Source organism: Rhipicephalus microplus, chromosome 2 (assembly GCF_043290135.1).
Source record: "Rhipicephalus microplus isolate Deutch F79 chromosome 2, USDA_Rmic, whole genome shotgun sequence".
Classification (NCBI taxonomy): Eukaryota; Metazoa; Arthropoda; class Arachnida; order Ixodida; family Ixodidae; genus Rhipicephalus; species Rhipicephalus microplus.
This window is the reverse complement of record NC_134701.1, coordinates 217,159,672-217,303,850: the sequence shown is the minus strand read 5'-3', so window position 1 is coordinate 217,303,850 and position 144,179 is coordinate 217,159,672. Positions and strand designations below refer to the sequence as shown.

Here is a 144,179-nt window from a genome sequence, read left to right as displayed (position 1 = left end):
GCGTATGATGAGGGCGTGAAACCTTACTACTACCCCATGTGGATCGAATTATTACGTAGACAGGAGGTGTGTTTCACAAGGGAACGCCCTGGCACAAGGGAGGATTCAGTAATACGTCGACAGGAAGTGCGTTTCAAAAACTCTCCGCTGGTACATACCTTCCTAAGGGAGCCCTGGGAGGTCGTTCTCGTTGGAGCCGACCTGGAGACGAAGAAGTGTCTCTCGAATAAGGCTGAGCGTACAGCAATGGCCACTAGAGTCCTGGACTAGGGACCCACCCTTGCTGCTCTCTTGTCTCTCTTGTAAGTTTTCCAATCAATCACAAGGGAGTGGCCAATACAGACGCTAAGTCAAAATCTTGCTGAACTTTTCAGCAAAAGTTCTTTCACGCATGCTGTAATATTTCCAGTGCCGACTGTTGCAAATATATTTGGCGCATTCTTTTGTAACGCATAGATGGCAGAGGTGTACATTCGTAAGTGTTGATTTTAAAAGATAAAGTGTACAAAGGCGGAAACAAAAAAAGAAAGGAAGACGTTTTTTGTCTCTTCGCTTCTTTCTTGAGTGAAACCCTATCTTTTAAAATGAACATTTAGCAACTATAGATCAGTTCTCTGGTAATGTAAGACATCCATAAACCTTCCCAAAATTTTCCTAAGTGCTCCGTTGGGAGACAGAGTGAGAGAGAGTAAAACATGAGAAGTAATGGGTTAGCAACGTCGACAATTTTGTTGGCTGCTGCACCCTGGGGAAATTAAGGGGCAGTATGCGGGAGGATAAATCAACAAAAAACGTGTACCAGCTACAGCAGTGCCAAATATACGATGTTCGGCTGCTGACTTGGGAGACGCTATAGTTGGATACCCGCCGCGGCCCCCACATTTTGAAGGCGGCATTATATTAGATGTTCGTGTGCCGCGTGGTGCCAATGCACGTTAAATAACACCAGGTGGTCAAAATTATTTGGAGCCCTCTACTGCGTTTTCTTCCATAGCGTGATTCACTTTGGGGCATGAATCGCCATATGCAAAGCAACCAATCTGGGTCTCTGAAGTTTGGGGAGGCACATAACAAGGATCTTGATTGTTTGTTGAAAGGTGATTAATTCAAATATGCGCGAGATATCTCAGAGAAACTTTGACCTTCACCATCACCACACTTTCTTCAGTGGTGCCTTGTGTTGAAGAATTTCTTCATGTCTTCCAGTTTTCATCTTCCTCTGAACATCTGACATAAGATGATGTTTCTTCGTGTACAACACAAGAATAGCGTCTGTAGTTCAAGCATGCATGAGATTGTTAACTTAAATGGACAACCTGTACGTGGTCCTGGCTGTAGGAGAGCGCCACGAACTTCAGAATAATACGTTTCCCAACTTTGCACTCCGCCGCACATTTTATTCTGAACGATTTCTTTTCCGCGTAGGAACCCTCATTCCGCCTGGGAATGCTCCCGACCACCCGGTATACCTCTAAAATACCCAAATCTTTTCTACTCAATGTGGGAAGCCACTTTTTCAAGCACAGCCTCGGACGATCACCCAAGACTCATTTACCAGGCTAGCCAAATGACAGCAGCGAAATAGGCCCTGGACTGAAGGCTCTACGAACTCGGAGTTCCTGTGATAAAAAAAAAGCAAACTAAGGAGAAGAAATTCTAGAGAAGAAAAGCCAGCATGGCTAACCAGTCCAAAATTACCGGGTTGCTACCCTATTAATGGGAAGTGCATGGGGAAGATTGGTAGAGGGGCAGGAATTTACTGTTCGTAAGATTTCAGAACGAACAGTGTACAATCAGGGGTGAGCAGCGAGCAACGTGCTTTGTCGACTTTATTGTCAGGAAGGCACGAATACCTTGCCACAACTTTCTTATTTCTCGGTACTCTCCGCCGTGGTGGTCTAGTGGCTAAGTTACTCGGCCGCTGACCCGTGGTTCGTGAGGTCAAATCCCAGCTTTGGCGGCTGCATTTCCGATGGAGGCGGAAATGCTGTAGGCCCCTGTGCTCAAATTTGGGTGCACGGGAAAGAACACCAGGTAGTCGAAATTTCAGGAGCCCTCCACAACGGCGTCTCTAAATATCATATGGTGGTTTTGGGATGTTAAACCCCACGTATCAATCTTATTTCTTAGTACATCTGCTGCACTTGAAATACCGCAACTTAGCAGAGCTCCTTCCGAGTGATAATGATAAAACATTTTCGTCTATTTATTCACAGCGTTGCGCAAAATTCTTATTTTTAAACTTAATCCAGTGCATGAAAATCAATGCCCACTACCCCATGGTGGTGCTAGGTATCTTCTTCTATTGTTTACAAAATCACGCCACCCGGGTTGGTGGGTGCACATTTGGAATTGTGAGACTCGAGCTGCCGTACACAATGGCATTATCAATGCAGCTGTGTGATGCCCATAGTACGTTTTTTCCTCTTTCTTCGCTACCTGTGCTTTTCCAAAACATATTTGTTTCCTTCAAGCGGAACGTAAATCTCGTTTCTCAGCCCACTCGTAAACAATTTTTCTTTTTCTTTTTTTCCCGGACAAGCCAGACGACGGCCTCGCACAATCGCAATACCAGATTAGGAGCGTAGGGTATAGATTGGCAAATGGTGTTATTGTAAACTTTATACACACGTGATCAGGCCGTGCCTAGAATATTAAACGCCGAGTTGTATTCGAATTTCACTAGCATGGAAAAGTCAGAAGGTGCCTAAAGAGTTGTGCCAAGAAGATGCCTTTAGTATGCGTGATCACGTTCTAAACATCAAAGCGCAGAATGTTTATGAAGTCGCGCACAGTAAGGCGTAAAGTAATTTTCGCATTCCACTGCCTTGTGGTATGTGGTCTGCGTAAAACCAGGTTCAGTAGAATGACGTAGGTGCTCACTCGGTTCACTCATTGCGGAAGACGTTCAACCTCCGTGACATTTAGTGTCATACTGAAAAGCGTGTATGCGAGACTAGCCCAGAATGAGTGCTCGTTTTATGATCACGTGTCCGCACTCCAAATGCCATTTTAGCATGGAACCAATGTCCACTTTTATTGTTTTCACTTGCCACGCATCACTTCGAAGACATTTATATTTTCTCGTTTTCATTGTCTCAGCCTGAGAACATACCCCTTCAAAGATGGACATCTTTTTCAAATAATAAATTCGCTGCCTCTGTGATAGTGGATACATTTAGCGTCTGTTTTCCTCATAATATTCATACTTTAACGGCCTAAGGCTCTTGATATGAACAGCCAGTCGAGAACCCATGAGAATTCACTCAACTGATTCACTCTACAACTACTTTGGTACTGATACGAAGAGCAGACGTCATAGCTATGCCTACGGCTTTATAACAAATTCGTCAAGTGTTTGATTTGCGTTGGTTCGATATACAGGGGCTGCTGTTTCCATTGAGTTAACACACGAGAACAAATAGTGAAGAAGGAACGGCAGAGATATTACCCAGTTCAGGACAGCCGGTTTACTACCATACGCATGGGAACAGCTTGGCGGATATTGAAGGATGGAGCGGAAAAAAAGAGAAAGGCAGCGCATAACCACGCTGTGTTTACACGCAGTCAGTCACAAAACGTCCAGCACTATCAAGTAGCTCACACATCTTCTTCGAGCAATAGAAACTAGCCAGAGCATTCAGAAAGTGGTGTTGGGTGATGTAATAATTACCTGAAAGAGAATAAAGTGTTAAGCCCTGTCTGCTGCACCGAAGTATCGGAGGCTGCCAAATTAAAAAAAAAAGCGTTTTGACCTCAGAAGAAAAAAAAACTGAAAAAATAGAAGGAACACCACCAGCGGAACGACAACGGAGGAAAAAGGACCAATAAAATCAGGGTGTTTATTATCTTTGTATAGGGTAAACCAATTTACATGTATTTAATCTTGACTTACAATTTTTTGTGTTCCTGTTCCAATGCATCTTCAGCTGTCAACGCTGGAATGGGCTTTAAAGACAGCCAAATTAAAGGTCTACTCTTCCCGATTGGTCATTACTCAAAGACGAACCTCTTTAGCGGAACACTTGGTACGCACCGCTGTCTGTAGTTACCACCGCGAGAGCTGCTGTGTGTGTAATTTCGCTACATCAACGTTGCCTAACGGCTCTGCTAGCATAACACACAATGCGTGTGCAAGTGAATTCGTAAGTAGCTTGCTGTACCAGTAACTTGTAAACAATAGCATCTTTGTAATTGTGGAACACTGGTAACTGTACGTCCTTGACTGTAAGAGCAATATACGGCTATTTGCATCTTCAGCAACTTCGTTGCTGAAACTGCCCGACCATTTTCCTGCTCCTGACTTGAAATTGAAGAACCTCTGCGCATCACGTAGACGGGTGGAACGGAAATTAACGAGAACAAAAGGAAATCCGTCTGCGAAAACCGAATATAACAGGATAAATGCTGCGACTCGTCGCCATACAAAAAAATTAAGACGAAATCAATGGGCCGCTTTCTGTGAGAGTTTATCAACGTTTACGCCCTTCACAAAGATATGGGCAGTAATAAATAGTCTTTCTGGGAAGATCCGAACACACAGGCCATTCGAAGCACTCGCTTTTAAACAAGGGATAGATTTGCAAACCCTTGGAGAGGATTTCGCAGACGTGTACATATCTGGTAGATCAGCAGGAGCGGCGATTCCTCTGTCACCCCAGTTTTTTCACACGATGGATGCGCCATTCACCTTCCGCGAGCTGGATATGGCACTTAGCAAATTAAAAAGACGCTGTGCCGTGGGTCCCGATTTGATCAGCAATCAAATGCTGACAAATCTACCATATGAGCGAAAAAGGGCCCTTTTGGACATATTTAATCATGTCTGGAGCACGGGAGAGATCCCATTTGTTTGGAAGACAGCATGGGTGGTGCCAGTCTTAAAGTCCGGAAAGGATCCTGCGAGCCTCGCGTCATATCGACCGGTATCTCTTACATCATGCGTATCTAAGCTGATGGAAAGATTAATATGTACAAGATTAACTTGGTACCTTGAACAAGGAAGACGATGGCCATCGTGTATGACCGGATTTCGCCCACGACTGAGTGCCTAGGACAGTGTTTTGGACCTATTAAGCCACATCGAGCACCACCGCGTCGGTGGACTCTCGACACGCGCCGTCTTCATGGACGTTGCCAAAGCATATGATTGTGTGCTTCAGGCAGGCATCGTGAACGGGCTCCAAGCCATTGGTGTGTCGGGAAATGCTCTTCGGTTCGTACATGAATTTCTTGGAGACCGTTGTGTCCGTGTTAAGCTTGGAAATGTAATGAGCGAAGAGAGACGCGTTTCCCTCGGCGTCCCACAAGGAAGTGTTCTATCTCCCTTGCATTTTAACGCTGCCATGGCCAGCCTTCCCGACACTCTGCACTTAGCTCTGAAAGCAGTTAAAATATCCATCTACACCGATGACATCTGCATTTGGATCTCAGGGTACCAGCACAAACGTTTGGCCCGGATAGCACAGAGCGCAATTTCAATCATTGAGCGTCACTTGTTGACACTTGGCCTATCTTTATCAGCGGAAAAATCGGCCTTCATGCTCTTCCCGGGAGCGCAACGGAAGTCAACACGTCTGTCGCTGAATATTCGAGGCCACTCGATTCGCTGTGCAACAAGTGTCCGTTTCCTGGGCATTACCATCGACAACAAGCTATTATGGCGACGTGCGGTTGATGGTATAGTCCCTGCATCAGTGCAAAGGATCAACGCTCTTCGTCGCATGGCAGGGGTCCGTTGTGGCAACAATCCTACGTCCATGCTTAAATTGAATGATGCGCTTATAACAAGCCGCATTCTTTATGAGTTGCCCCTGATATCACCATCACCAAGCCAGTTCGAACGCCTAGAGGCAGTGCACAGAAAGGGTTTTCGCTTGGCGATGGGAGTCCCTCAGGCGGCTTCAAACACGAAGGTCACCAATGAAGCCGAGTCTCTTCCGCTCCGCCTCTTGGCGTCCCAGGCCTTATTGACGCAGCTGTCAAGACTGGGTGAGTCCTTCGCAGGCACGGCGCTTCTCCGGCGGCTAAGAGCAAGAACTGGCTCACATTTGAACGCGGCATTAAACACATTTCATTATTTAGGCTTGAAACTGCCTAAACGGCGCCCTATGGACCCGCCATGGTCTTTTGTGGATGTTGCGTGCAACTTCAGCGTACCCAATCTACCAGCGAAGCGCACCATTCCAGCCGCGAAAGCAAAATTTCTTGCGCTGGACCACTTGAGCACCATGTACCGCGGCCACCTACAAGTGTACACCGACGGATCAGTGTGCACACAGACGGATAGCTGCGCAGCGGCTTTCTGCATACCTGCCTTTGCGCGTCATGGTCGGGCGGCCTGGATCGCGTGGTTTCGTCCACAACGGTAGAAAGCGCTGCAATTGCGGCTGCTTTGCGAAAACTGCGATCCTTTTCTGCACGAGATGTTGTAGTGCTGACGGACTCCAAATCGGCGCTACAAAGACTGCATCGTGGCCTACCTGAAGAAAAGTTCACCAGGCAATCTCTGGCACTAATCAAACACCTAAATGGCAAGAGTTTTAATATAAAGTTCCAGTGGATCCCATCCCACGTTGGCATTGAGGGCAATGAAAAGGCTTATGCCCTTGCATGCGAAGCACGTACATCGTTTCCAAAAGTAAGAATTCCCAAGACTTACCAGAACAACAAAGATGTGATACGCAATCATTTCAAGGCGATCTACAAATTTCCACACCAAGCATGTGTGATTCATGGACTTTCTCGTGAAGAAGCGACGCTGTTGTACCGCATTCGAACCGGCTCTGCATACACCCTGGCCTGGTCATTCAAGACTGGGAGATACGCTTCCCCGTTCTGTGCCTTCTGTGGTGACATCGGGGATATTGAACATTTTATTTGGCTTTGCCCACAGTTTGATGTGCAAAGAGCAGCGATGATCCGCACCTTGCGAAAAGGCTGTCATAGGCACCGGACAGTTGATGACATCATCTTTCCTGAAGGACCGGCGGCAACTAGGAGGAACGTGCAACAAATTTTGTTAGTCTTCCTGCAAGACACTGGGCTGTCTGACACGTGGTGACATTTTCCAAATTCAGGAGATGCTCAGGTGGAACAATTGCCGGCTATGCAGGCCAGGCTAACCTCGCCTGCTACAACACCACCACCACCACCACCACCACCACCACCACCACCACCACCACCACCACCACCACCACCACCACCACCACCACCACCGCCACCGCCACCACCACCATCACCACCACCATCTTCGAATAAATGTTCAGACTGAAAAATGACGTGTCCACTTGACCACCGTGGTTTGTGGTTTGTCATACAGATTTCTAATATCAGCATTAACAACTGTTGAAAGTAGTGGACCTAGAATATACATATTTTTTAGTTTTATAAAGTTTTCTTATATATATTTTATCTCACTATTGTTAAGACTGCAGTGTTTCTTCTTTGACTTGAGATTGAGTCAGGAATTCTTGGACATTGATTGATAGAATAATATATGGGGTTTAGGATCCCAAAACCACCATATGATTATGAGACACGCCGTAGTGGAGGGTTCAGGAAATTTTGACCACCTGGGGTTCTTTAACGTGCACCCAAATCTGAGCACATGGGCGTACATTTCCAGCTCCATCGGAAATGCAGCCGCCGAAGCCGGCATTCGATCCCGCGACCTGCGGGTCAGCAGCCGAGTACCATAGCCACCAGACCACTACGGCGGGGCTTCTTGGACATTCACTTGTTTTATTTATAGCTTGGAGTAACAATTACGTTTCATTATTTTGGCAAAAAATGCATCGTATGTTCAATATAGCTGCCTAGGTCTGTTTGAAACCACATACTTTCTTTATTAACAGCCAAGGGAAAAGACTGATTGCGCGACAAGGGTGTTTCTGTTCATAATAGAAAGAGTCCTTCTGGAACTGCTCTTTCGAAAGCCCGTCTAACAAAGGCATACTCGACTAGTTAAGGGTACTGTATATCTCTCGATGGCCGCAGAACGCAAGGCTTCGTGGGGTGCATTATCCTGCAAACACTCAAAGAAACGATCAACGAACGGCTTAACTGAGGCGTGTTTTCTAAGGCAGATGATAACCACCGCAATGTGTGGCGCTTCGGTTTCGCGGTATCATAGGTACTAAATCAGCAATATAGATTGAAATATCAGAAGTGAATAACCATATCGGTTATATCGGAACTGGATAACCATATCTGAACTGAATAACCATATTCTTAATATTCTTGTTCAGGTTAGCGTTCTGTGGTAGGTTATAATGCTACTTTCAGAAAATGGTCGACTTAACATCAGTGCATTAACAAAGCATTCTTTTCATTTTTGTTACCCCGAAAGTTTTTTATGCCGAGGTCCACCAGTACTTCAGTGACGTATTTCCGTCATGGAAATATCATCAAAAAATGTGCACCATCAGAATGCAAATAAGCAAAGTCTCATCAACGGCAATTGAACCCACGACCCTTCCGTCAATGGCAACGGAAGCCGGATACGGCATACCCGCTGTGCCACGGCCACATACTGTGGAAGCTTTAAAACCACGCTTGTTTATTCTAACACTATCGTTTCATAGCAGTCTAGGTAAAGTTATGCATCATGGCCATGATATCCACGATTTGTGCTACAGCGCATCTTTTCTGCGCATCCATCCCATTCGGCGCATTTAAAATAGAAGTGAAGTTCTTTCGATGCATTAACACAACGCCAAGTGGCTGCATTACCCTAAAGTCTCTCTCGCTCATAGCATTTCTTTCTCTCTAGTCGAACAGTGGCATTTAACGCTATAAGATGCCGTGAGTAGGCGACCTTAGTCCAAGCTAGGCTTTTATTCAGTGACGGCTGTCAAGGATATCACACCGCTTTCTCTGACTCCACTCTCACAGTGAAGTACTACAGCTACCACAAACATCTATGACGACAAGTGTTTGCTCATTCGTTTATCATGAACGTTAGTCATCGAAATGGAGATGCATCGCTAGGCGTCAACGTGGGTGCGTTCACGTTAAGCGGTGCTATAGCTGTCAAGCATCGAGATACTCGTAAGAGCTGTCTAGTGTATGAATGTACAGTAAACATTCTGCTACTTCTCTAATGGTAAGTTTCACTTTCGTGTTATGGCGATTCCTATGACAGGAATCAACCATGTTTTTTTTTTTTCATTGGGAAACCCTGTTATAAAGTGCTTCGCGTTATGCTCTAATTAATGCACTTCGAAACACGGAAGTAGCGTGCATGATACTACAGCATCTAGGTTCAGACATCTGTTTACCTGCCTGATTTCAGTAAACAGCTATTTAGATGCCGCCTCAATTGGACTCGAGAGAAAAGGACATATGAGACCTGTACGAAACGAGACAGCAAGTACATAAAGACGGCCTCTACTCTGACTACCACAACCACTGTAGATAAGAACGAGCAATCCTTTCATGGTTATTCTTATAGGCTAGAAGAATGCAAGACGAAAAAACCGGCGTGTGTAGTCAATACCGCCTGCCTCCACCTTATCGCTTTCCTTCGCATTTTCTACTTTAGGGTCAATAACCTCGGCGATTGGGTCAATAAGTTGTCGTTATGGTGAAAGAGACCCGCAGCCGCTCCAGATGGCAATGTTTTGAAGTAAATTTTAGTTATGGTGACCCACGTCTACCAAACTTGTTCCGAGGGAGCGATGCTCACAAGCGTATCACACGTGATAGCGGTCGACGAGACCACGGTTTCACCTTCGACAGGCTTCATAAAGAAACTGAACGAAGTAACCGGAACAGCCACGTTTGTGAGATGTCCTGGAGTTATACTCGCTTAAGGACGGCCCTCGTCTCTCTGCTTTATCAGACGACGCTCGCACACGCGATCTATTGAACTTCTGCGGCGGCAGCGGCTGTCTGTATAAATGTTGTGTTGCGGCGGCTCGAGACACGGGGTTCCTCATCGACGCCACGCTCCATTGCTCCTACAATTTATCTTCGCTAGCTTCTGCTAGCATGGCGCTTTATCGCGTCTATGCAGTCAAGGGTGCCTAATTTTGTTTCCTTTTAGGTCTGAAGCGCTCTTCTTCGTTTTATCGCCTTCTCGTTTCTCTCCTCAAAAGATCGCGGTTGTTTATTGTACGCGTGGAGTTCAACTCCTTTTTTTTTTTGCGGCTATATCTGGATCGCCACGTGTAACGACACCTCCGTCTCGCAGCCTTCGACGCCGGTGGTGATTTGACCTTGGATGCGCCTTACTGCATGCTACAGCTCCTTTGATACATAGTGGTGTCGTTCAACCCGGAAAGAATTAGGCATTGTGGCTCATAAATCGCTGTCAGGTTTTACGTTCAACGCTCAGCCTAAAGTTGGAAAACGAGCTAGATCTTAAAGACGGAGAACGAATAAAGAGCTGTGTCTGAAGTAGCCGGTCGTTCTCTCTTAGCAGAACACTGTGCTTTCAAGAAAAGTCATGTCCGCGCAAAGCTGTGGGTAAGCTATCAGCAGTGAGATAAAAAGAAACTTCAAAAGAGACCTACGATACATTATACTTATGAAAATTGAAAAAGTGTGTTTACCACGAGCATAACCTTAAGCGTAACGCGAATGAACTCGTTTGGAAGCGTGTGTCTCTGACACATCTGAACATCGATCGCTTTCACTCAACTCGTTAGAAAAAAAAGAAGAAACGCATATGCCTTCTGCAGGTGATCAATAACCGAATATAAGCAACTAACGACTTGGCAGCATATGTAGGGCTTTACTTTCCAAAACCACGGTATGGTTCGGAAACACGCTATAGCGGAAGTCTCCGAAACTTTTGGCCATCTTTTTTTTTATTTTTCAACGTGCACTGACAGCACAAAGTACACGGGCCTCTAACATATCGCCCCCATCAAATTGTGATCTCCACAGCCGGGATCGAACATGTGAAGTTCGGATCAGGAGCCGAGCCTCCCCTGGCTACCGAACAACCACAGCGGACAACTGCCTGGCAAAGCTGTCGTAACCCACGGTACATTTTGTGCATGCCATCGCCCTAAATGTATAGGAGGAATAACGATGCCTATTTGACATGGTGATGAGATCGCGGAACTTACTATACATGGTCGAGAAACGCAAGACTTGCCGTGATGCAATAAGCCGGAGAAATCATCGTATGAACACTGAGAGATGAAATGAACTATACTCTTCACTAAAGCTTCCTGAACTTTGTTCATGTTGATGTACCCTTCTTCTGTGGTGTGGTTCATTAAGCAGTGCTTTTTTTGTCAAGTTGTAAAATTTTTAACTTTGTTTACATTGATGCACGAGCTATGGTTAATGTGAAGCAGGGAAGTTGTAAAGACACTGTTCCTTAACACACTCCCAAAATTTAGCACAACTTTGGTTCCCTGAACCTCCTTTGAAGTGTGAATATTCTGTTGAAGCCCTATTCCCCAACCCCAGTGCAGGGTAGCATACCGAATAATAGCATCTGGTTAACCTCCCTGCCTTCCTTTTTTCTCGTTTCTCTCTCTCTCTCTCTCTTTGTTGCAGCTGCTCATGATTGTTAAAGGCAAGCTTTTTCTAAATTTAGATGTGAAAAGTGATGCACGTCACGCCAAAAATTGAGTGAGAACATTATAAGACTCTTGTAAACGTACGTGGCTTGCTGCTTTGCTTCGATTTCTTAATTTGAACGTGTCATGTCGAATTCGTTATTAGGAAGAAAAATCGAAGTCACCTTTTTTCTTAAGTCTGCCCAGCGTTGTAGCCGAAATGTCAGCAAATATAACCGATGCCTTTTAGTTATGAAACTTTACTTAAACAAAACTGTTCGTTTAAATATAAATCATCTTTTTTTGCACCATGTACATTGCATATGTCGCCCATTGTCACCCAGCAAAAATTATTGGTCAGCCTCAACGTCAGCTCGAGTGATAAAAAAATTGATCACACGTGCACCATTACGCTATCATATGACGCCACAAATTGCCCATGCTTGTGACGTCATTAGGCCGCCACTAAAAAGCAACATAACGGGACAGAGTTCCTGCCAAATACTTGGATGAGGACAGAAAGGGAGACTAGACAATTCTGGACTACCAACTGATTGGTGTTGAGTCTCTGTTTTTGTCCTCGTCCATCTAGTTGACTGTAACCACCTCTCTACGTCCAAACAACGAGCTCAAGCAAGCGCGATTCTAAGTCACATTACGTTACATCACTTGATTGTGTCAGCACGTAAGACCATGACTCGGTCAAAGGTGGGCCGGTCATGGAGTCAGTACTAAACCAGATAACCCGGAGAAAAGTTGCGATACTTCCGATCCCCGAGGAAATGTTAAACTACGGTAGGTGTGGAAAGCTTTCTGAGGGGAAGCATGAGCATCTATACATTGATTCAGACGAAAATAGAGCAGGCTTTCGCCGTTGATTGGTATTGGGGTAATGCACAAAGAACCACGTGAATTTTTTGCAGACAGATGGACACAATAGGCTGTAATTTGCCGGAAATATTGTCCTTTTTGTCAGGGCAGAGCCTTGGAAATTGAGCTATTACACTTTGCAGCATTAGCCACGTAAGCGTTGTTGCTCATTCAATTTTAAACAAAAACTACCCTCTCGTTTGCGCTACAACATCTTGCTTTATAAAACCGGATACATCTGCCCTTGCTGGTTTTAATGAAGAAAAATAAGTTGTAATACTTTGAACTTAAACTATTGAAGCAGCGGCGCATATGAACGTTATCCAACTGTTAGTTTCCATGCGGCGTCTTTTATCCACGGATATTTCGTGACGTAAACATAATGCAAACAAAAGCCACACATGATGCAAAGAAACCCGCAAGATTGTGCATGTGGCATAAAATTTGCAATTTAATTTCAAACTTTGGTACCATCTAATCACTATAAAACAATTACGCCCCGTCCAATATGCCAAGAAAAAATCAGTTTCTACCATGTTTTCGCCAGCCATAAAGAAAATATACTGTTGACAAAGAGAGGAGAGATTGCCAATTGATGTAAAGGAAATTACCCGCGGGAGCGATGGTCTGCCCGTTTGCTCGTTATTAATTTTTAGTTTCTTCGAGACTAACGGGACCCCACGGCAGTTTTGAAACTCGACAGAGAGATTCTCCTCCGCCTTTACAAAAAAGGGCATTGCCAACAATCGGCAGCACTTCTTAACTATATATATATATATATATATATATATATATATATATATATATATATATATATATATATATATATATATATATATATATATATATATATATATGCACCGACGGCGTGTCGTTTGAGTTCGATGCACTACGGAATCGTTTCGTCGCACTGGAGAAAAAAATCATTTCGTTGAAGACAACACCACCTCTTTGAAACAAGGAACGTTTAAACGCAGCGTGTTTTGTGCGCATGAAAGATCATAATGGAAAACGTGGAGGCGATACTGGACACCTCTTTGTTAACGCAGCTCATCCCATCAGCCACAGCGTTCGGCGAAAATCTGCTCCCAACGACGACGGTTAAGAGGATTGCGAGCAAGACAGTTGAGAACAGAATGCCGCCGCAGCCGCCCTGTTAAGAGCTTGCCCAACCCGACTTAAGGCACTTTAACCCAGACACAAGTGGCGATCCGATTCCCGCATCGTATACCGTTGTTTTGCAACCAACAGCCTAGATGAAGGGGAAGGGCGGGAGTTCAAGGCCTTTCCACAGTTTTTATTTATGCATATATACACGCAAGCATACAAACCCGCCGCACGTATACAAATAGAGAATGGTTCACCCCCCCCCCCCTCTTCCGATCTTAAAATATTTTTGGTTCAGCTAATATTTGTCACGTTCGCATTCGAGATTCGAGCTCTGATTACCACGCCGTGCAACCACACTCGAGAGCCTGTGCTTGAGCTGGTGAAGGGATGCGGCACCTCAAGGTTATTCAGGCCATAAGTGCACGCGTGTGAAAACGTATATGGGCCGAAAATTCTTCTCATTCTTCTCATCTTTCGTTGTTGGCTTCGCAAACTGCTCGATGTTGTCACAATTTACTAAAAAAGAAGCTACGCTGAAATTAAGTTCTCTTCACTTATTGTTAAAAATGCAAGACAGTAACTGCGGCAGCTGTTAACGCTGTAGATTTGCGTAAAAACGAGCAACCCTGTTTTGAGAAGAAAATGATACAGAAACCGTCGGGAGTACCTATTTCCAAAGAATATACGCTATAACGGCGACAGTTCTCGCTCGCTTGTTCTATATCCTGTAGTGCTCGCTTTACTGTTTATAAGCTCTTTTATCTCGTGCACTCATATATATATATATATATATATATATATATATATATATATATATGTATATATATATCTGTATATATATATATATATATATATATATATATATATATATATATATATATATATATATATATATATATATATATATATATATATATATATATATATATATATATATATATATATATATATATATATATATATATATATATATATATATATATATATATATATATATATATATATATATATATATATATATATATATATATATAGCGTTCTCTGTAGCTGTTGCCCCAAGTGCTGCAGTTCTTAGTCTAATGAGTTACTTGATCCCCGCACAATAACAGCTCAAAAACTTATTCTAAAGCGCACCTAGACGACCAACGCATAAAAAGTTCGGATAAATTTTCAATTTCGTAAACAGCCTTCATTCACTTCAAAGCTTTCACTGCACGTGACGTTATCATTGGACAACTATTGAGTACTTTCAGTATCTGCCGGCGCTGACATGGGGATGGCTATGAATTATTTTGCAACAACATACAAACAATTCAGCCTATGCCACAAGTGTTCTTGGTTACCCTAGCCAAAATAAGAAGGAATAGAATATTAAACCATTCTCACGTGTCAAAAACTGCGTAATCTTGGAATGACGACACTGGTTCTTTGCTTCGATTGAATGTCATTCATTCGACCTTTAACAAAATTTTGCGCCAAAATGGTTAGGTGCGCTACACTACATAGGTTACATTCCATCGGATATTGCCTTAGGTGGCTGTGGGGCTGCTTCCGGATAGGGAAACGCTGTGTTTCATTATAACTCCTTCTTGGGTGAGTTGATGTCTCGTAAACCCATATTAGTAGCAAAAGATTGAAGGTTAAGGTAAAGAGGACAAACAGATGAAACAAAGACAGGAGGTACCTAGCCTGCATTGTAAATGACAGAAATACATGCTCTACATGTAGCGTGTGTACACATTTCTGTCCTCTTCTTTTTTATATTCGAGCTCTGCGCTGCTATGATGAATAATGTTTCAGCTGTACTGCTGTTGCTACTGATAATGATGATCATGATGACTGTGATGATGGTGATGGGTCTGATGTTAAGGATATGCTTCCACATTATCAGAGGTTGGCGAGATACAGAGTGACACACAGGGTGGCATACCGAAAATAAAAATCATATGCAACGCGACAAAAATGGCAAGAAAACGCGTAAAAATTAGAAGGAACAGATACTGCAGTGTTGAGAGCAGCGCAAGCTTCGGCTTTGTTTTCTTTCCGTTTTTCTTTTACCTCGTGGCTTGTCTGTCATGTAAGAGTTATCGTGGGATGAGAAAAGAAACCGGTAAGAGGAAATGTTGGTGGCTGCTCAGAGAACACTGACACACACACACACACACACACACACACACACACACACACACACACACACACACATATATATATATATATATATATATATATATATATATATATATATATATATATATATATATATATATATTCGGTGAGGCACCGTATCGTGCTCCAGGCTCCAGTTGAAACTGGATTTCACTCAAGGCTGGCCGTTGTCACAAGGAAGACGCTGACCGGCCGTCTTTGTGTGTATGCGTGCAGAGAAATTTGTCTAGTACAACTTCGCCTGGAATGCTGACCCCTCGCTTCGTCCAGCTACGTGGGAAATTTCACCTGACGATACTTCGGTATGCTTACGGCTGTGTCCGCGCTGACTGTGCCCAGCAGGATGTCCCTTCCATTCGATTGGTAATTGTATACTTACAATGCAAATTACCTCAAGGTACGCCTTGGAAGGCACCCCTAAAATACAGAAAAGGGTGAAATGTAGTCTCTCGCTGAATATAATTAGTACATCATTAAGAGTTATGGTTAGGAGGGGTGAGACACAGCCGAATCAACAGGGTCCATTCATTGATCTAGCCATATCTCTCCAACAGCTAGAGGGATAAATGAAAGTAAAAAAAAAATATATATCAACCTGATATGAAAAATCACAATAGAAGCACGTCTTCGCAATGTCGAAAGTGCAAAATATGACAGCTGTTGTGCGTTAACTCTTCCAATATTGCGAGTCTATTCTCAGCTTTCGTATCTGGCTCACTTAGAAATATGCACGGTGTTTTCGGCAAGTAATTTTTTTTCTTCAAAAAGTGAAATTGCATCACCTGTTCTTTATAGCCTACTTCCTGTGCGACTTTTTTTTTGCTTTCAACTAGATTTTTCTTTGTCATATACATACTGGCAGCGTTTTTTTTTCTCAAGACCTCCAGTTCTTTCTAGCTAAATATAAAGCCTACAACTGTAAGTGTTTAGATGCACGATGGTTTCTCAAAAATCACGTTGAACTCAGTAAAACAGAGTTATTTGGTGAACGTATTCTTTCCATAGATGTACGCAAAAACTGATTCCTGAGTGCTCTAGGAGCTTAGAAACTATAGGCGGGAAAAGAAACCACTACGTTGGCTACAGCTAGTGGTAATATTAAAATTATTTACTTCGACTTATATCCGTTTTGCTAGTACAGGACAAACAACTTTATTTGGTCCTGAGAGGCAAGGCAGCGGGCCAACTATGTAGGTCCCCACCCAGCCGTTGGCTAGTCCCATGTCGGAACAGAGAGGCCATGCCTCTCCGCTCGTTCACGGGCCCTCTGGACAGCCTGAAGCTGGACGTCTTATCTGGGGTCTGTGATTGCCGTCGTCCAGTCTTCTTCTGTTTTAAAATCCTGTAACGCAGGGCACTGCCAGAGCATGTGACTCAAAGAGCGAAATTCACCACAATCGGGGCAAAGTGGATCAATATCCGGATGAAGCATGGTCAGAAAGCCCCTAGAGGGGTAAGACCCCGTCTGGAGCATGCGGAGCATGCTTGCTTGTGATCTGTGGAGCTTATGATGGGGAAAGGGAAAAGTCTGTCGCTCTCCTCTGTAATGAGATGTTATCTCGTGAAAAGTAACGAGAGGATCACTGTGGACGAGCTCTCCCGAACCCAACCGAGAGACCACCCCGTCGCGGCTTGTGAAACCTCGCACACAGTCGTGGGCTATCTCGTTTGGGTTCAGGTGACCCGGCAGTACGTCTGGTCCCATGTGAGCGGGAAACCAGACTATGTGATGAATAACGTCTGAGGGGGGTTTTGCTGTGGAGAATTCTGGCTGCCTCTGTGGCTATCAATCCCGATGCGAACGCCCTAACGGCCGCTCGGGAATCGGTGTACACCGTGGTGCGTTTCGTGTCCAGTAATGCCAGCGCTACAGCAGCCTGTTCTGCTACATCGACCAAGGAGGTCTTCACTGAAGCTGCCGAGACAAGTTCTCCCCTGTCATTGACTACTGCCACGGAAAACCCGCTGCCGCTGGCGTGGCGCGCCGCGTCCACAAATGTCTCTGTTCCGGAGAGGTTCTTTATGAATGCCCTAGCCCTCGCCAACCTACGACCTTTATTGTGTTGGGGATGGATGTTTCGTGGAAGAGGGTCAAAAATAAAGGAATTCCTTGTTTGATAATCAAGCTGCGTAGTTTCTCCCTGATTGAAGATAGGACGGAGGCCTGCCGCATCGAGCAGTTTTCTTCCTGTTTTGAAACTCGATAACCGAATTATTTGTGCTGACCTTTGCGCTTCAATTAATTCCGAAGTGGTGTTGTGCACTCCCAACTTCATGAGTTTTTCTGTGCTAGTCGTGATTGGGACGCCGAGCACCTTTTTGACACTTTTGCGCATGAGCGTGTCCAATTTATCCCTTTCCGTTTTGGTCCAATTGAGAGCCGCCACTATGTATATGATATGGCTCATGAGGAAAGCGTGGTGGGCCCTAAGGAGGATATCCTCGCCTATGCCGCCCTTCTTGTTGGACACCCGCATAATTAATCTCAGAATGTTCTCTGTTTTTGTGGTGAGATGGGCTATAGTCTTTGCGTTGCATCCCTTAGAGTCTAATAAAAGCCCCAGAATTTTCATAGAATTGACTCTAGGAATTGTGCGACCATCCTTGGTGCAAACGCTAATGGGCACCTGATCGAGAGGTCTGAGTCCCGTAACACCTCGTCTAGCCTGTCTGTACAGCAGGAGTTCCGACTTTTCCGGCGAAAGCGCCAGTCCCGTACCTTCCAGGAAAGACTCTGTAACGTCCAGAGCCTCCTGTAGAGCTTGTTCAACCACCGCCTCCGATCCTCCGGGACACCAGATTGTAATGTCGTCAGCATATAAAGCGTGTCCGACATTAGGAACTTTAGAAAGGCTTGCCGACAGCTTGCGCATGGCTATGTTGAATAGAAGGGGGGAGATAACTGCCCCTTGGGGAGTACCCCTTCGTCCGAGTTTGAAAGGCTCCGAGACTGATTGTCCCAGTTTTATTGCCGCCGTCCGACTCTCCAGGGAAGATTCAACGAAGGAGAAGAATTTAACTCCCAGGTTCAAAGCCGATATCTCCTTAAGAATATAGTCGTGTTTGACAGTATCGAATGCTTTAGTGAGGTCCAGTGCGAGGACCCCTTTTACATCTTTGCTTGGAAAGTCAATTATTTGTGTTTTGAGGAGGAGCATGACATCTTGCGTGGAAAGTGAGTGCCTGAAACCTACCATATTATATGGAAATAGGTCATTCCTCTCGATGTAGCGCGATATCCTGTTGTGTACTGCATGTTCTGCTACTTTGCTAAGGCAAGAAGTAAGGGAGATCGGGTGGAGGTGATCTAAGCTGGGTGATTTACCTGGCTTGGGGATTAAGACCACTGTGGCCCTCTTCCAAGTTTCTGGTACGACGCCCTCCTCCCATACCCTGTTTATCTCCTTCACTAAGGCCTGAATGGCTTTATCATCCAAATTTCTTAAGAGCCGATTCGTAACTCCATCGGGACCTGGGGCAGACCTTCCGTTTAGGCTGTGGAGCACTTCCCTGATCTCAGCTTCCGAGAAGGGAGCGTCCAACTCTGGGGAAGGCACACCCTCATACCGGTGGGGGACAGAAGTTGAGCTCTGGCTAAGCGGGAGGTACTTGTTGGCAAGTATCTGAAATTGGGAAGCTTCTGAGATGCCTGCCATTTTCTCCTTATTAATAAGTCGGTCTATGGCTAGTTTCTGAATGCCTTTGGATTGTCCATCATCTAGGAGGTGTTTGAAGAGGGTCCATTTGCCTCCTTTGCGCATTTTCTCGTCCGCAGCCGAGCAGGCGTCCCTCCATTGTTGTTTATGGAGTTCGGAGCAGTGCTCCTCAATATGCCGATTGAGCTCCGCAATCTTTTTCCGTAGCCTGCGATTCAGCCTTTGTTTTTTCCATCTCGCGATGAGAGAGCGTTTGGCGTCCAGGAGGTGCGCTAACCTTGCATCCATCCCCGGAGCATCAAATTCTGTTACTATTTCTTTGGTGGCCTTCTCGACATCCTTCTGGATTTGTACAAGAAGTTCACTGAAGGTGTCATGTACTGACTCTCATCTTCACCTCTGATTTGCCTAAAAAGGTCCCAGTCTGTATATTTATAGGTTCTTAGGGGTGGTGCTCTTATTTCCATCCGGAGTTCTATGATGCTGTGGTCGCTTCCCAAGTTCTCCTGTAAGTTGGACCACTCGACCACCGCATTTCTAGTGAAGCTGAGATCAGGCATCGTGTCTCTGGCGACCGAGTTTCCCAGCCTCGTAGGAAAACGCGGGTCGGAGATAAGCATTAGGTTTAAGTCTATACTGGCTGCAACTAGATTGGCCCCTTTCTTTGTCCTCGTAACATAGCCCCAAGACGGATGGGGAGCGTTGAAATCCCCAGCTACTATTAAAGGGTGCGATCTGGCGGCAGTTGCGACCCTATGAAGGAGTGAGCGGATATTATGTTTATAAGCCGAAGGAGGGCTATACAGGTTAAAAACGAATATGTTGCTTCGGATTTTGCCGTTGGGGATGATTTCAAATAATTGTGCCTCGAGACCGGATCTCTTATCCGAGTCGCAAATTTTGACTTCGTGCTGCTCAAAGGAGGTATCTTTCCTGACCAACGTGGCGATACCTCTGCCATTTGCGCCTTTTTGGCTAATCGAACGGTAGCCCGAGAGAACTACCTTCTCGCTAAGTGTTTCCTGCAAGAGCAGGACGTGCGGCATTGACGCCTGTGCTTTGATGAGCTGCAGTAGAGCAGCTTTACGCCTTAAGAAACTTGCGCAATTCCACTGCCAGATAGTTATGTTTCCGGTTTGGCCCGCCATCTTGAATATTATTGAAGGAACATAGCCTGCAGCGAACTCGTAGCGTCCGAATCCTGCTGCACTATCTTGGCTTTTGCAATCGTACCAGTGTTGGTCGTCTTGAGTTTGCTAGAGTCAATCATTTTCATTTTAGATTCGAGGATTCCTACTCGACGTGTCAGGTGGGAGACGCTCCCGTCCATACGTTCGATTGTGCTAGATTGAATGGCTAAGGCCTCTCTCACCTGCTTGAGCGATTCCTCAATCGCCGTCAAAGACGCGAGTACATTTTTCTCAGGGACCTGAGCGGGCGACTCGTCACTTTGCATTGCCACACTTTCCGTGATCGCGGGGGGCGAAACGGCCTTGCGCTTATTCGACCCTCCTGCTTGAACCGGTATGGGTGTGGCTACTTCACGGGGTTCACGCGAGTTGCGGAAGAGCTCGAACTCGGCCCTCAGCGTTCGTAGTGCTTCTTTAAGTTCTGCATTTTCTTTTTTAAGCATTAAAATCTCTGATTGTTCTCTTTTTTGCTCTGGTAAAATGCCCTGCGTTACCTTTTGGCCGCTTGGGATGTTCATCCTGGCCTTGTCCGCCCAAAACATTTGCTTCTGAACGCCGCCCTTGGAACCAGATCGTCCTCTCGAACGGGAGCGACTGCTGCCCTTGTCACGCCCTCTGGAGCGAGAGCGCGATTTGCTGCCGGAGCGTCCTCTGGAGCGGGAGCGTCCTCTAGATGCCGATCTGCTGCGATGAGCGCTGGAGAATGATTCTTCTTCCGCCAGTCCTTCTTCGCCTCCAGCTGTGTCGGAGCCACGCCGCGCGCGCCTACGGCGGCGCCGCCGTCTTTGGCGCACGATGTAGGGCACCTGGAAGCGCTTTCTGCACTTGCGGTCCGCCGTTGGGTGCGCTCCGCCACAAATGGCACACGTGGGATCACACTGATGATCCGGTGATGGTGACTGCATGCCGCATCCGTGGCATTTCTTCTGTTCATCGCCCTTGGGGCAAACATCGGACCTGTGGCCCAAATCACCACATGCATAGCACACGTCCACTTGCCTGCGATACAAGGAACAAGGGTATCGAACACCATCACACACGACGTGCTGGGGGACCTTTTGTCCGTCAAACAACACGACCACTGTTGGTGTCTTCTTGATTCTTCGAATCCTCAGAGCGTCAGGGTTCCTCCGGTTGACGATCATCTCTGTCAGTTCTGCGTCACTGAGATCCACATTGATTCCACGGATCACTCCTTTACATGTGTTGTCAGACGCAGCCACGTAAGCCGCCAAGCCTATGACAGTCGAGCCCATACTTATCTCTTGGACCCTGACGTAGGCGCGCGCATTCGCCTCGAACGGCGTGGCAACGACGAAAATGTTCTGGAAGGGGTTCGTGCACAGCGTGTCGTCGAACACCTGCTCTGCTGTTAGGGAAGCCGCCTTTGCGAGCGAGCGCTTGAAGATAAGAAGGTCTGTCTTCTTGACATCCATCCCTCCACGTGGCCGTATAATGGTCTTAAAGTGATCCCTGGGAAGGTTTGGGATCCTGGAAGCTTTCACAACAAGCCTCAACACGTTCTGTGAGGCGACAGTGCGGGAGCCGCCTTTACCACTTCCTGTCGCTGACGTGGGCGCATTACCAGCGTTACAATCCGCCCGCTCGGCAAGTTTCTTCTTCTTGCTGGCTACTTCAATCCATCCCGCGCACTCCGCTTCTTCCGGATTGATGTCCATGCCTTCTACAACCGACACATTGGGGTTGGAGGCCATTCTTCAGCTCGACGACGCGTTAGGCGTCGTCGCGACGCTGTTGCAGCGCCCGAGAAACGCGTCGACGCGCGAGGCGTCTGCGTGGCGTGGGTAAAATTCCTGGGGATGTCCAAAAATTTCACCCACCGATAAGATGTTGGTATCTGCTGGTTCACTACAACAAACGGCGTCGAATGATGCACAGTTCTTGCTAGTTGAGGCAAAAAATCCGTGCCAGAACACTTGAACAATCGGGAGCCGACGTGTTCGCACATCCGCACTGGACGAGCGCCCCCTGGTTTCCCGTTTTGCTAGTAATATTTTATTTAAGTCCATATATACACTTCACATTTGCTTTTGTTGTGGTTGTTAAAGAACACGTTCTTGTTTTTTGGTTGTCGATGTTTCTAATGTTCGAGCCTTTGTGTGATCGTCCAGCAGCTTAATTGCCTAAATAAATGCCTTGCTGGCGTTTACTTTGTTTGCAGGCCTTACCGCAACAGCATAGTTTTCGATATTCGATCAAAAATAGCCACACTTCCACGACTTTACAGTGCCACGTATGCTGTATAGAGCCTCAATGTGTCGTGGGCAAGCAACAGCTCTTCAAGGGATATCACCTCGCACTAACTGAAGACATAGAATACATTACTATTTGACTGAAGCAAAAATTGTCTTGAGCACGCAAAGTAGACTTTCGATGAACAGATCAATTTATTTCGCAATACCCCTGTCACATGTGGCAGCTTAAGTGCACTTTGAGCGAGTGCATTTCACTGACAAAGTGTCATTTCGGCGGTTCACTGCTACACGAAAAAGCAAAGTGTACTTTGAAAATAATGACAGTGGCAATTGTCTGTTTGTAGCGGAATATATATTTGTTACTTTTGCACCCATGTCTTATCGTCGATACACGTTGTCTTCGTTCAAGTAATACCAGTGACACACGCCATCGTAAACGACTACAGAGAACGACTCGCCTGCACATGTGCAAGTGTGCCTCGAAGTAAACAACGCGACGGACGCAGCCACTGCACAGCATGTGCTGCCGCATCTCCCTAGCGGACGTGGCCGCAAACTGGCAGAGGGTGAGAGCACCAAGGATTTTTGTTGATTTATGACTTGTTTTAATACAGTTCAGTATCCCTTATAACAAAAACAATAGTTTTAAAGTGGTATGAGCACGGCTTTAGGCAGCAGCCTATTCTGTGCAAGCCACTGGTACTGAGGCTACACACTTGGTCGCACTGAAGTGAGCTTAGGGAACGCACTTGCCGGCTAATGTACTTTGCAGCGAGTGACTCTTAGATATTTATTGGGATTTTTACATTTATATATTTAATGAGATTTTACATTTTTGTGAGTATATCATTTGTTATATCTTAATTTTGCATTGTTTCTGTTTATCAAGGCAGCTCTTTCTATACTGTGACGTAGCCCACTCATGGGCAGTTGCAATACCATTTGTGCGCAATGATTTGTTTCTTTACCAAAGAACCCCGGGTGGTCGAAATTTCTGGAACCCTCCACTACGGCGTCTGTCATAATCATGTGATGGTTTTGGGACGTTAAAACACACATATTATTATATTTACATTGTTTTCTTCATCAATAACTTTTATTTTCTTGATCACTGCATGTGGCTATCGTCAATGTCATCGTCCAAAACTTATAATGATTATCAGGACGATATACTTCGTTAATGATGTTTTTGGTGCCGTTCGTGATGACGATGACGCCTACACCAACGGCCACTTTTTCTCTTTGATGAGGCATATAACGCTTACATCCTAACAAGCGTTGGCCTTAAAGGTGCTCCGACACATGCATCGCTGCGTTGAAGCAGTGGGTCATCCTTTACATTCTACAGGCAGGCAGGCAGGCTGACAAAGAACTTTATTAGTATCCAGAGGCGGTGCTAAATCCCCCTTAGTGGGCGACACCCGTGGGCCACTCCCACGACGGGACGGGGAGGTTAAACTCCACGGCCATGTCGTGGGTCCTCTGGATGGCCCTAAGCTGGTCTCCTTTGTCGTGGCTAGTGATGAGACATGCATCATTGTCTTTTGTGGTTATGTTTGCACTGAGCTGCACCACTGGCGTGCTGCAAACTTACACGTGCATTCGAATTCATGACCTCCGTTGCGGTCGCCTCACTATTGCCTGCGTGTAGTACGCCACTTGGACAGTGTGAGTGTGTATGAAATACATGCTGAACGGCCATACTTCTATCGCACGTATTTTAAATAGTTCTTGCGCGTGTGGACACATTGGTGACCTTACAACAGCTGTCTCTGCAGACAGGTATGGGAACGCCCTTACAAAAGTTATTCACGAGGGACTGGGAATTTGTCGTGCAGGTTCTGGTATATGGTGCCGTTTACATATACACAAGTTTGCTTTTGCGGTCTTTGCAGTGAATGTTTGCGCATATTTCAAGCAGCCATAGCTTCTCGTGGCCTCTTGCACGTTCTGTGGGCAGCTCGCACGTGATTCTGCGCTGTTAGTACCTTCCGTTGTCACTGTAGTTTAGAGCTGTACTGTTCGTTTCTAAAGAAGCAGTTACTCATAAGGTGGATGCGACTCTCGCGTTTGAGCGCTTTAGTTACTACAGGTTGCGAAAATGTCAAAATGTGGGTTAATAAACTAGCTTTATTTACTCAAGCCTAATAGTTTCTGCGTCTACCACTTCATAATTATTAAGTTCCGTGCTCTCCTACACGTGAGGCTGCCACAGGAACAGAGTAAATTCTACAACACTCAAGTTCCGCTAAAATGTAAGAAAACTACAATTAACCCAATCAATTTCATGCGTTTAACCACAGTCACACCACAGTAACGTGATACTTTGTGGTTATAAAATGTGGCGCTAGACTGCCACCTCAAAACTTAACGAGTAGTATCAAAAATCAAAGTTTTAAAACAGATTTCAAAGATTTGCAAAACATAAGAATATGATAACCTGATGAAACGAAGGCCACTAGCTTCGCTGTTTCAGCAGTATTCGCGAAGCAAAGCTGGCTTTTTTTTTCTTTCAAGATGCTACAAAGGACAAGTTAAACGATTTGGTTATAATAATGTGTACTTGTTCACTTTATTATGCGACGGAGTGTGACAATACTGTCTTGATCGGGAGTATGCGGTCGCACTGCAGACGCAGGAGAGAGGAAGGAAAATCGCGAGATCTCTTAGCTAACGACTGGTGAGCTTCGAGAGATAAGCCATCGATCGCGTTGCGTGGGCAAGTAACGATTGCGGAAAAGGCAATTCGTCCGTCACGCCACCACCACGTATACACTCCGATCGAATGCAACTACGTCATTGGCATCTTACGATAGGGTGGTTCTGCTTCGTGATCGGGACTAATAGCGCACATTATAGGGGGCAAGGTTATTTTTGTACATTCAGTAAAGAGACGAAATAAAAAAGAATCAAGGCAGAGAAGTTAGGAACTACAACTCTGGTTTAGCTGTCCTAAGCGTTTGGCGAGGAGAAAGAAGGAAACAAGGGTAAGAAACTAGAACGGTGAGTGAGGGTACATGCACAGTGGCAGCTAAGTTGCTGAAGACAGTTATAATGTGAAGGATGTGCCGTGTCCAATGCGGTGGGACTTTTTAGTGATTTCTATGTGCACAAAAATTGAATTTTCATATGAGTCTACCTGGAGGTAAATTGAGTTTTATAAATTCAATTCTTTAAAATTGACCCGCCATGGTGATCTAGTGCTTACTTACGATATTCCACTGCTGCACCGCAGGTTGTGAAATCGAACCGCGGCCGTGGCAGCCGCATTTTTAGTGGAAGCAAACAGGCTGGAAGCCAGTGCGCTTACATTTAGGCGCTCTACAGGGACCGGGTTTTACAGGATGTCATCACAGATTGCGTCGCCGGGGAATCAATGTGACGTGGAACCCGAGTCTTTTGCGCTGACGATTCAGGATGTTTGTGTTCGAGCTAACGAACTCGTTTATGTGGAAGATGTCTGCCGTGGACGGATTCTTTACGTGAGCCATGGGCAGCCTCTGCTATCACGCGCGGAACCACTTTGGTCATTGTGTCAATAAACCGAGTTTACATTCATGAGGGTAAACCACAGAAGCCTCGAAAATGTTAATATTCTAACCTGGAAATACTTACATGTCGGCAGGGTTTTCGCTGAGTTGAAGGTGATCCGCACTGCAAGGGGAAAGATAAGCATGTAGGAATAGCTTGCTGGTTTTTTCAGCAGTCTAGTCTCTTCTATAGATCAACGCTGTTTTTTGTATAAGCCCCATCGGTAACAGCACTACAGTTGCTGAATGCGCCACTGAACAGGATAAACTAGCTAGCTCATCTTTACGAGCACGCAAGGTCAAGCGTAACTATATATTTAACATCCAGTTATGTTCTATGCTTTATTCTTAATTTAAGGGATTTACTGTTGCATTAATATTGTAGGAAGATACTTCACCTCTTCCCCGAAACTCGTGATGAAAACAAAAACTTGCAGGTTATTGAATGACCCACCATCTTATGGAGAGACATACGCAACAAGTCCACTGGTAAGTTGAAGATAACTATGAGTGGCCACGTAAACAAATGCACATTGGGAACTTGGCGAAAGCATCTTGAAACAGTAGAGACAAAGATTTCAAGATTTGTGCGTCATTGTAAGGCTGTAATGAAGGGAACCATAATACTAAGACACACGGCGCCATCACCCCAATCTACAGTAACAGCCTTATCTGTCTTTTAGAAGTTGACCGCGCAAATAAAATACTTTTTACAAGTTTGCTAGAATGCTGCAGTCAGCATAACACTGACGCTGGGCGAACACTGTACTTTTCTGACACCGGCAGTTTACAGCCTCCTTATCTTTCATCGCTCAATTTAGCATCGAGCGACTGAATTTCCGTATCACGACCTCAAACCCTGCGTTGAAACGTGCGACCTTGTCAAAGCAACAGAACTTTATGTTAGGCCGAAATGATAGCACTAAGAGCAGCCCTTAGCAGAAGAGCAAGCGAAAGAGACAACTCAACTCACGTGCCAGTGCCTGTTGCTCTTTATCACCTTACTGCAATGACTTGCACCCTTCTGTTGTGAAACATTCACACTAAATTCGTGCACGGTTTTATAGAGGCCAATAAAGAAAATGCAGCTGTGTTGTCAGAACAGCTGATACTATCATTAGTTAGCAATCGTGATAACCAAGCATTTTCCGGCCTGGCCCGTGCAAGATAGGAAGATGAGGTCTGCGGTATTTTCAAATGTGTTGAAACAGGGACCGTGTTTTATCTCTAAGCACGTCATCCGCGTATCGCCAGAGCACCGGAGATCCCCCAGTTCTTAGGACGTTCAAGGACGAAACCTTCACATTTAGGCGCCTTTTTATGACTTTTATTCTCAACACAAACGTGGTAGGCTGTATTCCGCACTTATCACTTGATAAGACATCCGAGTGGTAGCGAAGGCGTCCAGGGTCATTAGCGTCCCAGAAACTATACTATAGTACTACTGCGCTGGGTAATTTTTATAGCTGATCGCTTATATAGGAGAAATCACTGAGCAACCATGCTTGCTCACTCTGCTTCAAAGTGGGGCGTTGTTGTGTGTTCTGAACTGCAAGAAATAGAGAGAAGCAGAAGATAAGAAGCTAAGACAAGCTTGTACAAGCGCTCACTTACAGCATGCCAAGTCTAAGATTCATTGTACTAAGTATTGTATGGTATTGAGTACCAACTAGCTCGAACCACCTCAGTGTCAAGTTATGGAAGCAGATGTAAGGTTGGGAGAACTAAACGCACTATTTGTTTACGACGAACTAACCAAGTATGTGTTCGCCTGTTCTTTATCTATCTATCTATCTATCTATCTATCTATCTATCTATCTATCTATCTATCTATCTATCTATCTATCTATCTATCTATCTATCTATCTATCTATCTATCTATCTATCTATCTATCTATCTATCTATCTATCTATCTATCTATCTATCTATCTATCTATCTATCTATCTATCTATCTATCTATCTATTTATTACTTATTCTGAAGTTACGATTACAACCGCCGCATGCTAATAAAAAGCGGTGGTTCACTTTTCTGCAGAAAGCAGTGTTTCCCTATAATACTATATTGTAAGAATAAGGGCTGCAAATGGTGGGTGACTTTAGAAAAATCGGTGACTTTCGAACAATGCAGACATATAGAAAAATATTATTTGTTGTTGTAATCTACATTTCCCAACGCAAAAATGAGAAAGCTTGAAAATAATAAGAAGGTTCGATTAGCACAATGTCACTCAACTTTTGCGCTGGCTTTTAGATAGGCTTGTTCCTTCGTTTTTGTGTTATCGTTCCTTTTTTCAGCTTCACTTCCTCAATACAGCGCAGGTTAGTAAAGAAGATGCTCGTATCTGGTTATGTTACCCGCCATTCATCATTTTCTCTATGTAGATACATGAAATTCAACTTCGTGGTATTAAAAAAAAAGAACTTTGAGTCCGACCCCACTTCATGGTAAGTCGGCTTTGAGATCAACATCAACGAGGCTATAATAATTTCCTTTCGCATTTAAAGAGCGACGTTAAACCACTGCTAGTCCGCCTCTTCCCCGTAGAACACTGAAGGCCCCATTTATCACGAAACGAGACACAATACCGCCTGTGGCCCTACTTGCCTCGCGTCTCCTGTAAGCTCCTAGAAGTCCTCCTCAATATATTTCTTTCTTTTTTGCTTCATTGTGTCTTCTTCTTACGGTTCTAAAGAGATTCTATTTATCAAATTCGAGATCGGAAAGTTCTCGCAAGGAATAAAAAAAAAACAGACGTTGCATCAGTCTTTCAGGGAAACGGGGTCATCGAGGAAGTATGACGCGCACAGGAAGCAAAAGGTGGGGAGGAGGGCGAATGTGAGAAGAAGGGAAGGCGGATGAAGAAGCGGTGCCAGGGTAGCATCAGACCAAGATGCCAGCAACCGGCGGCCTTCGGCGGCGCGCTGGTCAACCTCGCTGCCCAGACGATGGCGTCCCTTTTTTGTCTTCGATGCACATTCTCCCCTACTTGTAGAAGCCTGCTTAGCTCGGTGCCGTCCCAGACGCCATAACTGCAACCATTTTCCTTGGCGGTGCCGTCATATTAATCTCTGCAGAAGTAAGGGCTGTCTGTTCTGCTGTAGGAGAGAAGGGTCTTAGAGAAGGGTCTTAGAGAAGGGTAAATGGGAAGTCTCTCAAGTGGCCTTAGATGCGGCCGAATTTTACTTTTCTTGTTGCGTAAGCGCTTTCAAGACTGCCCTGGTTCATTACTCTGTGAATACGAAAAGAAATTGAGGACTCGTTGCGTGTATATCGATAATGGCTTGTGGAACGGCTTTGATTGATTCTCGACTTATTGGTTCCTCACGCAGCACTAGTTTCTTGTTGGGGCACTGTGATTCTGGAAATGACCCTGTTGCGTTGATTACTATGTTCACATAACTCATGGACGTTATCAAATAAAAAATAGGAGGAGATAGTGTGTGGTAAGAACATAAAGCTGGCGTTCTTTTGTTTCTGGGAGCCTTCTTCGTATTGGTTAGTCACTGTTTCCTTACAATCGAGAATGATATAAAAGGCTACCTGCGAGTAATTTAGACACACCGACGTTGTAAGTTCGTTCTAACAGAGAGCTGGCATTGTAAACTCAGATTTTTTTTCTCAGTATTTAGTACGTGGATTTAGTAGTGATACCCTTGCGACATCTCTATCGTAAACAACTATGGTGTGAATCTCGATAATATTTTTTACTACTGCAATAAGGTGTGCCGATAGCGGAGAGTACTGATTGCGCAGGTCGTTTTTCGAAGCGTCGTCGTGGTTGCTGAAGTAATATCTGCGCGTTATCTGTGAATTGGGCAAAGAAACGACTTTAGTCTGTACAAGACTTGCTAACGCGACGCGGACGCTCAGATAAATGGTGCCTCAATACAACTGCTTTAAACGTGGTCTTCAGAAAAAAAGAAAAGGCTGTATTGCTTTGTGTCATCGCCCTCATCCCTTTCTCAATTATCAGTGAAAATTTCTTGAGCGGACAGTGGGAATTAGATGCCTTGTGAAGACGCATCTGTGCTTTACAAATTAGGTTCTCTAAAGATATCTCGCATGATTTTTCACTTAAGCGGGTGCTATTACAGTATTTCATAGTGCAAATGACATAATAAAAGTTTATTGCTTCCTTTTCGGCACCAGCTATATTTTTCTTGTCATTTTGCAGCAGTCTTCAGCTTTCACAGTTTTACCGCTGAAGGAGGGTTATTAGTGTGTTTGTAACTAATTACAAATAATGACGTTCATCATTTTACTTTAATTAGTATGCTAGCTTCAGTCTGCATTCGTTGGTAGCTAATTCACTGGCTGTATCGAGCACATAGGAAAGTAAGGATTACGCAGCGCTGGTGACGTCGTTACATCGATTACGAACAAAATACCACCTTCATTGGTCTTCGGCAGAGTCTTCACCAACAAGAAATAAAAAACTCTAAGCACTCACGTTGTACTTTAACGGTGCACGTTCGTATACGCACTTATTGTTTTGCGAGCCACTTGTTTCACATAAGATTACTTATCGCTATTCTCGCGCTAACCATATTTAATTTCCACAATGGGAAATTATGTCGTTCTTGAATGTTCTCATAATCAAGACACTGAGTATTTAGCTTGTGTGCGGGGTCCAAACCTCCTTGGCACTGTCTCGCAGATGTTCAGAAAGCGCAGATATTGCAGCGAGGTATGCCTGACAACAACAAAGTCTGAAACGCCTTGACAATTATCTCATTGTTGCAGCGACAAATGCGTGTGTCTGGAAAACATTGATCAACATTCAGGCTAAGTATACGCAATCATCAGTGGTGTAACTCTCATGTTATCATCCTGTCTGACACGATCGGCTGGTGTGGTCTTCGGCGGTGTGGGACATATGCTTTCGATTCTTGAATACCTAGCAAAGTAACAAGGGAAGTAGCTAGCTAAATGATAGTAATGTGTAGTCGGCAGCTTTCCTATCATTTAGTTAGCGTTCTTCAATATAGAGCATTGCCGACCATCGTGTTGTCGAACTGTACCCTTTATGTAATGTCGCAATCAGCACCACGGTGCTTTGAGCGGCCTGTTACTTTCTCAACTCATTAGTTTTCGCGTTGCGGCATGCAGAATGCCACATAAAGTACACGTAACACACATTACCTGAAAATGTGAACTAGCCCTCCTTGCTTGTTTCAATTGGAATCAATGGTCCACAGTTGAAGGGCACCTCTTCGAGTAGTTGGGCCTACTGATATTTCATAAGGCTGGTGAAAAAGAAGGGGCAAAACGCTTGGCTCATTTCCTGCCGCGCGCCCTCACATGTGAACATGCATTCATAGGAAAACTGGCGGTGTAGGCTCTATACCTCAGTGTTGAAAAAAAATGGCTGTAACATGACCTTTTTTTTCATATGCGTTGGACTGTAGACAACATTTGAACGTTATGTTTGAAGTAGTTGTACACATGTTCACGCTTCACCTCTACGTGACATCAGCAAAAGTTAAGGTCGTTCTGTGTGGACAAATAGTTTCTGCGACTGAAAAGTTATGTTTATTCGGTTCCTGAATAGTGCGCGGAGTGTTAGAGCAGATTGCGAAACGTCGCTATTGTCCCGTAGTGTCCTTCCGGAAATTTTCCATGCCCGCACCAGCTGTCTTATTTTCATCTACTCTTCGTCGCTCTCCCCTGTGATTGATGCACTTCCTCGGCCGCTGAGAAAGTAGAACGCGACTAGGCACGTCACTATTTGGGTTAAAAGCTGGGCGATGGCGGGCGAGTGGCTAAGAAATAAAATAGTATGAATGTGCATGGGTACGTGTAAAGGCAGAGTTCGGCGCATCAGGTGGCCTTGAGTAGCACGTGTAGCAGACAATATCAAAACCTCATTCTTCGTCGACGTTCTGTTTGTCGGAGCAGTGTTTGTAAAAGTCAAGTCGGCATTTTTCGGTAATTGCGTAGTGAGATACGTTTTCCCTTACGATTTCACTTTTGGATGATCCTCTCGGAAGACTTCGCATTTCATTCAGAAAGAGATGGGACCAAAATGCATAAAAACATCTAACACCAGTATTTATAATTGGTACGTGGGCCATAAAGAACAGCTGATGATCAATATAATGATGATGATGATGATCTTTGGAACTTCGGCACCTACCCACTCAGTGAAATCGACCGAGAGTTGGGTGGACCATACAGACTAAATATATGATTACTATTCTATTACATTATTTTTTATTTCACATTACTGCAGGCCCTTCTCCAGCCCATGCAGGAGTTGTCTAGAAAAAAATCATCTATACAGAACTATACCATCTATACAGAGAAATAAGTGTGAGCACATTCAAATGACAACGAATACGAACATCATGCAGTAAACAAGGTACATATAAACAGAAAACAGTATTATAATAACTGTGCATGTTGAATGGGTAGAGTTAAAAAAATTGTAAGAGCTAAAAAAGTGTGAGATGAAATTTTTATTGTAACGTTAACTATGAAGGATTCCGATTTCAGCTTGCCCCATTTCGCGTAACCTCCCCATGACCGAAGGTCTTTTGACTAGGTTCACAGAATGAACAGGTATTACTTGTTGATAATATACAAAAACTACTTGAGTCGCTCATCAACTTTTCCACAGCTTTGAAAATATTCTTGTCCGCATGTCCCATCGCGGAGGCCCCACATTTTGATTCAATTCAATTCAATTCAATTTTATTTCATCCCAAGGATGAGGGCAGGCTCGGGAGAAAAGTGACGTTTTGTCACTTGAGGAGAACCCGAGCCTCCCTAATACATGGCAAGCAACGTGGACATGGGTAAAGAAACATAAGCCATGAACATATAGGCAACGAACATAGGCCATAAGATGCTTGGCGCAGTACAAGTCGGAAGATACACGTACAGTAATGCTATGTACAGAGACTAATATGCGTAAGTAGTTTCTCTCGGCACAAATTCTGAAGTACAATGCAAACAATGACGCAATACAAAATACTATATATATGACAACAATGCTATGCATAGAAATTGCGTGTACACACACACACATAAATATACACACATATATGCAGATGCATATACAGACACATATATATACATATACAACAGAATAGAAAGTTGGGCGAGTGTGGGTATATTCATATTAAAAGAAAAGCGGCGCACAAAAAGACGGAGACAAAGAAGAGAACCACACACAGCGCTGCACTCACAACTGAAAGTTCAATCCGAGCAACAAGAATTTAAAAAGTAATAGCCGCGCATGACAAGTGAGGTACAACGAGATTAAATGATACGCTCATCAATAAAAGTGAACTCTTTTTTGTGCAATGTAACCGAGGTCTGGCTTACGCAAGCATCACGTGACTTCACGGGTGACCTCACGGGTGAATTGATCGTGGTGCTTAAAAATAGTAACATTGTTAGACAGATCAGGTGTGCACCCACACGTGGCACAATGCGAAGCCAAATGGGAAGGCGTGCCGTTATGCAAAGAGAGATAGTGCTCCCGCAACCTTTTATTGACACAGCGGCCCGTCTGTCCCACATAATGAAGGCCACAAGATAAAGGAATGCGGTACACCACCCCCACAGCACAAGGCACATACTTATTTCTATGGTTTATGGCACATTTCTTTACATCTGGCTTGTCCTTCTTGTCTAGCTGATTTGACACCAATGCACATATCTTTCCCAATTTATTGGGTGCCCTAAAAACCACATCAACTCCGTTGCACAAAAAAGAGTTCACTTTTATTGATGAGCGTATCATTTAATCTCGTTGTACGTCACTTGTCATGCGCGGCTATTACTTTTTAAATTCTTGTTGCTCGGATTAAACTTTCAGTTGTGAGTGCAGCGCTGTGTGTGGTTCTCTTCTTTGTCTCCGTCTTTTTGTGCGCCGCTTTTCTCTTTTCTTTTAATATGAATATACATATACATACACACATACACACACACACACACACACACACACACACACACATATGTATATATATATATATATATATATATATATATATATATATACATATATATACACACATATATACACACACATATACATATATAAACAGTTGCATGAATGCCTGGACCACCATTTTCTCGATTTTCACGATAAAAGCACTTCCCTAATGTCACGTACACTGCATTTCTCAAGGATTATTTTTGCCTCCAGTAATTTATTTAATAACAAAGGAACACTAAAACATAACATTTGTCGCCCAAAATTTGTTCTACAGATTGGAAGGTTCCAATTTTGTTGCTGACGAGTAGGTTACGGATTAGCATGCGTTTCCAGTTCAAAAATATCTAAGAAGGCACGATTGTTATGAAAAAGAGATTGCTTATATCTTATTGCCAGGGAATTCTCGTAAAGTTTGTGAATTGGGACAATATTATAGCGCTGAAACAGTTCATCAGTGTGCATAGTAATCGACATTTGCTATAAACCTGATCGCTTTTTTTCGTAGTATGTATATTTTACTTATGTTGGTTGCTGTCGTACTTGCCCATACCAAAAGACAATAACTTACATGCGACAAAAACAAGCTGGTATAAAGTGTTAGTTTAACAGAAGCTGGAAGAAAATAGCGCATTCGTGCAAGTATGCCCACACATTTTGATAGGTTGGTAATTAGATTATTATTCTGAGGATCTTACGACATTGTGCAATTAAAAAGTACTCCTAATGTTTTAACTGTTTCTACAATTTCAACAGCCGCGCTACCTATACGTAATCTATTGTCTAAGGAAATCAGTCTCTGCGAATGAAAAACTACAGCTTTTGTTTTTGTTGCATAAATGAGTAAGGAATTTTGTTCACTCCATGTGTTTAAGCTTTCTAACGTAGTGTTTATAAGTGTGGTCATGGCAGTCATGTCGTTACCTGTAAAAAAAATCCTGGTGTCATCCACGTATATTATGTATTTAGCTTTGTTACTGACCTTGACAATGTCATTTATGTATAGGTTAAAAAGCAGCGGTCCTAGAATGCTACCTTGCGGAACCCCTGTGGTTATTGCCTGAATAGAAGAAAGTGAATCCCTAATTTTTACACATTGTGAGCGGTACTTGAAGCAAGATTTTAAGAGGGAAAGTGGAATGCCGCGAACACCATATATTTCTAATTTTCCAAATAAAGTATGATGACAGAGACGGTCGAAAGCCTTAGAAAAATCTATGAAAACACCAATGCAAAGTTCTTTACTCTCAAACGATTCAAGGATTATTTCTTTCTGAGCTAGTAAAGCAGTCTCCGTCGACCTGCCCTTCATAAAACCATGTTGAGATTGGGATATTATGTTAAACTTCATACAAAAATTCATGAGTTTTTTAAAAATAATTTTCTCCAAGCCTTTCGAAAATATGGGTAATATATAGAAATTGGCCGATAGTTCATAAGATCATTCTTGTCTCTTTTCTTTTATAACACGCTGACAACGGACGTTTGCATTTGTTTTGGGAAACAGCCTGTTGATAAGGACAAATTATAAATGTGAGAGAGCACGGGAGCTATGATATCGATTGCATGTTTGATCGGGGAAATCTGAATACCATCTATGTCACGAGCACTGCTCTGTTTTAGCGTGGAAAAAATTGAAACTATTTCTTGTTCATCGGTTGGTCGAAGAAAGATGTTCTTTGTCTGTCTTGTCATTGCGTCAGTTATAGCTGTCTGCGCTGTTTGCGTCGGCTGTGCAACGTTTGTGAGAAAAAGTATTAAATCTTTCTGCGAGTTCTAAATCTGTAACCGCTCGACCATCTATATTTATTTCAGTAACCCCAGGAGCGATCGGTGTCCTGTGAAGCAAAGCGTTAAGTTTCTTCCACAGTTCTGCACTCCCTTTGCAGTTGCCTGCATGGAATTGTTGATTTATGTAATTTCTTTTTTCTTTCTTGATAAAGGCGTTCACCCTATTGCGGTATTCTTTAAATGTGGTTAAGTCTGACGCATCCCTAGTTTTTAAAAACCTTCTGAATAGCTTTGATTTCTTTTCAATCATTCTTAAACACTCGCGATTAATCCATGGTTTGCGACTTCTACGGAATTTCTGTAGAACTTTTTCTTTAAAGTGTCTAAAATAGACTTTTTTAAATATATTCAAGAATGTTTCACAGGCTAAATCTGCAGTTTCTGAGTGGTACACCGCACTCCAGTCTGTTTGGGAAAGGCTTGCGCTGAATGCTGTTAAAATGTGATGTGCGATATTTTGAACTGTTCTAGCGGGCAGTGTTTGGGACATCTTGATTGCACTCTCCGTAACAAAGTAGAGTGCAAAGTGGTCGCTGATATTACAACATATTACACCATTCTCTACGTTATTTTTGTTTACATTAGTAATAAATAGATTGATTAACGTTTCGGAGGTAGGTGTGATACGTGTGGGAGTTTCCGTTACTATTCGTAGCCACTCGATCCTGTAAGGGAACTGAAGGTGCAGAAAATCCGGTGATGAACCGAGACTCGAAGTAAGCTCCGATAATGCAAGCTTTCTGAGTGACAACTGCCAGAATATGAAGTATATGCAGAAGTGGACCTGCCCGAAAAGCTTTTACCAGAGAGTACGCAATTTTTTTGTCTCCCGCCACCTAAATTAATCGCAGGTGTCACACCTGGTGAGGAAGAAGTGATTTCAATATTCTTAGAATATCCGAATCGGTGCGAAAAGTTAGTGCCGAACGCCATGATAACGAATCTGTAACTATATATAGCCATAAAAGTTAGAGATAAAGGAATCTTACGTACAGGGGTGAATTCAGCCACTTCTTTTAGGGAGGGGGGTGGGGGCGGTCACCTAAGTAACGCTGCAGAGGGCGAATAGGTCAGGACTTTTTATATTTACTAGCATAAAAACCCCTTCATAGCATAGTCTTAACGTGTGTTCACAGTTATTTCACTAACTTGTCCTAATTGGTATTAGGAGGTGAACTATGACCACTGAAGTAAAGAGGGTGCTGAAACAGACCTAAGGGAGTGCGATCGCCGCTTCTGCCTCCCCTCTCAACCCACCATTGCTTACGTAGGGTTAAAGCAAGCGCTAAAAACTCAGCCAAAGGTATTTTTGTATAATCAGGAAGGCTAACAGAAAATGACCAGTTCAGTTGTGTAAGGAAAAGTCCTCACCCGGCCTCTTCTTCACACTGCGAAGCATCAATTACAATCAAAACCATCAAAATACTTTGATTTAAGTGATCCAGAAAAATTTCGTTTCAGCAGAATACTAGGATGTATTTTCGCATTGTTATTAAATATATCGTCATTTATGTGGCTAATTCACGAAACCTGTCACTAATAGTCACTATTTTGTTACGTCTTATCTGCAACAAATTGAATAGCTGCTGGGTAAAGATTACCTGTGGGGTACGAAACCGAGGCCATGTTGGATTAAAAAACAGAGCTGGATTGCTGGTAAATACATATTATGCTCGTCTTATCGATGATTCATAGACTCTTAAAAATTTGAACTCTTAATAAATTTGGATCTAACAGGCAAAGAAGGGATTCTGAATTTTCTATGTAGAACAGCGTTTGCTACAAATTTGGGTAGCCGAAGGCACCAGCGAAGTGCTTAGCGCTCAAGTAGAACTAACGGACGTAACTGCGTACCAGCATAGAAGACACATTCAAACTCCCGTGTAGAGCTTATGTACATCCGGTGATTCATTATCATTGTGTCTATCCACATGCTCCAGCAACTATTACTAATCCTTCTGAGTAGGCATATCGCACCTGACATTATGGTCACTGTATGTACAGTATGCATACGCCAGTTGAGCTTTTCATCATGCATAACTCCGAGGTACTTGACTGTTTGTACTTGGGGAATGTCGGCTTGGCGGAATGGGAGTTGTGTATTTATATTGCCTCATGGGAAAAACGTCAGAACTGCACACCTCTGTACACTAATGGTCAAACAAAAACTGTCTAGCCATACTTGCAATGTAGATAATTATCATAGGAAAAAGGTATAAAGTGATTGATTGTCATCCGCAGAAACAAACAATGCTATATCATCCACGTAAACATACGTGTGACTCTTTTATGAAGAGGAATAGAGCTAAGCAAGATATTAACTAGCATCGGGACAAAACCACTCCTTGGGGAACACCGCGTGTCTGTCTGAATTTATCCGTTGATATCTCGCCAGTTACACAGTAAACCTCCATGTCCAGCAAGAACTCAGTAATCCACACAATAAAATAGTCAGTCAGGCAAGCCTATCTCTCTTGTCCTTTCTGCTAAAATTTGGTATTCCACAATATCGTAGGCTTTACAGATATTTAACGTAACTAATGCGGCATATTGTTTCTGGCGCCGTGCTAGCTGGATTCTGCTCTCGAAATCAGCGTGTGCACACCAGATAGACGTTTTTTTCGAAAACTAATTTAACAGGGACTTCGTTCTATATATTAGCAGTAAGAAATTCGGTTATGGGAGTGTTAATTAATCTCTCAATTAATTTTACAAAATTGAATGTTAGCTGAATAGGGCGAAAGTTAACCCTTTGCTCTTATCTTTAAGCAGGAGGATTACTTTTGCTTTGCTTCCCACACTGAAGGAATTCAAGAGTTTTCTCTAGAGTAATTTACGGTATCCAATACCACACTGGGACCAATTATTTCAAGATATTGCAGAGTCATCAATATTTTCTCATGCTCAATGAGCTCTGAGATGGGGATAGGTCGTCCCAGACCATAACATGCAAAATCCTGAGTCAATGTTTCGCAAACATGTAGCTCTTCTGTGTTTTTCTTTCTTTCTCAAAGGGCTTCAGTGCCATGAGCACAGTGGTGAAAAACAAACGAGCCTGAAAGTCATTACCATCGCAGAATATTTATCCTCAACCACGCCTTGACTTTGTTTCTTGCACGTGTAGCACATTCGCAATTCTTCACACCACTCGCATGCATTGAAAACGAAAACTGGTTCGGAGTATTAAAGGCACGCCGTGTATAATTAAACACTACCACACACAAACAAGGCACTCAGATGTCCGTGAAATGGTGGAGAGAGCCTAGGAGTAAACAAAATTTGTTGCCAACTGAATGCAGCATGTACAAGGCTCTACACGCTACGATACACCGGGAAAGTAATAAGAGTGGCGTGCGACGCTGGGCCGAGAAATTAAAGGAAACAAGCATTGCGGGAAGTGGGAAAGCTAATGTGCAAACGAACTTCTTCCAAAAGGAAAGTAAAGAGTAAATCAAAGAGGATACAGATGTAGGAGAAATGAAGCACTGACCCTCGGCCACGTTGAAAGCAGGCAGCTTTCAGCTGCATGGGCCATTAAGGCTCGGCAATTATATTCCGTTGCAATATGCCACCCGTTCCAGAAGAGCGGTTACCTTGTGAAAATAAATGTCGCGGGACGGTGACGTACAAAACCAATGGGCCATTTTTCATATTCCTGGCATGCTTTGTTAACTATTTCTTTTAGAATTGTCGCTGCCTGTGGATTGTGTAAAAATTTATTTGAATCCGACTCCGCTGCGGTGAACAATGCTTCTTGGATTTCCATTGTAGAAGAAGGAAGACAAGACTTCGTACAGTCGCGATCGCGAGGGTACAAGTGTTCAGTTTGCTATTCTCTTTATCTGTACTCAGCGAATTTGGTTTTAAAACTTGCGGGCATGTTTATATTTGTTGAGCGGGACATTAGAGGCTTCTGACAGAGGAGGTTACTCTGTATGATTTTTTCTAGAGGTATTCATGTGTAGTTGTGTTGCTATAAAAGGGTAAATTGTGATATGAAGTAAAAAATGCACATTTTTGTTACAGTGCTTGCAGGCTCCAGTTGGGGAATCATCGGGAAAAAGATGCCCTCTAATACAAAAAGAACTTTTTAAAACGATTCAAGTATCCTAGGTCTGTCTCCTAGACGCCTTGACAATCGTTGCGCTGGAAGACATGCGACCGAAAAGGAATACGGCCGAAATTGGCTACATTTTGTCGGCGTTCTATCTCTAACCAATTCCACATTTTTGTGTTTGCCGTCTTCCCTGCATGGTCACTGACGCTACTTAACCACAGGGGCGTACTGCTGGGGTCGATTGAGACTATATAGTACAGAAACGCGCACACACATAACGTCATAGCGCAGTAAGGCTGTCTTGCGTGGTATATGGCATCACACTCCACATTGTGAAAGTTTGTTGCCCTTAGGAATTTCAGCAGAGAAGCTGCATATGGTTATCGGAGAAAAAAAAATATTTGTGCATTCTATGTGCGCAAATTGGACAATTCACACTACTGTCTGGTGGTTCACAAAAAAAAAGTAAATACGAGAGTGCAAACACCAGTAAAGATTTGTGAACAGAGGTAAGCAATAAGTGAAAAATGCTTTAGTGAACCGTGAAGATTAACACTGTTATAATCACCGACGCCACACTTTCAGCTGCGATGATTGAGAATCTGTGCGGTGTTTGAGGGTGGTGATTTGTTTTGTAATTCTTCCAAGTGCAGTTACGATTTCTCTTTTCTCACTGATAACCTCGAGGAGACAAGTTACGATACAGAAAACAATTTTTTATAAGCAAGCGTGTTGTTTGTTACTTTTGCCAATTAACTTAAAAAAAGAAACACGCACAATATCGCTTCCTGAGGTTTCCACATCGTTCACCGCCTTACGAACCTGAAACTTTGGCCGATGGCTGGGGGATCAGAGCATTGCACATTGCATTGTGTACAAACACTTCAAGCTCCCGTTACTAGGCTGAAAATGAGAAAATACTTATTCCGACGTTAGCTAAACACGCATGACTTGCATTGAACTGCCCTTAAGCTTTATGAAAATTGGTTTCAGGTTTTTTTCGTATCACAATACCCAATTAACATGGATTGAGAAACGATTCCTTTCACCTATGCGCAATGGTGCATTAACTCTATAACGGTGTAGTCTCTATAGCTTCGATAATGAGCCTTTGAGAGAAAATACTCTTCTGTTGAATGAATGACTCAGCAATTCCAGGAGGCATTGATAATCCAATTTGTTGTGCTTCCTGCAAAGACGTTGTTGGGGGTGAGATTTCGTAGATTTGGAACCTGCTACATAAACCACGTGCAGTGCAAGGACTTAAGCAATTGGAACCCAATCCATCCAATGATAGAATATGATCGACTTAGGCCGACTCTCTAACATGGCCATTAAAGCTCTGTTAACTACACATTTGTTATACATATAATATAAAGAAAGTTAACTATATCCGTCCAAACTCTTATCAGCCCTGTAAGTGATTCAATGTCAATCACGAAGCTTTTGCATTTTCTTTCATTCGCATATTTCTAGTTCAGGATAGCCAGACAGTCTAAAGAGGGGCTAACCTGCCTATCTTTGCACTTGTTGCTTCCATTCTTTTCTCGACAACCTAGAAACTAGGGCATTGTAAAAGCAAATGATTCTCATAGAGAATCTTTTCGAGGGCCTAGACTAGTTCCTGAATAGGTCTCAAGTCTTTTACTAGCACGTATTAAGAAGCACTGAACTGACAGATACATAGTTAGAGCTCATCATTAGGCGTGTAAAAGCACCTAAGAAGGAGAAGAAAATGTTTAATGAGGAGAAGGGAGAGATATCGGCCTGAAAAGCAGTTTTATAACCTGCTACTTCTCATCGGGTAAGTCATAGATTTTCTCGCTAAAACACCACGAGGAAAATGTGGCTACACCCCCTATGCGATTTTATTAAGGGGTTGCAGTGCTGGGAATGATGGTATATGTGTCTGCAAGGCTTGTGTTGGCTAGTGTTGAGCCAGGATTCGGCTCAAAAGTTATACGTCTGCGCAAATATAACTTTTACAAAACAAAACGTCTATAACTGGATCTCATCCACGCGTATTATACTATAAAATAAGAGTCCACTCACTCTGATGGCATGACCAAACGGCGTAAAAAATAATAAACAGACGACAAAACGTGGCAGAGAGAACTCCTACTCTGTCGTCTGCCTGCCACGTCTAGCCCCGTTAGTTACTTCTTACGTTTCGTAATATCGCACACACACACAGAAGGTTCAAGTGTTAAATAAAACACGTTTCTGTGCAATGACAAAAAATAAATATTTTATTACCTGCTTTTTTAGAAAGAAATCCAACATATTAACGTGAAGCCCGACGCGTCTTCGAGGTAGACATATCCGAGTCAACTTCGACGTTCACATATCCCGGCATTCCCTTGCATCTTGCAGCTCACTAGCGCTAGATTTTCCTATAGGAAAAGGGAAAGAAAGGGTAAAAGGAGGGCAGGTTGAGGATTGTGCTTTATAAAGACACGTATAATATTACCCGTAAACATGCACTCTCTTCAGAAGGGCCCATATATAGTGCCCAAAGTGTTGCAAACATGTGGGGCAGTACCTTACGTTGAAGAGCGGAACGAATCTACTGCCATTGAGTCCACCGCTACATAAATATAACCGTAGTATCTTCAAAGCAGCGCTAACGACACGCTATAGAGAGCAAACCATAGCGATATGAAAAGCCACACGTCGGCTATACAGGCAGTGAAACACATCAATTATGTACTGTTCATAAATATTGAGGTGATTATCTCAGGGCACATTAACGCACTGAGCTGCCGAGTGAGCGTGCACATTAATGTGACTTACGTGAGGGAGCAAAAACACAGCCTAGCGGTGGTTTCGCAGCCAAGCATGGTCGCAACACCTCTGCGATTATTTAGCGCTTAGGGAGGTGCAGTTCACATTTATGACTAAAAACAAAATAAAATGAGATCCGACAGTGCATCATTGCCGAATACGAACATTTCAAGTAGGCTCATGAGACAAACTGCTACAAGGGACAAGGGAATCCGCATATGGCCAAGCCAGAGGCCCATAGAACCGATGCAGCGAGCTGTTTTTCTTTCTTTTTTTTTTCGCCTCCGGGAGGCTGCGCAGCACTTGCAGACCAGGTCGTTGGCGCCGCTTTGCAACACCCTGTTCCGTCTGGCGCCTGTCCCGCCACCGCCGCCGTCCACATTTTGTTCTAGCTTGTTCCCGGGCGCCTGCTGTATAGTTCATTACGGGGGCCTGTCCTTGCTGGGCGATGGTTGTTTTCTTCCGCGGACCCTCATGCGCAGGCTCGAAAATCACAAAACAATACCCGCAGGTACCGCTGCCCTTTTTGACGGTACTTATCGTTTCGACACAAGTCTGTTGTGTATTTTTCGCTCACTATTCTTTGCAGTGAATCTGTTATGTCTCGCAACAGCCGTGTGTTGGGAAGACTACGTGGTAAGAACGGCAGCCATGTGTCACACCAGCTGACAAGAGCTGTCCAGCTCATAAAATAATGTGTTCCGAATATGTGTCCCCAATGAATAGAGCTATACTCGTACAGCCCCGCATAGATACACCACAGCGTTGAAGTAGAGAATGCTTGGGCAGAAGTGAAAGGTAACAGATTTAAAATGAAAGATATTGAATCGACGAAAACACGCTTGGATCGACTCTGTATGCAGACACTGCAAAAAGCCGGTTGCTCTGGCTGTAAATGACCAGGAAAGTCTTCAGGCGCGCCAGCATGCACGGTTTCGTTAATCTCACTGAGCCTCCTTCAGCTAACGATGTCAGCTTGCCGAGGGGTGTATTCAAAGCATCACCGAGATGAGGGAGGTGTATGAGATGAGTATCTTACGAGAGGAACGGGAGATGAGGACGACGACGGGGCACCATTGCGTGCTCAGTTTGTCAGCGCGCTAGCTACGACAAGTTTCAAAGAGGAATGATTAGGGAGGCATCTTTTTGTGCGCACCGCTGTTCGCATTTTGAATGCTGTATTGTGCGCTTATATTCTATGTAGCTTCAGTAATACGTGTAGGTTTCCGCGGAAATGTCACTGCACTCTTTCGAAATCTCTGTATGTTCCGCCGTTGCAGTGAGCACCATTTTCTGCAAGTTTTTCTCTCACTACAGTATACGTTTATGATTGGGATTGTACTTGATCAGCAGATATTTTTTACGTTTTCAATTCTCTCCGCCGGAGCAGCAGCCCGCGCCGTAATGGTTCAGATGCCAAAGAGATTTGTGATCTTTTGCCTTCAGGTACAAACCAAAATCCGATTGACTGTGAAAGTTTTCGTTTAGAGTACTCTAACACGTGTATTTTTCACGCGCAAAGCTAAAATAACTTGGTGTAAACGAGTGTGTACGTGCGTATTTGTGTTGGTGAATGCGTCGGCATTCACTAGAGATACCTTCGATCAGCCTCGCCCTATGATCTTCTTGCGAATGACGTCAACAACAACAACAACAAAAGAACGGCACCGGGAGCAATGTACTTGCCACAAAGAAGCTACACCGCATGGCTATTGGATGGAATCAGCCACTGCATATCCCTAATAAACCGTGGGTAGAAAACAAGAATGAAGAAAAGGTATGAGATGAATGCGGAAAAGCTTGGCGCACGTCAAGCCTGTGGTAATGCATCTCCGCAGGGCGCCTCCGCCTTCCATTGGTAAGGTGAGCGCTGAACCTTCTTCGTTTTATCACAACATAAAGCGGTCTTCCGCCACTCCACGGATCCTATACAAAGGACAGCCGCGTAGATGTACGTTTTATCTGGTTTGTTGTTATTCATTTTTATATTCAGGTGAACCTTACCTTAACCTTCGACTTGCAGGGAAAACAGTTTTTCCTGCCTTGGGGGCCTAAAGGTGTTAAACGCGTTCCTTTCAATCATATTTTCGTTGATTGAGGAGGCACTCGTTTGAGAGAAGTTAATGTTTCAGAGTTGCCCTGATACTTCCTGTATCTTTAGCTGATGCTATTCGTTGTGGTGTTTTTGTACTTGAATCTCTTGCTCCTGCATGCGACAGTGACTCAAACGTTGTCACACACAAGTCAGTGCCGCAAAACCGTTATGAACCAGGGTCCCTAACTGTAAGCAATTCCGAACGGTGCTCATCGTTAGCGCGTAGCATTGTGATGCCAGGTTGCACACACCATACAATGCCAATTTTCAATACAGCACCAATGTTTAGTATGATATTGATCAATACAGCTTCCCATAAAAATCTTCTTGTGGGAAGCTATACTATTCGAACACACTGCTTATTAATCCGCCTATCTGCGGCTGCCCACCGTTGTGGCCGCAGAGGCTTGGTTCTCGGCTACTGACCCGAAATGTTTTGGGTTTGATCTCGGTTAAGTCGGTCGCAATTCGGCGGTAGCAAAGGGCTAGAACCAATGTATTGATTTAGCTTTAGGTGAACGCCAAAAGAGTTTATGGTGGATGAAGTTACTGAAACCCTCCTCTGTGGCGTGCTTCATAATGATATCGCTGTTTCGGAGAGTAAAACTTGAAATTCCTTGCAGTTGACTCGAAGTCGCGGGTTCGATCGCAGCCAGAGGAATTCGCATTTTGGTAGTAGCAAGGTGCGGGAGGCCCTGTTCAGCACGATCAGGGCCGTATCCAGAATTTTTTTTCGGTATGAGGCTGGGAGAGCATGGCTGAGCTCCCCTTATGAATGTGTTTATGCGTATGTTTGTGTATGCGTGTTACCACTTGAAAAGTTGAATATTTTTCAGACGATTTCGAATTCCTTTTTCTACGGTATAAGGGATGCCAGATAGTCGAGTTTTCCGGAGCCGCGCGTTACGGTGAGCGTCATCTCAGTTTCGTAGTTTTATTTATTTATTTATTTATTTATTTATTTATTTATTTGTTTATTTATTTATTTATTTATTTATTTGTACAATACTGCGAACCTTGAGAGGTCCAAGCAGGAGAGGGATGTACACATCCAGAAGACATGCGTACGGATGCAAGATCGACACATGAATGTGAGGGTACATAATCAACAGGTAAGTATACAATCATTATACATTGGATGACAGCAAGGGTGAACACTCTGGCAAAACATTCCAATCGGAAACAGTTCCGGGAAAAAATGAATATTTGTATTGGTCTGTACGGGCAAAGAACGGTGTAATACTTCGGCTATGTTTGTGACGAGACGCTCGACTAGGGTTATTAGCTATGTAATCTTGTGACTGGATTCCCAATTTATTAAAATATAGCTGATGTAGAAACTTTAGACGGGCACTTTTAAGTCGGTTGGCCAATGGCTCTAGGTGTGCGAGCTCCAACATAGCTGAAGGGGAGTCGCGACGTCTAAAATGTTTATAAATAAAGCGAGCTGCCAATCTCTGAATTTTTTCAAGCTTTTCTTTATTAGTGATAGTATGGGGGTCCCATACAATGCTTCCTTATTCCAGGGTGGGTCTTACAATGGTTTTGTATGCAATGAATCTAAGCGACGAGGGGGCATCACCTAATTTATGCTTCAGAAATCCTAACTTCTTTCTCGCGGAGGAACATATGTTATTTATATGTGTTGACCAGTTAAGTCTGGACGTCAAGGTTAACCCCAGGTACTTATGTTCCTCCACTTTTTTGATCTGATAATTGCCAAGACTATACATGAAGTGAGATTTATTCTTATTAGAGATGCACATGTGAACTGTCTTGTCGAGATTTATAAGCATATCCCATTTATTTCACCTTTCCGTTATTGCATGCAAAGCATGGTTAAGAACGTGCTGGTCAGCGGCAGACACTATGTGGCTAAATATGATGCAATCGTCTGCAAACAGCTTAAGGCGTAGAGGGGGCTTTACGATTTGGCCAAGATCATTAATATAAATGTTAAATAGAACCGGTGCCAAGACCGAACCCTGTGGGACGCCAGAGAAAACATCAAGAAAACGAGAACAGGCACCGTCAATTTCAACATACTGTTTGCGGCCAGTTAGGAATGAAATGACCCAAGTGACGACTTGTGATGGAATGCCTAAGTTTTTCATTTTTGTTATTAGTTTCGAGTGTGGAACTCTATCGAACGCTTTCGAGAAGTCTATTAGAACTGCGTCAATCTGTCCGCCCTCGTCAAGTACCTGTGCCATCTCATGGACGGTAACTACTAATTGAGTTGCAGTTGAAAAACCTCTTCGAAAACCGTGCTGTACGTTAGTAAGAAGATTATTGTTGTCAAGAAAATCATTTAGGTGTTTATCAATTACGTGTTCGAGAACTTTACAAACTGTGCAAGTGAGAGATATGGGTCGGTAATTACAATAATCGGTGACAGAGCCTTTTTTAAAAATTGGTTTCACTCGGGCAACCAACCATTCAAGTGGGAGGCAAGAAGTTTCAAGAGACTTAGAATACAACTGTACCAAGAATCTAGCTAGGAGCTCTGCATATCTGCAGAGCTCCTAGGTGGGAATGTTATCCGGTCCTGCGGATTTTTTAGGGTCTAATCGTAAGAGCAGCTCAGTAACACCTTCGACAGTAATATGGATATATTGGTTGCTATCGTTGACGTAAGGCGTATTACCCAGCGTGGGTGGCCTTGAGAATACGCTCTGGAAATAGGATTTAAACGTTTCAGCAATTTCTTTTTTATCTGTAAGAATGCGAGCACCAACAGCTATTTGATCTACGCTTCTTGAGTGCTTGTTTGATAAAAATTGCCAGAATTTGTGAGGGGATTCGGTAGCAAAGCGCCCAAGGGTGGTTGAATAGAAGCGCTCTTTAGCTTCTCGTAGTTTAGATTTCAACTTAGAACTTAGCTTAAAAAGGAGGGCGGCATCCCTGTTCTTCCTTTTTCGGTACCGTTTTAGTTTACGTTTTAAATGTATAATTTCTCTGGTTATCCAAGGATTGGCTTTGTTGATTTTTTCATTTTATCTGGAATAAACTTATTGATGCAATAATTGCAGCATGACTTAAACTTTGCCCATAAGACGTTAACATCGTCATCGTGAAATGTCAGTAATGCTTCTTCTAAATGGTGGGCAATGTTTGGGTTATCTGCTGCGTTGTAGTCTTTTACAAATTTAGCGTTGTTTAACTTGATTCGGTTTGGAAGCTTGCAGGAAAAATATACGAGCTTGTGGTCCGAGACTCCTTCGTGAATTTCTGTGGTATAATCAGTAAAGCTGGCAGAACACAAAATTAAATCTAGAATGGAGGAAGCATTGCTAGCCACCCGTGTTGGATATAGTACTGTCTGTGTAAGGTTGTAAGCTAATAAAGTATCTAGAAGGATTTCGGAGTTCTTTGTATCAGTGCCCCCTGATGACATCGAGCACCAATCTATGTGCGGTAAGTTGAAATCTCCCACAGCAATAATGTTCTGATCCTTATACACTGCCAAATGATCATACAGTTCAAGTAAAAATTCACAGGGAGCTCCCGGCGGCCTATAAATTCCCGCAATAACGATATGGTTTGCTGAAATATTTATTTTACAAAAGACACTTTCGTGGTCAGGGTTAACAGCAGGCAGTGAAACAGATGAAAGGCCCGCCTTCACAAGAATTGCCACACCACCTCCTCGTGTAAGTCTATCTTTGCGATAGCACGTATATGAAGACGGAATCACGTCTCAATTAATAGTTCTGGTGCGTAAACCAGACCCGATCATTTTTAAACGCCTAAGATTGTTACGATCCCGAGTTTGCGTCAACGTTACATTCGCTTATTTACATAGCGAAAAAACGCCACGCATGTCTAGCCTGAGCGGCGCCGCTAGCAATATACCACGAGCCGGCGGCGCAATCCACGTGGGGATGATGCGCGGCGGTGACGTTGCGAGGCAACGCTACCGCGCCAAGCCACGCAGCAGCACAGGGCGAGATGTTTAACTGCGCCTCAAGAGTGCGCAGTGAGCGCGTGGCTCCCTCGCGAGGCGCGTGCGCAGCTGTCAGTTCGCACGAGGCCATCCTTGTTTGGAGCCCGAACACGTGGCTTGGTTGCCACGCTCTTTCGACGAGCGATGCGCGCTATCATCGCTTCCTGCTCCGCTTGAAAGACGAAAAGGAAGAAAAAAAGCGGAAGCCTTGACGCTGGAATGAAAAAGAAAACAAGGAAAACGAGTGTAGTAAAAGAGTACTGCTTTGTTGACAGTTTTGTGCAGTCTTCATGTTTGGGATTACTGCAGCTGCAGGGAACTTTGTTGTGAGCGAAAGCGCTTCCGAGGAGTTGGAAATGGCGCTTCCGTTACCAGAACGAGGGTTCGTCGGCTCAGTCTACCGTTATCAAACACAAACAAGGAAAGACTGCCACCAGTCAACGCCCCCCCCCCCCCCAAACAAAGAAAAAAAAAGCAGTGATATAAGCACCCAAAATATCCCTGATTTTTCGGTGTACCTATATTATATAATTGTTCAGTTTTTACCGTCCCATAACCACCATGTGATTATGAGAGGCATCGTTGTCGAGGGCTTCGGAAATTTAGAGCAGCTGGGGTTCTTTAGCATGCACCTAAATCTAAGCTCGACAGGCTTCAAGAATTTGTGCTCTTTAATGAAAATGTGGCCGCCGAGGCCGGGACTTCATGCCGTGACCTGCGGGTCAGCAGCCATGTGCTTTAGCCACTAGACTACTGCAGTTGGCGCTGTGTTTGTGTGTATTTGAGCAGCAATGGTAGCGCAAGGTAACGAGACACTAGAGCAGCGTGGAGACACACACGCAGCGGTTTTTGTGGCGTAGTGCATTGGCGGGCAGTTGAAAAAGCGGTAGTGCTGCAGGTTGTCAGTTCGAATTCACATTTGTAGAGCTGTGTGTGTGTGTCTCCCTGTTCACCTTGTGTCTCCTTACCTCGCGTAATCGTTGTTATTCAGATATGCCATACCAACAATCTTGCCTTGCAACTTAAAATTGTTTTAAGCACTTTCTCCCAGACAATCTGCGAGGTGAAATTGCCTGAATCGTGTCTTAAAGAGTACTGAAGTGTGAAATCCTTGAACGAGTTCTTGAGATTGTTGAAATTGCTGTAGATATAATATACACAGAGGAGAATTGTGAAGAGCAATGTTTTTGCATAAGGTGGTAAAAGTTAGTCTGGAGAGCCCCACTGAGTCGCGCCTCGTTACTACGTAGTTCCTCGAGTAGTGAAACCCCAGAAATGTACTCTTATTAGGGTCCGTGGATGATGTTAACACTTCGTTCTTATTGCCAACGGGGCATAAACAACCAGCACGTTCTGAACGAGAGAAATAGAATAATAAGAAAAATAAAGTTTTCTTTCAGTTCCACCGCCCCTCCCTTTCAAAGTAAGGAACTTTACTGCCTAAGTGCATAAAAATAGTAGTCATTTGAGTAAGCGGGAAACCCACCAAAGTGGTGACAGTAGAGCCCGTCTAGTATTTTAGTTTCGCCTCGCCGCAGTCACCTGTATTGGCTAAAGTACTCGACTGCTGAGTCTCAGGTCACGTGATCGAATCCTGACGGCGGCGGCTGCATTTTCGATGGAGGCGAAAATGCTCTAGGCCCGTGTGCTCAGGTTTGGGTGCACGTTAAAGAACCGCAGGTGACCGCAACTTCGGGAGTCCTCCACTACGGCGTCTCTCATAATCATATGGTGGTTTGGGGTTGATAAACCCCACATATAGATCGATTTTCGTTTTGTTTTTGTTCGTATTCTTAAGGATCATTGTTTGTTTCTAGGACGCGCGCGTGCATTTATAGAGAAATATACAAATGAATCTTCTGTACTATACGTTGGTACAGCCGGTGTTAATCTAACCTACATTCCTATGTGTGTGCGATAATGAAACAGCATCATGGGCAGTTATATTGCTTCTTTTGCTACCATATCCGCTACTACTTGTACTAGTAGATATTTTATGACAAACTTAGTAAGTAACTGGTTAGAGAGACGGGGAGGGGGGGGCGAATTGAAGGAATAACAGAGACGTAAAGAGCAATAATTCACGGTTGGCTACCCTCTATTGAGGACAGGAAAGTAGAGTGTGAAAGATTTGAAGAAAAAAAGATAGTGCGTAACTAACTAACTAACTAACAAAATAAATAAATCATTATTAGACAGTCGACAAACCAACAACATGTCGGCTACTGCAGCAGTTGCGGTTTTTGAAGTAACTATCAGGATGACGTCCGCAACGAAAATTTGGCTTATAAAAGCACAAAAGGGAATTCTCAGTAATCTTGTTATTCTTCCCGGCACGTGGGGAAACTGCGGATGTGCTTGCTATAATTACTATTATGAGAAAAACAAATTCCTTACATGCACCCCCTGTCTTTCTATGCACATGGGCGCGTGTTTCAGCACGTGCTCTCGGTTGCGTCTGACGGCGCACATGTTTACTGATGCATGGCTTTTTGCATAAGGCCGGTGGCCTGGTTGTTTGGGAGCGGCTCGTGCACACAGAAATACATCAACGTGTGATACGCCCCTTTTGTTAGGCATGTAAGGGTGAGGCGTTAGGTAAGGAACGCAGAGCGAGCCTTACCTAACGTAATCAGGCTGGCAAGAAAGGGCATCGTGTATGTAAGACCTACTGCATCTAATCAGTCATCATCCTACATCACATATAAGGACAATTCATAGCTGATCAGTTGAAGATGTTAAGCTGAACGTAGCGAGAAATAATAAACTAAAAGATAGAACTAAACAGAACTGAAAATAAGAACATAGTTTTATTTTAAAGCAGCTATTTTGTGCTAAAACAGTCCGACTTGTCATATTTATCGAACCATTGTCTTAACTAACTTTTTTTTTCGAATCGTGCATTAGGCCTAAGAATAATTGTAGTTGGTGTTTAAAGTCACAAAATCACGATATGACATTGAGAAACGACGTCTCCGGAAATATCGACGTCTCCGGAAACGAGGGCTCCGGAAATATCGACCAGCTGAGGTTGTCTACCTTGGACCTAAATTTAGGTACGTGGGCCTCAACCATCTGCGCCTACACTGAAGATCTGGCCTCTGCGGCCGGGATGTGAAACCGCAACCTTGGGTCAGCGATCCATCGCCAAAACCATGAGACCACCGCGGCGGGTGACGTACCAGACTTAGCGCGTACTTTACGGAATGTGAAACTTTTCAGAGGAAAAGAAAAAAAAGGACTCACAGGCACAAGCAGAAACTTAGCGCGTTAAGTAGGCCACCCGGTTCAGCCTGGATATTGACTGCCATAAACGGCTAACATATCAAGCCATTAGAAGTCAGGTAAATCCCGGACAACACCCGGACCAGACCCTGCCCATACTTAAAATTTCTAATAAACAAAGTTATTTTACTCTGTGCGCACAGCACCATGAAGGGCTATGAGAGTGGTAGACAAAAACAAGGTTCATTCTCAGATTTAGAAAAGTTGACAGATATATAGCAAGTCAATACATGCCGACACTTTCGCAGGTTGCGGTTTAACCGATATAATCAAATCTTATCACAAATACTGGCAGTTAGCGATTAAAACTGGGAACTGGGTTGGTTCTTTCGAAGTGCTCTCGGAGGCAGAGGTGACGCGGCTGATCAATTAAGTTTCAAGTTTTGTACCTGTGCTCTTCTTGAGAAATGATTTCCTCCATTTAGACAAATGATGCGCTGATCCTGATGCCATACGCACCTCGATGTGCAATGTCAGACGAAGGGGGGGGGGGGGGTAGATGTAGCGGGCCCAAGATGTCACTTCAATCATTCTCACCTCTCGGCACGACCTGCTCTTCTCACGATTTTCTTCCTGATTTTATTCCCTCTCAGTTATCTATACCGATGACCTGTACTCTTCTCATCTGTACCTGCAAGCTAGATATTCGTTCTCAGTAAAAATAGGCATAAGCAATCCATTTTTGTGAAAGAGCCAGTGCAAGAGACTTGCATTAAGAAGAATTGAAATCTTAGACTACAAATTCCAAACTGGTTCGCCTCGGTGGAACAGTTACTAGGGTACTCGGCTGCTGACCCGGAGGCCACGAATTCGATCCCGGCCATGATGGTTGCGTATCGGTGGAAGCGAAATGTTTGAGGCCCGTCGATTCGCGATGCCAGTACACGTTAAAGAACAGCAGATGGTCGAAATTTACGGAGCCTTCCACTACGGCGTCTTTCATAATCATATCATGGTTTTGGAACGTAGAACGCCATATGCTAATATTACTATTATTAGAATTGTTACACCGGTATGCGTTGCGCGTCTACGAAAATTCGAGATTCAGCTCGAGGGAAGTTTGGCGATGCTTATACCAAAATACGCGAACAGAAAGCATCACACGTGGCCCTTGCATGAAGAGGTCAGCATACTATTGAAGAGGAAGAGAAACTTCTGGCCTCGTGCAAAAACAAAATACATGTAACGTTCTTTTCGACATTTTAACAAAAAATCATTGTGCTGCGATCAGATTCACGTAGGAACACGCAAGGCTTTCACGCGTCTTAGCGCTAAACACAAGCCGTGGCATAAGGCGCGACAGAAAGTTATAGAATAGAAGGTAACACTTTTGTGCGACAGAAAGTTTGAATTTTGTATAAGCGCAGAGGAAGTAGCTATATTTTTTTCTACCCAGAGAAAATTCTAAAGCTTTCTACTCGAACACGACCACACGATAACTCAAACTAAAAGCGTTTGATCATTTTTCTGTAAGTAATCAATGGTTTTTATCAACTTTTCTGAAGCCCAATTTGTTATGAAAATCTTGATTTCTAGCGTAATTAATCATTTGTAGTCTCATTTTGCTATTATTTGCTTTAATTAAAGCATGTGCGCTTACTTAACGAAACGGTGCTTACATTTGAGTGGCCCAAAAAGTTCTTAATTTAACAAATGATATCAAGAACACGTCTATCTTCTGCAGCTTAACACTCCAGCTGTATGCATCTGAGGTGGCTTTTACGATGACCGATCTATGCGTCACATTCAAAGTTTCACGTCTACAAGTTAGATATAATGAAAGTTAATGCAGCATCTGGATAAAGGAGCTTGCACTAATAAAAACAGAAAGATGTGTTCAGTTTAGCATTGACTTCTTGGAATTGATGTGTCTTTATGCTAGGAAGTAGGAAGTAAAAACGGCAAGAAAAAACATGGAAGTATAAGAAAAAAAGAAAAGTACAGCGCTACGTTCCAATTGCTTCCCTTATTAAAGTGGAAGCGTTGATCCTTAGAGCAGCATTATCACAAAGACAGAATTCATAGGTGAACACAACAGACAGTTACACCTAACGAAACCCTAGGTGGCAATAGTTGTTGTTGTGACCTTAATTTAAATGAGGTAAGGTGAACGAACAAGCACTGTTTCTCTTGGTGATATCTCCGCCCAAAAACTACGAATTACGCGATCGATGCTCTACCAATGATCATCTACCTCTACGAGGATGCTATGCCTCTACGATGGTGGGAGCTGCCTCATCAACTCATTGTTTGGTATTTATGTTGGTGTTAATTGCGCCGACAGAAACGCGACTTTTTTGTCCTTTTTATTTGCTTTTAATTTAGTTTATTTATTATGCCTCAGTTAAAAACAGTAAGTAATGTTTCATTCAATTTACTTGGATAAAATATCTGTTGGATTCACTAAGCATCACCAAGTATTTAAAAATAGGTTACAGTAAATTAAAGCACGGAGAAATATTAAATGCAGCACACGTCATAGTGTGTTGTATTTTCTTCTCCAGCGCATAAGCACTTTTGTTACTACGCCACGGTTTTCCGATATTCTGGCACTTATACTGTCGCTCTGATTGACTTATCTCACGCAGTGGAGTAGAACGCAAATCAGTTGATGCGACGCGATGAATATCACGCACGCTTCGACACAGCAAGGAGAGCCACCAGTGAAAGCATGTCGGCTAGTCGGCTCCAAACAGACTCAGAGGTCGTCGACGTCAGCGTTACTAGCGTACGTCACTCCAAATGGTATTTGTGAAATGTATCACATCGAACACCGTAACACTAGTGTCGAAGTCGCAGGGCAGTATATTTTTCGTTTTTTCTCCTTAGCTTTCCTAAGCTGTTTGACGTCAAGATAAAACAACTCTCACGTGACGTACGCCATTTAAATTTGGCCAAGAAGACCTATGCATACCAATTGATTGAAAGATGGGCTCATCTAGATCTTGAAGTTTGATGCCAGCGCTCCTTCAATTCTAGCTGTGTAAAAGTGTTCAGGCAAAAGCGACAATCTCAGCGCCAACACTTTCTTGTAACTTCTCACGCAGGCAACCACAAGTCCTTTGCGACATGGGGGGCACGTGTGTCTTTCTTCCCTTTGCGAACGGTTGGGGGGCATCTCCAATTTATTTTTGCTTTCAGGCACCCATCCAAACCTGTGGTACGCTACCGAACAGGCTCCGTCGAGCGCTTGCGGAAATGTCAAGTTACTGGTTGACTTCACGGATACTGCCGCTCATGGTGATGTAAAAAATTGTATGCCTTGCGTCTGCATTGCATGATTTTGTGAGACTCCGCTGAAACTTGCTGCAAGCAGACCGCGTAAGTGTTGCCGTTTCAAGTGAGTATATATACGCAGCGGAACGCGAACGGTGGGGGGTCTGACAGGGTGACCACCTTTCTGAGCAACACTCTTGCAAGCTTGTGATGGCAAAGATTGCAAAAGGCAGTATAAGTTTACGCTTAATCCGAGGAGTAAGTTACATTGTAGTATTATAGAATGACGTTATATACTATGACACAGCACGACGCTGACGTGAAAGATATATCTCTTCAGGCCGAATGTGAGTGCAATGCCAATAAGTACAGATCGATAATCACTGCGCTTAATTTCGGAGAAACAGTGATTATGGTGATTACTATTGCCACATCTCTCTCTATCATGAATAGTTCACGAGGGGAAATTATTGGCATCACAATTACCACAAGCGGCAATTCCAAGCTTCCTAATTCACAGAGTTGCAATTTAATAGCTGCACGGCATGAATAAGACGCGTTTTTCTACTATTTTCTATGTTATCGCCTTTGGAGCACTATACTCCAATACTCAACTTATTCACAACGTTCTGAATTCTAAGTGGTTGAAGGCTGTCTCAACCGATGCGAGAGTCATCAAATTAGAAATCTGTGAAAAGTGTTAAGAAAAGAAGAAAAAAAAAATTGTTTCCCAGGGAACCAAAACCGCGCAAAGCCTTGGAGGTGTCTCACACGTGCACGATGTTAGATCGGCAGAGAGAATGCGAAGGTCACCCATGGTCAGCTCTTTGTGGCGTAATGAAGGCTTCGAAAAGCGGAAGGATTTAGACGTGCTAAGGAAACAAATGAAAAAAAAAGGGACAACATGGGAATTGTGGCGGGGGTTTCCAGTATTCGCTCTTGCTTTGTGAAATATGGGACTATGTTTGTAGATGACAATTTGCCGATTAAGGCGCGTGAACTCTGGCTGTAATGCTGACATTTCTTTTAACAGGAGCATAAATTCAAACAAAAACAAGCGTTCCGGTGGCTTCGGAACATAGGATGCTCTTACGTGGCTTATTGTGGTGTGACGCAACAGTTTATGGTGGGAAAAAAGATACGTTTGCCAGAACAGAAAGTCCACAAACTGCAGCTCAAGTACCTTAACTTGTTTTTGTTTTTGTTTTGCTCATGAACGAAGCGAGGAGCACACTGTACTAATACAAAAGAGCGAAAAAAAAAGTCGTCCTAATCATGGTTAGTTTAAACAATGCACCAACTCTACCTAGTCTCGCGTCAGTCAACATCGCATCATGCTTCTGATTCTTTTATTATACGTACAAAAAAAAAGCTTCGCCATATTTGACCATGCTTTGTGTCTTTTTCACTCTCTGATAAACGCTTAATTATCGCAGGTGATAAGCCAGGCTGCCTAATGTGAACGTTGATGCTGTGAGTATAACATATGTAATGGTGTACTGCTGCTGGAACGACGAAAAAGCACCTGGACAAGCAATGATGGGTATCTTTTTGCGAGTCTTTGCATCCCAGAAAGCCTTTGTCACTAATCTGGAGAACTGTTCGTGGTCTTCGCACAACCATTACTCAGCGCTACCCATTAAAATCTCTGGCACTTCACTTACGCTGCGAAGAGATTGATGTTGCAGATTCTTTCTGTCGAATTGTTGCCTGAGGGCAAATTTAACTGGAACGAAGACGCCTGGCTTTTCTGTATCCTCACGTGATCCCCGAATGAAGTGTTTGTTTTCAATGGACGAACGAAAGGCAGCGCTCGCTTTGTGTACACGTTCTTCAGCGCCAGATCCTGACGGCTTCATTTACCGTGCACTGTGTCACCTAGGAGATCAAGCTCGGAAGGCACTCTTGCTGCTGTACAACGACTCCTGGGAGGCTGGCATAGTTCCACGGGAATGGAAGTCAAGTCGCCTGATTCCACTTCTCAAAGCTGGCAAGTCACCCTTGAACATTTCCTCTTACCGCCCGATTGCGCTCGCGAGCTGTGTGGGAAAAGTTTTGGAAAGGATGGCTTTAACGCGTCTGGAATGGTACTTAGAGTTCTACGAAATATATCCAGATGCCATGTCCGGGTTCAGACGAGGCCACTCATCATTTGACAATGTAGTTGACTTGGTGACATATGTAGAGCACCAGAAGGCCTGCAAACGGTTATCTGCTGCTCTGTTTCTTGACGTTAAAGAGCATACGACAATGTCACCCACAAAGCTATTCTCGGCGCATTAGAAAGAGTGGGACTATGTGGCAAGATGTGTACGTGGGTTCAGAGCTACCTACAAAATAGATCATTTCACGTGCAGACAGACAATGGCCCGACACCCGAGTATTACTGCAGCCGAGGAGTGTCGCAAGGCGGAGTGCTAAGCCCGACGCTGTACAACCTAACACTCATTGATCTAGTTGGCAAGCAACCAAGCAGTGCACGACTTTCCATTTATGCTTATGACATCTGTGTGTGGACATCAGGTGTGACTCAACTTCGATTTCGTGCTCGACTTCAGAAGGCAGCATCAGTGACATCGCACCACCTACGCAAACAAAGGCTCGAAATCGCAAGTAAAAAGTGTGCAGTCGTGGCTTTCACCAGAAAACCAATGTCCGCTTACGGCATATCAATCAACGGCAGTTGGTGTCATGCACCTGGAGTCGCAGGTTCTTGGGAGTCGTAATCGACCGAAACCTGTCTTGGACCCCACACGGAAACTACGTGAAAAAGCGGCTGACCGCAATTTGTCACCTGTTCAGGTTTCTTGCCGGGAAAAGTTGGAGAATGTCTGTCGAGTCTATGTTACAGCTGTAGAAGGCTTTATTTATTGGATTCCTGCGGTACAGCTTACCTGTTATATCTAACACGTGCAAAACAAACCTGCGCACAATCCAAAGTATTCAAGCCCAGGCGCTTAGGATATGCCTTGGTTTATCCCGCTGCGCATAGACAGCTGAAACAAATGCCATTACACAGGACTACTCGATCATGACGCACATCACCATCGACACAATGCGTACGTACCTCAAGCAACATGCTTGAAATCCTTCCCACCACTTGGCAACCCTCGCTACTGCGAGGCCTGCATGAATTTTAGTGCAATTGTCTGTGCACATCGTGCGTCGTTTACGTCAGGTTTTACGCCTGCTGAGAAACTGGTGTATTCTCCGTGGCGCCTGACACTTCCGCAAGTACGTCTTTATATTCCAGGAATACAGAAAAAAACAAATTTGCCTTCATCAGCCCTAAAACAATTGAGCTTGCACCTACTGCAGGAAGTGTACAATAACCACGTGAACATATACACCGATTGTTCAACCACAGCGTCTGGTTCTGGTGGTGTGGTGGTGATTCCAGCTAGAGGAATCACTCTGCGAATCAAGCTGTCACACGTCACTACGTCTACGGCGGCAGAACTTGCGGCTTTGCGCGGCGCCCTAGAGTACTTCAAATCCCAAAGACCGAGTAAATGGGCTGTGTTTTCCGACTCGAAACCGGCCCTACAGAGCATGCAGTCAGTCCTTCGACGAGGTTGCCATGAACAGTTAACTTACGAGGTTGTCAAGCTTTTTCACCACGTCACAGAAACAGGCCACGAGGTCAAGTTTCAGTGGCTACCTGGCCATTGTGGGATCAGTGGCAATGATTCCGCAGACAACGCGGCTCTCACATCGCACCAAGAAGAGCACACCGTTCCCATTCCTTTGTCAAGGACTGACCCTGCAAAGCAACTTCGTCACCTGGCACGTAGTCTGTGTCTGCTGGAGTGGGACACCCCAAGCATAAAAAATATGAGACTCTACCAAATAAACTCTCGACTGGAACTTCGACCTCCATCCGGACTTCATCGACGCGAAGCTTCGCTTGTTTGTCGCCTTTGGTTGGTGGTTGCCTTCAAAAAAGCACATACAACCCTCATTGGAGTGACCGACAATGCGGAATGCGACGTCTGCTGCACCAAAGAAGATATCGACCCTCTGATATGCCATTGCCCTCGATTTGCCTCTGAAAGACAGAAGCTTTGGGACGTATTGCGACAATTGGACGATCGGCCACTCTCTATGCAGATGCTATTTGAACACCGTCCTCGCCTTTCGTCGGCTCAAAAAGCAGTCAAAGCTGTCTTGTGCTTTTTGAGGACTAGAGGCCTACTGACCACCTTTAACTTTTGTGTAGGGCCACCGCTGCATACGCGTCAGCCCATTGACTGACAATCCTTTTTTTCTCTCTTTATCTTCTCTATCCTCTCTCTCATCTTTATGCCCCCCTTCCCATTCCCCCAGCGTAGGGTAGCAATCCGGGCATGTGGTTGGTTAACCTCCCTGCCTTCTCTCTTGTTGTTCATCTCCCATCTCCTGTGGAGTGCAATGGTTTGCAGTGTCCAAGCATTCAATAGCGTGGACCCGTGTTCTGTTTTGTTCTGTTCTAACGTTTTTTGCTGAGGAGAGGTTGACGTCCATATAGCCTCGGCTATCCCATATCAACAGCTTTTATGGTTGGCGTCACACACTACAATAAACTATCGGCTGTCCACTATATCTGCCATATGTATTGGTAAAGGGCTCGCCGACGTTCTGGCATGATTCATCCGCACTCCTGCCGAGCTTCGCTGTCACCCCGGAAGCATGAGGGTAGGCTGTCGCGAATATTTCCCAACTTACGCGCAACCGGATGCGGCGTGTCTCAATGTTGGACGTCGTACGCTCGCTTTGCGCGGGTGTTAACGACTCCTTGCAAAACCGTTCCGCCGCTGCTCTCGTTCGAGGCGCGACGCGATGGCGCTGTCGCTGGGCGACGGGGCAAGGCGCGATGCAGATGCGGCGAGGCATTGCGGTTCACCTCGGCCGGCATTACACGCCACAAAAATGCAGGGAAACATGGTGTTCTTTGATTGCAGCTTGATTTTGTGTTTCTGGCTTACAGCGGGCAAGCTTGAGAATAAGTCAGTTGCCTATGCAGCGGCTAAGCTTAATTGACTGCGTGTTTTTTCCCTCACTTGGCGTTTCACCTAACGTTTACTCCCTCTCTCTTTTACGAGAAAGAAATTGGCAGCATATCCACGGAGTGAATGATGGAGAGTGGGACGAAGCATTCATCCGTCAATTCGTTCTTGCTTCCGTCCGTCCATGTGTCCGTCCGTGTGACCGTCCATGCGTCCATCCGCCCGTCCATGCGTGCGTCTGTTCGTATGTCCGTCCCTGCGTTCGTTCATGCGTCCATCCATGCATCTGTCTGTGTGTTCGTTCGTCCATCTATTCAACACTGCAAGTACCACCATCTCGCATCTTTTCATCATATATTCCCCATAAAGAAGCACCGCCATCCAGCTGACATTACAAGGACTAAACGAGAGGTGGCACACGCACACTTTATTATGACTTGCGCTTCGGGTCTGATTCCCACCTTTAACCACCTCGAGTTCATGGTATATACTAGTACACTGTATTCATGGCACTGCGGCTCAATGCTCGCTAAACCTTTCTAAAACTGAGGAGGTTACACCCAGCGAGTATAACGTAGTATCTCAGCGTGCGCGTTAACTAAAAGCCGAATGCTCCTGCCTCTGATTTCCGATTAGCAGTCATTGGCACGTACATAGAGCACTATTTTTTATTGTTCAACTACGCGCAGAAGAAATCTCTCACCGGCATTACCTTGGAGGTCAAAATGTTATACTTGTTACACACTACAACGGCTACGAGAGACGCACAGGTGCCGCTATAAGGAGCTTCGCCCCTTAAAATTTTGGCATGTCCACGAAGTGAATGTTGATGAGTGGGTGAAGCAGTGGTGTCGTTTGGTATTACTGTAAATCACCCGTGACATTGACCACCCCTCATATAAATAAGTTACAAAGCAGTGTACAGTTTTATGCAATGTTTATTGGTTTCAAATGGTATGACAGGTTGAGTTTGGAATTTTATTCTGCTTTCATTATTGCTGCCTTGTTGTATCGGATATCACTGAAGTTAGCAAAGAGAAGGTCAGGGCACGCTCGGCTAGTGTTATTGGTTGTTTTCAGTAATTCTAAATGCATTGTCCAGTCATACGAAATACTACACAAAGCAGTCGTTGTTGGTGGTGATCATCATATTTTTTATTGTCATCAGCGTCATTGTGAGCGCCATGACGTATATTGGTTACCTTGCTTGCACTCTGCCTTGATTACCGAAAGACAACGTGTGATCTGGGAAGCACTTGTTCATCATCATCATCATTGTGGTTGTTGTCGTCGTCATCATCATCGTCATCATCGTTACTACCCGCGGCTATCGCCCACAACCCCAACGCCAACACACAAGCCTCGACATTAAGGAGCTTCGCCCTCAAGAAGAAAAGAAATCATATTATTTGTAGGAGTGTCACGTTCCAAAATTACAATAGCACAATGAGGCACGCTGCACCCAATGGCTCCGGATATTTCGATCACCTAGGTTTTTTTGACGTACGCTAACATCTCAGCACTCTAACACGGCACTGCAATCTCCTCTATTACCTTTACGCCGCATCCCGTATGAACAACTGGTGTTCGAGATTGCAGGAGAGACTCACAATTTATTTGCGAAAGGGCATCAAATATTATTTCAATGACTTCCAATTTATTGTGAAATAATTGGCAATGAACGGGCCAATCGAGCTTCCCGTTTTGCCCATACTGAAAGCAATCAAATATCAATTCCGCTCTCCAGAACTGACGCTGCACGGGAACTCCGCATGCTCGCTCGCAAGCGCACCACGTCGCAATGGAACGAGTCACATTTCAGCCATGCACGATCATGTACCTTAGACCCAACTCTCAATCTTCGAATTCCTCCAGAACTTTGCCGACGAGACGCTACTATGCTGTGCAAATTATGATTGAGTGTCGCATCTAGGAATGTGTACGCGTTCCGCATAGGAATGACCGGCACTGCTACATGTGACCATTGCGGCTTCGAAAAGAGCTCTCATTATCTCTCTTGAATGTCGATGTTTGAAATAAATGTACAACGAGAGAATTATGAAGTCAGAAAAGTAACCTCTGTGTCCATTTGGTGTAGACACTGCAACACACTTAACTTGTCCGCGAGCACATATTCGCGGCGTTTCATGCGACATATTCCTAGCTAGTCTGCAGGACAAGTGACTATGAGACTTACTAGGTAGGCATAATGCTGTCAATACAATTTTCCACGGCCGCATTTTATTCGCCCTTTATTGAGCCCACATCTCGCTTGAGAGATTTTAAATACGAGGCATTTCTTAGGGAACTTCAGCGACTTTGAGCGTATCTATCTATCTATCTGTCTATCTATCTATCTATCTATCTATCTATCTATCTATCTATCTATCTATCTATCTATCTATCTATCTATCTATCTATCTATCTATCTATCTATCTATCTATCTATCTATCTATCTATCTATCTATCTATCTATCTATCTATCTGTCTATCTATCTATCTATCTATCTATCTATCTATCTATCTATCTATCTATCTATCTATCTATCTATCTATCTATCCATCCATCCATCCACCTACGACCTTTAGTTCTCCTGGCCGTTTCGGTAATGGTATCGATACCAAAGTTGGTATGGCATGACATGACTGTATGAAGAACATATTTGACTAGTCATAACATGAAAATTATGGCAGGTATGTCATGAATGCTAGGATTTACATTTAATGATCCAGCAGCTCTTGTGGTGGTTTAGTTCACATGGCGCGTTGCGAAACTGGTATGTTATGACATGTTTGCACGACAAACTCGACCGACAGACCCTAACATGAAAATCATGACATACGTGTCATGTAACAACATGACTACATGCCACGCTCATGATGCGCGGTGGCGGTTTCACTAGCTTTACATATACAAAATTTGGTACTACAGGACGTGAATGGATGATGAAGGTATCATACTGGTGCAAACATGATAAACATGAGATGCGTGTCATGTAACAACATGACTACATGCTCCAGTCACGATAAGCTCATGGCCATTTCGCTAGCTTCACATGTTCCAAACTCGGTATTACGCTACGCGAACGGACAACATAGATAAATGACACATCCAAACATAATAATCACGACGTGCGTGTCATGTAACAACATGACTACTAGCCACACTCATTATGCGCACGCGGCCGTTTTACTAGCTTCACATATGCCAAATTTGGTATTACGGGACGTGAATGGATGACGAAGGTATGATACTGGTGCAAACATGATAATCATGAGGTGCGTGTCATGTGAGAACATGACTACATGCCTCAGTCAAGGCGCCAATGCATTTCGGCGTGACGGGTGCGCACGCTCGCCGGCGTTCATTTCGTTGCGTCACGCCGGCGTTGTCACGCCAGGTGCCGGTCCTGCGATATACTCGCGGGCACGCGTTTCAGCACGTCCGGCGTCCCTCCGTCACGAAAAGAGGAAGACGCAGTGTTGTCTGGGTAACACATCAGCACGAAATGCACCATATTACATTTCGCGCCGGTTGCCGTCGGGCCGCGCCGAGGGACGCTGGTCGCGTCGGTCGCGCCAGGCGACAGACTATAGAGGGCTCGCGTTCTGCTAACGTGGCGTCGCTGTGCCCAGCGTGCGTGCTCGTCAACGTTTTATTGGAGTATAATGGGCCCTTCATTATGCGCTCGCGGCCGTTTTGCTAGCTCCACATAAACCAAATTTGGTGTTACCTGACATGAATGAATGACGAAAGATATGACTGGTGCAAACATGATAATCCTGACACACGTGTCGTGTAAGACCATGACAACATACCACGCTCATAGCGGGCTCGCGGGCGTTTTGCTAGCTCCACATATACTAAATTTGGTATCACTCGACGTGAATGGATGACGAAGACAAACGACACATCCAGACATGATAATCATGACACGGAAGTAGTGTTATTTACCTCCACTTCGTAACGTTGTGCTGATTTCAAAGTGACATATCAATCTTTCTCATTTGTGCTTCGCATATCATCGATTCCCACTGTACGTGGGATCTACCAATTTTCGCTATGGGTCAATGATCTTTGTACAGTTGTGATTTTTTTGGCTGTTTTGTGCTGTTTAACTTGTATGTGCTGCCACATCTATATGCTGTTTGTACGGCTTATTTTAACAGTGGAGCAGTTGAAGGTGACTGCTAGTAGAGTGTTCTAGTACACTCTACTGTTAGTATGTACAGAACAAACAAAGATGGTATCTTCACTGTGAAACGGCACATGTTCTCTTCATTCTCCTTTTAATCTTCTTCTCCCATACCAGTACCCATGTGACAATTTTTATGGCGTGGGATGCAATTATTCTGTTGGGCGAAAGAACAAGTACTGAAAAAAAGAGAGATACAAAGAAATAAAAAAAGAAATTATAAAGAAAGAAAAAAGAGAAATTCTTCAACAAAAGTAATGGTGAGGTGGTTGCGTGCTGGGCATCCAAAGTAATTCCAAATGAATATCCAGTACGTGACCACCACACCATGAATTCCAAAAGCATATCCAAAGGCGACTAAGAAGACTTATAAAAAATAGAGATGCTAGAAAAACACATGAAGAGTGAAATAAATAAATAAAATTAAGTCGATCTGCTCAGCGCATCAATCAGGCACGGCCCAACAACTAAAAGGGTGCATTAATTTTTTTATGGGCGAAGCTCGTTATTGAGTCTACCGTTATCGCTCGTGACCACCGGTGGGACATACCCGAAAGAGTATTCCTTAGAATGTCCGCAGGATGGCAGTACTTGTATATGATAAACACATAATAAAAAGATGTGAGATGGCGGTACTTGAAGTGTTCACAAGATAGACGCACGAAAGGACGTACACAGAGATGGACGGATGGACTGACGGCCACACGGACGGACAGGCAGACAGGGGGTCACACAGACGGACACACGGACAGACGCATGGACGGACTGATGAACACTTCGCCCCACCAATCATCATTCACTCCGTGAATATGCTGTCATTTTTTTAAATACCATAGTGTGGCTTTGACTACGTTATTTAGCATGTTATGTTTAGCCTTTGTGTTTCGACTGAGAAACTAATAAGTAACTAGTGCTCTATTTCAGCATCATCTTGTCATGTAGAATGAAGAAATAGCACACAAAATATTGTAGCACCTCGGTCACATTGTTAAATTTGAGAGCTCTAAGCCATTTCGATAGAAGACGACGATGACCCTTAAATAAATAATCATCTTTACTACGTGCACAAGTCATGAGATTGTCATGAAGCTACATAGTAATATTGTTCACCAAGCAAACAATAATACATAATGATTACTGTTGATTATTATTGATTGAACGCAGTGAACATTTCACAAAAGAGAATGCCAAGAAAAATGAGGCTTCACAACACCACTTCACCTGTCAACAAGATTTCAAAGTATACGTAGTCTACAGCATAAGTAGAAAAATGTCCTATGCATACATTAAAATACACACGATTCCGAGAAATTGCAAAAGAAAAAAAGCGGGAATAATATACCATGAACATATAAAGTTTTATAAAAACCATAAAGAGATGTTCGGGAAATATATCTGAAATATTGATTTGTACAATAATGACAGAATGAATTGTTCAGATACCATTGTTCCCTCTTCATATACGGTTATGTCATCTCATGCCTTTCAACTTACTTTACTTGCTTTTTCCTATTGAATAATTACATAACTGGAAACATCCTCACTTGTATTTGTAATACAAATAAACCTTCTGAACAATTAGGCTGTCTATGGTCTCAAATGTCAAGATAGTGTCACTCGTTTACGACAGATAATGAGCTGGCTCTTTGTTTGCTGTTGGCGCATTCTGCAGACAGTTATTTTCTCTAATTACCGCTACTTTCCTTTCCTTTGACGCAGGCGAATCTTAAGATCTGCCAATTGCAGTGAGCTGTAAAGCTGCAGCTTGTGCAAAGTCATAAAGAAAAAGAAGCCGAATAGAGGCTTCCGTTTAGAGTTCACGCTGTGCCATTGATGTTTCTGCGTGGATCTCCCGCTGTTGCTTTCGTGACCTCTAGCGTTTCATGAGCAGGTGGTGACTCAGGACAAAAAGGTTCGGAAGGAAACGTGCCGATGTGCACGTTCCTACATACGCGCTACCGTAACGCCCCCTGTGGCGTTGTCGGCTCACACGTAAAGTGACGCCTGAGCGTACACGACCGCTGCACTGACGCGCCCGGGGTATCCTGTGCTCTGTGAATAGCGACGAAAAATGGAAAAGATAGATAGAAGCACATTGCCGAACACCCCGTGCAGTCTAGAAGGTGCCTGCCAGTCTCGTGCCAGATCCTCAGCAGGTGACAGACAATGTAGTGCCTGTGTCTACTGTCTGTCTCTGCCGACGAAAGACAACCTTGATTGATCGATGATAGCTTGAGCAGACAGTCTAACGAGGGCAATTAAACGACAAAAACAACAGCCGAAATCATCCATCGCTCCTTTTACCTATTGTAAGCGACAGCTTTCTGAGAAAATTGAATCTTTTCCGACATTTACTAAAGCAACGTAGCTCAAATCACGCTGCGCGATGGAGATCGATCCATTGTTCTTCTCTTCATTGTACGTCATAGATCATGTATCATACGTCATGAATCACCATCAGGCTACATGGGGTGAGCAAATTGTTTTGCAGTGATGAGTTAAAAAAACTACGTCATCGGTGACCTCATTGAATTGTCACGGAGGGAAATACTTACTGCGCTTTCTTTGTCAACGATCTATCCAGAAGCTCGGAGCATCTCCCAAGAAGCACGGAAGTCGTGCTACGACTCGACTCATCGTGCAGTCACTTTATCTCCAGGAGACGAGGTTCTTCTTTGGACATGAGGGCATGTTCCTGCTTTATATGAAAAATTTATGAGTCGCTTTATTGGCCCCTACACGGTCATAGAGCCAACATCCCCCATAAATTACAGTGTTTCACCTCTGAGGCCTCCTTCCGATCACCATTGCCATGGCACAGAAATCGTGCTTGTCTCTCGGTTAAAGCCGTATAGACAAAGCAATTCTTAATGCTACCGCGCAGCCAGGTGGCTGCTTCAGGCGCGAGAGGGAATCGGTGTGAGCGCAGATGCTGACTGTTCTTTGTCATCTGTACATATCATCATTTGTACAACTTCGTAATCTGTATATATCATCATCAACGTGTGTTAGCTTCAGGTGCACTCGAATAAAGCCGTGTTTTACAGTATATACATTTTCGTTTTGGTTTAGTGTTCAAGTATGGCGTTATCCGATAGGTGGTCACGTTGAGAAAGGCTTTCAGGGGAAAGTCAGTATTTTTCGGAAATAGCAGTTCGCGTGTGTCGAACACTGCCGTGGAACAAGGTGGCACAGATTGCGCTTCATCGAGTTGAAGAGGTCCGCAAAGTGTTCTGTTTGTACACGGAGCCATTGGAAACGGAAAGTAGAGCTTGCCACTCCCAAAAAAAAGGTGAACATGAACGACCAGTCGCACTCAGTAAGAGGCGGAGCCAGTCGACACGGAAGGCGTCCACAGTTGAAAAAAAATGTGAATGTTACACACAAATTGCTTGTATTTTAGGCCTGCTGAACAAGGCTGCTGATGCTTTGTCACGTCTTGAATAAACATGGTCTTCAGTGCATTGAAGATTATTGCAATAGAATGTTCTGTCGGCTTGCTTTGTTTGTGTATGTTTTGTGTAGCGACTGAAGTAGTTACCGTGAATTGAATGGCCATGCAAGAGACCATCCGCGACGTTGAATGTAATTTTCATGCGTGATGTTAAGTCGCTCGAGGAGATTACAGTTTGTGCATGATGTGAAAGGTTTTTCTTGTTGGAACGGCGATTTTTAGTTGTTGTTTCGGTTCTTGCAATTTCAACTTGCCTTTGAGTCAGAACTGCGTTTTTGGTGTATTAGATGTGTTCTGTAAGAATAGTTTGTAGATGAAATGAGGCAGTGTTTGTGAAATGCGTTCATTTTTGTTATTTTTCGGTGCGATTCTTTGGCAGTAAAAGCGTGTACAGTATAGCGACACAACACTGACACGATTCCGACGAAGACAAAAGGCAGACGCAGACCATCAGCGGGCGAGTCACCAGACCCCCTGTTCACACTAGGTCAACGATGAAGACGATGCCTAAAAAGAGAGCACGTAGTCGTAGTGTAACACTATGACAGACCGAAAACACCCGAAAAACGCATGGGCAGACTTGTTATTGGAGTATCGTTGGGAGATCTGCAGCTGATTAAAAGTTTGCCCATGTCTTTGCTTCCAACGACCACGAAGTCGGAAATATTGGGAGATATAACATGCAATGCCCCCTACGTGGCTTCCACGGCATTTGAATAAGCATCCGCGCACCCCATGGAAGTCGTTTCTTCACTTCGCTTTTGTGTTTCAACACTCTAGTTCCTCGATGCCACGAATTATGGCGGGGGCGGCGCCATGTAGCCGGAAAGGGACAATAGTGGAGCAGGAAGCATGGCTGAAAATGTAGTGCAAGTGCGCAAGTTTAGTCGATATCACTGCGTGTGCCTCCAGTGTGACTACAGAATTGGCCAACGAAAGGCTGTGAGCACGACAAGGCACGGACGAAGTCTTCCAGAGACAATCGGCAGATTGTGTCGTTTCAGTGTAACTATGACGACGACCAGACAAAAGGTACTCCCAGAGACACTCGGCAGACCAAAATCGGCATCGTGTCACTCCAGTGCAAACGCGCCTTAAGATATACATGACACCGGGTCCGTCGCTCCATTCGAGTGTGCTTTGCGGGGCCTCGTGGCTGCATGGAGAAGGTCTCACGTGTTGGGACAAGGATTGTGTGAGACACTACGCAACAGGAGTCTGCACAGTGCGCGTGCCCTGAGTCATGTAAACAAGAACTTATTAGTCCTTTTGATTTCATTCAGAGTGTGTCTGATTTTTTGTATGTTCATTTTGAGTATTACATATGTTTTTCTGTGTCTATTTTGCAGTATGACGCGAAACTTCTCCGTTTAATATTGAAGTGAAAATTTGTTCCCGCATGTGCGTGCGCCTATATTAAGTGCAGTTATTCGAGCGTTTTTTTGTATCGAGTTCCTGGACATCGAGTGTCCAGTAACACTCTTGAGAGGGAGGAGTGTTAGTATGGGGTATGCAGGTTGGCGTGGTTGTTGTGGGGCGAAGTGTATACGGCTGTTTCAAAGCACATAGGGAGTTCCTGCGTTCCATGTAAGCAAACCCGGAATACCAACGTAAAGGAACAAAGGTGATTTCGTCGTTCACAGGGTTCACGAGCAGAGCCGTCGAAGTCGGCCCCAGTTTGGGACAAAAAGGGGAAAGCCTACCGATAAGTGCTCCTCGCAAGAACCAGATCAAGCCTGTATGTCTGGTTTTATGTTCATTGTTTGGCATTCACGTGTGCCGTTTGAAAATGGCGGAATGACGCGACCATTAAGCCAACCGACATATATTGACGTACAGAGTTGTTATGTATTCGTCCTTTGGAGGCGCTGTGGCCTTAGAAGCATACGGACGTGCTTGCCAGTTCCACCCCCCTGGAAATACGTTATTCCTGAGTGTTCTAGGGATGGCGGGGAGCCTCGCAGTCACACGCACGCATTATCAGCGCACAGGGCGCGATGGTGTGCTCACTTTGTTTAGGGAGGCTTCTACGAAGCGACGTTTATTGCGTGAGCTGACGGAGATGGATCCTGGGAATGGCTACTGGTGGACGTCAACCGCTACACGGGCTAACGTGGGAAAGAGTGGGTGACAAGCCATGCCCTAGCTTGTTCTATATTGTGGCGTCATCATCATCATCATCATCATCATCATCATCATCATCAGCCTGACTACGTCCACTGCAGGACAAAGGCCTCTCCCTTGTTCCGCCAGTTAGCCCGGTCTTGTGCTTGCTGCTGCCAATTTATACCCGCAAACTTCTTAATCTCATCACAGACAGAAGGTTAGGTGGGCAGATGAGATATTGTGGCGTACTTTTTCCCAATGCCGTGTCCAGTATGAAAGTGTTTCTGCGATGAATGGTGGTTATGTGAGCCCCATAAGGGATTGGTTCGTTTCTACACCGTTTGTGTTAACGAGGACTGAAAAGAGGGTGGTTGAATGTGAAAGGAAGAGCGAATGTTTAGGCTTGGACCTGGGCAGACGCCTGGGTACTGCAACAAAGCGGCTCTTCATCGGACAACGCCTCTTCTTTCGCCGCCACCGAGCACTCGAGTCATCCAGGGGTGCCCATTCCGAAACTCAAACACCTTCCCTTCTGGCCACTGTTGAAGCTAGTCAAGAAAGTGTAAATTAACTTATTGCTTCAGATATCTCACGTCAATTTCAAGACAATGTATCAGCTTGCATAAAATATCACAACGACAAATCATACAATGAACGATTCGCCAGAAATCGCCTTTCTGTCGTCACCACAGGTACCAAAACTGAATGCTTGGTTTAGCGCCAAAGCCCTGCAGCATCGACTAGAACTGAGTGATGCCTTCGTACGTACTCGCTTTGTGTACATATTAGGTTTAAGGCTGTTGGAAGTTTTTCGGAGAAATTTGGAGCTCCCTAGAATCACAAAACTCTGTTTCTTTTCTCGGGGATATCCGATTCGGGCCACCGTTTCTCCCAAGCAGCCGACTTCTAAGGTATTATGGCTTCTCAGAAATTCTAAGATCCTGTGTGCTAAAAATTATCGTACGGACGACTCGCCAATGTTCTCAGTAAAAATCTGGCTCCAGGAGAAACTCCATCTAGTTGACGGTCATGGGCTTAGTTGACTCGTCAAGAGAAACGCTTTACGAAATGCACGTCTCGTCTTTGAAAACTCATGTCTTTCGTTATTGACTTCAGCTTTTGGTCTTCACTAAACGAAAGTGCGCATGCAACTGCCTGGGGCCCACTTGCAAGCATGTGGCGCAGCCTTTCCCGGAAGTGAGTGCCGTGAAACACAATGTGCCGTGACGAGAACGTGAACGTGAACAACTCGGTTCAGGAAATAATGTGAGCCGGCCACTCGGAACCTTGGTCAGGCAAAACTCGTTTGTTTTGTCTTTCATTCTTGTCCAGACTCTAGCTCAAAGAGCCGTCCAGCTCCCACTTTCAAATGAAACACGGGATTACGCGATTGAAGTCTTCGTTCTATTTCTAGATTTCTTTTACGGGTTGTTATAGCCTGTAGGATCGGTATGGGCAATGATGTCTTCGTCGTTGAGGATGGCATAGCCGCGCTCTCTTCTTCACTGCACTGATCTACAACTTTTTGTATATGAACACCAACTTGAAACGTAATTGGTAGAGACGTCTGTATTCTTAGTGAAGCGGAAGTATAGCCTTCCTCTCTTGAGTGGATAATATAAATGCACAGCCTTAAAAACGGCGACAGCAAACTAACTGTTAAAAAAATAAAAACAGCAGGCCTGCACGAAGGCGCAGCACAGTCACAGCGAAAGCAAGAAGAGCGGCCTTTCCGAGCCACTTCTAAACACTCGTTGGGTAACTACTGCAAGCACACTTGGTTGACAAAGACTACGGCATTATTATATAACATTTTTTCGTAGTATAGCTGGAATTCACTATGCTATTTTTCGTCAGTCTTCTGAGAAGCCTGATATCTGCAAACTTTAGGAGTAATATTGTGCCAATGTTTATGCAGTGGCTGACGACGATGAGGAATTACGCCTGAAGTGGATATGCGCCACAGTTATTAGTAGAACAAGAACGAGATTTTGTAATGGGTTGGAGCATAGAACGACCCCCTCGTTTCGCTATTCACATCCTGCGACAACTGGTTGTTCTTTCGGTGTTTTAAAACGCTTTATAAGTCGTATTAACGCGATTGCTTTTCTGACATCAAGCCTGTCTAGAAGGGCAGTTTGCCAACAAGCCCGAAGCACCGGCATAGCTTAGTCAACAAAAAAAAAACGTCATTGCTCAGTGGTACAACATTGGGCTGACAGCAAGCGGACCGGGGTTCAAGCCCCACTGTGTCATTGGTAGTGTAAGCTTTTTTTTTCTTATTTCGTGTGACAGTGGTTACGGAAGTCGGTGGCGGCAGTGGCGGTAGCAGCGGACAACTACGGCGCTGCGCCAGACCCTTGTTGTGATCCCATAACAACTTTCGCAGTAAAACCTTTCGAGGCAAACACAGATCAAAGTTGGTCGTGGGATCGATTCCGGACTGCGGCAGCTGTATTTCCGATGAAGGCGGAAATGTTGTAGACCCGTGTGTTCAGATATTGGTGCACGTTAAAGAACCCCAGGTGGTCGAAATTTCCGCAGCCATCCACTACGGCGTCTCTCATAATCGTAAGGTGGTTTTGGGACGTTAAACTGCACATATAAATCTATGAATCAATCAATCAGCAGATCAAAGTTCGTCATTCGCGCGTGTTGTAGAAGAGTGGGCGTACAGCTTCGCAGGTCTTGTTGCTGGAAAAGATGTGCAAGTTTAACGGCAATTTCACAAGACCAATCAGAGACTGGGGAGTGATATCGAGTGCAGAAAAGACAAGCGAATAGCTCAAAACTAGTCACACTGTTCAGAGTCTCAGGTGGAAGCGCATTAGTTTTCTTCTTGTATTTTGTTTGTGCAGCATCAGATAGTACAATGTTTTCAATTTCTTGCAGTTTGCAAGTTTACAGCCGAACACCTCTCTGATTTGACAATAAAATAAGAATCATAAAATGTTCTCACTATTATTGGTCTTATACGCCTCAATGCACTGATAATAGTGCAACAGCTAAGCGAAGAAAGTGTAGAATAATGATTGTGGTGCTATTATTGAGCCGAGATTCTTGCTTTTACGCAGCGCATTTATTGCGGAGCTTTCACAAGAAAACGTTCCTATCATAACGATTTCATATGATGTAATTGTAAGTATTTTGTTAGACGCCACGCCGGGATGATGCAACCGTTCAATGGGCCGAACAGCAGCGAGACAGCAGCTAGCAGTTTCAGCAGCAGCTGCAGCAGCACGAGCCTCTGCCACAACAAACGTCTTCGTCGTCTCTAGCAAGCCCGTATTTTTGTCACTACATTGACTCCCCTGTGCGAAAGGAGCCATCCTGGCGACCAATGGCACAGACACGACTGGTGGGTCGTAGTGAAGTTTTAGACGGTCAACGTGCACAGTTTCACGCCCGCGGCGCCGTTGATCTGTAGGTGGCTGAACAGGTTCAACCATGTAGTTGATTGGTGATGTCTGGCGCAAGATCCTGTACGGACTGTTGTATACTTGGGTGTGAACTTTGAGCGAAGGCCTGGGGCAGACGATAGCACGTGGAGCCACATGATTGTTCCAGGCGCGTATGACGAGGGAGATGAGCGTTGGTCATGGGAGTCCTTCTGGCGAGCCTGATCGTGCGTAGTAAGCGCACGTGCGAGCTGCCGACATTCTACGGCATATGTGGCGGCTTCGGCCAAAGTCGTCGATTCTGAAGGGTCTGGGCGGTACACAAGGATAGTGTCCAAAAACGATGTAGGTTCCCGACCATAAAAAGAAAGAACAGGGAGAATCCAGTTGTAGATTGAACTGCGCTGTTGTAAGCGTACGTAACGAATGGCAGTACGGGGTCCTAGTTCGTATGGTCATCAAAAACATACATGGAGGACATGTCACCCAGCGTACGATTAAATCGCTCGGTCATCCCGTTGGTTTGGGGATGATATGCGGTGGTTGTTCGATGCACGGTGTTGCATTCACGTAGGAGGGCTTCTACAGCTTCCGACAAGAAGGAACGCCCACGGTCACTAACAAGCTCACTGGGCGCACCATGCCGGAGGACGAGGTTGTGCAGAATGAACAAGCCGACTTCACGCGCAGTGGCCTCGGGAAGTGCCGAAGTTTCGGCGTAACGCGTAAGGTAGTCCACGGCTACGATGACCCAGCGGTTTCCATTTTGTGTGTATGGTAGGGGACCGTACAAGTCGATTCCGATGCTGCCGAAAGGCCGAGAAGGACAAGGCGGTGGCTGGAGCGGTCCTTTTGTTTGTGCGAGGGGAGCTCTTCCGGCATTGGCACGAGGCACATGAACGGACGTACTGCCTAACAAAGCGGTACATTCCGCACCAGTAATATCGAATTCGTAGGCGAGCATACGTCTTCACTACACCTGCGTGGGCGCATTGCGGATCAGCGTGGAAGGAGGCACAGACGTCAGAACGTAAGTGGCGAGGTATCACCAGCAACCATTTGCGGCCATCAGATAGGTAGTTTCGCCGGTACAGACGACCGTCAAGGATGGTAAAATGGCGAGCAGTTCGTCGAAGTAAACGGTTTTCGGTACTTGGAGACGTCTGAGACAGGTACTCTAAGAGAGACGCTATCCATGGATCCTGGTGTTGCTCAGAGGACATGTCGACATGTTCAAGTGAAGAACATTCGTAGCGGGAATTAGACGCTGTAACCTAATCGTGGGGAAGTGGCGAGCGAGAAGGAGCGTCGGCGTCCGAATGCTTGCGGCCTGACCGATAAATTACACGAATGTCATAATCATGGAGACGTAGTGCCCAGAAAGCTAGGCGACCAGATGGGTCTTTTAATGAAGACAACCAACACAATGCGTGGTGATCAGTCACGACGTCAAATGGGTGGCCATATACGTAAGGTCGGAATTTCGTGATTGCCCAAACAATGGTAAGGCACTCTTTCTCGGTGACTGAATAGTTCTTTTCCGCTTTAGTAAGGGTGCGACTAGCGTAAGATACAACATACTCATCAACATACTCCGTTCCCGGACTCTACCTCAACCGCCCGCTCACTGTCATGAGCGGGGGGTTGAGGTAGAGTCCGGGAACGGAGTTCCAGTTTGAGACAAGCAGCACTCTCCACCAAATGTAAGAATACTGTTAGACGCCACGCCGGGGTGATGCAACCATTTAATGGGCCGAACAGCAGCGAGACAGCAGCAAGCGGTTTCAGCAGCAGCTGCAGCAGCACGAGCCTCTGCCACAACAAACGTCTTCGTCGTCTCTAGCAAGCCCGTATTTTTGTCACTACATAATTTACATGTTAACGCAAGCGCCTGGTGTCAAGATGTATTTTCGCTTGCGTACCAAGGTCTCATCTCTTGCAGCTATCACGTTTCCTTAAAACTTGAAAGTCTACGTGTCATTAGTATTTCCTTGCGTCAGAGCCGGTTTTATTACATTGAAGCTGTAAGACGACAATAGGTTTGTTGATTCGCCTACCTATCTTCGAGCACGTACTGTAAAAAAAGATATCAAAAGGCGCACTACTGACATTATATATCAGGCATTTCTGTTCGAGGCCTGCAAGAAAAATTGCAGCATATCCACGGAGTAAAAAATGAAGAGTAAGGCGAAGCGTCTATTTCGCTGGCTGGCTGGCTGGCTATGCTGGCTACGCCAGAGGAATGAACTGCCCTAGACCCTAAGGAGCTTCGCCCCTAATAGGGCAATAGCAGGCATCTTACGCAATATGGGTTTCCTTTACAGCACGAATACACCCAATCTGGGTGCGAACATTTTCTACAAAAACACTCACTCTCCTTCAATTCTTGCGTTTTACAGCAAAAGCTGCAATTAGATCCTTTTCCGGGTCACGCGCAGTTGTTGTTGTCCAACGCCGTCGCCGGTGTCCGTAATCACATCCCGAAAAAATAAAAAAAATTGCACCAATGACACAGTGGGGCTTGAACCCTGGTCCACTGAGTGCCAGCCCAATACCACTGAGTTACGCCGGTGCTTGTAACTTGTTGCCATATTTGCCTTAGGCAGACATGACGTAGCACCGATGGCACAGTGGGGCTTCAACTCGGGTCCGCTGGGTGCCAGCCCCGAATTCTACCACTGAACTGCACCGGTGCTTGTGACTTGTCAAACTTGCCTTAGGCAGGCTTGATGTCGGGAAAGCAATCACATTAATACGACTTGTAAAGCGTTTTACAACAGCGAAAGAACAACCAGTCGTCGCACGATGCGAATAGCGTAACAAGTGGGCCCGTGCAGTGCTCCTAACCATCACAAAGATTTGCTGTTGTTCACCTATTAACTGTGGTGCACACCCACTTCAGCCATGATCCTTCATTATCGTCAGCCACTGCAGGGACAATCGGTACGAAATTCCCAGCAGGTGTTAAGCGGAGACCACGCTTGTTAGAAGAATCACAAAAAATAGCATAGAGAATGCAGGCCTGCTACCCAGAAGTTCATTATTAACGCCCTAGTGGGTACCAAGCAAGTGTGCTTGCAGTAGTAACCCAACGCGTGTTTTGAGAAGGTTATGAAAGGCCACTTTTCTAGGTTTCGCTGGGACCGTGCTGCACCTATGCTGCACAGGCCTGGCGTTTTTTCACCCACAAAGTGTTGACGTGAGTGTATTGATATTCTATCCCCATGTTGTTTATTATTTGGAGTTTTTTTTAGATTTAACAACGTACAGAAATAAACCTGCACAAGTTTTCATTGATTGGTTCATTGGCTGCTGAAAAACTCATTTCCGGACTTCGCGAAAAACGTACCGAACGTATTTGTTTTCTAGCCAACAGCATGCACAGAATGCGCCATCCCACGCCATTGTACTGTTGGCATGTTTGCTATATTGGCCACATATAGGATGGCCGCATGGAAGAGATTCACGAGGCTTGAAGGAATCGCCGCATCTGTTGTCGGTGGCGCTAACCCACGCACGCAGCTAGCTTCGTTGCAATGCACCTTTCCTTAGCTTTCCCGATCTGCCCGTGTTCTAATCCCCGAACCATGGTTTTCTTTTTTTTTTGCAAGCCAAAATAGAAGGACGAAACTTCCCATCGTACGTCTCGAGGATTTCAGATCATGTTTACAGAAAGGAACATATTTGATTGATATGTGGGGTTGAACGTCCTAGAACCACCATATTATTATGAGAAACGCCGTGGTGGAGGGCTCCGGATATTTCGACCATCTGGGGTCGTGAATATACTTAGAACACAAGTTACGCGTCAAGCTGGTTCAAGAACAAAAAATAATAAATACACTTCTAACATTTTAGGAGTGTCGTGTATTGACTCGCCAAGTAAATAGGAACTATTTTTAAAGCAGCAAATAATCTTTGGCAAAAGCGTCTCTAAAAAAAAAAACTTGATAGGTGTGGATATGTTTACCGTCAGCATTCCGAGCCCGTATGGCAAGCTGGAATTTATTATATCAAATTTTCAGAATATTAGTACTAGACATACAAGATAATGGTGCGAATATATGGATACTATGCGTATCAGGTCTGAAAGTTTATTATTCCTTGGAAAATGACATGTGAAAAACGCGCATCTCAGTTGACAAAATCAATTATTTTGGGTAGGCGGCAAATATGCTTTCATTATCTCTTTTCTATAACAATCAGCACTGAATAAACATTGTTTCCATTTAATAATACACAGAAAACACATTACCTACCAGCTATATTCCCCTCGAGCGCCCCATGACAATGCTTAAGAAAGGGATGCTCTGTTGGGACACCGCGCGAATGAATCGTCTTCTCCTTCTCAGGGGTGATAAAAACGACTCATGTTTGGCAAAGTCACGTTTGGTAACCCATTGCTTGTCCATTTTGTTTTAGACAAGTTCTAACGTTTAGTTTGGAAACGTGTAAAGAAGACCTCTTCAGACGCCACGTCCCGGATGTGGCTACTCCTCGTGGCATATCGACGGTTTGTTGCCACAAAAAACCTATGAATATGTTAGAAATATTACCTTGTACATGGCTCAGGAAAGTCCCTTACAGTATCACCACAAATCGTTGTAATTGCGGTGTCAGCTGTTTCGATGGCATGCCATATGTAAATACTGCGCTAATCTGCCGTTTCTATCCGTCCCTTCTGAAGCCAACATAACCAACGGGTGCTGTGTTACCAATGAAGGTCAATGAACCACACATACGGCATTTATTCGAATTTTTACAAATTATTTATTTATTTATTTATTTATTATACCCTCAAGGCCATGGGCATTGAAGAGGGGAGTGGGAGTAACAAGATGTACAAAACATAGAAAAAACAGAGCATGTGTTTAAATAGAAAAAACATAGATTATCCTGATTATACAATATTAGCTAATGCTTGATGAAACAGGTGATTAACGCGTATGGAAACAACATCGGCGGGAAGGTGGTTCCACTCTCGGGATGTTTTTGGAATGAAAGACTCAGCAAAATATTTAGTGTTAGATGAAACAACTCCAACTTTATGATTATGGTCAATTCGACATGATATGTACTGAGGTTGTGAAAGCAGTTCAGCATGGAGAGAAGCATGGTAATAAATCTTATGAAATAAAGTTAGGCGAAAAATGCGACGTCGTGATGCTAAGGATGGGAGGTCAATACTACTTTTCATTGCCGTTACACTTGCCGTTCTGTTGTAATTTGATAGTATGAAACGGGCTGAATTATTCTGAACAAGTTCAAGTGCGGTGAGTAAGTTGTCGTGGCAAGGATCCCATACTGGTGTTGCATACTCTAGTTTTGATCTGATTAGTGTTTTGTATAGAAGAAGTTTTAAAGAAGACGGGGCTGAAAAAAAGTTTCGACGTAAATAACCTAGCATGCGGTTTGCCTTGTTAATAATGTATTCGATGTGTTTCGTCCAAGTTAAGTTGTTGGTAATATGAACACCTAAGTACTTGTAAGAGGAAACGATTTCAAGTGGTGTATTGTTCAGGTAATATATAGGCATACAACTAGTAGTTCTCGATACACGCATTACTTTACATTTGTTGACATTAAGTTCCATTAACCATTCTTTGCACCAGTTGCTTACACTATTTAGATCTGACTGGAGAGAGTAGGAGTCGTTGTCAGCAGTTATTTCGCGAAAAATTACGCAGTCGTCGGCAAATAAATGAACATTAGAGGATATAAGAGAAGGCAGATCGTTAATGTAAATAAGAAACAAAAGAGGTCCAAGAACAGATCCCTGGGGGACACCAGAGGAAACCTGGCTGAATGAAGAGTTATGATTATTAGCTGAAACAAATTGCGAGCGATTTTCAAGGAAACATACAATCCACTTCATTATGGTGTCATCGAGTTGGAGTTTGCTTAGTTTGTGTAGTAGCAGCTTGTGGCATACCTTGTCAAAGGCTTTGGAAAAGTCTAAATAAACACAGTCAACTTTTGATGATTGGTCTAAAATGATATGCAGCTTGTGAGTAAAGGATATTAACTGTGTTTCGCATGAGAGCGATTTGCGAAAACCGTGCTGTGCAGATGTAAAAAACGAATTTGATTCAAGGAAATTGACTAGATGTGAGAATATGATATGTTCCAGTAATTTACAGCAGGTACTGGTTAAAGATATAGGGCGGTAGTTTGCGGGGGATGTTTTTTGGCCAGTTTTGAAGAGTGGAACCACCTTACCTATTTTCCATTGTATGGGTAGCGTAGATGTGTCAAGTGACTGCTGGAATATTTTTGTTAAAATAATAGAACTAAATGAACTTGTATTCTTCAAAAACTTCGAGTCTATTAAATCGTAACCTGGAGAAGGATGGTATTTAAGTCCAGCAATCAACTTAGCCACACCTGGCGCTTCGATACAGATGGAGGACATTACAGGAAAATTATATGTCTGCACGCTAGGAGCATTAACTGTGGAAGGAACAGAAAAGTTTTTCGTGAATGTATCATTGAGCACAGCCGCACAATCACTCAAGGAAATGGAATTGCCCGATGCGTCTTCTAAGTAAATACTGTTATCATGTGGCGGATTTATGACTTTCCAAAACTTTCTAACGTTATTATTAAGCATGGATGGCAGGGTTTGGGATAAAAATGAAGATTTAGCAGCTTTTAATGCAGATATGTAAGCGTTCGATGCTAATCTGTAAGCTTCCCATCGGGAATCAGTTGGCGATTTCCTGGCAGAACGATAAAGGCGCTTCTTACGGTTAGACAGCCTTTTCAAGTGGGCGTTGTACCACGGGGCGCGATGATTACATGTGATAGTGCGTTTTGGTATGAATTTTTCTGTTAGATCGTAAACTTTACGCGCAAATATGTCCCAGTTAGTTTGAACAGAATGATCATCGAAGTTTGCCAAAAAAGTATCAAGAAAGATGGATAGCTCGTGATTAATAGCCTGAAAGTTCGCCTTTTTGTAGTCACGAATTACTTTTTTGTTGTTTGAAACTTTTGGGAATGATGCATTAAAAGAAAAACTGAGAAGAGAATGATCGCTGATTCCGGGCAAGTACGTTATGTCGGAAGAAAAATCGGGCCGCGTAGTTAGGATTAAGTCAAGAGTGTTAGCTGCGTGAGATGATATTCTAGTTGAATGATCTACTAATTGCGTTAAAGAAAAGATAGAGCAAAAGTTAAAAAACTCAGAAGCTTGTGTCGAAAAAGGAGAAATGGAAACTGGTTGTGTAGTCCAATTTATGTTCGGAAAGTTAAAGTCACCGAGTAAAAATAAGGGATAACTGGGGAAACGTGTTACGATGTGGTTCATAACGTCGTGGAGTTCGTTAACAAATGTTGAGGACGACGAAGGGGAACGATAGCATGCGCCTAAGACGATTTTTTGATGGCCAATAGTGAGCAAAGCCCAGATAGTTTCAAGAGTGGTGGTAATGTGTATGCAAGAAGAAGATATGTTTTTGGATATCGCTAACAGAACACCGCCACCCCGATGCGCAGTTCGATCACAACGATAAATTGCAAAATGACTCGCTTGATTAGGCTGTGTTAATTCCGTCATTGAGTTACAATCTAGTTGTCTAAAAAGTACAATGATGAACACAGTTCTTTTCGTTCAGTTTTGCATATTTTTTATTCTTTGTGGAGCCCCCCCCCCCCCTTCCTCGTGTTACAATTGTGGTCGCGTTACAATTGAGTAAACGTGATTTAATCGTTTGTGAATGGTAACTTACCTATTTTAGTACAGTCACTGAAATGTACTACACACAACGTACCTATACTAAAGCTGAAATTTGAGCGTCTTGGTTTCGACTCGAAAGTGTATTACAAAGGAACATAACAAAGACACAGAAACTCACACGATGTGGTGACTAGAGTTTTGCTGAAAATTTTACTTTTTCCACATGCCAGAGCGAGTGATAACATGAGAAAAGGAATATCACTGCTAATCCACGAAGTCAATGCTGATGATGGAGTGAAGCTAGGGGTCCTAAAGTACAAGATGTTGACGTTGAGGTCTGCAACTAGTGTAAAAGACGGACAAAGGAACGAAAGAACGGACGAACGGATGAATGGGCAGATGCACGGACGCATGGCGTCTACGCTGTTGTGGAGAACTGAAAATTTGGACGACACAGGTTCGTTTATTGAGTCCCTAAATCAAAGTACGCTGGTCACTGGCGTTCGGCCTCCCCCGAATAGACCAAGAAGACATGAAAAACCATACAGATAATGAGAGGCAGAAAAGAGCCCGCAGGGCCACACTGACAGACCCACTTAGCACAACCATGTGACAGCAGCGACGCCACCCCCCTTCCCTGCTTTCTTACTTCACGCCCATTTTACCTCGTCCCGCTTCAAAGCACGATGTTGTGCAACGGTTTTGTGGCACGAAACTTTTTTTTTCTTTGTGATACCTTCATGCTTACCCTGTCTCTGCCTTGTAGAACGCTTAGTTGTTACTTTTTGGTGTTATCGTGTCCGCTGCCTCTTTGTTTTTATTTACCTGGTGGTGCCTTACCACCCTGACTTTCTGGAGCACAAGCGTGTCGGTGATTAACCCACTTAGTGTCACTCGCTTTCGTGCAATTCGCTCTCTTTTTCACTGAGGAGGTTGTGTTTATTTCTGGGACGTGTCGGTGTGTCATTTTTTTTTGCGTTTCACTCTGTTCCTTCTTTGCAACCTCTATATATTCCAGGACGATGAACATATTGCTTATCATATTATAATGGAGTTCATAAGATTTGCGAAGAATATGAGCAAATATCGATGTAATATACCAAAGAAATAAAATATTCCTTAAAAAGCTTCGATAAACTAGCCAAGCAAACAGAGAACTCCACGTTAAATGAAATAATTAAGCAGTAGTGATTGTTAAAACTAAGTCATAAAAAGAAAGATATATGATCACGTATTTCATTGAAATCAATAAATTCTTAATCAATTAGCTAAATAAAGATCAGGGGTACTACGCAGATGGTTCGAGCTTCTCAGGCAGATAAGTATGTGGCCAGCTTGCTCTACGGCAGCCATGGCACCAAGAGCAGCGCCTGATAAAAACCGGTGAAAGAATATGCGAGGCGTCAGAAACACATGTCGTGCAAGTCAATGTTGTGTAAAAGACGACGAGCTACGCTATCATCCTCGATTGGACATCAGGTGCAAAAGGAGGTCTGCGTAGTTCCACGAGCCATGACTTGGAACTCCTAGGCATACTGTCGAACAATTATTGTTCACTTAGAGCCCGTGTGGCTTTTGAGTATTCTTCATCGTCAGGCGCCACATTGGGGGCGCGGAGGAAGTTGAGTATTACGTAGACGATGACTGGCACTATTATCGTCAGGATCAGCGAGCTGTAAGGGAATAGACAAGACGTCGATGGTGGGCTTCGCCTTGGTGATGGCGGCTCGTACATTTTCTCAACAGGGCATTTACGGTGGTTATCGAAGAAACGCCGCGTGCATGCGTACACGTCAGCGCCGACACTCAGTCAACACTTCAGCAATGCAGGACCGTCAGCTTGGTTGTAGCGCTGTCATAGAGAAAGAAGAAGACAAGAGCGGACACTCCGCGAAACCTGGCCTCAGGAAGTGCGTCACGACTACGTAACGAACTAGTGCTCTCACCAAACGTCAGAGGGCGCAAGCGCAAAAAAAAAAAACAGTTATAATCAATGCACCAGAATTGTTTTTACAAAATAATAATTATACGCCCAAATTTGGTATGTTTTTTATACATAAAAACAATTTATACAACACACCTTACGCGATTATTTTTCTTCAGCCGTACTGTCATAAACACCATCTACCTAGCGACAAGCCCATGCATGACTGACAGCGAGAAGCTTTCGTCGCTTTCGTCAACGTCGGCTGCGTCGGCGTTTTCATGCGTGAGATAACAGGTGAGGCACGTTTTCAAGCGAAGCTTGTTGAATGACATGTTGTTGGTCTTGTTGGGTCATTTTTTCAGAAAACGGTTACACTTGCGCGAATAAGACACCATGCAAGAAACATAGAAAGATGCACACACACACACGTTGCGCTTCGAGTGTGCGAGTTTGTTTCTTACGTGGCGTCTCATTCACGCAGTTGTAACCTTTTTCTGAAGCTTGTAAGGACTGGGAAGTTCGCTAAAAAGAAAGTTTGTGGCTCTATGCGGCGGCTAGACGGGAACATTGTGCAACGTATGCAGTATAGCAAAGGCGGCACGGCGTCATGCCGAGGCGACGCGTGCTGCGTCTGCCACGGACGCGAGCGTCTGTGCGCTGAGCGTAGCTGGGCAGCTAGGTCATAGGCTCGGTGCAAAATATTGAGAAGCATTCGCTGGGCCTCGCATGCTTCACGACGCGTTTCCCGAAGGCTCGGAACACGAATAATTCTTGGTGTGCCGGAGACAAATCTGGACTAGCCAAGTGGCCATCATATTCGTTTTTTCGCTAGCCTTGTGCCACTAGTGCAAGCTGCTCACAAATTTTTTTGACGTTTCCAATATAATTTTACCGCATAAATTTCAACTACAATTTTTCTTCCCAAGGTTCTGCTGATACTGCGTACGTACGAAGGTTGTTCTAAAGTTCCCAGGCCGCGATACCATTGCATTACAAGGGATAGCGGCCTGGAAACTTCTGAAGATCTTTGTACGTGGTCTTGACGTATATCTTTGCAAGTCAGAGTTTTATGGGTCAGAGATGTATCACCGGTTTTGTATTGTGCATCGATTAGCTAATCATTCAAAGGGGTTTGTTGGTACACTTATGACGTGCACATATCTTTTTCGTAATTTGACAGCGAAGCATCCACTTACTAACATTTTCAGACCGCGCTGACGCCATGCCGTCCGGCGGTCCAAGCTACGGCAGCTACTGCTGTGTATCGTGGTGCTTCAACAATGGCAGAACACACAAGAAGCCTGGGACGAGTTTCTTCCGCATACCACGGCGAGATGCATTTGTTGTCTACCTTTGTCATATTGTGCTTTTTATATTCTCAGACTCTACCTTGCCTTTGAATAAAACATTACGGATACTCTGTCTCTTTGACTGATATATACATTCATCACTCGTTCCAAAAGAAAAACACAAGCGCGATGAATAAAACCGTAGTGAATTATCATTACCTGCATCTCTTTTTATTATAACTTAATCGAAATAAAAATTACGTCACGACCGATTCGCACGAACCACTGAACAAAACAAAACAGGGAATCGCTAAATCAAAACGACCTACAAAAACTATCAATTTGGGCGATGAATAGTGGTCTGAAATCATGAACTTTCGTCATAGCCAAACGTCGGTTATGCAAAGTAATTCAAAATTTGCGCCAGTGAAACCGAAACAGGAAGCGCACGCCACTTGCTCTCATCAACCACTAGGTGTGCTAGGGTCGATTGGGCCGCTGGGGTCTACGGGAGTGTCCACTCTTAACCTTTATTTCTCTATGGCGCTGTCTTTTTGCCAATGCCACACGCGGCTCCTAGGGGGCGCTGCGAGCGCTCGATGGTGACGGACGCACTCCACATCGCCTCCGTAGATTTTATGCTATTTCTGCGGACATCCACCTTGGTACCCCTGAAACTTGGATTTATCGTCACCGCCAAGTTCTCCGCTTCGCCTAGACAACACCTTCGTCCAGGTGGGTCCAGTTTTGACAACTTGAGGGACGTCCTTCACTCCCGGCTACAACGCCGCCTCGCTAAGGGCTCTCAGCCCGGCGATGGCGGCCGCTAACGTGGTTACGGGCTATGATCCTACCTCAAGCCAAATGCTGTCTATGGAGATTTCATCCTCCGAAAACACCATGCCATCAGAAGATGAATACCTCGACGACATGGTGAGACTGTGGCAACTCAAGCAAGCGAAATCGAAGCCTGCGTCTCAACAACAACGAGACGCCACAGCTGGCCGCCATTCCCCAGCCTTGCAAGGAACGCCGGCGCTCCATCCCTCCGGTGGTGTGCCTACCTCTGCTCCGTCCTCGCAGCCAGTGAAGCAACGCAAGTGGCGTCCGCGTCAGACTCCTCGCCTCTCTCGCGACGACTACATCGTAGTAGTTAAACCTCGCGTTCCCTGCGAGCTACGCACATTTGTCCCGGCCGATCGCGCGGGCGACGCCATCCGCAGCTACCTCGGCGACCGGACTACCACGCAAATTCAAGTGTGGCCAATCTGGGAACAGAACATCTTGGTCTGTAGCACCACCATTTTGCCTATGGCACAGCGACTCCTCGGGGACTTCCAGCTGCAGGTGGGGGATCAGCAGCTGCCCGTTCGAGGCCACGCCAAGGCACCAGGGGATACATGCAGGGGCGTCATCAACGTAAACCCTGCTGAAAGCCCGGAAAAGATAAAGTCTGAACTGTATTGGCCTCGAGGTACTATCCTTGCGGTCCGCAAATTCGGAGATTCCGCGGCGGCGGTGGTGACTTTCGAGGGCACGAAGTTACCCCGCTTCCTCTTCTACCACTGCGTGGCGACGTACATCCGCGCCTACAAGAAAACGGTCCCGGTTTGCACCAAGTGCGGTACCATCGGCCATCGACCACCTCAGTGTCCTCACCCCGCTCCAACGCAGTGTGCCAAATGTGGAACCCCCGCACCTGCAGGTCTCAATGCCCACGACTGCCACCCCAAGTGCCTCCTCTGCCACGGCGCCCATGAGACTGGGACCAGTGGCTGCACGGCAAAATATCGAAAATATCGGAAACGCAAGCAGCCCTCAACATCTGCTCGAGGGACCACCTCATGTTCGTCACAGCCAGACAGCGGCACCAACCTGCATCAGTCGGCTCCACCACTCCACGCCAACACTCAGGCATTCTCACCGCTCGAAGCACCAGCGGTGGTACCTCAGGTGAGCAGTTGGGCAGGGAAAGCTGCTTCTAAGCCTCTCTCACCCCCTTCTGTCGATCCTCCTTCTCCCGAACTTGCGGCCCTTCGCCAGCAAGTTGCGGCACTTCAAAAGCAAAATTCTCTTTTAACGAAACAACTCGAACTCTTAAATAAGCGACTTCAACCCCAACAACAGTGCACTGCAAGGCCACCCGGTATTGCCTCCTCTGTCCAGGCGGCTACGCCAGCTACGTCCAAGCTTAGTCCTAGCGCTAAGCCCACTCCCATTAAACCGCCGGTTCAAGCAACCATTTGTACTCCAGCACTCGGAACCGGTGCCACATCTACTCCAGAAGCTCTTGAGGCTCCTGGGGCACCTCAGGTTATCTTGCCCGCTAACCAAACTCTCCCTAGCGAAGAGTGCACCCCGCGCGTAGAGGAACGCCTCACGTGCGTCGAAGCTTCGATTAATCACCTCCTCACCAGCTTCTCGGTCCAACGCATAGTAGTAGAGGTTACCCAGGCTATTCAAGCCTGGGCAATCACCCAGTTTCAACCAAAGGCATCGCGTTCCCGCTCCTGCTCGGTGAGCAGTGAGGGTACAGCTCCACGGCGTCGTTGAAGGTGGCTACCACCACCCCGCCGTCGGACAATCCGGCCTCCGTGCCCCTCCCTGCCTCTGAGGAATCCGAGCGGGACATGGAGGACCAAATATAAAACCTAAGACAGTCACGATGGCTACCAATCGTACGTCCCGTTCAAACATTGCGTCTAAATTCGAGATCATACAGTGGAACCCTGGAGGCTTCGGGAACAGGCGAAAGCGTTCACATCTTTCCCTTTTCCTCAGCTCACTTGGCTCTCAGCCGGCCGTCTTGGCGCTCCAAGAATCTGGCCCTGCTCCATCCCTTTCTGGATACTGCTCCTATGTAGGCGGCACCACCACATGCCTCCTCGTGCATAAAGCTTACACGGCGGTACAGATTGACCTCGATCTGGATCTTCCTTACGACTACTGCATGATATCAGTGCTGTCTCAGCGGAGGGGCCAACCATCAATACATATATTAAACGTGTACTGTCCCCCTCGCCTTGCAAGGGCTTCGTTTGCGCATCTCTTCCACCGGGCGCTGCGTATAGCGGCCCGACAACCACTGGTGATTGTCGGGGACTTTAATGCCCCCAGCCCTCACTGGGGTTACCACTACGAGAAGGCCCGGGGCAGAGAGCTCAAGGAGCTCATTTCCTCGCTGAGCCTGACGCTTCTTACCGATCCGGCACAACCCACACGTTCCGGCAACTCGGTCACGCGAGACACATGCCCCGACCTCTCCCTCACCCGTCACATCCGCGATGCTACATGGGAGAATTTAGGCGAAACCCTAGGCAGCGATCACTTTTTACTCCGCATTTCGTTCACAACGCGGCAGAAAATGCGCCAACACTGGGGCCAAGCCCGTCTCACCGATTGGACTCGGTTCAGAATGCAACCATTCCCCGCCGGCCTCTCCTCGACCGAATATGCAGCGTGGGCATCATACGCTCTTCATATGAAACAAGCGAACACTCGCACCCTTGCAACCTCTAATTTGACTCCTGCAATCGATCCACACCTCCTACATCTTTGGCACGCTCGCCGCGGGCTCATAAGGCGCTGGAAACGCAACAAACTTAATCGGAAACTTCGCGCTCGCATTGAGGCGCTCACTGCAGAGGCGGCCGCATACTCCGCACAACTTTCCGATGCTAACTGGGCAGACACCTGTTCGAAGGCTGCAAAGCAGATGAGCTCTAAGAGTGCGTGGCGACTCTTTAGAAGCCTTCTCGATCCCTCCACCACCAGGGGAGAAACGCAACGCCAGCTCCACCGTGTTCTGCATGCCTTTCAGGGCACTACGGATGAACTCGCGCGAGAACTTTGTGACCGCTACATCTGCCGCACAATTGATCCCGCAGGCCCAGCATATACGTATTCCGGCGCCCCGAACACCGACCTCGACGCCCCATACACACTTTCTGATTTACGATTTGCACTCACGAAAATGCGACGGGGCACGGCCCCTGGACGCGACGGAATCACAGTATCGCTCCTGGCAAATCTTCCAGACCAAGCACACCTCTCGCTACTCCACCTTATAAATTCGATATGGGACGGTTCTCCGCTTCCAACGGAATGGACCACATCGGTCGTGACATTCATTCCCAAATCGGCAAAGTCGATTAGTATTGAAGCACTGAGACCCATCTCACTTACGTCTTGCGCAGGCAAACTCATGGAAACCATGGTTCGCGAACGCCTTTCCACCTACTTGGAGGCCAGGAGGACCTTTGCCGACACGATGTTTGGCTTTCGCCCACATCTGTCGGCGCAGGACGTCCTGCTCCAGCTTCAACACGATATCATAGAGCCGACTACTGTGCGCATAACCATAAAGCCGTGCTCGCTCTCGATCTCCGCGGGGCGTTCGACAACGTCAAACACAGCACTATACTCACTAACCTGTCTACCACAAACTGCGGGCAGAAGACTTTCAACTACATTCACGCGTTTCTATCACATCGCACCGCCTTCATTCGCCTTAATTCTACCGAACACGGCCCTTACTTATTAGGCACGCGGGGTACACCTCAAGGGGCAGTCCTGTCTCCTCTGCTTTTTAACCTGGCGATGATGAACCTCCCCTCTCTTCTAAGCGAGGTCGAGGGAATACAACACGCACTATATGCGGACGATATCACAATCTGGACCAACACCGGCTCCTTAGCGCAAATCGAAGAACGCCTGCAAAAGGCTGCCCTTCTGGTGGACACCTGCGCAGGTTCATGCGGCCTGGAGTGCTCTCCAGCTAAATCGGCTCTTCTTTCAGTCTCTCCGCTACCGCCGCCTCAAATTTTTCTTCCGTCCGGGCCCGTCCCGTCAGTGCAAAATATTCGGGTTCTTGGACTTCACCTCACATCGTCCTTGGATCCAAAGGGCACAATAGCAGGCCTCAGACGCACCAGCGAACAGGTGAGCCGCATGATACGGCGAGTGTCTACCAAGCGCGGCGGCCTCCGCGGGTCTCAGTCCCTCCGATTGGCCCACGCGTTTGTGACCAGTCGCGTCCTCTACGCCTTGCCTTACCTTCGCCTGCGTCGTAGACACGAGCACCAGCTGGACGTCCTTCTTCGTTCAGTATACAAACGCGCTCTGGACCTACCTATTGCAACTTCCAACAGCCGATTCACGGCTCTGGGGGTACACAACACCTTTGCAGAGATGCGCGAAGCTCATCGCGTTAACCAAATCAATCGACTGTCGCAGACGCCTTCAGGGCGCCGTCTTCTACACAGACTTGGCCTTAACCCGATATCTGACCAAGACCCTCTGGAGCCGGTACCAGAGCTCTGGCATCAAAAGCTATGGGTGGAACCTCTACCCCGTAATATGAACCCCGACCTCCATCCTGGCCGTAGACTAGCACGCGCCGCGGCCCTTCATACGCGACACTCCGATCGTCCTGGTGTTTTCTACGTGGACGTCTCGGGTCCCTCCCCCTCGGGTCACTTCACGGCTGCCGTGATTACAGAGGGCAAACACGTAGATGGCCTCTCCTTTCGAGCAGACACAGTAACGCACGCTGAAGAGGTTGCCATAGCTTTGGCCGCCTCTCACCCTGCCTCACGCACCATCCTGACGGACTCGCGCTCGGCCTGTTCTCAGTACCTTCAGGGTTCCATTGCTCCGCTGGCGGCTAGCCTACTACAGGCAGCCTCTTGGCGCTTTAACCCTCATCCCATTCGTATAGTGTGGACCCCAGGCCACTCGGGCCTGCCCGGCAACGAGGCGGCAAATGCCGCTGCCCGCGCTTCTCCTGTCCGGGCCGTTGCCCCTCCATGTCCCGAGACGGAATCTGGCAATACCAACCTGACGCGCTTTCGCGAAATTTTGGCTTATTACCGGGCTTCGCGCCGCCTCTACCCGGACCCCGCACGCGGTTTGGAGAAAGCGGACGAACGACTGCTACGCCGCCTGCAGACGAACACCTTTATCAGTCCGGCGGTCGCCAGGCACTTTTTGCCGCAAATCAATGGCACCTGCTCGACCTGTCATGTGCTCGCCGACACATATCACGTCGTAGCATCGTGCCCAGTTAATCCCGTCCCTTTCTCATCCCCTTTTCCTATCCCAACTAGAGAGGCTTGGGAGGAGCACCTGCTCGGCTGCTCTACCTTGGCTGCACAACGCTCCTTGGTGGAGCGCGCAAGGGCAGCTTCCAGCTCCACTGGCGTCCCGGAATAGGGTCTTGCCACTCTAGCACGCCGATGGGCCACGTCGGCACTCTCTAGTAAACTTTTTCTGAAATAAATGTTTTTTACCACCACCACCACCACGCGGCTCCTACTGGCATGTTCATGGGCGTTTGTCCTCTTTCGGGGTAGCTCTCTTGTTCTACCTTCAGCATGAAGGTTTCCACTCTCTAAAGCAGCAAGGGTGCACACGCAGCACTCTCGTGCGGCTCGTGTACCTTCTATCAAATATTGCATATAAGTATAAGGACAGGTGATCACCAGGGGGGAGCTTACATCTCGGCGGCAACGCGGTTGTGATTAGATACGTCGTGAGCACAGCGAAATTGAATGCGAGACATCGTGGCCGCGTGGTGATATTACTTCTACTTCTGCGTGTGTGTGTGCATAGTCTACGCGATAAAGCTGATAGATTAATAGTGCCGCTCGACGTGAGTACTGAACCTCGGCAAGAGCAAACGTGGTGGTCGTACCCGGTCTTCGCCGTGGGCATCTGTCAATCAAACTGATTTACACGTGAACCCAGATGCAAACTCATTGATTCTGGGAAGGCCCGACTTCAGATCGTGACTGTGATGGTGCCGGTGGGGCTGTCAAGCGTTTGATGCGGTGAACGCAAGCGGCAGCTTCTTTGCATATAAAAAAAAAATTGGGTGAGCTCACTCTACTTGTGCAAGACTGGAGCCATAGAGGAGCTTGGGATAACCTAGCTTGCAGCTTTTTAAGTTGGTCGTCTACTAATATACATGGTCAGCTTTGAAGTGAAGACCACCTGAGCTCTGTCTCAATTTTATTGTACTAATTGGCTGAGGCTCAACGACCATTACACTGAACTGTCGTGCCTTCATTAATAAAGTGTCAACGAATAGACAATTATCTCGGGCGCAAAAAGCAAGGCCACGATCAGTATGGGGCTATTAAACGTAAACCAGATTAGCAGGATACCAATTGCCATCATATTAGAGAGGGGCTAATTAGCATTATTTTACATAACGCGCTCATAATTAACTTTGCGGTAATTAGCATAATTTAGTTAACTCACCAACCAGCATGCTTTAGCTAGCCCGGTTCTAGTTTTAAATGGCTTCATTAGCGCAGTGTTCTTAAAATGTGGACCTAATTACCTCCACCTTACCATGACTTGGCGTAGTTAGCTCTGTCATAGCATGTCCTGTCCTAATTTGCGAAGTATATCATCAAGCCAAAAAAATCACAGTATATTCACGGAGTGATTGATCATGTGTGGGGCGAAGTTTCGGAGGGTTTTATAGCTAAACCGTGAATCTTTCATGTCTGTCTGTCTGTCTGTCTGTCTGTCTGTCTGTCTGTCTGTCTGTCTTTCTGTCTGTCTGTTTGTCTGTTTGTCTGTTTGTCTGTCTGTCTTTCTGTCTGTCTGTCTGTCTGTCTGTCTTTCTGTCTGTCTGTCTTTCTGTCTGTCTGTCTGTCCTGTCTGTCTGTCTGTCTGTCTGTCTGTCTGTCTCTCTGTCTGTCTGTCTGTCTGTCTGTCTGTCTGTCTGTCTGTCACATGCCCAGGTGATAGCGGGCAATGATTTCAAAAACGACGCGCACCGGCCAAACAGCGTGCTAGAATGTACAGGCTGACCATGAATATTAACACGTGGCCTCAAACTTAGCTGTGCTCGCGATATTGTTAAACGCTCGGCTGGTGCTGATCTCAGAGGCCACCGTGCTGAGTATTCTATAACAGATTTAGTGCAGACTTAAAAAGCTTCAAAATAATATTAGACACCCCTTGCCTCTAAAAACTATGACCACGAAAAGTTTCTAACACTTTTATTTCGTGAGTGCACTTCTGCACTCAGTGAAACGACAAACAAATGAAAGGAAATGCCTATGGTTTGAAAATACCGCCCAACTTCGTCGACTGTCCTTGACGCGATGAATGGTTCCATCGTAACCATAGAAATACAGCGCACTGAGAGGTGGATTTAACTTTTTCGTACAGTTGGCTCGTTCATAAGCAAGCGTCGCGAGAGCTCGGGAAGATCCCGAGTTCGCGAACTCGGGCGAATTTCGGCCGATCCTCCATAAAGCCCAAGACTCAATCTTTGTCAAGGGGGTCTGTCAATCAAACTGATTGACGCGTGAACTCGGAAACAAACTCGTTGATTCTGAGAAGGCCTCAGTTAAACTCGTCACTATCATGGTGGCTGTGTGACTCAAGCGTTTGATGCGGTGGTGGACGCTAAGCAGTAGCTTATGTGCATATAAAATAACTTGGACATTCCCTACTTGTGTACGGCATGAGCCGTAAAGGAGCTTGTGATCACCTAGCTTCTTCCAGCTTTTCGATTTGGTCGTCACACATCTACCTGGTCTGCTTCTAAGTGAAGGCCGTGGCAGCGCTGTTCTAATCATGATTATAGTAATTACCTAGTGCCTAATGAACATAAACGGAACAGTCCTGAGTAAATTGGTAAGTATTTAATTGAAACAATAAGAATTACCTTGGCTGCAATTAACAAAGCCACCATTAGTGGAGAGCTATGTAACGTGATCCTTATTAGCATGATCGTATTAGTCAGCATAATAATAGGGTCTAATTATTATGTTTTTATTTAGCATGCTCAATAATAACGTCGCGGTAATTAGCGTGGTTTACCGTGTAAACTAACATGTTTTCGTCAGCACCACGATTGACATGATTACCACGATGTCATCAAGATGTGACGTAATAACCTCGGCTTAGTATGACTTGGCCTAATTACCTTGGTCAGAAAATGTGCTGGCCTAACCAGCAATTATACCCCCCAGACAAATAGCTGATTTGCTGGTCGCCCCGGCTTCGGTATTAGCGAACTATGAAGGCGACGAAGAAAGCTCGCACCAGCCGAGCACCGGGTCAGAATGTACAGGCTGACCATGATGATTAGCACGTGACTCTAGATTTTTTTGTGGTCGCTATGTGAAACGTTCGGCCTGAACTGATATCAGAGACCATCGTGGTGATTATTCTAAATTAGACTTAGTGTAGACATTAAAAGCTTGAAAATAGATGAAAAAGCTCCTGCCTTGAAAATATATCACCAGGAAAAATTTTTGACACTTGTGTTGCATGCATGCACCTTTGCAATAAGTAGAACGACAAACAAGAGAAAGATGCGTCTGGTTTGTAAACACCGTCCAACTTAGCCGACCGGCCTTTGCGTAATCATTGAAAAGCAACGCGTTATGGGTTGGATTTGACATTTCGCATGGTTGGCTCATTCATATAGCGGTATCGCCAGAGCTTGGAAGGGTGCCGAGTTTTGGCCAAGCGCTGGTGATCCTGCATAGCACCCCAGTTCAGTGATTTTGCCAACGTTGGTTGTGAGCTAAGGAACTCATAGAGCGCTATCTGTTATCGCACTTAATCACTGTGTACCTATGTACCTTTGTTACTAAGAAAGAAAGAAAGAAAGAAAGGAAGAAAGAAAGAAAGAAAGAAAGAAAGAAATAAAGAAAGAAGGAAAGAAAGAGAGAAAGAAAGAAAGAAAGGAAGGAAGAAAGAAAGAAAGAAGGAAAGAAAGAAAGAAAGAAAGAATGAAAGAGAGAAAAAAGAAAGAAAGAAAGAAAAAGAGAAAGAAAGAAAAAAAGAAAGAAAGAAAGAAAGAAAGAAAAAAGAAAGAAAGAAAGAAAGAAAGAAAGAAAGAAAGAAAGAAAGAAAGAAAGAAAGAAAGAAAGAAAGAAAGAAAGAAAGAAGCTACCCACCGCCCAGCAAGGACACCAACTTCCGTCACAGCCTGGGGAGCTGTGGAAAGAACTCTGCAGCCAGCTGCACGTCTAGTTAGTGTTAGGTTAACGGCAAAGTCTACAAATACTGTATAGTGATGTAAGAAAGATTAATGCGGATTTTCTTACCTGAGTCAACGTGATAGTGGTCGCCCTCTGGTTCACCGTATGTTGGCTACTTACCGATGATGAAACAGCACTTTTCTACACGTTTCTGATGAACGTTACTGGGTGAATATCTATCTACTCGTTTATGACAAATAAAGTCAATGTTATGTTGCCTGTTATAATGATTCAGCACAACTTGGCTTCCTATGCAATCCCCGGGCGCTCTCTTCTTTTAATTATGAAAGAAGCACGTGGAATAGGTTCCGTTCATGAAACAAGCCGCACTCGTACTTTTGAATAATGCACTTTCCTTGCCATCGAATATTCCAATCGCGGTGATACTGCCGAAAAATGGCAGTAGTACTGCGTTCCCTCCTCCATCAACAACGAAGATTCCGTCGACTACGAAGCCTTGCTTCGATGAAACCTGTACAGATGCCTAGGCAGATGGACGTTGTTTCTATGCTACAAATAAACTTGAATTTCGCGTACTGGCAATGTAGTCGGGGCCGCGGTAGGGAGGTACGTTTTCTCTACGATGCCTACTTCCGCAAACACCTGTAACGCGTTAACGTGCTGAATATAGCTCTACGTTGAAAGGAACGAACATGAACACCAAAGGAACCAATTAATGTCTTTAAAGCGGTGCCGGCTTGGAACTGCACTGCTCTGTAACAAAGCTTAATAAAAAAGGACATTCAAAGAGTCACACGGAACCAGAGCACCGGACCGCGTTCTTTCTTACTCAGCTAGGAGTGGGTAGAATCGAGAAGGAAGGGCTGTTCTCCCTTAAGGAAGTCCTTTGCTTGGAAAGAATGAGCTACACTAAAGCCACGATGGGCTCCAGTTTATTTCGGGCGAGAACCGCCAGCAGGTCACAAGACACGCAGACAAAACAATCTTTTTGTTTTTGTCCGATTAAGCATGCTACACCTGGCAGAAAAAAAGCACGAAGCGCTCTCGAACCACATTTTCAGCCGCCCCACTCCCTTCCTCCCATTTCGTTTTTTAATTGTTGTTCTGTCACTGGCCCAGCGTAGCGTGGCCGCGTCCTGGCTAAGGAGACTGAAATAGGAGAGGAGGGAGAGAAGGACAACGACAGTTTGGCGCCACATGCGTCAGAACCTGTCTGGGTCCCAGCTTTCGTTTGTACCGCATTTTACGCCCCCTAACCAGCAACAGTGAACGCAGCCGTTTTTGGGGGCTTGGTTAAGCCTATGGAAGGTCTGTGAGAGCAGCAGCGATAAGGCAAGCCCTGAGAAAGTCGCCGTCGACGCTATCTGCCTTACTGGCGTGTGTTACCTTACTTCAGTAAGATACGTGAACTTCGCAGACGGGACGCGTTTACACAAGGGATACGCGGGCGTTGTGCGCTAAACTGTAAGCACGACAGTGATCCACACCAACTAGAAACTGCTGCTCGTCTCACCGGAAGTGAAGATATGGCAGAAAAAAAAAGGCTGAGGCTTGTGTTTGTAAATAACATGTGAGCATAACAAGGTTTATGCAGGCGCAGTCGTTTCTTGACACAACAAACAGCTCGCTCTCGTCAGAATGGGTGAATGTTCCGGAAAGCGCTTAGCAGCCAGAATAGAAGAGCTCGTGCTTCACCGAGCGACCGCATGGAAAGCAATTCGTGCTATAGTGAATAGCGCTCTCTAATTCGCTTGTTAGCGCGAACAAAACTTGCGTGCCATTAATAAAGGTTTGACGCTACGAACAGTAAACTTTACCGAAACTACAGAAGAGTGTGTATTTCAGTTGCAGAGTGGCTGTTTAGTGGCACTACTTCTTTATAGAAAATGTGATATCACATTTATGGTCATCAACCACTGCACAACCTAGACGGCGTAAGAAGTTTTGTTATTAATGTAATGGCTCTCCTTGCATTTTCGGTAATTGGCGTTGTATTTTTGTTCGTTATTGTCGCAGAAATTTTATAACAAAATATTGTCGTTGCACACAGAAAAAAAACGAGGCCTGCACTGCTTTGCCTCAAGCTGCTTCATTAGCCACTTGTTCTCCATCACAGCCGAGTCCAGCACCTGTTCAAGATTCGCAAGCTATTCCTTCATAGTGTCTAGTGCATCCTCGCTCCTCCTTAGGCTGTGCTTAAGAGCTGCCTCAAAATGCGACGCAAAAATTAAGCTGCATCTTTAGTTTAGAGACCTTTGCTGAGAAAGTCTTCTGGCCAGCTTCAAGCTCTTTAATCCTCTCCTGGTTCTTTTTGCACTCGGCCTCCTCCTTGTTCAGTTCCAGAATTCGTGCCTGCGCTTGACTAGACTCTCGGTTGTGGTACCCCAGGCCTTACTTAACTGAGCGCTGAAGTCAGCGTAAGTCATTCAACACCCGTGCGGCTAAAGCGAGAACATGGCTGTATCCGCGTCAGAACGTTCTCTCTGCTGTTCTATAGATTGGGCATCGCGATTGCCAGAGGCGCCTCCACCTCAAATTCAGATTACTGAGAATCCGCGTAAACGCTTGGCAATGTGCCACAAGAGATTCGGATTAACCGGATCAAAGTGCCTTACACGAAGAAATCTGGCCGCGAAGAAGCGTTAGCGCCGAACGGGGGGCACAGCGAGATCGGTTCGCTTTTGTTTGTCCTTGGGCCACGGTCGCCTTGTCCTTGCCGGGCCACGTCTCGGAGAGAAGGTGGCTTTGGTGGCTTCTTCCAAGCCTTGCCCCCTTTCCGTGCCCTTCGCAAAGCACGAGGCTGTGCCAGGTCCTTCTCGCGGCGTTGTGAAGAACTCGCGCAAGGAAACGCCCCGGGCACGCTTACAAGAGCGCAAGTTCACGTGGCCAAGGGGAAACGGGAGGACTTTGTGACGACCGCAGCCCGGAATGTTTTGGCTCCTGTAACAAAAGCATTAGAAATGCGTTTTTCTCGCTTACTTGTCAAGTGAAACCTAGCGCAAGAGGTGAGCATCGTCGCAAACGAAAGTTGCTGCTCTAGTCGATGCTCTTGCGTGAATAAACCGAACAACACAGGCAACAACTATTTAGGCAGGCTTTTCGCAATCAAAATCAGCCGCTCAAACTTCGCGTGTGTCACGAAAAGTGAGACAGAAGAAACAAATAAAAGGTAAGAGTTTCCAGAGACAAATGGCCCCGACGGTACACAGTGCACATAAGAAAGAGCAAGCCGCCTTGCCACTTTCCTGACGCAAAGGAGATGCAAATGCAGCCGGAGATAAGTATCTAGTGTGGTTGTAGCGGAAGGGTAGGGCTGGACAAGCCAGCTAACCACCGGGAGCCGAAGAGGACGGGGACAGCGCCTTCGAGCTACGCGATTGGTCGGTTGGGCAACCGCGGGATAAAAATGGCGGTCTCCCAGTCGTGTTGGCATGCGTTGCCATTTTTAGTGCGTCGCGGTTGCGCTCCGACCTCGGCGGCGCCAGGTACAGTGAACTAGGATACTCTCCAGGGGTGTCTGCCGGGGCATACGCCTTCATTTTTCCTTCTACTGTTTCGTATTTTATACCAAGGGCAATTGGTGCTCGGTCGCGCGTGAGCTGTAGAGCACTTACTGGTTCGGTTTTGGCTCCTCTTCAAGTGCAATGGAAGCAAGATTCTGTTCCTTTGTATAGGTTGGGAATTGAGAGATTTATGAGATAAAAGGAGCAATCGTTCTGTTGGAAGGCCCTAGATTTGTTGTTGCTTAAAGTTATAATGTGATCGGATGCACCAAAATTGACCATAGTTTCAGTTGTCAGAGTGAAATGTGAGATTATGTTTCAATTATTAGGCACACTTCATCAATCAGCCGCAGGTTTTCTAGTTAATGTGGCCTGACAGTAGATTACTGTTCATGCATCATTATTTCTCTGGCACCTTGCCTTCAAAATAGGCGCTAGCAATTCGGCGTTCAGTTTTATGTATACAACTGTAGTTTATTTATTTCGCATGAAGCTTTTGTTGTCTTAACACTCCCTTCGTAAATATGAAGTAACAGACATGCTATATCTACAATAGCAATTAATTTATTTTTACATGAGAGTAATTGCTGTGTAACCCTGCCTTAGCAGATTAGAATGAAGAAACATGCTTTATATACAATGGTAGTTATTTTAAATAACTTTGAGGTTTTTGTTGTGGCAACGCTGCCTTGAAAATTTTGAAGCAAAAACCTTTTTTTTGCACATTTGTAGTTTTGGAGCAACTGACGATAGCTTAGAGATGGAAAACTCTTATGCATTCGGTTTATGTGAATTTTTTTCTTGCACTTACTTGAATGGGCCAATATTGCCGAAACATGTGATGCGTCGTCATGGCGTGACCAATGTAATTGTCATGTCTCAGCCACATAAATTAAAGCGGATTTGAGAAAACATTCAGGACAGGTTAACCCCGCACACCGCTTCGATAGCTCAACTATAATTTTTCTTGAGAAAATGGTCCTAACTTCTCGAACAGAGTGTCGGTAAAGCTGTTTGCACAAAAGTACTTCGGAAAAGTCCCTCTGTCGAAATCTCTGATCCACTATACGACTTCTTCAACACTTCCCGATCACATATTAGTTCGATCTTTTTCTAAACAGTCTTAATTTAGTTTTTTGCAGAAGAATTAGTATTCGAGATCATCTAGGTATGATGGGTCACTGAAATTCATCTTAAGTGTGCTTCTGTGTATTTACTACTCTTTTTTATCGTTTAAGTTTTACATTATTTTCTATTTCACCTCCAAAACTGTACAGGTGCTCATCGAGCACATGACTGGTTACCCTTCCTGTTTCCCTCTTTGTTTTTATATCATTGGTTTGTTCGTTACAAATAGGGTAATCTTTGTGTGCGGGCATACAATCCATAATTGTTGTACTTCCCCTCTACTCGAACGACAACACATAGTCTTTCTAGTTCCCAGGCGGTGAATGTCGGTTTCAGACATTCCACAGAGGCGGCACAGAGGGAAGGGAAACCAAAGTGAGACCAGAACACTCACTGTGGGGGAGACTGTTTTAAAGCTGGAGTGCGCCGAGGTTTCTTCAGCAGCAGGCTGGTTGTCGGTTGAATTGTTTTGCAGCCTCACTTCGTGCCAGCCGCCAAACACCGGGTGCTTTGATTAATGTGGGAAGGACATACACTCGGAGCTATAGCGAGGGGGATCTGGCTGAAGGGGCCTTCTTGGCGCGTGTCTCTACGTCGTTTATCTCTCGCTGTTGATCTAATACCGTATCTAAGCAAACTTAGGCCAGCTGAAATTTGACACTGAGAGGGTAATCTGTGAAACGATAGTCGACCTTGACACAGCTTGGTTAAACAACGCAAACGACGTAATGAAGGTTGGTTTAGGATGTCTTATGGAGGAATGCCAAATAATTTCTGGGTTTGATCTAGATTAGACGCTCTTTTACTCTAAGTATTTGCTTGTCATCATACTCTTCCCTTATTGATTTTGAATAACATGAAGAATTAAAGAGGTTGGCCCAAGTTACGTGTGGCCTACAACGAGGGATATCGAAGGGCGTAGATACAGGAATAAATTTAGTATTTGTTTTTGATGCCAAGATTTACTTTTCCTATGTTCAATAGCTTTTCATGTGCCAGTCGTTGGTCACAAATGCACGTATGCGAAGAACCTAGAAACACTGTACGCCAAAATAAACTGAAACATTGCTGTGTTTGAAATTAGCGTTGGTGCCACCACACATACTCCTGTGCAGAGCGAACGTCGCATGCTTTGTGTTTATGCTTTTATTCAGGTGCGTTTTTTACATTTATTAGTTTTACTTCAGTATATATTTTGGGGAACTGGCTACCCCTATTGTTTAGCCTGTTTCTGAGTGTGGGGAACAAACATAATTTTCGAACTAAGGGTAGCTTCAGAATAGCACTCATCCACAACTCACGTTATACCACGACAGGTAGGCCTGCTTCGCTGTTCTTCTAACTTATTTGTTCTTCCTCTTCAGTGAACTGTGATCCATATTGCACCACATTGAGGCCTGCCAAAGAGACCCTAAGAAGCAGTCCGATCAAAAGGAGTTGCACAAGCAGTGGGAGATGCTGTTCACCAGCTCTACGTCCGAACACTACCGAAAGCTAATCACTATCACCAGCAGTGGTGTGGTGTCATTACCGCTGGAGCTTTGAAGCACTGCTGCTCTGTTATAACGGAACCATGCTTCAATGAAAAAATTGAAAAAAGCGAAAATTTTTCCTCTGTAGGCATTTTCTTTTAGTATTTCCCTCTCACAGAACACAACTAGGTTCAAAAGTGACAGCGACATACTGGCGAAAAGCTTGCCTCAAGCATAATAAAATTGATGCTTTGTACTCTGGAGAAAGAAGAGACTTATTTTGGGATCATAGTAACGTGCTTTAAAGAAAAAAATGTTACAGAAATAGAAAGTATACACCAACGCCAGCACGATTCTTCTGCTTATTTGCGGAGGGAGAAGGCAGTGGTGATATCTCGCACTTTGGAGGTCAATGGTGCGCTGTTTGTGGATCTGTAAAAGAAATCAGAAAGGCAGACAACGACCAGTACACTTTTGAAGGAACGCCGCTGTGCATTGTGACACAGCCTTACTCTGGAATATTTACACTTTACTAGAACATTCCTAATCTACGATCTGATCTCTTACCTAGTCGTGGAACACAGTCGAAGACAAATAAAAACTGTCACAACGTGCATGTTACCCCTAAATGTTAAATGTGAAGCATTTATTAGCGAACTTTGGCGGCTTTGAGCGTATCTATCTATCTATCTATCTATCTATCTATCTATCTATCTATCTATCTATCTATCTATCTATCTATCTATCTATCTATCTATCTATCTATCTATCTATCTATCTATCTATCTATCTATCTATCTATCTATCTATCTATCTATCTATCTATCTATCTATCTATCGATCTATCTATCTATCGATCTATCTATCTATCTATCTATCTATCTATCTATCTATCTATCTATCTATCTATCTATCTATCTATCTATCTATCTATCTATCTATCTATCTATCTATCTATCTATCTATCTATCTATCTATCTATCTATCTATCTATCTATCTGTCTATCTATCTATCTATCTATCTATCTATCTATCTATCTATCTATCTATCTATCTATCTATCTATCTATTGATAGAGGGTTACTTGTGGGATCGGTGTTTATCGATTCGACGAAGGCTTTTGACACTATAAATTATCACGTACTACTTGCTAAACTCGAATCATTTGGTATGTCTGGTCCGCCATTAAATTTTATTGTGAGCTACCTCAGTAACTGGTCTCAAATGGTTCATGTTAATGGCCATCTTTCAACGCCCAAGTAAATTAACGTTGGTGTTTCACAGGGATCAATTTTAGGCCCACTTTTATTTTTGATGTTTATTAATGATCTACCTACCATTCTTACAAGGATCAAGTGCATAGTTTATGTTGACGACACAACCATCTTTCAGTCGTCTAAATCAGTTTCTTCACTGCAGTCTGACCTCAACACAGATTTACATAACATAACTTTTTGGTGTCAGGCCAATTATCTTGAGATCACTGCTACTAAAACCATGTTTATGTTGTCTCATTCCCCGCGCATTTTATTTGACATACAACCTCCCCTTCACATAGGTAATACCGTCATAAACATGTCAAATGAAGCGCGGTTTCTTGGCGTCATCTTAGATAGCGAACTAAATTTCATAAACATACAGCATCACTCGTTAAAAAGATTGCATTTGGTATTCACGTTATCATCAAGACACGAACTTATTTTCTGCCTCACATCATAAGTACTTTGTATTTTGCTTATATTCATAGCCATATTTCATATTGCGTATCATCTTGGGCCAACACATATTTCACGCACATCGAACGTTTGCAGCGACTTCAGAATCAAGCAGTTAGATTATTGACTTTGAGCCCATTTTAATTCTTCTGTATCTCGTTGTTTCCTCAGCTTAACATACTCCCATTGAGACAACTATTTTGTCATAGAATGTCCATTGTCGCCTTTAGACTCATCACGCATGACATTTTTATCGCATGTATTGATCATCGTCACTACACTAATAGTAACATCACCCGGTTTTCCCAGTGCAATAGTCTTCTTTTGCCGGCCGTAAGGACAAACTACGACAAGTTCTCAACCTTATTTACTAGCATAGCCATTTAGAATTTAATGCCTTTCGAATCGAAATCATCGAATAACATCCATATTTTTACTTCGTGCAGCAATAAATATTAGGTTCATGAATTATTCAGCTCATCCGATTTGTGTAGTTAACTGTTAATAGCTCTCCACATTACTGTGCTATTTTACTACTTCAAATTGCCTTTGTATAATTGATAACACTGATAATGAAACGTGTTGCATTTGTCACGTAGATTTGTTCATTAATATTGTTTTTTGTCTTCACTTGCTTTTGACTATTTCCTTGTTATTTTTCAATAGTGATTATTACGATTATGTTGTGTATTGATCGTATTTTTATTGTTAATCAAGTTTATTCATTATTACTCACAAGTCCATATACTATTGCTGTACTTTTGTAATTACCCCATCCATGTAGCCATAGCAGGTCCCCCTGTCAGTTTCTCTAAAACTTTGGGACCTCCTGCTGTAATAACGCTAACCAAGTAACTCAACTGAACCATTTAATAAACTTGACTTGACTTGACTTGACTATCTAGCCGCCTACGACTTTTGGATATCCTGGCCGTTTCGGCAATGGTATCAATACCCAAAATGGTAAGGCGTAACTTGACAATATGACGAGCATAAGTGACTGGTCGTAACATGAAAATTAAGACACGTATGTATGAATGTCATAATTTACTTATCATAATCTTGCATGCTCATCCGGTGGTTTTGTTCACATGACATATTGCAAAGCTGGTGTGGTATGACATGACTGCATGGCGAACATAAGTCACACACTAACGGGGAAATTATGACATGCATGGCGTGTAAGTCATCACTACACGCCCCACTCATGGTGCGTTCGCGGTCGTTTCACTAGCTTCACATATACCAAATTTAATATTACGGAATGTGAGTGTATGACAAAGACATATGACTGGTGCAAACATGACAATCATGAGATCCGTGTCATCTAACAACATGACTACATGCTACGCTCGTGATGCGCTCGCGGCCGTTCCGCTAAGTTTACATATACTAAATTTATTATTACAGGACTCGAACGGATGACGAAGCTCCAAACATAATAATCATTACATGCGTATCATGTAAAACATGACTACATGCACGCTCATAGTGCGTCCACGGTTATTTCATTATAGCTTCACATATACCAAATTTGGTATTACGGGACGTCAATGGGTGACGAAGGTGTATGACTGGTGTGAACATGATAATGATGCTATGCGTGTCTTGTAAGAACATGACAACATACCAAGCTCATTGTGGTCCGCCGTGGTGGTCTAGTGGCTAAGGTACTCAGCTGCCGACCCGCAGGTCGCGGGATGGAATCCCGGCTGCGACGGCCGCATTTCCGATGGAGGCAGAAATGTTGTAGGCCCGTGTGCTCAGATTTGGGTGCACGTTAAAGAACCCCATGTGGTCGAAATTTCCGAAGCCCTCCACTATGGCGTCTCTCATAATCATATGGTGGTTTTGGGACGTTAAACCCCACATATCAATCAATCAATCACTCTCATGGTGCGCTCGCGGCAGTTTCGCTAGCTTCACATATACCAGGTTTGACATTACGTGAGGGGAATGAACGACGAAAATAAAAAACACGTTCAAACATGATAATCATGACATGCGTGTCATGTAAAACATCACTACAAGCTACGCTCACAGCGCGCTTACGACCGGTTTGCTAGTTCCACATATATCAAATTTGGTGTTATGTGACTTGAATAGACGACGAATAAATGTCCAGATATGATGATCATAGCATGTGTGTCATATAAAGCATCACTACAGGCTACGATCATAGCACGCTCGCGGCCGTTTCACTAGTTTCACATATACCAAGTTGGGTGTTACGTGACATGAATGAACGAGGAAGGTGAATAACACGTTCAAATATGATAATAATGATATGGAACTTATGCACGGTGTAATTTTCGTCCGCATAATTTGAAACAGACGTATGAATCTTCTTCAGTCGTGCTTTGCATTCCATTGATTCCCACTGCACGGGAGGATCTGCCATTTCTTTGTTGTAGCGTAATAAATATGTGTAAATATAAATTGTAGCATAAACGTAATGGCTGAATTGACGCATAATTATTATGCTATAATTAAAAACACTAAATATTGTTTCTGATACTTTCTGTGATTTAAATTTTTCTTGGATTCATTTGGCTGTGTATAACAAAAAGCGATCCCCTAAACATTGTGTGTGTTTTGTTTGAACTCGAACAAGAAATACATTGGATAATTTCAGGTCCAACGAACATCACTAGCCTCTACAAGGAAAAATTAAGAAACCACTTCGGCTAAAAAAGAATGGAGGTTCTTACTTTTTATAGAAACTTTCGTTTCCGTTGGCAGCCTTTATGGAAAGGGCTATAAAAAACAGATAAAGGATTGACCCAACAACGTCCTTTCAAGGCTGCTCTGTAAGTGGAATCGCTAAGTGAATCAAAAAGCCGACTAGGTAGAGCGGTGGCTGGAGGAATTCTTATGGTGCGAATGCTGCTTGTGATGCGAGACGCTTTCTTACGGGGCGACTAAACGGAACTTCTCAGGCGCTTGGTTCTGCAGTAGACGTGATCTCGCGCCAAGCTGGGTAAGGCACGGAGAGCATCCGTGTCTCAGGCTGCCGTGTGAGGCGAGGTCGTCTGGAGAGAGGAGGTGGAATAGCTAGGTGAATAAACGAAGCTCAAAAAAAATCAAGATTGGCGGAGAATGTGATGTGGTCACCTTCTGCGGAATGCAATGAGCTCCGAGGCGCTCGCATTCGTTGAAATTTCTGGAACGCCAGTGCAAGGGGTTGGTGGGAGAAAACGTGCCCCTTAAAGACTTGTCGAGGTCTGTCTATAAGACGAAAAAAAAAAAGAAGACATAACTCTTGTTTGCAAAAACGCAGTATCGTAGTAATCGGTTCAATTGCTTGACACGTTTCGATATATTTGTTTAGTGGAGCGGCACTAAAAAATGCGTTTTAGACCAAAACGGCAGTATATTTCCAACAATTAGCATTGATTCTCGTTTTCACACTGCAGTGTCTCGTAGCATTTGTAATGTCTTGTACGACATACAAGGTTGGCACAATATGGGAACGTAGAATAGTATAGAGTAGTATTTTTGCACGTGCACAGCTGGGCTTTATGGAAATTTATTAGACGTGCAGACCCACCTATACGAAGCATTATGAAGCACAACAACATACGTTACACTGCGCGCATTATGATTTCTGATGTCCGTAGTTGGTCGAGCGTGAACGCGTTGGTGATATTGAACTTGTCCAAATGTGTGGCCTATAACCTTCTACATGCTTAGCTGTGGATTGCGCCTTTTTTCAACAAATGAACCACCATCAGAGATGTTGTTACTGTTACGTTAAAAAAAGCTAACCGCACCTTTGTTTGAACAAGCTGTCAGTGAGTTTCAATGCTGCCTTATCATGTTTGTTTGTGTATTTGTTGCAACCAGCGCATGCTTGCTGCGAACAGTTTCTTTTCTTGTTTCCCTATTTACTTACTCGAAGATGGCATCTTTTCTATTCCTGTACATACAAGCTAAATGGTGAAACGTAGGAGTAGGCATGCAAATGCAACTTTCTGCTTTTACAACGAAAGCACGAAGCATATCCACACTGTCGTAACGTAACTGCCGTAGTAATAATCAAAGGCCGCAACTAATGCGCAAATCTTTTATTACGTTTTCCTGACAAGGCTTTGTAATCTAAAGGCTTCCCTATACATGTAACAGTGTCAGACAAGAGATACGGTATTATTTCGAGAAACATAAATGTTTGTCACTGCACGTAGAAATGCAATCAAACAATCCCGTACTGTCATCTGACCGCGGACATCTCAGCCGGTAACATACAACATGGAATACATATAGTTTTCCTTAGCAGATAGCTGAACCGACACTAAAACACTGTGGCAGGGGTAACGAATTTTCTGAAGAAGTAATACTGATCTTTGATACTGGTCCTTACACAATAAGTGAGGCTGAAGAAAAACACGAACATGATACCGCCACGCGTGCTTTTTCCTCTACTTTATGTAACCAGCTCGTTACACGTGTAAAAGTTACTTGCGCAAACCTCGTCTGCGTTCCTGAAACATTGCCGATGGTTTTGTAATCTTCCTATAAGACTGTGTGCCCAACGCGAACAATAGTTTATTCTGGAACTAACCAGGCGGCGAACGATAACTCTAGAATCTTTTATGTCGCATCTGTAGCTATACCGAAAGTTTTTGCTGCTGATCAGGTTACAGACGACTGATGTCTGTGCTTGAGGCTTTCGTGGTACTTGGAGTGTTGCTTTTACTGCTGTGCATACGTTAGCCCAATAAGGTTTTTCATCCTTACCGGCTACGTTTTGCTTTCTTCATCGTCGCAACCAGGTGACAAAGTTGGTATACTATACAATCTTAATCATGTCCCGTTAACAAGGAAACCAGATACTGTTCGTCTGGTTTGCTGGTAATAGCTGGTATTTAACCAGGACCTGATGAATATTTTACTATTACTACTACGAATAATAATAATAATAATAATAATAATAATAATAATAATAATAATAATAATAATAATAATAATAATAATAATAATAATAATAATAATAATAATAATAATAATAATAATAATAATAATAATAATAATTATAATAATAATAATAATAATAATAATAATAATAATAATAATAATAATAATAATAATAATATACATTTTTTTAGGATAATACTCAGTCGTTTAGACTGACTGGAAAAAATACCAGCTGCGAGAACAACAGCAGACAAAATGATTAAACATATTAGACCATATCATGATAGTTAAAAATTGCAAGTGCTGCTAATAGGTGACGATGGAAAGGGTGATTACTGAATTTCATCTACTTAGCAAACCGACTAACGGAAGAAAGAATTTTGAAGCTGTCTTCTTGAGCGATGCACGCACCATAATTCCCGTGAAGATGTGTGTAGCGTCGGCACGTGGCGTTTGGAGTTTTTCCAAGCAAGCGTAAAGACGACGCTATGAACGAGGTTGCGCGAGAAATATTAGAGGTTATCTGCACGTTGATTAACCAGAACGCCAGTGACACTTGCGTTTCCATGCCTCTAAGAAGAACAGCAATATTGTAAAGGCAGCGCACGTCCTGTGGATGTCTTAATTCAGAATGGTGTCACTTACCAACTGGCCAGATTTTAATGTGTCAACCAAGCTGCTGGAATTTTCTATTGAAGTGCGTGGCACCAACTTACGCCTTGGATGGGTTTTGCTCGCGCTTACAACATTTATTTCAGGTGCGTAAATACGATAACTTTTTCCTTCTCGACGATTGTATCCGAATGCAATAAGTTGGCGCCGTTGGGTGTCCTTCCAATACGTCATTGAAAACACACACGCAGACAAACACGAGAAAACGAAATTGAGAATTCAACGCAGTGTTTCAAATCATACATTTGTTATTAGGTAATGTCATTAACGTATTTCAAGCGCAATCTGTATACGGCTCAAGGAGCACGGTATGTTTGCAGAGAAAAGCGCGCCAATGCTGAACTTCGATAATGCTTTAGCCTTGAGATTCGCACTGATCTCGTTGTTTCAGATTGCGTGCCATCCGGATTTATTCGAGAAGCTCTCAAAATAAAGTTAATGTTGCAGTACTGATGAAGTGATCATAAACAGCCAGAAAGCAAGGGGCCGACTTCATTGACCTTCAATTGATTTAGACCTTCAATTGCCCCGCAATAAAGAATATAGTAAACAATATTGTTGCATCACCACATTGTGCCGACCAGCTTCGACGGCCAGTTATGCCAGTAGGACTGGCATCCAATATGTTTTTTTTTGTTTTTTGTGGTAGAGATATTAGTGTCACTAACACAAAACATCGCTGCCGTAGCCGACAGTGTCTTCCCTCATTCGTACTCTCGTGATTGGTCACAGCATGCTTAGCAGCATAAAACTGTGTCACAAAATGAAGCGAGGGCGACATTACGCCAGCACTTGTCTTTTCGTTCAGAGCAGCGGGGTCTTGCCTGGCTTGTTGCATGTGCTTGGAAACCTCCCTCAGCTCAAGTTATTCATTGTATGTGTTGCACGATGTACGCTCGGTTTGCTCATGCAATTTCGATTTTCTCTACAGGTGTGGCTGGCAGAGTGATGTTTGCGTATGCGTAGGTTATTAGAGGAGGAGGACGCAGGAAGAAGAAATGTCAACCAGACAAGCGTCCGGTTTGGTATCCTGCAGCGGGGGAAGGGGATTGAGGGATGAGAAGAGTGAGATAGAAAGCAGAGAACATACAAAAACACGTCTTCAGGCATATTACGTTGGAATGCACATCTTCGATTCATGATGCCTACTAAAAAATTCATAGGTGCGCTGTGAATCCGCATGTTGCTGTTACTTCGGCAACGGAGGCCAAGCTGCGTCAGTTGTGGTCATGGTGTTGTTCATTGCGACTGTCGCTGATCCATGTGAGTGTGGCTTTGGCAATGTAGGCCAAGTAAAATCATTAGAAACTATGCCTTTCATTGCATTCTGCTTCATATCAGGCGAGTAATTTCCGGGTGGAAAAGGAGATTAGAAGCCGGGTGCCAAGAGGGCGCTTCGGAAACAGAAGCATTAGCTTTTTATGATGAGCTTCGGATTCGACGGCACCGCTTTCTGAATGTTGCAGTGGCCTCGCGATGTGATGTATGGTCTCTCGCCGTTTGCCGCAATATAGCTATCTCATTTTAAATTTTGGGGCAATCTTTTGAGGAAGCTCCGTGGGGTGCATTGCAATTTGAACACTTGACAACATCGGCTTTGCTACTGTCCGCGGAATGCGTTTCAGCGCAGCGAGAACATACTCGCTTACCTTCGCATGCGCTTCTCTCATGACCGAGCTTTATGCAGTTGTGACATTGCAGTGGCTTTGGCAGGAAATGTATGGCTGTGGGTGAAAAGTGGCCCACCTTTAAGTGCGAAGTTGAATAGTTGCCTCTAAAATCTATTTTAACGCATCGTGAGGTACCCAAACAAGCTACCTTGACGACGACAATGACCCTGGTGTGAGCAGGGTACACAAGTCGGAGCTGAGAATGGCAGCGTCAACGTCGTAGATGACACCAGCGACGTCGTTGAGGCCCATCGCCATGTAGAAGTGGACGTAGATTCTACACAGCTCTGTGACGTTGCGTAGCATGTTCAGAGCGGCAGAATGACAAACGTCAATCGTCATAACATTTCATGTGGTTTCACTCTGATGTCGATTATTTCATCTGCCACCAGTCACTTGAGCCACGCCTGTAGAAGCGCTTCATGTCACCGTCTGGCTGAGCAGGAACGAAAAGGATTGTGTTGCGTAGGGCCCTCGGGCTGCTTGTTCATTCGGTGTGTTCGGAGACGAAGAGGCCTTGGCGTTAAGTCTCCTCGACTTTCAGCTCGTTACAAGTTCGATGTCGTTGTCAAATGGCCCCTCACCTGCCAGTGAGTAGACATCAGTGTCCTCGCTGACGCAGTAAGGGCCCGTCCAATTCCTGGACGTGGCCGTGGCAGACACTTCAGGACCTATAGCAGATATGCGAACAGGTCCTTATTTATCGACGATAGACGCAGCAGGAGACTTCACGAAATGCACATGTTATTGCGCCGAAAAAAGGGCAGGACATTCTCTAGCAGCGTACCACTGGGCACCTTTGTTATAAGAGATAACTAAGATAAAAAATGCACTCTCGAATTCTTGTATTTACCATTTTACATACACGTGCAAAAGCTCTCGTTCCGTTGTTTACGTCTTGTGCTTCTTCCTCGTGTTTCCTCTTGTACGCGTTTGATATTCAGTACACAGAGCTAAGGTATGCAAATTGAGCTAACTTAAGTGCATGGTAACTGACGTATAGCGCATCGAGGACGGGACAGAGAAGAAGGCACTTAACATATACACAGTGCAACTTTAAATAGTGCATGGCCCATAATTATGTGGGTTTAGTGCTAGCCTGTGTCGCAACATTTTGGTTTTGGTGATATTACTATATCCACGTGTTGTGGCGACGGTCAAAGTTCCTTTTCATACTTTCCCGGTATCGCTGGTAGGCTTGCGAGGTTTTTCGTTTTTCGCACAATTGCAGGCGGTCTGCTATGCAAAGTTCTTGGTCAGCAGGAAGCACTGGTACCTTTCCGAAAGCTGCAAAATATGGGCTACAGCCGATGCTCGCAGTGTGCGACCGATTGTGATGAGCGACAGCTGCCTCCAAGCAGCACTTCCATCCACCCTGAAAACCTGGATACATTGGAATGAACTGCTTCAAATCCCGAATGATTCCTTACGCCACGCCATTTCCTGCAGGATGGTACGGAGCGCAGCGTCGCAATACAACTCCTCGTTCCTTCACCCAATATTGCAAACGCTGACTGAGAAACGCTGGCCGATTGTCTGATATTACTATTTTCGTATTCTTGAACATCTCTCGACTCAAAAGAGCGATCACACTATTTGCGTCTTCCCTTCCCGGCTGTGCAGCCACTATTCTTGTGCACTGGTCTATTGCCACTAGGAAAGACTGCGCTCTTCTTACTCCTGCAGCCTTCTTCTTGAGCTCTGCGAAATCCAGATGAATGACCCAATAGCCACAGTCGAACTACCACGAAAGCTATCTTTGTCTGAAGAAAACCGCACGTAAAGAGGATGTAGATGAGAAAGAGAGAGAATACACATAGCGTTGCACGCATAAATGTATGTTTATGGGAGAGAAACAAACTAGTGTGAGCAAACCACGCATGCCACTTTCTATGCAGTTGCACAAGTGGCCTATAAATAACGACAATAACCAGTGGCAAAATCCTAACTAAAATTTGCAATAAAGCCACCTATAAAAACCAGCACACAGTGATGACAAGTAAGGCGTAGATGAGGTTATTGAATGGATTTAAGCGTGCCCCGTCGTTGTACGTGTTTGGTATCTAGTACATTGAGCCAAGCTCGCAGGTTTGGCCCCGCCCCCAGTTCTTTACTTGTCCTAGCTCACCATATTTGTTTTTGTCAAGTGCTGTCTATTGTAATAGATGCCCACATACTACGCAAAACGTTAGAACTTCATCGTACTATACAAGCTCGGCGATGCGTCACGAAACGCTTTTCCTTATTTTTGCGTTTATTGATTCTGGAATCGTGAAGGCAAGCAGAGACCACCAGTAATCGCCGGACGCGATGAGCCGTAGTTGGTCGGAACTGGCAAGCACGGCTGATATCAGTGGCGCGCGTAGCCACAGTTGGGATTCTCTTCACGTGTTGTGCAGTTCGTGCCACTCACGGAATTGGCCCCTTGACAAATTCTGGGCGCCTGTTGAAAAACTCGACCTAGAAAGACGCGCATGTGGTTGGCGACCGCATGCCAGATGAGATAGCGTTGGATATTGCGTCCGTAGGATCAGCTGTCCTGACAAGAACTTTTCTTGTCATTTCTTTCACGCGTATATAGCTTATGTGAGACTTGTAAATTAATAAAAGCAAACCAGTGAGAACTATTATCATTAGTTCCGGAATCATTTAGGTCACAACGAGTTATTGTTTTGTTGTTTACATCCACTCAACAATTGGCAAAACATCAACAGGTAAAACGTTGGCAGGTAAAAAAAAAAGAGCCGCCGCAATAGTGACTGGCGGTGCTGAGTGATGTAGACGGATATATATATATATATATATATATATATATATATATATATATATATATATATATATATATATATATATATATATATATATATATATATATATATATATACACATATATATATATGTATATATATATATATATATATATATATATATATATATATATATATATATATATATATATATATATATATATACATATATATATACATATATATATATATGTATATATATATATATATATATATACATATATATATATGTATATATATATATATATATATATATATATATATATATATATATATATATATATATATATATATATATATATAGCCACCTAGGTTTAATTGTTGCAAGTCCTCTTCTTGTGCACTTTACTTTCTTAAACATTACAATTACTTCTAATAGATAGATCCCCTATACTTGGCACCATTGTCTGTTAAATTTCATTATTTATTGTGGCGGGGTATTCGTTGTGGGGCGGTGTCTTCACGAATGCCCAAGAGAACACAGTAACACAGGTTAAGAAGGGTTCCAACAGTCACCTAAGGACTCGTTACCAAAGGTGCTCCTGCACCGTAAAAACCTGCAACCTTAGTCAATCGCCGAGACTCATCGTATACACGCGTGATTGATTTAAGAATGCACAGATTTATGCATTAGTGTAGTTTCAATGACGTTCTTTAAGATGAAGATCCCGTTTTCGCGTGTCCAGTAATTTGTAACTGGTCCGGTGTCACCTGCTTCAGTATGTATGTGTGATGCGCCCCTATATATATATATATATATATATATATATATATATATATATATATATATATATATATATATATATATATATATATATATATTTATAAAAGCAGGTTGACAGTTGCACTACGTGTGTCCCAGAGCTTCTCAGTGCACGCCTTCAAAGCGCACACACATCGTTGACGTGCAGAACCCACTAGCCCAACAAAGTGCACTGATTAGCTATTGATACATCCTCCATGATGATTGACCGAACTGTTTTCATACAAAATATTTTAGCCTAAGAAGTCCTTGTGAGTACATACATACGCCTTCCCGTGTGGTCTCGCGTACGTTATCTGCTCCCTGAAGCACTCGCTATAGTCACATACCCTAGCTATTCAGAAAGACAACAGCAGAATACCATATTCACCAAAGTCCGAGTGTCTTCAAAGAGAGCTTCACCTTCAGCAAACTGTTTGTTCACAAATGAAGTATTTTTCAGCACATGAACCAACCAGCGCTTGAGCAATCACCATGCATCTGGCCTTAGACGCTGTGCAACGACCGGGTTTTTTCCTCGTCCTACAATCTCTAACTCTCTCACCAAAGGAGCAAGTGACCACGGCTACACCTTAGCGTCCATTCAATGCTACGCTGCACGGCCATGCTTCTTATATGGCTTCCTATCTAAACCACCTCGTAACCTCGTTCAGCTTCTTTGGTCTTTACGTGCTGATACGACCACATAGTCTTCTCCGTGTCTCCACCCAACGTGCCTGCATCTTTTCGTACATACTCTGCCATTCTGTTGCTGTTTTATCAGAGTGTACTATTCCCCCTCGATGGTCTCTGCGATAGAAAAGTCAGGGCACACAGACTGGTCAGTGGTGCGGCGATGTTTTAGAATTTGCCTCACAGCCAGCCCCTGATCAATCCACTTTAAACCCCTTCACTTGCTACAATGAATGGGACATTCGACGAACCGCCGATCGTTTTTTGGCGTCTGTGCTTCCCCGTGGCGCCCTGCATGGCTGATCATTTCGTTATCTGCTCCGACTGCACGTTTGAGATCGATGTTCGAGTACGCTACCAAGTACAAGCTCTGAGATTGTTTATCGGGCTGTCTCTAGAGCTTTTGCACGCACGTGTGGCGTATTATCAATTTTTTCGAAGAATGACCGTCGAGGCCTTCATAGTACTAACGAAATGTTATATAAGGTCTTTCAACCTGTTTACGCACTCACCATCTATCACTGATACGCGTTGCTGTTACTGAAGCAGCCCTAGAACGTACATAAATCACATTATCCTGCTCCCTATAAATGTATGAAAACTTTATTTTATATGGGATTTTGCTCAACATGCATGCACTGAAATCTGTAATATAACAAAGCAATCAATAAATTATTCGATCATTTATTTAGAATGCCCTAGAACAGCCGTAAGGTATTAGTGCAGGCAGGCGCCTACAAAGAGAAAATAATACAAATGAACAGTACAATAAAGACACCCTTAAGAAATATCAAATAAAATAGTGAGTACCCACATACAATATCTGTGCAAAATCTTAAAAAAAGACTAGACAATAACCATGCAAATGAAGTGAAAAATAAAGGACAATATACACAGCCATGTAGAAACCTCCCCGAAACACGGAAAATGGAAGAACCTGTACATTGTACAAAACAATATGTTAAGGCAGTGCGGAGCTGAGATAGCAATGACTGTGGACTGTGAAAAACATCAAGATCATGAAAGTTACTATTCAAAAGACTTCGTATTTTATGAACACTAGAGCGTTGAAAGAAGCTGGAAGGTACATGAAATGGTGGATTCTCACTGGTTAACTTACGCGGATTCCGAAAATTTAAACAACTGAGAAGTAAAGGGCTCAAAATCACATCATGAACTATTTAGTAAAGAAATAATAGGTCATTGCGATTTCGTAAGGCAATAATGTGATGCCAATGTAATAATCTGGCAGTGTTATAACGAGATCTAGAGTAATTTCTAGCAAAAAAAATGGCTGTAAATGATTATATTTTTTCTGAACTCGCTCAATGATTTCACTGCCAGATTTAGCATTGCCATTCCAGATCACAGATCCGTATTCAAATAGAGAAAGACATATTGTGGTGTACAATAATGAAAGGCTGTAGGAGAGCTAAATTCTTGAGAGATTCTACGAACTCCGGCGATAGAACATATTCCATGCATGTCAGCACGTTTACTGTAAGCAGAAAAATTTAGCACGCTTGAAAAAGGACACCAAGATCCATGAATTCATAAAGCTTACTTAAGAACATGGTATTGACAGAGTATGTAAATGACATATTGGATGTTTTGCGAGATATATTCCTGAATTCAGTCTTTTATGTATTCAGACAAAGGTTATTGTTATCACACCATTCCGAGAAGGAACACGAATACGACTGCAGCAAGCGACAGTCGTTAACTGAATGAATTTCTTTAAATACCTTGATGTGAGCAGCATACAAGAGAAAAGAAAAAAAAATGAATTGCGAAAGAAGCATTGTTAACGTGAATTAAAAACAAGAGTGGGCCTAATACAAACCCTTGAGGCACTGCCATAGTCACATTGTACAAGGAAGACGCTTAACCATTTACGGCAACATAAAAAAAATATATTAAGCCGATAGCTAGATCAACGTTCGCAAGTTTAACAAAATACAGTGAGTGGCTGGCAATGTAAAAAGCTTTGCCGCGGTCACAGTAGCCTGCGTCAACCTGTCCTCTCTGAGAAATAGGCGAAAAGATTTGCGTCATGAAACTAGCAAGATTTGGGGTAGCTTAGCGGCCAGGAAAAAACCTGTGTTGATTATGAATTGATGAAGTATTCAAGCTAACGTATATACATTATGTTTTGAAGAGCCAGCTCAAAGATCTTTGATGTGGCGCACAGTAAATAAATCGGGCAATATTTAGAAACATCAGTTTTCAAGCCCGCCGTAATATTAATAATAATAATAATAATAATAATAATAATAATAATAATAATAATAATAATAATAATAATAATAATAATAATAATAATAATAATAATAATAATAATAATAATAATAATAATAATAATAATAATAATAATAATAATAATAATAATAATTAATAATATATGGTGTTTTAGGTCCGCAAACTACGAATATGATTATAAGAGATATCGTAGGGAGGGCTCTGGAAATTTTGACTACCAGGTGTTCTTTAACGCGCACTGACATCTGGCTTCACACGGGCTTTCGCCATTACTCCTTCATCGAAATGCGACCGCCGTGGCTGCATTCGAACCCACGACCTTCGGGTCAGCAGCCGAGCACCTTCACGACTGATCAACTGAGCCGGACTGCAACAGAACATTGTCTATATGCAGTGGGTGTTAAAACACACTATTCTCTACAAATGTTTAATCCTGGCTCTTTAGGGTAAAACGACGGCCGTGATGTGATTATGATGTACGGCGTAGTGGGCCGATCCAAATTAGTTTTGGCTACTTGGGGCTCTAAACGGGCAGCCAAATTTAAATACACGCCAATGTGTGCATTTGACTCTACCAAAATACGGCCTTCATTGCCGAGAGTGGAACCATGCCCACGTGCTTCCCAGCAAAATATAGCAGTTGGTAAGATATTACGGCATTTGAAAGTCGTATCAAGAGGGTCCTACCATTGTTTTATTGCTATCGCAGTAAAACGTGCGGGGGAGCCGTTAAAGAATAAAATAATTACAGCGAAAACTTTGAGTAAGCAAATGTTTCTATGGGTATCGGCGCAGTGGCTTCCGAAACAGGCTGAACACACACGTGCTATCTCCGCGACTGCCTTCCGCAATCAAAATGCATTCCAAGTGAATGAGCGTGCTGTGGTTTTTGGTTAGACTGGGACTGCATATTTCTGTTCAGTGTGGCCGTTCTCAAAAAGCGTCAGAAGTAACTGTAATCCGAGACTTCGCGAAATAAATGAAGGAAGTCGAGACTGCACGACTCTAGCGTACGCGACCACCTTGTAGTATATCGAAAGAAAACGCTGTGAACACACCACCAACGCAGTTTTCACAAAGGCTAACTTTAAGAGTCCAAGGCGGGTCGCAATTGTGTACAGATAGTAAGCACATGGACCACTTATAAGGAAGATTAACCAGAAAAAAATAAATCAGGAAAAAACTAAGTTAAAGGTTGAAGCGGGACATGTTAATGTATTCCCTTTTCACTCGTATTATTTTTCCTGCGAACTAGTGCTCAATCTTGAAGGATTTCACAATTTATTACGGCATTAAGAACGGTGGTTTACAAGAGCGAACGATGAAACAATAAAATAACTTTTAAACCTTTAGTTGAGCCTTGCCTTCCCTGCATCTTGGTTTGCTCGGAGGAGGAACCTTCAAGAAACCACAAGAACATGGCAAGGTTGGATCAGCCACCGATAACAGACCTTGGGTGAAAAGTAAGCATTGGATGTCTGGGTGGCTTTTGCGACTCCAGTGGAAGACAAGTGGTTAGAACGTCGGCCTCCAATATAGGAAGTATAGTGTGCTTGATTTTCAGTACCACCAGGAACCCACCAGTTTCACTAATTGAGAGAGAAGGAACTCTGGCCTTGTGGTCTGTTTTGGGTACTTAATTCTTGAGAAAGTGGCCTCTTCTTTTTTATGTCATTTTATCTGCCTCACCCCAACAACTTTTAAAGGTTATCTTTTATGGGTTGCATAAATAAGTCTTTCTTATTCTTAAACTTCAACTAATCATTGTTCTTGTTAAACTCTGTCATGTGAGGTGTTTTAGTCAGCACTAGCAGACGCGAGCGCAGAGTCATTGAAGTAATGATCACAGTTGCGAAGTATTCCCAAAAAATAATGTTCCTGAGAAGTTTAGAAAAAAAATGTGGATAGATGCATGAAACGATGACGGCTTTCTGAAAAAGAATTAAAGTGATGTGCAGCTTTGGATCAATCGCTCTAGGAAGTGGTTAGCGACACATATCATTCGATAGGGCTGCACGAAGGCGGAAGACTGCTGTATTTTAACATCATAACGTATGCGTGAAGTAGATAACTATTCGAAAGTTGTGAGCATTACAGGATAGTTTTCGCAGCGTAAGTTTGGTGGTTCTCGTCACAAGCGTTCAGTGTAGAAGACATAAGAAGTTTTATATAATTTGGAAAGGAGGAATACGTTATGCTCTCTTTTTATACTACGACATAAACGGTGCCGCTGCAGTTGGTGAAGAGTCGGGCTTGGCTGGCAAGTTAATAAACTGAGGGGCCTGGAAGGCACACATTTATTACATGCGATCGATGGAAGAAAATAAAATAACTTCTATTTCTTGATATGTCGTTGCACCTGAAGAAGCTGTAAGAATGAATAAATGAATACTTTGTAGACGAATTCATTTCTGATTTCATTAATTGGATAGTTGGCTATTAACTAAGACTGACTCACTAGTGGGGGGCAACTAGCGGGCCATCATGCGTATACGACTGGTATGGCCCATGTTTTGATTTTGGCGTGAATGAACATTATATTGGATGGGGTGCAGCTTTGCACGAAAATTCGAAGACACTTCGTCAATTCCAAAGTGCGATCGGCGGTACCCTGTGGCCATTAGGCTGACTATGCCCCTTCTTTTTTTTTTACATGCATGGAATGGAACATAAACGAAATTTGAGCCTGTGTTTTTAATTTTTTTACCGCGAATCGCAGTGAAACTAATCTGCCACTGTTCCGCGCTGCCTGGAATTCTTGCGCTCTGCACATCGTTCATATATACGTCATCCTCGTTCCAGCACTCGTAAGGCTTGTTTATCTTTCCTCGTGAGGGGGATACGCCACAGCTGGCACAAATCGAGGGGACCGGACACCAGTCACCACGAGTATGAGACGCTACAAGATTTCGCTTAAAAAACATGAGTGCTTGCGAGGACTACTTTAAGATCTATTACAAAAGCCTGGGGCATCTGAGTTTCAGGTGAGGACGTATAGGTCGATTTGGAGACGCGATAGTAAGCCCGTGTGTCTAATGGCACTTCGCTCTTAACTTACGATTTTTATTCGGCACTACAGATCACCCTCTTGCATTACAACATGCGTGCACCTTTAATATTGGCTCGGACATGTAGTGGATATCTGACTTGCGTGGCTAGTTTCACCATTATTTGTGCATAGCAATGGATTCCTCTGGTGCAAAACAAGGACGAAGTCGCGCTGCTCGATCAAGGCTGTTCCGCTGTTTGCCACAGTGCTACTCGTTTTTCATTTATTACCGTGACAGTATCACACACCGTGTTATTAGATCTATAACTACTTTGTATGCGTACGTCTCTTGTAGATGCATCATTATGGTTTGTATTATAATTTTCGATCTTTAATACGTCCCGAAACCACGGCATCATTACGAGAGACACCGTAGTGGAGGGGTCAGAATTTTCCCCTCTCTTGGGATTCCTTAGTGTTTCTTCTACCACCATCGAAATGCGGCTGCAAGAAGCGGGATTCTATCCCGTAACCTTCAGGCAAGCAGTCAAGCACCGTAAACACTAGTCGACACGCCTTAATTGGATATACCAACAACAGGTATTATGTATAACAAGTATAACAAGTTCAGCAGCCGATGGAGACAGGACGGCGTATATATACGCACAGTTCTGGTGGGCTTATTTTGTGCTCTCCTAATACAAGTAGGCCTCACTGGCCGTAGCAGAACTTGCATGGAAAGTTTTCCCTGTACATTTATGCGAGACCTAAAATATTAAGAGCGCCTATTTCACGACATGCAGTTTCTGTTTCCATGTCATACGTAGTACACAACGAAGACTTCGCATTTCATAACATAACGCGTGCAGAACGTTTTGACCAGTACATAATGCAACGCGTTCATCATAGAATGTAGCATGCACATGGTCTAAATAAAATTTTGCCACTTAAAAAAAAATCATACAAAGAAGAGAGCCACGAACACGACGACATGGGTAGCAGAATGTCATTCAGCAAGCAGTATCAACTATGCAAAGAAGAAATTAGTGCACGTACATGGTGGAGCTGAGTAACTTGCTTGGGATATAAAAAAAGAAATCTGTCTCGGTGTTTGGTGTCTACCCTCCTGGAGCAACATATTTCCTTATAACAACCGGGTGCGGCACAGGCAAGGGTTCAAAGCAACGACGAAGCGTTGCTGTAGCGGTTGCATGAACACAGAGATAGCTGTTCCGCGAGGTGATGTGACCGATTGCACCTCCTCGTGGAGAGAAAGAGAGCTAGCACAGAGGGGAAAGGACTGAGTGCCCACGCTGTGTTCAAAAATAGAGGCATTGGCGCCACGGAGGTCAGCCGTCACCCCTCCCTGTCTGGCACCAGTGTTAGCACGTGCTCACTTGGCATCTTCCTGCTCAGGTGGGCTCCCCACATGATACGTTCCTATTTCTTTTGTCGACGCACACAGCTCCTCGATCTCACACATGTTTCAGGCTTATTCTGTTCTCTCTGCGAAAGACGCCACGACTCCCCGTGATCGTATGCGGTTTAATCAAGGTTACGCAGTGCTTGAGCACATATTTCGTGACAGCTGCTGTCGCCTTTTGAAGCTGTTTTCGGCTCACCTGTCAAAGAAGGAATCGTTTTCTTTCTTTCTGTCACGAAAGATAGTGATGCACTTTGTGCATATTCCTATTGAGGGCTGTATGGAGAGATATATATCACCTTTCTTTTCTCCCGCGTGTGATTCCTCATGCGACGAGGCAAAGTTTGGTTGTCAATAGTGAAGGGATAGCACTTAATACAGGTCATTCAGGATATCACCTTTACGAGCGTACAGGGCCCCGAAAGGGGACACCGTCATGGGTATAGAGAGTGTTCGGGTCGCTACATTAGGAGAAATTACCGAGTCGCAGCCACTCACTCCACTTGACCGCTTCAGAGGGGACCGACCGGGTGGAACCGAAGCAGGGCCGGATCTTACGACCCCCTCGTGCCACGCTTTACCTAAGTCTCCGACCGCGTGACGCACAGGTCGGAGAAGAGGGGGTTCGCTGAACCCGCAACCTCTCGATTTCGCAGTAGCGCCACGGGTCAGTACCTTGACGCGGCCAGGTTCGTTGTGCCGCGTGAGAGAGGGCCCACCTTTGTTTGGCGCATGCATTCCGTATTTAGGGGACGATAACGTAGTAAGCAAATATGACGTGAAATAGGTGAGTGTTTGTGATTCAAAGCAGTTAGTGTGTACGTTCGGGGAGGAAGTAATGGCGCAAAGGCTACTACAACGCACGCTCGTTCTTGGTGCTAAACTACTTGAAGGCGAACTAACCTTATCTGCATCGGCAGGAAAAATAGAGCTTTTTGGTTTGCCTTCGTAGTAAACCCCCACCAAGAGGCGATGACACGAGATGAAGAAGGACGCACGACAGGCGCTGACCTGCACATCCACCAACCTAAGCGCCTGTAGTGTGTACTTCCTCATTTCGTGTCTTCGTCTTTTGGTGCCGCTTTACTATAAAATTGACTGCATGTTCTTCACTTTCGACACTACTCAATTCCACTGGCACAGGACATAGTAGACGAGAGGAAGACTGACACAGATGTTTAAACTGTGTGTGCGTAACTCTGCGCACGTGTTCATCCGATAGATTCACTACGCCGATTGCCTTTACTGTAAGATGGTGACGGTTCGTTAAAAGTGTGAATATGCTTTTTTTGCGGTGTCTTTGACTTTCAACAGTTGTTTTTGAATGACATGGCTGGCATTTCAAGCTCACTAGACTGTTCTGATGAATGTTTTTGGCGTAACAAGCAAACACAGGCTTACATGTCCACTTGCTCGTTTTAGTAAGATTGCGGCTGATGCGGAACAGCATAGGCTGCGATGTCATAGGTAAAAACAGTCATGAAACGGGTAGTAGAAAGACATTCAATAAGTAGTACCAACTAGGCAAAGAAGAAATTATTCTCTGGTATACGTACGCAGTGGAGCTGAGAAACTTGCCGAGGATATACAAAAAGAAATCTGTCTCGGTGTTTGTGATCTATTAACGCGCAGACCTACTTGTGATTTACGCTTTCACCAGACAGGTATTGTTTTAACTTATAGCAAAATAGTTTTTTTTTTGTTCGCCTTGGTTTGTTTCGTAAAGGAGCGAAGTTACGATAAGTTTAGCAGATGGGTTGCCTGAAGAAAAAAAAACGGGAAGAATAAATATACCATTTTTGGCATTCGTTCAGAAACAAATATACAATTTGTTTCTTAGGTGCTGCAAAAAGGCACCCGAGTAAGTTATAGGCCTATCTGGTTGCTTGGCGCACACTGGTCTATTTACCGCAGTGCAAGTCAATGGCAATGGCTTGACAGTGCAGACTGAGAGCTCGCTGATTCAGTTTTCAACCTCAGCAGTCACGCTTTATGGTGAGAAAATGCAAACGTTTTTTTTTTGCACTTGAATTTCAGTGTGTGATAAAAACATATATCGCAATAACACAAATAAGCTGTTTCTCAATGTATTTCTCGTAGCGGAATCTACTCAGTACAAATTAGAATGCAAAGCCTATTGATTTATATATAGGAAAAGACATAGCAACTTCTTTAAGGTTTGTGAAAAGGAAGGTTGACTTTTCTGCCTATCCAAAAGAAAACTACCATATATACGGATTTTTGACCTTCTAGTTTGTAGGTTTCTCAAATTTTTCTACTGTATCTTTGCGAACAAATTATTTGTTTAGCAGCACCATAAGAGTGACGCGCTGTCCTCACAGGCTTCAAATTTTTTTCATTGCTTCTGGATCATTCTTTCTGAAAACAACAGCTAAAAACGTTTGCCTAACAAAGGTAAGAAAAACTGCTTCCCTAAATGGCTGATGGTCGCAATGCGTTTCGACTCCATCTCGCGCAGTCTGAGACCTGTGTAGTTTCGAATAGCTCCGCTCTGAAGTAACAAAGAGACAATGTTTCATGCGCACAGGGTGCCATTGGTATGAATTTGGCCCTTCGAATTCAATGATCAATATCTGACATACATGTAACTTTCGTGATGCCAAAAAAAGACAGAGAGAAAAGGTCCGCAATGAATTGACAAGCACTGCAAGTTTTTAATCAAAAGAATTTCTGCGTTAAAAAGTAATTTAAAATTATCCTGTGAATTATGTCCTCATTACATTTCAGTTGCAGCAAAGTATTTCTGCCTTGGCATAAAATGCCTTTGTAAAAACAATAAGGGTGTGAGTGTCGAAATTGGGCAAATAAAAATTTGGTGTCTAACCATATACAGTAAATGATCGATAATTCGGATATTCCGAGACCATGAAGGCTGTCCAAATCAACCTAATGCATGATTACTGAAAGTATCGAGGAATAAAAAAATCAACGTCCATTTCATCAAGGTATTTTGTTTTTTTTTAATATTAAAAAGAACAGAAGCATTTTGCACAAGAGCAGTGCGAATATCACAGTCATTATTTGCGACTTTGTCTACAATGTGAGCGCGACTCAGGACCCGGCGTAATAATCCCAAACGAACTCTGAGCCGATCCCATACTTCGTAACAACAATGCAAGTTTGGGTGGTTACTCGCTTTTTGAGAGCCCTAGGCCGTTTCAGCTGTACATGAATGGCACTTTGTATTTTCATTTCGCACTCAGTGGGCGAACTCGATGATGCTTGTGCGCTTGTCTGTGTCTTACAGGCCTTCCTGGTCTATGTCGAAACATTTGCGCCATTAATTGAAGCACTCCAAGTAAAGGTCCGAGTCAGGCTGGTTCATATCAAACATGGCTGAAGTAACGAGAATTTGATTGTACAGACAACAGCGCAAGAAGAGATAAGGGACTTGAAAGGGACAAGGGACTGCGACGGAGAGTGCTCGTCTGTGTTTGTTTCTTTTTCCGGGTCCCTTGTCCCTTCTGATTCTCTTGTCAGTATAATAGACCACCAACTTACCTAAAGATACGAACTCCTGAGAGTTTCATACTATGAAGCAATGTATACACTCACATGGTCCAAGAAACACGTCCACGTTATCTAATCTTCCAAATTAACGAGCTTTTACGGCAATATATATATATATATATATATATATATATATATATATATATATATATATATATATATATATATATATATATATATATATGGAAAGAGAGAGAGAGAGAGAAGAAACAGATAGATAGATATATAGATAGATAGATAGATAGATAGATAGATAGATAGATAGATAGATAGATAGATAGATAAACAGACCTCTTGGAAAAGGGCGGATACTGCAGCACAGACAATGGCGGGCTCGATACCTTGCACAGTAAAGCAAACTTTACATGGCTCCAACCACAGCCTCCCCTCTGTCTGCAGCTCACCTTATTTCAAGCACTTCCGTCTCACTCGGCACCTGTTCGATGCGAAACACCGGGGCCCAGGTCAGATGCGGGGTGATCGTGCCCAGACAGGGGACAGGAACCGATATAGCGGCGTGTTTCGCCGGCGAGCGTCGTATACTTACGATAGTCAAGGCCGACCGGACTAATCGTTTAGAACGCCTTAGCCCAGTCGGTTCTATCCAGCACTTTTTTTAGCCGGTCTTATTTGGCTTAGACTACGGCGCGTGAAAATACCAACGAAGAAAACAGAAATTGATTCGATGTCGTTACGTCCTGTTTGCGATATTTTATAGGCTCATTTCTAGCTGGCATTATCTTTCTTCGGGTTGAGGGTAAGCATATATTCGTGACGTGAAAATAACAGGATACAGGACGACAGTGCGGCCAGGAGAAAGAAGCTCTGTATTAACAGAACAAAAGAGCAGCCGCCACAATGTCGTGTTCTTCGGAGCAACCGTGGGTGCTGTCCACGCTCATCACTTCGTCGTCCTCTGCCTTCTTACCCGGCCTTTAACCGTGACAATATGTATGTATGTATGTATGTATGTATGTATGTATGTATGTATGTATGTATGTATGTATGTATGTATGTATGTATGTATGTATGTATGTATGTATGTATGTATGTATGTATGTATGTATGTATGTATTTATGTATGTATGTATGTATGTATGTATGTATGTATGTATGTATGTATGTATGTATGTATGTATGTATGTATGTATGTATGTATGTATGTGTGATGATGTGGATTGTGTGGCCCGTGACGGGGCGAAGAGGGAACGGCAGTTCTGCTCTGCGGTACGCCTGGAAGGCGAAGACGAGAAAAAGGAAGCGCGAGCGGGCGTGCGGCTCGGGCAGTTGGAGCGTGACACAGTTCGAACGGCAGCTGCTGGTCGGCGGTCCGGGTCGCGACATCGCTTAACCATGCGTCCGGCAGCCTTGCGGACCTGGTGAGCTGGCTTCCTGCTTCGGGCTGCGTCACTCAACCAGGTGTCCGGCAGCCTTGCGGACCTGGTGAGCTGGCTTCCTGCTTCGGGCTGCGTCACTCAACCAGGTGTCCGGCAGCCTTGCGGACCTGGTGAGCTGGCTTCCCGCTCTGTGGCCGGCGCTGACACGGGGACCAGCAGCATAGTCTGTTCGTGGCCTGAGGTCCTGGGGCCCGAGTGGTGGCACGAGGTGGCCGCGGCTCATGTTGGCGACGGGCCATTAACCTGCACTGCAGTGGCCTGGTGATCTACCGGCCTGCAGCACCACCATCACCACCACCACCACCTCACCACGGTCAAGGCAGCGTGACTGCACAAGGAACACCGGTGACGACCGACCTCGCCGCAGCGGCAACCGTCATAACGGCGAGTAGGACAGTTCGTGTGCCGAGGCGCGTAGGACGTTTTGGCATGTAAATAAGGAACGCTATAGTGTGTTGTGTGTGAATTGTAAGAATTATCGGTTGTGTTAAAGTCTGTGTTGTGTGTACAGAGTCACTTGACTGACGGTTTATTTATTCCGGATCCTGGGCCCACATTACACCATAACAGTATGTATGTATGTATGTATGTATGTATGTATGTATGTATGTATGTATGTATGTATGTATGTATGTATGTATGTATGTATGTATGTATGTATGTATGTATGTATGTATGTATGTATGTATGTATGTATGTATGTATGTATGTATGTATGTATGTATGTATGTATGTATGTATGTATGTATGTATGTATGTATGTATGTATGTATGTATGTATGTATGTATGTAGTTACAGGGGCGAAGGAAAATTTCTCTTCTTAAGTGTCTAGTCGGGCAACGCCCGACCACTTTATTGAACTGAGGTGCGCCAATCGAAATGACGTATCCTCTCATTCACAATATAGGACTTGAGAATCTATGTTTGAAGTATGTGTGGTGCATAAAATGCAATAAAAAATTTAACGTAGATTCTGCGCGTATACTTCATCAAACTTGTCTCTGGGGCATCATTGAAGTAAGAAATTAAAGGAAGCACATGAGCGCGCGCGTAGGTGCGCGGGACTTGCGCATCTACTCCGTCTACTGCGCCTTGAAGTGTTTGCGCTATTGAAAAAACCAAAAGGAAAGCGCGCCAACTGCTTGTATACTTTGTCCAAGTCGTCTCAGCGCATTGAATCGGGCAGCAGGGCAATGTAAACGGGAAGAAGTGTCACAAGTGTCCTCCGCATCTGTCCAGAGGCGATGATTTTTCCAGGTATGCATGGTCCCAAATTTTCGCACAACTTCATTTCACATCGTTGTGGATTTAACTAGACTCTCGCCTTCACACTCTTAGAACGTCCTATAGGCATCTCCCGTAATATAAATTTCAGGCTTCCACGATTTTCTTTCGTACTACACTTGTACAAGAGCGCAAAATGAGTGTTCTGAGACTTCAGCCTCGAAATTTTTAGGTTGATTCACAAAAATTATCCAGTACGTCTTGACGTGTAACTTGGAAGTGTAGCAGTTTGGGCTAGTTGGTATAGCATGACGATGGTTACAGCGCGAGAACAGAACGACGTCCTTCTTGTCTCTTTGTAGTCGTTCTGTTCTCGTGCTATAACTATCGTCCTGACGTGGCCGAGAACTATTCGCTTACTGTGATTCCAGTATGTGCATTTCCCGAATCGGACTTACAAGAATCGCCCTTTTACAAGAACATTTTTTAGAGGCTAAGCTCCTTAAGTCGTCAGTCGTGCGTCACCAGTATGTATAGTCACCTCTCTATTGAGTTCTTAGAATGTCCGTTTAATGGCGGTGCTGTATATGATGAATATATAATGAAAAAGATGTGAGATGGCGGTACTTGGAGTGTCCGCTAGATGAACAGACAAATGGATGGACGGACGAACAGACAGACAGACAGACAGACAGACAGACAGACAGACAGACAGACAGACAGACAGACAGACAGACAGACAGACAGACAGACAGACAGACAGACGCATGAACGCACGGAGGGACAGATGGACGCGGCCAGTGGATGATTCACGGTTTACCTTTCGAATCTTCGCCCTACTCATCATCACTCATTCCGTTGATATGCTGTATTTTTTTAACAAATTCAGGTCCAGTGTTACGTACGTGGAAGGCACACTTTTCTATTATGGTTATATGAATTTACGTGACCTCAATCTCCTGTGTTTAAAAGAACGGCATATATCACTTTTCTGCAAAGAAATTAATGCCATGTATGAACATATTATGCGGCCTTACACTCAAAAACAAAGACATAGCTTTCAGGCACACCATACTCTGAAGATTTGGTTGCTGTTCTCCACTTGTGTGCGTGGCACTATCCTTTTACATTTTCTTACACCGTGATCGATTAGCCCAAAGGGAGCTAGCTCGTACATTCGTTTAGTAAAAGCTCGAGATTAGTGTGCTCGTTATGATTAGCTAAGAACTAAACGACTAACCACATGCTCACGATTGCTGTGGGCTTATGCGTCGAGGTCACAACCTTAATGGTGACCACGTGAGCAAAAGCTCGAAAAAAAACACAAAAATGTCTATCATATTCAAACACGGCCTATATTAGCAGGAACCGCACAGACACAAAGTTAATTATCATTCGCGCTTGTCAGGGGATCTAAATTTGGCTCAAGGTTTTAGCAAAGCAAGAAAAGAAAATTGGGGTGTAAGAATTCCTGCAGCGCAATTTTTACTCCGTGCTACGTTACGTGGACCCATTTTGTGGGTGCGCATACTAGTCACAATAAAAAGCAGCGTGACCAAGAGGTACGCGTGCCACGCCCGCAATGTGAGGCAAAGCTCGTATTAATATTCATGCGGACACTTTCTTTTTCTTTATGCTAGCTTGTGTATAGCCACCGGAGAGTAAAAGGATAGAAGGAAGCGTTATCAGAATATGGCCACCGTGGCCTCGGTTATGCAAATGCAGCTTTTAGCTATTATTGATCGCAATATAATATGTTTAGAGCTCCCTTTTACTTTCCTACGTGTGTTTTGAGTAATACTTCGAAAATTTACTAGAACTCCCCTGCGCAAAAAGAAAAAAAAAACTCGAAAGAAGTTTTCTGTTCAAAGACAAGCCTAATAAATGTGCGCAAGAATGAGAAGAGACCACCTAACCGATATTATTAATAATAGAGCATTTTCTGGAGCATGTTACCGTGTACGGGAGCCCTCGCTATTCTGCATATCATTTTCGTTTTCTTTTTACGTAGGTGCTACAGAGATGATAAGTATAACTGCTGTCCTTGCTTCCACGAATTTTGGTGACCCCCCCCCCCACTTCCCAATAAAAAGACTCCTTTTAGTTTTTTTTTATTTGAGCAACCTAACTTACCCCGTATATGACTTTATTGAACAAGACACATGAACTCCCTTCGGAGATTATCATTTTTTGTTCTGAGAGTTGTACAACCGAAAAGAGAGTTAACGCGGCTCCTTAAAGCGAGTCTTATATGAAGCAAGTAGGTACTCACACATAAGAATAGCGCATAGTTTTCTTTCAGTTTTTAGCAGCTAGGCATTGCCAGGCTGTCGTGTGTTGTAGTATGCTCTCATCGTCGCTTGGCGCAATACGGGCAAAACCGCGTTGAGCATAACCGACTGTCGCGTATTGAGCGCGCTCTCGCGCCAAGAAGTAATCATCTTGTTTTCTGACCGCCTTGTTGATGACATTAGGTTCGGAACACTTTGAATGAATCTATGCAATAAAGCTAAGAAAAGAGGAAGCAAGTGAGGAATAGGAAGAGAGAAAGATAAAGGAAAAATATGAAAAGTATAAGACTAAGTTTAAATAAAAACAGAAAAGGACATAAATAAATGGTAAATACAAAAGAAAGAAAGAAGCGGGAAGAAAGAAAAACCATAGAGAAACAAGGAGGGCTGCCCGGCACGGCACTTTTTCGAGGCTTGGCACCCTTAGATCAAACCTGCCATAATTAGTTTTTTCAGATTTACACACTTTGCGCTTCTCTTTGATAATGAAGAAACAGTTGCTTCCTTTTTAGATTCACGACTGTAGAGCACATACTTCTACGATCATCGATCACAGCACTTCCGCTTGATCTATCATCCACGCATTCCACGCACTTATGAGAGCATAACCTATTGTTCCGCTTCATTCTTTGACGTACATATGCATAGCCTGGAACAGCCAGCGTACCGGGTGGATCTCCATATGGCCGTTTGTGGAGACGAGGTCGAGATATCTGCTCCGTACGGCGCAATGTTCTGTATACGCAATTTAACGGCTCGTCTTCCAGGGCGTGACGCTTGACGCGCGGCGCCTTACGTAACTGCCAAGGACGTCTCCACGGCAGCGCCAGCAGTCAGGCTGCTACAAGGCTGGTACGACTTGAAAGTCGTTTGTCGGCACGCCTTTCTTAACGTACGCTACGCTGCAGTGAACGGCGCGCGTCATTATTCGTGCGCGCGCACATTAAACGCTCACATGAACGCGTGCCCCACCTCCACCTTTGGCTATTGGCGAGCCATCATGCATTGGATGCAAGCACGAGGTGGATGTGAGGTTGTTGAAAGGGGACGCACGCTGAAGTTAGGCTAAGTGTGCAAACCTGAACGATGAATGGAATAAAGTGGTCGAGTCAAGTAGAAGAAGAACATAACTTTTCATGAAGAGAAATAGAGAGGATGGCCTGGAAAGTGATTGCGTAGCTTGCTACTTCTCACAGGGCTAAGAGGAAGAGGGAGAGAAAGATGGAGATATGATGAGAGTTGAGTTTAGCTTAATAGAATTAGTCTGTTTACACAGACTAACTGGTGCGTGGACGTGTACTATGCGGGAAAGTTTTACACCATAGCGCAAGCTCTAAAGACGAGCATCTAAAGCTTTTTCATTTAAAAACATCAATAAGCGTGCCCTTTAGGCGGCCTTGTGCAATGTCTTCAATTTTGCAAGCACCAAAAGCTCGTCTACCGAAAAAGGCAGGGAATCCAGACAATCGATGACGCATTTGAGTCTGACCATTGAGATTTTGACGTGTGAAATACACCGCACTTATGTTCTCGTTCTTGCCCGATCATATAAAGATATCGTCACGTATACGCAACACCCAGCCGTAACCTATGCTGCAACATTTCTTGATCTCTTAGCCGAAATGAAAAACGAAAAGCATGACCACAGTCAAGTCCATAAAGGTAATGAAGTAGGTGCGCGTCGTAAATCGGAACCAGGTGAATAAAGCTGTTCATTAGTATTTCTCATTGTTGGGCAGCCTCCGCTAATAGCATGCACACAGTGGAAATTCCGTCTTATGATTCCACTATTCAAGCCTGTGAACTTCATGTGAATTCAAACCCGGAAGCGCACGTCGGCTGGCCTTTCTTCCTAAACCAGAAAAAAATGAACGTGATTCTTTACGCGCCGTGAATTCATTCTAGAAGCGGATCTAGCTTTTTTGAAGATGTATTGATTGAATGCATCATGCTTTTTTTCTTTATTCCGACAGAATAATGGTTACACCAGTGTGTATCTGCGGTATAAGAATTTATAAAGCTTCGCCACTGCAGCCTGCAAAACTGACCTTTCTTTAAGTCGAAGCTCTTGTCCATCCCTGTCCATCCCTGTCCATCCCTTGTATGTATGTGGTAGTACGTAGTCACCAATGACACTTACCCGCTCTAGAGCGGGTATGTGCCACAGGGGATGCGAGATGGGAGATGGCGGTACTTGGAGTGCTCACTAGATGAACGCATGGACGGATGGACAGACAGACTAGCAGACGGACGGATGGATGGATAGATGCGCGGACGTACGTATGAACGTACGGGCGCACGCACCTACTGCTATAGGCTGCTGATAACGCACACGCACATTAATGATGGTGCCTTTCTCTGCTTTACAAATTGCGTGTTCTCTTGGCTCACGCACCAAACAATGGGGCTTGCAAGTCAAGCTGCATGTGTGAGCCGTAGCAATTGCTTCTTAATGTCACTGCCCAAGAAATCGCATAGACGAAATCGCATAGAAGATTTCGCAACGCAAATCCGTAAACCCTATGCGAGATACCGCAAGTAAGAGCAACGGGTGGACGAGACACGCCAGCCACCCCAGATTCCCTTTCATTGTTACCGAACACCAGGCTCATTACTCGTCGGTGCAGAGACCTGCGGGACCCGATTTTCTTATTGTCATTGAGTCACCACGTGCGCCGTCCTTGGAGCGCAATTCGCGGTCACGCAAAAGAAAACCAGGTCATGGATTGTGTCACGATTCGTGCATAGTGACCGTTACGACATGGTCGAGTTCTATCCCATCATTCACGGCGTTCTCCGGTGTAACTTATACTGTATCATCAAACTCGTTCAATTTTTCCTCTGTGGCTTAAAAAAAAGAGAAAATGAAAGAAGGAAATTGACGTGCGTGCCAAGTTTTTGTCTCTGCATTCGCCGCAGAGAGGAAATGTTCTCGCGTCTCTCAGGTGTTGGTGAAGGACTAGAAGACCTGACATATGTATACGTGTAGCTTCTTACCTTCCTTCTCACGTGAGACAGAAAGCTGTCGCAATTTTGCTCCGAGACTTAAAACTGGAGGTGTGTCTGCTGACGGTCACGTAGCTGACGGAGATTCTATATAAAAGGTTAAACCGATGGTCATCCGACATTGTGGTTGTCACGTTTTTTTTTTTTTTTTTTAAGCAAAACTTCCTTTGTAAGACTTTTGAGATGCGCGCGGGTTTTGGTGAAGCATAAGCTCATGGATGGCCTTGTATACAGGTTGAGTAGTTGAAAAATGAAAATTGATCTGAAGCTTCCATTACCCAGCGGGCGGGAATCAAGTTGCTAATTTTGGTAACGAGTGACAGAACTGTTTTTTTTGGAGCTAAGAACCCATGTCTGAATAAACAGCTTTCATTTTGCGTCATCAAAAAAAATGCGGAGACAACTGGTTTCATTTTGAGCCTTAAATGTTCTAATATTTTCCGTATAAAAACGTATAATTGGTATAGGTTGTGAGTTTGCCAAAAAACAGCAAGAATTATGATAAGGTGCACATGGTAACGAAGTTCTCCGTATTCATATTGACGTAGGTCCAGATCGCAACTGTGATTACGGTGTCCTGAGTCGTTGGGGTCAAATTCACAAAGCATTTTTTTGTTAGTAAGTGTTTCTTACTTAGTCAGCCATCTCACCTAATCCTATGTGTATCATCAGGAGTAGTGCAATCATTATCTCATGCACAATTTCATCGTACGAAGTTCTGCCCCGAATACGTACGCTTTGTCACGTTAACGACCATTCGACATCCACCAAACAAAAATTTCTGGGACACCAGATTAAAGGGAATTATTGCTTTGCCTCTTTTTCCACCGTGAACTTCTTGTGAATAAAGTGGGAAGCGCCGCCGCGGTGATCTAGTGACTAAGGTACTCGGCTGCTGACCCCCAGGTCACGGGTTCGGATCCCGAGTGCTGCAGCTGCATTTCCGATGGAGGCGGAAATGTTGTAGGCCCATGGGCTCAAATTTGGGGGCACGTTAAAGAACCCCAGGTGGTCGAAATTTCCGGAGCCGTTCATTACGGCGTCTCTCATAATCATATAGTGGTTTTGGGACGTTAAGCCTCACATATAAATCAATGAATGAAGTGGGAAAACGAAAGCAAAAAGAATGTGACAGGCCACCCTACCTCGTGACTTGGCGTGTATAAACGAGATCATGTCGCATTCTTACTCGAAGTGTAAAAGGCGGCGAATTGTTGCATGGACTCCGCATACAAAACGGGGCCTCACCTCCCCGCAGGTCACCACCGCTTCCAGGGAATCTAGCAGGACGGGTTCACTCTCTTTCGTTCGCAGTGAGGTAAGACGAGATGTTCGGTCGCGACATGGAGCAATTAGAAGGCTCGTGAGAAGAATATCCCGATAGCTCAGACATGTGTAACGATGAAGCTTACTTCATTTCACGCACTCTCCACTGTATCTAGATTGCCGCCTTTGAAGAGATACCATCTCTGTGAAAAATGGGGGAGTAACGGGTTCCAGTTAAAGGCTCGTCTGGCATGGCGATCTCACCCGAACAATTTCACACGCTTGTCTCTAGAGACATCATTCGGGGTGCAATATACTACCATGCCTTCGTGTCACAGCCAAAGTGCGCCAACCCTCGTTATCTTCTTTCTGTTAGTCTTTCAATTTCGGATTGTGCTAGTCTTTTCATACCTAACCACGAGTTATTTTAGTAGATGTGGAGAAGCGGTATAACAATTACTTTGATGAATATTGTTAGGGTTGACAGAAGTAAATGTTGGGTAATATTTAGCTTATTTCACGCACACAGCCATTTACTCTTTCACATTGGTGGGAAAGCTTGTGCTGTAGAAATTAAACGGAAATAAAATATACATCCAGATGACAGTAGACGTTTTCTTTTAAATCAAGCCCGACGTAATTCCAGGCATGAAGCAGCATGACCTATTTATTTATAGTACATAACGCACAAAACCAAACACTACAATGGAAGTATTTTGAAAAAAACATTTCCTAATTTTAAATGGCCTTTGCAAGCTATTTCCTCTGCTTAAAAAAGGAAGACCACTTATATCGCTACATGCGCACTTTCATTTGTCCAGATTTTTGACCCGCAATTTTTCCAACTAATGGAAGGAAATTATCCCTGTTTTTTCATAACAAACGTAAAGACGTTTAGATTGACCCCTTAACATAAGCAATATCTATTTATACGCGATGACCTGAAACATTTATTTTCTCATCGTCGGCAACGCTTGCCTCGGGATACAGGGAGACGAATACAATGAAAACTTTACCCTTTACACTTAACCAACTTTCGTGCAATTGCATCGCTTGAATTCATTGGGCAATTCACTGGAGTAGAATTTCCAATTGACAGAAAGGCAACTGAAAGGCCGATAGTATTTAGAACATGGTCTCATTCTTCTATAATTATTTGAGGAACAGTGAGGCGCGTAAGCATGCGGGGCGTGGGCGTGCCGGCGGCTCCCCTTCTCTGACATGACTGCATTTCACAAAATTTTTATGGAGATTTAGAATAGCGTTAGCAGGCGTTACGGGCGTTGGGCATTGTGGACGCCATATGAGTTTTAAAATAGCGTTGGCCTACCGTAGCAAAAAATCTAGGAACTTCCCTTCCCTCCCCCCGCTACCCCAAATGCATAAAAGCGACGCTATATAGCCTCGACACCAGCACTTTGCGGGCCTTGCGGGCCTTGCGGGCCTTGCGGGCCGCACGCTATTTCAAATTTTCTGCGGGCGGACTGCAAGCGTGAACGGCGGCTCATGTTACGACGCATGCGCAGTGGTAGTGACCACACCGCAAGGGCTTGGTATGCGCCATTATAAAACTCCCTTTTGTCTTCTATGATTACGTAGACCGCATAGTTTAGAAATCACTGTAGACGGGAACCTATTACGTAACGCCGCCTTGTGCAAGTATAGAACTTTTGTAAGAAGCGCAATAACGTACCATGCATTACCCAGCTGAACCAAATCCTGAGAAGTCTCAGATGTTATGTTCTCAGGCGTAACGCTAACATCAAAGCATACTTCTCAAATATGAATAAACAACGATATGGACGGGAAACGTGAAGGAATGCTTCTTTTATTTATTAATCTACACCAAACTGTTAATTCAAATTTGCGTGTCAGCGCTTTTTGCTTGAATACGGCGCCGCTATTGCTTTCAACGTTACGCAACAATTTTTGCACACCGCATTCCTCGGACAGTCTGTCTGCGATAACAAGTTGGCACCTGTAGACACACATACAAAGAAAAAGATGTAAAAAACGGAGATGATGCGTCTGAACACTACATGGGGACCGAGACAATGAGACGCCCACACATGGATAAGACAGCGCATACGTCGTCAGGAGCAGGGCGACCATGAATACCGTCTGATGACAGGCCCCCCAAGCATATGGGATATTCCATTTCATAAATTCGGTAGAAAGACGCATGAAATAAGACGCATTAATATGGAATCAGAGCCGTTATTGTGACCTGAACAAAACGAATATATAATGGCACCATTATGCTATGGTAAGTCACAAATGGTCATGCTACCGTAACGTGGTGCGGTGACGGCTGAATTGTTGGAGAATAGGATTGTAGGAAAAATTGGACAGACCATACACAGAGCGCAGTAAGGTTTAAAATTTGAAAGTGCGAGCAGTATTACGAATTCGCGTGCTTCTAGTTGCGAGTGAGGGAGTGAGGGATTGAGTGAGTGAGAGAGTGAGTGAGTGAGTGAGTGAGTGAGTGAGTGAGTGAGTGAGTGAGCGATAACTTTATGGCAGTCCAAAAATCGCCGAGGCTGGACGGGACCAGAGGCCCCCCGTGCTCAGCCACTGTACTCCGAAAGGATGAGCATGTAACTATAACCGTATAGCCAGTGAAAAAGAAGACGTTTGGATGGCTGAATTAATGCCGTCCTTTTCCCGAACATGTCAAGTTTACGTTTGTATGCATACACATTTACACACGCACACACACACAAAAATTCACACGTGCCTACACAAACGGTGTGTCAGAGCCCTTCACCAGCCTCCACCTCGTCGTGCCAAGCCAAAGCTACCGAGCTTTGGCCAAGCGGCCTTCGTCCAGACTGAAAAAGCGGCAGTATTTAATAATGTATTAAAAGATTAATGATGATAACTTTTGAGCATGTCTGCATGAGTCACTGAAAAGAATTGCAAGACGTTAATGGGGATGAGTTATTTCTTCTGCCTGGGCCTAAATTATGTTTCTCGCTTTCGAAAGTTGTGATGCTTGCGTTATGGAAGCATTGAATATTTCCGCGAGCACTCGAGCGATGTAATTTTAAAGACGAAATTTTCGCGTCGTTTTATAAAATCACACAGAAGTATTGGGCACATGTGGTGCATATTGAAGACAATTATATTCCACAAACTAGTGCTAGTAAAAGCAGAAAGTCATTTACAATGCAGTTGACAAGAAAATAAATTTCGGTGTTTTTTTTCTCAAAAAGGCCTATCCGTACGCAGAAATGAGGGGTGGCGCGGCGACATGATAAATTATAGTCAGAGGAGCATTTCTGAGTAGAAGTAAATGTATGCACAAGATTAAATATGCAGGAACATGAGAAATGTAGTAATTTCTGAGAATTATAAAAAATCAGATTTAATAAATGAGGTAGGTAATATAAAAATCAGTCAAACAGGTATACTTCAAGTAACAAAGAAGTGAAGAAATGCAGCTGCTGGTCTTTCATCACAGCAATCTAATGATCAGGTTAGGTCCTATATTTTTCGTACCATAATGGCAAGTTTCGAAAACCTACAATATTCTCTATAACCATTTGATAAGATAAGAATAAGCTGGGGTTAGCAACAAGCATTTCACGAGTGAATAACTGTTTGCTTCGCCAACAGTGATTGTTTATTGATTTATTACAACGTTGTCACTAACCTCAGCTATGCCACTGTTGTTTTTCGGCCTCTCTGATAAGTTACCATTTGCGGGGATCTTTTTCTTTTTTTCATAACTGCAACCGAAGAACTTCTCAGCTGCATCCTTTGCACAGTCGATTAAATGCGTCGTTGCGACCTCATATAGATTATACAGATCCAGAAACCAATGCTGCATGGTCGCGCAGCAGCTAGACTGAACGGAGCTGATTTCGTGAAACAATGTTTTCAACGGATTACGCAGCACTCTGGAACGAATTACGGTCGGGTTGCTGGGAGGACCTAGTTGCTGATTGGAGCAACAAAATTTTTCACAAGACTGCATGCGTGCGCCACTTCGAAGAGAGCCAAGGATAGCGTAGTCTAGCGCACTGCATGCACGCTGTTGATTTTTATATAATGCTACATATTCGCGTGTTATTTCGGTACTTGGGTGTGTATATAAGGCACCATAACGTTCTTATGCTGTTAACAATATTAGACTATTGCATACGTTGGTTTTCTTCAGCATTGTGTGGCACTGAAAATAAATGATATTCGTATTTCTTCACCTCGCCTTGTCTACTCGAACGCAAACGTTCACGTTCTCTTTGCTGCTCAATCTACCCCCAATTTTGTTCTTCGTTTTCTTCTTCGTACGACATTACCAAGTAATGTCGTACGAGTAAATTACACGTGAATATTGAGACGTTTTCATGAGCTATAATGCATCGACGCCAGGTTTATTAGCGTAGCCTATACCAACGTTTGAACGGTCGGCTGTAAGATGTGTCGCAACACGACGAATGGCTGGGTCATGGCCTTCTTTCACAATAGTTGCGTCGACGTGAGAGATGCCTTCGAGTTTGTCTGCAGCGTCGAACGGCTTTCTCCAATAACGCCGGGCGTCTCGAGTGGCGTCCTCTTCCCATCAAAAAGAAATGTCTTCTAGACTCTGTCGTGTGAAAGATCAAAGAGCGGCGGCGACCCTGCATCTTGGTGCGTTTTTCCCATTACATGCTCACCTCGCCGCCTGTGTGCCGATGCGTGCGCACGTGTCCAGATGTGATCGATCGTCTGCCATCACGTACAGCATAGCTACTCCAACCGTCGTTCGATGTATGTACATTTCTTCGCGTGTATTGCGGGCATTTTCAGCATTATAACGCGCACGTTTTCTCTAGCAGACGAACGTTCACAACGTTTAAAAATGTCGATGTAACGTGGCTGTTTACCCAACACGTCTTATAGGTCTATTTTTTTGTTTTTCGCTGTCAATGGAGAAGCGAGACCAGCGCTCAACAGTCCCCTAATTGAAGCCACGTGTTCTAAGGGACAATATTCAGTGGTACATGCAGTACATTTATTGAGTAGTCAGGAAAAAATATGTTTAAACTTCACGTAGCACAAATCTGCAAAGATATAGAACAGCCTAAGGTACCAGTGACTTTTTCTGTGAATATAGATAATCATCAATTAAAAAGGTTCATGACATTGTGAGTCAATGAAGACTCAGAGCCAGCTCGAAAGAATGAAAAAGTGGAATTGTTCCTTGAATTAAGGTTAAATACTCGGGCTACAAGCGGCAAATCGAAACCATCTGCGGTGTGCGGCACTTCAGACGCCAAGTCACCTGACTCACAGCACACATGGTCCACAGCATAGGATTCTTCTGGACTTGATGCAGCAAGCAGAGGGAGAGAGCGAAAAAAATTCATTCATGCAGGTTGAAAGGATAGTCGCCGTGGGTGGAGCCCTTAGTTCAAGGCCCCATTGGCACAACTGCACTATCTTTTGCCAAGCTTTGTCATGCCATAGGGCAAACTGTTTAAATAATGATTAAAAATCGGAACAATTTCTCTTGTTAGTGCCAATCTTTGAGGAAATGCGTTTCGTGGCGGCCTCCTTTGATTATCTTGAATCTTTATTATTGTAATTTTTTCGTCTATTTATCTTTTTTTTCCTGATATTTTCTGTCTTTCTCTTCTCTGCGTATTTATTTTTTCTTTCTTTTCGATTGTATACACTTCTTTCTTTGTTGCGCTCTCTATAGTTCTATCTTCTTATGCCCCATTTTATTTCGTTTTTTTTCTACAGCTTTCTATTCCTGTCCCTGTTTCTCTGATTACCTCTCTTTATGTTTTTCTAGATATAGGTGCACGTTAAAGAACCCCAAGTGCTCGAAATTTCCGGAGCCCTTCTCAACGGCATCTCTCATTATTATGTGGTGGTTTTGGGACATCAAATCCCGCATATAATAATAATAATAATAATAATAATAATAATAATAATAATAATAATAATAATAATAATAATAATAATAATAATAATAATAATAATAATAATAATAATAATAATAATAATAATAATAATAATAATAGTTGTAGTAGTAGTAGTAGTATTAGCAATAGTAGTAGCGGCAGCATTACCTTTCTGTTTTTTATGCTGTTCTTTCAATTTGTTTTGTACAATATGCTTCCTTTCTCCTCATTCTATGCTTTTTTTCTCATGCACATATCCCTTTCCTACTCCTTTTTTACAGAATGCTTTGTTGTGCTCTGCTAGCATCACATCGATGACCGAGTGGTTACCGGAACAACCTTTAGACCGTAGCTGTACGCGAGGTTCAATCCCGCATTGTTAACAATTTGCTTTGCCCCAGATTGCTTTCTTTCTCTTTCTTTCTATCTCTTTTCTCTCTCTCTAAGTCTCTGTGCTACTTCACTTCCCTATCAGGATTATTGCATCACGCGCAGAACAAAGGGGCAACGTTTTCAGGGAAGAAAAGAGAAAGCGAAGAAAAGGACGAGGATAGAGATTACTCGTTCATTTTCTGTGGAGGTGAAACAGTGTAACGAAAAGTACGATAGGGCTGTTGTAAAACCGTTTTGGATACTTTGATGTTTATAAAAAATTATTGGATGTTGCTGAAGTATACGACTGAAAATAACATGACGGGACGCCCTAATCATCAGAGTAGGTACATTTGCAATATATATAAATTAGATAGCCAACGCTTCAACCACAATTATTGTTTCACATACGTTACATCTGCCTAAACGTCTTTTTTCCTAAGCTGTTCCTAGACCTGGCGTTGTTCTGTGGTAGAATACCGGACTTTCACGCAAAATGCTCTGGCTTGGTTCATGCTGGGACCCTCTCTTTTATTCTTTGCTTTCGTTGTGTCCCCACGACTGATGTAGGTTTTTCTCAACGCATTTAAATTATCAATATCGTTTTTCACTGTTTCTGAGTAGATCAAAAGATAATAAGCTGTCACTCACTAACGGCACATACCCACATATCTCGGCCCATGGTATTTGGGTGTATGCCACACGTGTATGAATAAGGGGGCTTCAGGACGTACGCGACAGGATTTTGACGTTACTGATGTAATGACCAGGTCGACATATTCATCAAATCCTCTTGTTCTGCTACAGCAATTTCGGTCTGCACCAAGTTAAGGAAGCTATCACGAGGGCACCCATGCAGGCGTAGGCAGATAGATAGATCGATAGATAGATAGATAGATAGATAGATAGATAGATAGATAGATAGATAGATAGATAGATAGATAGATAGATAGATAGATCGATAGATAGATAGATAGATAGATAGATAGATAGATAGATAGATCGATAGATAGATAGATAGATAGATAAAAAACTCTGAAAGTGCTTGGATTCTATTGAAAAAAGTTTGCATTTAGTGAAAAAACGACGGCTACCATCGTTTGTTTATTTGAGTGGTAAGGTTTCCACTCATGGGCATTGGCGCACAACGTTACTAGTAATTTGTTTGCAAATGCACGTATCTCTATATTATCAATAAAGTTTTTATCTGCAACGATGACAAGATGCATGTGACTAAACATGTGCAGCTCAAAGCCTGGAAGCTCGAACAAATGCAGTACCTCAAAAAAAAAAAACGCTACACAAATGTTGGTATCATTTTTTCATCGTTAACAGCATGCTACTTAAATATCTCGTAACGCCCCATATACTGATGTGGAAATATTATAAGAAACGAAGCACCACTAACCTGACATTCACAATTCGTGTTATTAGGCATGCATTTCACTTTAAATCAAGCCTAAAGCTATCGACAGGGATGAAGGTGAAACACGACCGTGCAAGTTCTAGGTATTGCATCCTATTAACTTATCCCAGGCACCGTATTCATGGTTTCCTGCTAGCCCGAGTCTCCGTTCATTTTGCTTTTCCCAGAATGGGGGTATCGTGCTTCAACTCGGGAGACGTGATAATTACCACTTAGAGCCCGTCTGCGCTTTTTTCCCATGCTCTCGCACAGAAACTCATTTGCCGGGAGCATCATAAAGCTTTCTAGATTTATAAAACAAGTGTTAAGAACGAAATGTTGAGCAACCTGCGTGGGCTTCTTTCTTAATGAGTACCGAAAATTGCACTAAATTCTTCACGCATACTTTTATCACTTCTTTCGAATATTTTAAACTTTTTATTGTTCACTAATTTTAAATCTCACACGCTTTACATAGGCTTGTTTTACACATTTTCACATGTTTTTTTACATAAGCATGTTTTACATATGTTCTACGTATGCATATTTTACAGACGTACGAGATTTGTCTCGAGGCACATAGCGAGAAAAATATACGTCAGGAGGCTGACCTCACCAAAATTTGTGGGTTTTCACATAGCAATGTCAAAGTATCGTTATGAAGTAGGCTGTATTTGCAGGTTGTCAATTGAGCTTGATTACTTAGGCTACGTTAACGTGCACCTAAATTGAAGTACACGGTTTTTTTTTATTTGGCCATCGAAGACGAGTTCTCGAATAAAGAGCGCGACACCTGAGTAGGCAGCCACGGTAAATAAAAGTCCAACTGTCGCATAATAAAAATCATTTTCAGTGAGAAATTTGTGTCACCTAATAGGTCCGTGAAAACGTATTCGGTAACGATTTCTGTATTTGTGTTCATCGTTCCGGTAAAAAATCGAGTAACAATAATTGAGAGAGTCTCGACGCTTTCAGTAAATTTCTGTTTGTATTTGTTGTGTGGTACTCTTGTATTTTGCACTGCTTATCTCTACTCGTCATGGTTGCAGCGTTGCCTACTGATCCCTGCACCCTGAGTCCAAGTGTTCGTCATTGAAACTATGCGGGTGCGTACCAACTAGAGCTTATGTTTAAAACTTGAGTGGAAAGCCTAATGAAACAGACATTGGCACCATAATCACGAAGACGCAAGGACGGCGTGAATATAGAGTTTCCCATAAATTCACTAGAGGCAATTCTGGCGCCAGTTTCTATGGAAGCTTCAACGCATGGCGCTTCAGCCAGCTTTGGTATGATGGGTACTACACATATTTGCCTAATCTTCGTTCTTTCGGCTTCGTTTAGCTCCATGTGACCCACATTAGCTTTGTTGCAAGGCGAAACTAAACAAATGTTTAGCAGTTTCACTGCACCCCCGTGACCTATTTAGGACGACCAATTTGAATCAGCTCATCGATTTCCCAACAATTCACTCCTTTATCTGCAACGAACACCAAAACGCAACAGTAAAGAAAGTCACGGGCACGTTCGAAGCTGAAAGCACGGGGATCAAGCGAATTTGTGTGTATACTGCTCGTCATTCCTATGGTAGCTGAACGATCGCAGCGCCTGAGCTTCCTCTTGTAAATATTGTATGAAATTCTATGTGTGTGACGAGGCATAATGTGGGTGACAGGAACAGTGACGATAATAGAAGAGCAATCGTAACACCACATTAAAGACGCAAGTTGTCTATGCATTCCGCAAGCGGAATCAAATGTGCAGTTCTAAATGTGGCTATTTCAACTTGGACGACCTCAGTACTTCTAAAGAAAAAGAAAGAGAAACATCAACGCGACGTGGCACCCGAATTGCCAGAAGTAAACAAGAAAAGGTAAAGCGCTGCCCAGTGGTAGAATCTTTGATGAAGGCAAAAATGTTTCAGCCCCATGTATCTAAATTTAAGTGTACGTTAAAGAACTCCAGCTGGTCGAAATTCTCGGAGCCCTCCCCTATACGGCAGCCCTCCTGATCATATTGTGGTTTCAGGACGTTAAACTACAACAATTACCAAACCACTGCCCAGCGCAATTTTTCCACGTGTGTCAAGCAGCCTTCAACGAATGTTCGCTCCTGTGAAGCAGATAGCATAACACATTCTGTTTCCATCGAATAAATGCTTTAATGCGTCACATAATCTCAAACTTTCTGATTTCTAGCGTTTTTCATTCACAGCTTAAAATTTGACTGGCGTATTATTACGTCTAGTGAAGGTCTACCACCTGGGATTGAGATAAGGTGTTCGTACATGAGTGCGTATTTTGAAATCAATGTCGATTGATAAGTAGGCATGCATTTCTGAAAATAAACGTTAGCTTGAGGTTACCACTCGTCTGGTCTTTTTTCCACTCGTGTCTTCGTCGTTCGTGCTCCAGTTAAGGTAGGACTTTTTACAAACTATATAGTCCAAATTTCAGTTCTTGTAAGTTCCTGTACCTGCCTTAAAGAAGTCACCCACTATAAAACTAATGCTTGTATGGTTTTGAGAATGATCTGATCGACTAGTTTTGGCATAAAGCATGCGTTTCTGAACAGCAAAGAAGAGTCACTTGTACGGCCTCGTGCTTCTAAAGCCTACACCGTATCGCATTAATGGTGCCTTCAGTCGCATAATGAGAAAGTCGAACACATTACCCGTCTTCGCGGTTTTCTTCCGTGTATGCTTTTCATGGCAGTACTTGGTTTCACTGCATGGATTCGTACTTGACCGATTCTAAAAATGTTCACGGCTGTCGTTTCATGATGCAATAAACTAGTTCAATGACGCCATTTGGCGGTTACATAGAAAAGCGTTGAAGGACCCCTTCAACAAAGCTATGTTAACGTGAACTGACAACAGATACTATCGATGCTGAGGTTGACCTGCAAATGACGACAAGCTATAAACTGCGTGACTATGCCCGCTTAATAATCGAACGACTCCCGAAGAAGTGCGAGAGGACTGTATTTTTTGCTGAACGTTCATTATGAATGCAGTGCGCGACTATGTGAAAGTTAATATGTAATCTGTGCAAGGCTCAGGGGAGGCCAATTAGGAACACTGCCGAATGAAGGTTACCAATCGTGATTTTGTGACACAGTGGAAACAATGCAGTTGATGGCTGTTACGACGACGGTGGTTATAAGGTGCAAAGGAATCAAAGAATGCGCTCGCGGTAATAGTAAGTCTTACGTTTCTCTTTCGCAAGCGCCACTCTCAAGCACTAATTGAAAAATGAAACTCAATACTCTGTTACTTTATTCAATGCCCATCTATGTAACAAGATGCAGCGTGATCAAATTACAAAACATTCAAGCCCACATACACTGTGTTTTGTAGGTGAGATGATTATTCTTTAAAAAAAAAAAAGACTGTGGTTTAGCTTGCCTAAACGCTTA

The 144,179-nt window shown here is 44.1% G+C and overlaps 2 long non-coding RNA genes across 2 annotated transcripts; one reads left to right on the top strand and one right to left on the bottom strand.

Annotated features, from left to right (window-relative positions):
* The first annotated feature begins 66,712 nt into the window (after positions 1 to 66,712).
* LOC142774904 (uncharacterized) lies at positions 66,713 to 100,761 on the top strand. Its single transcript, XR_012886581.1, has 2 exons — positions 66,713 to 67,246; positions 100,384 to 100,761. It is a non-coding gene; the product is annotated as an uncharacterized LOC142774904 (long non-coding RNA).
* LOC142774905 (uncharacterized) lies at positions 95,905 to 120,195 on the bottom strand. The gene is made up of 4 exons (XR_012886582.1): positions 120,009 to 120,195; positions 117,311 to 117,361; positions 99,414 to 100,923; positions 95,905 to 97,328 (listed from the first exon to the last, which is right to left on the bottom strand). It is a non-coding gene; the product is annotated as an uncharacterized LOC142774905 (long non-coding RNA).
* Positions 120,196 to 144,179: the final 23,984 nt, after the last annotated feature.